The sequence below is a fragment of the Maniola jurtina genome, chromosome 19, assembly GCF_905333055.1.
Source record: "Maniola jurtina chromosome 19, ilManJurt1.1, whole genome shotgun sequence".
NCBI lineage: Eukaryota > Metazoa > Arthropoda > Insecta > Lepidoptera > Nymphalidae > Maniola > Maniola jurtina.
Genome location: NC_060047.1, coordinates 220,104 through 364,282, shown reverse-complemented (window position 1 = coordinate 364,282; position 144,179 = coordinate 220,104). Strand labels below are relative to the sequence as shown.

Here is a 144,179-nt window from a genome sequence, read left to right as displayed (position 1 = left end):
ACTGGCTTGCCGTGCATCGTGGCAACAACCATAAATAATTTTTATTTTACTCTTGTATTCTATTCTATTTTATTTTATTTTATATTTAAGAAATGGGTGTAAAAAAAAAAAATGCCTGAAAATAAACTATTATTATTATTATTATATTAATGTTGTCCAAGATGTATGAGGTGTGCCAATGCCCGTGTTCAGTAGTGGCGCTGGCGAGAGGTGGATGGTGGAGGTGGTGGTGATGAAGAAGTGAAAAAATTGCTACAACACCCTGCAAAAATATTGTACATCAACCTTTAGAAAGAGATCGTTTTCGTAGAGAGTTGTCTCTGTCATTGAGACCGACAAAACGTCACATAAGAATGAGTGACAAGGACAACGTTCTACGAAGCCGAAAGCTCTTTCTAAAGTCGATGTTTATTTCTTGCCGGCTACTGTACTTAGCTTTTTATGCGACTATGACAATTAATATAACCATAGGACATAATTTTCACAAAAAAAAAACATTCAGGCACATTGTACAGTTTTAATCAAAGCCATCCAACTGATCAAAGAAATTCCCGATGCCTCCCCATGCCGAAATTATTCAAATAATTTAATACAGCCAATTTATCTACCTTCCTCCCTTCCTGGCTTTTATCTTTGTAATGTCGCGTAATTAGTATCACGAGTAAACTCGAATCGACCTGAAATAACTTGAAATTAAATATTTTATAATCTGCTTTGAACTGCCAAAGGTCTGTCGTTTTGTTATGAATCTCTAGTCTTTACCATCGGATAGGTTGGAAAGTTTTACACGTAAGGAATATTTGCACAACACCAAACATAGGTGTAATCTTATCGTCATGATTATCAACTGATAGACGTCCACTGTCCGTGTGTCTCATTTCTCATTTGATCACGTAGAGAAACTCCAAGCATAGCTCTCTCTAGCGCCCGCTGAGTGACACTGCGCTTTCCTTAGAGTCCCATAGTTAGCGATCATGTCTCGAATCCATACATCATCTCTGTCAACAGAACTCAGAGTTCAGAGTCTTCATTCAGCACTGAGGAATATTGGACTAGAAAAGATATCTCAAAGCTTCCGAACGCTGTCCAGCCGAGTTGCATTTGGCTCATTGCAGTGTAGAAACTTATAAGTTCTATTCAAGCTCGCTCTACTTCTGAAGGTGCAAAACGCTTCTTCCTTTGAGAAGCTCCCGCTGAATACAAAAAATGACTAAATACAATAAAGAGCTTCCGATCACTAGGTAATATCGAAATCCGTTGAAATTCAAAGAAATCCTGCTCGCCGCATTATTTGCGACCAAGCGATCTTGCAGGTTTACTGCGACTTGTTTGATGTGGTCTGCCCAACTAGTGTGGAGGTATACCAATGCTGACTTTCCGATTGCTGTTCCGGCACATTGAGTCCCCAACATCTATCGATTCTTTGAGATATGTGCCCCGTCTATTTTCACTTCAACTTCGCAACCCGTTGAGCTCTGTCGATTACTTTGATTCTTCTACGAATCTACTAATTTCAGTGTAAATTCAAAACTTATAAATTCTATTCAAGCTCTCACTACTTCTGAAGGTGCAAAACGCTTCTTGGTTTGAAAAGCTCCCGCTGAATACAAAACATAAGTAAATACAATAAAGAGCTTCCGATGACTAGGTAATATCGAAACCCGTTGAAATTCAAAGAAATCCAGCTCGCCGCATTATTCGCGACCGCGCGATCTCGCCGGCTTATGTAAAGTAACTTTGCCTCAAGTTAAATAAACAAATCCACTTTTGCATTTAAAATGTAGGTAACTTTGGCAAAAGGAGCGTACGAATGTCTGATTCTTGTTTATTTTATTTAAAAATATTTTGTAAATGTTTGAAATCCGAAATATTATTGAGAATACGTAGTAGTTCAGATTATACAGAACGCGTCGTAACGCATGGCCGCAGTCTAAGCATAATAACGGGGATGATGACTACTAGTCAAATTAGCGACTTTTATCAAAGTCGTCAAAACGCTTGCTTACTATTGGGAGCTTGTATGAAATAGGTACACAGATGTGAGGTCATAAACGTTTGACGCTGTTTGACGTAATTTGACGTATTTTTAACCCCCGACCCAAAAAGAGGGGTGTTATAAGTTTGACGTGTGTATCTGTGTATCTGTGTATCTGTCTGTGGCATCGTAGCGCCTAAACGAATGAACCGATTTTAATTTAGTTTTTTTTTGTTTGAAAGGTGGCTTGATCGAGAGTATTATTAGCTATAATCTAAAAAAATTGGTTCAGCCGTTTAAGAGTTATCAGTTCTTTTCTAGTTTTCTTGTAGAAAAGAAGGTTAGATAACCGTTAGGTTCATAATATTATGTCAATAGACAAATGTCAAGCTATCAAGATGGACGTTGCCTAAATACATAATTATTTATTTGAAAATGATGTTTTGGAAAATCAAAAAAGCGCGCTACTTTCATTAATAAATCAGCTGCTTTCATACAAAAAAATATTTCGGAAAATATGAACAAAAATATTATTGCTGTTTCGTAATAAATCTTGTTGATATTGTAAAGTATGTACCTAATTCGTGTATGTATACATATTTTCATCAGCACGGGTCTCCGCTCAGAATGATAAGTGATTAGGCCATATTCCACTACGCTGGCCAAATGTGAATTGGCAGACTTCACTTACCTTTTAGAATATAATGAAAATTACTCAGGCAAGCTAGTTTCCTCACGATGTTGTCCTTCACCGGTAAGCAAGTGATATTGAGTATCACTTGCTTGCAATTCAAACGCAATCCGCCAAACCAAAGAAATCTATATGGTGCAACATGCAGCATGCGACATGCACCGCCCGCCCTCCCACTGATAAACATGCAGGAAAAGCACCACCACGCAGCACCACACAAATCCCAACACCACTCGACGCAAGTTTCGCCCCGACACCGGAGCATCCTCAGGTCTACATCTCCTGTGTGGTGTTGGTGCGCGTGGCTTGATTGGTGGCTGGCTTTTCCTGGATGTTTATCAGTGGGAGGGCGGGCGGTGCATGTCGCATGCTGCATGTTGCACCATACAGATTTCTTTGATTTGGCGGATAGTAGCAAATTAAGCTTTTGGTTCCTTGTATATCATGGACTTCCGCAAAATAAGGCCTGCTTCTATACTACAAGTAGATATACCTCCCATGCAGCAACGTGTGAATCAAGTGGCTAATACGACGCGACGTGTCTGTCTCTCGTAATTCAATGAAAGAACTCGCGCGGCAAAAACGTGACAACACGTGACAGCCTTACATATAGCAGTGTAATTGTGGAAACATAATCCCACCAAAAACATTTCATGTAAAATGTGGCCGAGACTCACAAGTTCATATGCTTTCACTGTTAAAAAGTTATGAGATCTCTAGTAGAGCCAAGCCCCTAGCTGAGCTTAGAATTGTGCTGGCCATGGGACCTATCCCAAGTCCAAAGTATATAGCTCTTAAATGCTCTTGAGTATATCTCATTTATAACAATAAAGAACAAATAACTCTACTTACAAGCTCTGATTTTACAAACCCTAAATCTTGGTTAAAAAAGTACGGCTTGGCCGTTTAATGTGGTACTTTGTGAAATGTTTTTGGTGGGATTTCATTTCTTTTTGGCAGGTGCCCTAGATTTTTTTTTTGGATCTATTTTTTGTAGGTACCTACATCATTTTCATGGCCCACTCTCTATTGTTACCTCTTTTTTTAAAAGCTTTTATTCCACTTGCAATGTATGTAACTATGTTTTTTTGGGTGGAATCTTGCAACTCAATTTTAAAGCAGATACATATATCAGATTTCAGTCTTTTAGGACTGTTCAGGAAACACATTTTTTAAATGTACAGACTGGGAAAAGTTTATTTTCCTGTTGTTTGAATGAAATCCCTAGCCTACATACCAAATTTCAGTCTTCTAGGACTTAGGGAAGTACTTTAGAACTTTTGACTAGAGGGGTTTTGAATGGCAATAAATCTGAAACCATAACAGGTAGACAATTGATACTTGGTACGTTTGATAAGTCTGTCAAGGACATATTATTCTGAAAATATCAGCATTCTAGCGATAGACTTTACGAATAATTTGCTTCCCCCATACGTGGGAGTGGAGGGGGAAAATTTCGAATTTCTTAATTTTCCTGTAGTTTGTATGCAATTTCTAGTGTACACACCAAATTTCAGTCTTCTAGGACTTCGGGAAGTACCCTAGAATTACAGACTAGAAGTTTTGACTGTCAATAAATCTGAAACTATAAAGGCTAGACAATTGATACTCAATGCGTTTAATAAATCTGCCCAGGACATCTTATCCTGAAAATATCAGCATTCTAGCGACAGAATTTACTGATTTGCTTCACCCATAAGAGGCGTAGAGGGGGGGCATTTCCAATTTCTTAATTTTCCTGTAATTTGTAGTCAATTTCTAGTCTACATACCAAATTTCAGTCTTCTAGGACTTCGGGAAGTACCTTAGAGGTTTTGAGTAGAGGTTTTGATGATCATCAGTGAGGGACGAAATCGGCGTATTTTAGGTATCAATAAATCTGTAACCATAAAAGCTAGATATTTGATACTTGGTATATTTGGTAAATTTGCTGAGCACACCTTATACTGAAAATTTCAGCTTTCTAGCGTCTTCCAGACCGAAGTTATGACGGGTCGAAAATACGGCGAAACACTTCGAGAAAAAGGTACGTAGCGCCCCGGCCGCCGTTTGGCTCGTCTTGGCGGGGGCACTGCCGTGCCCCCTGATATCAACGCAGACAATAAACGGTCGAAACTTTTGGAGTTGGAGAGTGACAACATTTTGGCACAGAATATTTATTGGAACAGAAGATTTTGGTTGAGAAAATTCGTGGTTTGAGTTTGTATAAGTTTCAGTTTAGCTTATTACAGATCCTACTACAAGTGTAAATTAAAAACTTATAACACCCCCGACAAGTGAAGGTTACAGTAACTAGAAAAGAGCTGATAACTTTCAAACGGCTGAAACGATTTTCTTGGATTAATAGCTAAGAACACTTGATCAAGCCAGCTTTCTGTTGGTTATAAATGTAAAATGTAAACTAAACATATTTTATCTGTAGGCGAATAAGTAAAAAGGCTTGTAGCCAGAGCCGTAAATCGGTACTAAAAAAAATGTTATTAGGCAATCTGTCGCTCTTGCGATCTCTGTTCTCAATCTCTCAGCTTTTGACGACTCGCTCTCCCGTGTCTGTACCGTTAGTACAACATTGAACACCGCATACATGGTTAATAGTATCGACTACTCCTGACTGCCAAGGTTAACGTATTATTTCGTAGTACGAGCTAGTCCTAACTGTCCGTTTTCGACAGAACGACGATACTAACATGTGGAAACGTAGGTCCAACTTTTGTCTCACTTACACATTCACAAAAAAGTGGGACAGATATACGCTGCCATTTTGTCTAATTTGGCATATATTATTTCGTTTTTTGACGCTATTGACAGATGATTAACAGCGTGACAGTGACAGTCAAGCGACACCCACCGCCACACTCTATGGTATGTTTGTCTATGGTAATTCATCTATATTCACTCTGAAATCACTAAAACACTGGTATCCAAAGCCAAATTTTCGTCAGATTAAAAAAAGTTACCGTTCTGTTGTCTGTTAAAGTGAAAATAAATAAAAGCAAACTGAATGAAAGGATTTTAATATACAGAAGTTCATTTAAATAGTTATTCAAGAACTAGTGATTATAATATATATTGTATTTAGGTGTGTAGGCACTATTTAAATAAAATGCAATGAGTAATAATATCGTATGTCAGCTTTATATGTACGTTTACTCTCTTGATATCACGTCTACATAGGTTTTTTTTTTAGAATAATAGCACTTAGTAACTAGATTAGTATGTACTTAATAGGTACATAATATCAATACATACCAATCTCTTGTTTTGGATAAGGGAAGTGAGTAGTGACCCAACCTATAGAGAAATCACAAGTGCAAATTAAAAATTTATAACACCCCCGACAAGTAAAGGTTACAGTAACTGGAAAAGACTAGAGATATAACTATCTACATACCTAGATTTGAATTAGGCAAGCAAGTGGTCAGGTTTCAAGAGTATCTAGCCACCTATAGTGAAATCATAACTTCATTATTATTTTGTACCTACTTAAATATCTAGTTATATTCAGCCAATTGAAACTTATTAGCTCTTTTCTAGTTACTTGTAACCTTCACTTGTCAGGGCTGTTATAAATTTTTAAATATTTATGCTTAGTAACTTACAAATATGCAGAATCAGGACATTGAGTTTAAGCTGTATGTCAGAATAAAGTGTATCTGTTTGTCTGTCTGCTAGCTTTTTACAGCCCACCTGTTCAACCAATTTTGACGAAAGGTACAAAGTTCTTGTATGGCGGATCTTCTTCGTGGAGATGGACATTGCTGATGTTTTATTACAGAAAATAAAACAGTTCCTATGGGATAAATCCGTGCAAATTAAGTTGTCATTATTATCATTTATTTGGTATGGAGTATTTGGTGTCATACTGGACTACATAGACTAGGTATCCTGGAAATCAAAGAGTTAGCACTGGATTTTTAAAACTTAAAAGGGCATCATGTAGTTATTAAATATTATAAATAACACTAAGACTACTATCTATCTTAGTAGATAAATAGTAAAATAAGAAGAATATTACCTAATTGTCTAATTAGCAATTTAGAAAATTAAAGATCAATAATTCCTTTTTCAGTGAAACCCGAGCTTGAAAGCCTGTGGATTAGTGCCTAATCCACTTTGCTAGAAGACTGCATTGTGGTGTTCCTGCATTAAGACTACACTCTACAGAATAAGCTCCCATAAGCTGTCAGTGCAGTAACACTCCTGTACAATTTTGTAATAATATAAAAATTTAAAATTAAATAAATTGTTTTTTATAGCTAGAACCAGCAAGAAACTCGACGGTTGCTCATTTCAAAGATTTGATATATTGAATGAGTAATTGGTTAGGTTAGAGAGCTGTGGCAGGCATGCCAGTCTTCATTGTTATTTTTTTATAACCACTTCTTGAATACCCCCTACCCCTTTTCTCCTCACCCTATCGAGGGTAAAAGTTTTACCAATATCAATTTTATCAAAATTAAAAAATTCAATAAAATAATCCATCTGGGAAGGAGAGGGATTGACTTACCCTCCCCTCCCTCTTGCCCATCCCACCCCCACTTACGTCCTATCGAGGCGGCATGTTTCAAAATATTGAGCCATACAAATAAACAAAATTTAAGTCTATGTTACTGTAGTAATCGTTAAGCTATAAGTAATCAATTTGGTGTGCTAATCTTTGAATTGATAGAACCAATTTAGATGAGACTTTCACAAGCAGTTGGGACTTGGGGTGAGACGCAATCTTTAAACTAGAATGACAGGTTCTAAATCTAGTGCTGTCCTTTTCCGTAGTGCAGGGAGCATTACAAAAGGAATACCTAGCATTGAAACCTGTCGCTTTAATTTAGTTTTGAACATAGATTTCAGGCTATCCAGGCAGGCAAATTCCAGGATACCTTTTAACTATGCAAATGGTTACTTATCTAAACCCTAAGAACTTTTATTTTTAAAATGAAATAAAACAAATTAAAACAATAAAGATTTAATGACTATTACTTAAAGATCTATACCTCACACCTGAAATAATATTAATACCTAGATACTTTTAGATACCTAGGTATTAGGTACCAATAGGTGCATAAATAAGTAGGTACCATACACCTGTATAATTAAATTACATAAGATGTATTTCAGCACCTACATAAACAGTTCTTAATATATGTATAGGTATTCTACAAGATTGATGACCTCGGGTTAGTCTTGAATTGAGTTAGGTAGGTACTTGGGATCAGGGAGGCAGGCATCATAATCTGGTAATAATACTGGTGATCTGCAACCTGAAAAAAAAAATTGATTCAGAAAATATTTAATATAAGCTACATAAAATTACATAGGGAGGTTCATTTAACACAACATTTCACTAACTTATGCTACGCTTATGCCATGTTAGGTAGGTAGGTACTTGCTTGTCTGAGTGGATGCAAGCTGGCGTGGCTCATCATCAATGAATGCAAGGAATGGTAGGTGTTATAGGTACTGTTTGCAATTGTATAAGTATACCTACCTACTTCACCTCTGTGAGGTAATAAGTTTGAAGAACATGTACTGAGTGTTTAGGTACCTACCTAGGTGAATACTTTTAAACAACTACCCAGCTGTGCAACAAGCCAACTCACTATGGCTTTGCACAAGTACCTACCTAGGTAACTATTCTGGTGGAATTTTAATAGATTAATTTTATGATAGGTAGTACCTACTTTCTATAAGTGAATCCAATCATGGCAAAATGTTCCAGGTAAGTAAATGATGGTAAAAACAGCTGCAATGAAGAAATTTAAATAGAATAGAACTAAATATTCTGATAAAGAGACAAGTACTAATGAATCTATCACTCAGGAATTGAAAAAACAGAGTAACACCTAAGTACCTACCTGCTTATACTTGGAGTCACACGTATTATGTACCTACTATAAGGCTTAGAATAATATTATGTAGATATAGGTAGGTAGCGTACCTACCTATTGTGCATAGACTTTCTTAACTTAGCCTCAATGGTGAGGGTGATATGGTAGGTACTCTTTGTGGTCGATCTTCTAACATTACAATTATTCTACCATTAGCATTTATCATTTAGCATTATTAAATGCATTCTGCGAGCCGATGGCTATCGCTGCCCAAAATGGATCGTTCGAGATGCACTTTTATCATTTCAGTCTACGGACGTCTGTCGTCTAGGTACTTCTAAATGTAGGGTTTTTCAAAGAGGTTCACCACACCCAGCCTTGAGGCTTCCTGTGCCCTCATCCAGTCACTTAACGTTACTCTGTAATATCGCCAGTCAATGACACGGTATCCCACACTACACTTAGGTAGGTTCCTGAGGTACGCTGTGCTTGTACCCAATCTCCGCCCAATACGACAGGCATGGATTGTTCATTGCCACTTCAACTTGCTGGTGGTTTGGGCTATGTTAGAACCTTACTTTGACGGATGCACTATGTACATCACAAATAACGCCGCTGAGTCAAATTTAGTTACACAACCACGACGGTTAGCTTTCACAGTCTGCTTGATCATTCTCCTCGCCTCCCGTGGGCAAATTAAGGCCCAGGGACTTATAAAATTTCATCATTTTGTTTATTTATCACTGCTCTCAAGCTTCTCTCACTGAGTATTTTTTGGTGAGTTACAATTCGACCACCGACTCGTAAACTTACGCGAAAATGACGTCATTTACTAGTTTTAGCGTGTCAAATTGGTGTCAAACGATGAACTCGTGCTTCGGATTTGCTGGTATTGATGTGGTATTGGTATTCGTGTCGACGAAAACGGCTGCCATTCTCGATGGTGACGTATTAATGTGGTATTTGGTATGGTAAAGTAAAAGATATTATACTCGCATTTGCTCGATCAACTTTAGTTCGTAATGTTTCCGCCTGTGTCGCTGGCTGTAGATGTATGAAAAAACTCGTTTTCGAGTTTAGTATTTTAAAAACTGTGAAATCTTATACTAGCCCAGTTTATCTAAAGTGTTCCTTATAAATTAAATCTCCGTCGATCAGCATATTTCCTTTTATTTATCGATAACCCTTCAGGTTATGCGTCCCAGTGACGCGAGTGCTGCTGAAAATTAACTTTATTTGTGGCGGCGCACGGCTGCGCATACGACTGTGGAAAGGAAACAATGGCGTCATCCATGCATATTTCTATAGAAAAATTAAAAGGAATAGAAAACTACAGTTCCTGGAAATTCCACATGAGGATGTTGCTTATCCATGAGGAGTTATGGGATTGCATCGAAAGAGACGATGGGGAAAAGGACATGAAAAGACAACTCAAGGCGTTGGCTCGGATTTCGTTATCAGTACAACCGGCAGCAATTCCACATATTCGAAATGCAACAACGGCGTACGAGGCGTGGCGGAATCTACAAAAGGCCTATGAAGACAAAGGTTTGTGTCGTAGATTAGGATTATTACGCACACTGTTTGCTGTAAAATTAAACGAGAGCGAAAGCATGGAGGCGTACATCAACAAAATTACCGAGATCTCTCAACAATTAACGGAGATTGGATCGGGGCTTGAAGACGACTTCGTAGCTGTCATCATGCTGAGTGGACTTTCAGCAGACTATGATCCTCTCATAATGGCATTAGAAAACTCAAATGTCAAACTTTGCAGTGATATAGTCAAAGGAAAATTGCTTCAAGAAAACCTGCGTAGGGATGAAAATAATGGTGGGTCAGCTGCTGCATTGGCTACTAAGAAGGTATTTAAATGTTTCCGTTGTAAAAAGCCTAACCATTTTTCCCGGGATTGTCCATTAAATAAGAAGAAAATAAGGAGAAAGGCAAGTGTAAGGAATCGGAAAAGAGCACAGATAAGTCTCTTGTCACAGCACTCTCCGTGAAACTTCAAAGTGATGTTTGGTGCGTAGATAGTGGATGCACTAATCATATGTGCAATAATCAATCAGTGATGTTAGATTATGTGTCTAAGAGTCCAATCGAAGTGTGTGTTGCGAATGGTGAAAAAGTGTTTGCGTCGGGGTATGGCAATGTCAAAGTACAGATGCAAAATTGTATTAAGAAAATAGAAAATGTATTCTTTGTACCTAAATTGTCAACTAACCTATTATCTGTTAGCGCAATGACCAAGAAAGGATTTGAGGTACATTTTAATGAAAAAATCTGCAAAATTGTTCATAAAAATAACGTAGTTGCAACTGCAACACAAACTAATGGTATTTATGTACTTGATACCTTAATTAACAAAAATGTATGTAATGTTGCATCAGATAACGCTGTTATGTCACCTCTAGGGGTAGATAGGGAGAATTTTGTAGACTGTTCACAGATAAAGGACCCATTTAACGCTGACAACGTGGCACTAAGTGGAACTGGAGCTGATGGTTTGGATAGCCAACTTTCAGCCTCCAGCGTCTCACAAGAGACCTGGCACAAGCGTCTCGGACACTTAAATTCTCGCAGTATGAATTTAATGAAAAAAGGTATGGTAATTGGCATTAATTATAATGATAGCAATTATAAAACTTGTATTGCATGTATAGAAGGTAAGCAAACAAGGACACCCTTTCCATCAAAATCATATAGCAGGGCAAAGGAGGTCCTAGGGCTCATACACACTGACTTGTGTGGACCCTTGCAGAAGTCCTTCGGTGGAGCCAAGTACTTTATGACGCTGATTGATGACTTTTCAAGAAAAACTTTTGTTTATTTCCTACAATATAAAAATGAAGCTTTTCAGTATTTCAAAGATTTCAAAGCTCTTGTAGAAAATCAGACTGGTGCTAAGATTAAAGTTTTAAGAAGTGACGGAGGAGGTGAATATGTGAATAATGAATTTCAGAGGTTCCTGAAAGCTAGTGGAATACAGCATCAAACTACTGTACCCCATTCTCCACAGCAGAACGGTGTGGCCGAACGAGCAAACCGAACCATAATGGAAAAGGCTCGGTGTATGCTCTTAGATGCTGGCTTGGACCAGAGATATTGGGCGGAGGCTGTCAACACAGCAGTATACCTAAAGAACAGAAGTCCAACCAAGGCCGTGATGGGAGCGACTCCTGAAGAAAATGGAGCAACAAGAAAATAAATGTAAGTCACTTACGTGTCTTTGGCTGTCAAGCTTTTAATCATATAGCAAACTGTAAGAAGCTTGATAAAAGAAGTAAGAAATTAATTTTTGTAGGATACTGTGAAGATAGTAAAGGATATAGGCTAATTGATCCTGCGAACCCTACAAAAATCATAAAAGCAAGAAATGTAAGGTTCATAGAGGAAAATTTTCAAAACAACTTGTCAAATGATGAAAATTTTGAACAACAAAATGTTGTTATTTATCCTCAGAATGATGTCAATTCCAATTGGTCAGAATCACCTAATGAAAATGAGGAGAGTAGGAAGTCTGATGACAGGTCGGAGGCATTCAAGAGGGCTCGGAACAATCATCGTAGACAAACTATATTTTCATTGGAAGATTCTGATCAAAGTCTCTCTGAAACATTCATGGAAACAGATGACCCGTCCGATCCAACATATGTTCCAGGAAGCTCAACGTTTGAGATGGCAGAGTCTGACAGCTATGATTCAGACATGACCGAGTTCGCCAACCTGAGCTGCGCGAGACAGGGCGTCGACAGTGACGAGCCTGCCACCGTGCACGAGGCGCTGAGTGGTGATGAAGCTGAGCAATGGAAGAAGGCTATGGCAGATGAGTATCAATCTTTTTGTAAAAACAAATGTTGGACGCTGGTCGAGAAACCAAAGAACCAGAAAGCAGTTCAATGCAAGTGGGTCTTTAAGAAGAAAAAGGGACTGAATGGAGAGGTTCTGCGTTACAAGGCTCGTCTGGTGGCAAAAGGTTACACACAGAAGTATGGAATCGACTATCACGAAACGTTTCCGCCTGTGGTAAGATATTCTACCATAAGGATGCTTTTAGCACTTGCAGCTGAGTATAATATGGATATAGACCATATGGACGTGACCACAGCTTTCTTGAATGGTGATTTACAAGAAAATGTGTTCATGGAACAACCAGAGAATTTTAAAATAAAAGGTAAAGAAAATATGGTATATAAATTAAATAAAGCAATATACGGACTTAAGCAAGCCGCTAAGTCATGGTATGAGAAGATAAACAATGTTCTAACACAAAAATTGAACTTCAAGAAACTAAGTTCTGAACCTTGTGTTTATGTCAAGAGTATCAAAGGTAATTTGATAATAATAACATTGTATGTTGATGATATTTTGATCTTTTCATCCTGTTCTAAGGAAGACAAAGACAGTTTAAAACAAAAACTCATGGAAGAATTTGAAATGAAAGATTTTGGTCCCGTTAATCACATACTAGGTATGCATATTTGTAGACAAGATGGAACAATAACTATTGATCAGAGTTCTTACATAAAGAATATTTTACAAAAATTTAAAATGGAAAACTGCAAACCTGTCAAGACACCAATGGAAACCGGATTAAAGCTTGACAAAATTGAGGGAGAGTCAGGTAAATATGACTATAGGAATTTAATTGGTTGCTTGATGTATGTTGCAGTATGCACGCGCCCTGATATAGCGCATGTGGTCAGCGTGCTGAGCCAGTTCAACAACTGTCATGGTGAGGTACACTGGAAGGCAGCCAAGCGTGTCTTACGCTACTTGAAAGGTACGCTTGACTATTGCCTAATTTTCAAAAAGAGTGGTTTAAAGGTCACTTCTTTTGTGGATGCAGACTGGGCAGGTAATACGATTGATAGAAGATCTTATACAGGGTACGTATTTAAAATTGGTTCTAATGTTGTTTCCTGGGAAAGTCGTAAACAAAGAACTGTTGCTCTCAGTAGCACAGAGGCGGAATATATGGCCTTATCTGATGCTTGCAAAGAATCATTGTTTGTTCGTACTTTTCTAACTGAATGTCTTGGTAGTAAAGTTATTGATATTGTGATGTATAATGATAATCAATCAGCTCAGAAATTGTGTAATAATTCGCTATTTCATTCTAGAACTAAGCATATAGATGTGCGACACCACTTTATACGACAAGTTGTGAATGAAGGTATCTTAAGTATAAAGTATTGTCCCACTGATGATATGATAGCAGACATATTAACTAAAGGTCTTTGTACATCTAAATTTACTAAATTTGTTAGTAGTCTTAGTTTGAAGGAATGTAATTAGGTTTAGTTTAAGGGAGAGTGTTGGTTATAAATGTAAAATGTAAACTAAACATATTTTATCTGTAGGCGAATAAGTAAAAAGGCTTGTAGCCAGAGCCGTAAATCGGTACTAAAAAAAATGTTATTAGGCAATCTGTCGCTCTTGCGATCTCTGTTCTCAATCTCTCAGCTTTTGACGACTCGCTCTCCCGTGTCTGTTTATCTAAAGTGTTCCTTATAAATTAAATCTCCGTCGATCAGCATATTTCCTTTTATTTATCGATAACCCTTCACTTTCAAACAAAACAAACTAAATTAAAATCGGTTTATCAGTTTAGGAGCTACGATGCCACAGACATATACACAGATACCCACGTCAAACTTATAATACCCCCTTTTTGGGTCCGGGGTTAAAAACTAATATTACAAACGTGAAAGTTTGTATGACGAATGTTTGTTACCCTTGCACACGCAAAAACTACTTGGCTGTGGAATGAAGATAAATTATACCCTTGATCTACACAAAGGCTACTTTTTATCCCGGAAAATCAGTGAGTTCCCACGGGATTTTTAAAAACCTATATCCACGGGAACAAAGTCGCGGGCATCAACTAGTTATCTATGAATGTCTGATACGTAAATAAGCGTTCACAAACATCGTCAATCTGTAGGTATCCATTGCTGTCTGCTTATTAATTCCGGCCATGTATTGCTCGCTAACTTTTAACTACGCGGTGTGATAGAATACAGGATCCAAAGCTGAGAATGATTAATGTTATACGAATTAGTAGTGTGTCTTTTTTACGCCTATTACCTCCGCAGGCACCTAATCGTCCTAAACCTTTGATTAAGGTTCAGTTAATGTTAATTAATTCGTACTCTAATGACATATGTACCTACTACGTCTTAATTGGGCTTTAATTATGATTTAGAGTAGAACTGTTTCTTACACCAGTTGGCTCGAGAGTTCATAAAAAATTTTAGGGAGCCTTTTTAGGGTTCCGTACCTCAAAAGGAAAAAATAGGATCATTTTGTTGCCTGTCTGTCTGTCTGTCGCGTCTGTCAAAAAACCTATAGGATACTTCTCGTTGACCTAGAATCATGAAATTTGGCAGGTAGCTGGGTCTTATAGCACAAAAAAGGTTAAAATCCAGAAATCGTGAATTTGTGATTACATCACAAAAAAAATGTTTTCATGAAAAAATAATTAGTATTTTCAATTTTCAAAGTAAGATAACCATACCAAGTATGGTATTATATTATGAAAGGGCTTTAGCTGTAGGTATTCTAAAAGGGATTTTTATTTATTTTCATGCATAATAGTTTTTGATTTATCGTGCAAAATGTCTGAAAAAATACCCGAGCACGGAACCCTTGGTGCGCGATCCTGACTCGCACATGGCCGGTTTTTTTTTTCCTTTTTTCCATTCCATGCGTCCACTGTTGGACAAAGGGTTTTTTCATATTGGACGAAAATTGGAAGGCGCAATGAGACGAGATAAATTACTATTATTACAGATTTAACACTTCCTCTTCCCTCAGTATTATAAACCAGTACGGAACTTTATGAGGTTTCAAACTTAAGCTAGTAAGTTGCGAGTTCGCCCAAAAACTTAGTTATAGGAAGATACCTGCTCATGGTTAGTCCTGATAGAAACTTAAACGCAGACTTACCTAACTAATAATATAATATTACTTTTCGATAATTCACGCGAAAACTTCGGTCCTTGCACCTCAATTTTCCGGAAAGTAAGGCTGGTTTCACAGCCGTACGGATCGCCCGTAGTACGGAAAACCCGTACGGGTAGCGCCCGTAGAGCTCTGAAACGAGTGTATGAGCACGATACGTTGTACGGTCTCTACCCGGAGCGTGTCCCGTACGCGGGAACAATCCGCATCGCTGTGAAATTATGTTCTAGCGCAGGGGACCAAACTACGGCCCGCGGGCCAAATCCGGCCCGTCAGTGCCATCAATCCGGCCCGCGGCAGCTTAGAACTGGTGTCATCAATCTGGCCCGCGACAGCCAATTTCTCATCTTTGTTACTATTGCTGTGATAAGTTGAAGAAGAAAACATATAATGATAATTACCTACTCGGTTTTATTTACTTGCAAGGTAAAACTTATCCACAGAAATGATGACGCAGTAAACTTAACTGAAGTATCTAAGCTTAAGCATATTAATAACTAGTATATAATTGAAGTAATTAAAATGCAAAAAAGCGTATATTTGCTTAGGTCGCGCACTTTGCGACTAGTCTAGCTAGAAATATAGTTAAGGGCAGAAAAATTTAAACTGTTTTGGCCCTTGGAACATACTGACAAAACGACTATGGCCCTAAGGCTTCAAAGTTTGGAGACCCCTGTTCTAGCGCCTCACGTACTGTGTCTCCGCTCCGGGAACCCGTACGGGAGGCCCGCACGGGTGTCCCGGACAGCTGTGAAATCGGCCTAACTTGTACAAGCTCCCAGTGTTCGAGACAGGACCATCCTCTGACGCCGTAAAACAAAAACAACCCAACTATTCCGTGCATTTCACCAACGCCTTTCCAACAATTTCTTGGCTTAGAGCTCTGCCACACTTTAGTTTTCGACCGCAGCTGATAAGAAAAAACCTATTCTACAAAAATGTATGAAACCTCTATTATGCATAGTGATACAAGTATAAACCATACTTAATAATTTAATTACTTATTTTTTATTAATAATAATGAAATCTGCCTGACTGTCAGTCTGTCTGCTAGCTTTTCATGGCCCATCCGGTTAACCAATGTGAAAGTTCAGAGTTAGCTTTCATCCCGGAAACGGGCACAGGCTAATTTTAGTTCCAGAATATCAAAAAGTTCCTAGGATCTTTTTTAAACGTGTAGGAAGGAAGTTAGTTTGCGGGCATCATAAGAGATCGCTTGTCATCTGAAGCCTTCAATAGTTATAATATTATACCTTTAGTACATCACCTTACTTTAGAGCACCTATGCATTCACGGCATCTCTAGCACCTGAGCAATGAGCGAAAAATGTGTGAGTAACAGAAGCGCCAGAGCAACAGGAGCTTCCTGAAAATCTGCGCTCCAAAAATGCAAGTCTGGTAGAGCTCTTACGCAGATATTTGCCGAGTTTTCTTCCTACCAAGTTTGTTCATTTCAAAGTCTTCGCCAATTAATCGGGTGAATTAATCACTTGGTTTATTTTAAACTGATATAAAATTGGTAATAACTTATTTCTGGTAGAATTTGCTAACTCTAATCTTGCATTTTTTTTAGGAAATGAAGTTAATTTACAGTTTTGCAGCTTCTTTCTTTGAAGATTCGTTAAAAAATATAGTAATAATATTTGACCAAATAAAACAAAACTACTAAAACTTAATGGCTGGAACAGGAACGATAAATTATCGGCTTTTTTCCACAGGTAATAATATTTTGAAGCACTTGCTACTTTTCTCCCGTTCCGTTTAGTTTAGTACCTCTATTTCTGGTGCAATTGAAATAGCCTTTGTTGACTACAGCTGTACCTACCTGTAGATACCTATAGGGTACTTCCCGTTGACCTGGAATCATGAAATTTGGCATAGCATATTATGGTAGCTCTTATAGCACAAATACAGGAATAAATCTGAAAACCTCGAATTTGTGGTCACATAATTTAAAAAAAAATATATGTTTCAAAGGGATTTTTATTTATTTTTATGAATACTAATTTTTGATTTATCGTGCAAAATGTTGGAAAAAATACCCGAGTACGGAACCCTCAGTGCGCGAGTTAAACTCGCACTTGGCCATTTTTTTTATGGTATCTTATCAGTAACCATCAGTACTATCACCTGTCTTCATTTTTGGTAGGTAGGTAACTACTACCTTACTCTAAATACAAGCCAGTATAATCCTAAATCGACAAAATTCCTATAACCTAGGTCATTAGGTATTTGTGGCACGCAACTCCGGGACACATAAATCCCCCGCGTCACCGTCCAAAGTGTCACATACATCCGCGCGCGACGCACATCCATAGTAATTGCTGTATCGGACATGTTTACGTCGACCGCTGCTACCGGTACTGCTACAATTTCAGGATTTCACGAGAAATCGTGGTTGTAATGTGACTGATCAAAGGCCTTCTCTCTTATTCCCGCTATACGAACTTGTCGAATGTCAACCGTCACCGGCTCACTACTGAGCACGGGTGTCCTATCAAAATGAAAGCGATTGGGTCATAGTCTACCGCGCTGGCAAGTTGCGGGTTGGCAGACTTCACAGTTCACACACCTTTGCGAACATTATGGAAAACTTTCAGACGTGAAGGTTTCCTCCGATGTTTTTCCTCACCGTTAAAGCATGTTATGTTTAATTTCTCAAAACACGCATAGCTAAAGTTATGGTACCCATAATATTTAAAAAAACGCACTTGGTTAGCGTGGTAGACTACGGCCAAAATCCTTCTCATAATAAAATCCCGTATCTAATCTGCATTGAGCCGACGTGTTGATCATGATGATGATGATGATTTAAATAAATTTGTATGGATGAATGAATTAATGAATGAATAAACTTTTATTGTACATACAGAAAAACACATGGATGTGGATACACAAATCAAAAGATTTTGAGAAAGAACGGATCACGAAAACATTAAATAAAATAATAATGTCAGCTATCAAGCTGCCAGCCTAATGAGGAGCAGTAACAGTAAGGGTCAAATATCAGAAGCATGCCCGCGGAATGCTGATACACTCAATCACGAGAGGCCATACAGAGGGCGGTAGGGTTAGTGTAGGATTTTTCATCTCACTGACGTTAAATATAATTCGAGCGTTGAAACACTTTTACGATAAAGTTAAATTTTAATTTTAAGCATTTCAGCTGATTCTTTGTTTTGAAGCCCAAGTTCTTACATTCATTCGGTGGATCGCCGCGCCAGAAGACTCATTGGTGACCAAGCACTGATAAATTCCAAGCTTCACAGCCTAGAGCATCGGCGCAGGGTTGACTGTCTGTCGGTATGCTACAGGATATACTTTGGAGAGTGTACTAGGGAACTATTTGATTTAGTTCGGCCCCCTTGCCATTTTACTATCGAACTGCGATGCATCGATGTCTCCACCCCTAGATAGACGAAATTCCATGGATTTGTACGAAGCGAACCGCTTCCTTTAGTTTTTCCAGCCAGTTACAATAATGGTCTTCAAAAGAAAAGTGAATAGACACCGTCTAGGCAAGCATGCTCTACCATAGGCTGCATCATCAGTTATCACATACTATTTGCTGTGATTGCAGTCAAGTGCACCACTATTTAGTTGAAAAAATACGTCCACAACTAGCGCTCCAAGCGGATGCTAAATTGGTGGTTCTGAATTTTTTTACTTTAACAGTCTTATTCATAAAAATTTGTAGAAGCTTTATTAGCTTGTTATAAGCAAAGTTCTCAAAAACATGATTCATAAACGTTCAATAGTGCTAAAAGTGTACAATAACGGCTCCATAACTTATAACAGGCTGAACCCTACTATAAACCCTTATTAAAGAACAAGATGGCCGCCGTCTTGTCTTAACAGCTGATAATTTGCTTGGAAGTGAGGTTATTTTGTTTTGGTTGATCCTAGTGTCATTGCATTGTAATTATTATTTGTACGTTATTTATTCTGGATTCGAGAGGCTGTGGTAATTAACTAGAGTTGCAAGTTTTAACTGCCATAAGATGCTAGGGACGGACGTCGTGAAGTAGGTACCTAAAAGTTTCTACCTAATTTCGAAGTTTCTTTTCATGTAATCATTCTTTTACATAATTATGTGATTTCTTCTAACGTAAGAAATATGGCGGTGATGCAGCTCAGTACCTAACTACATAAACCGAGAAGGATTTAGGTAAAAAAAAAAGGCTGGCTCATTTTTTGCGCAACGGATCAGCCTGGCTGTCAAGCGTGGAAATGCAGCCAGTATTCTTGGCACCATTCCACACGGGCATGATTTGTATAGTAATTAGATAAGGCTAGCTTTAAGTTTTATTGTAATATTTTCAATTTAAAAAAAAAGGATTTTATTCCATGAATGTCCAGGTACTGTATCTAAATTCTAATACATACTTTTACCTAATACATCTTTTTTTTAAATAGTATAATAAAATCTAACGCTAATTTCTAAATTCCTTCCTGTTTTCATTTTTATAATTAAATAAATCGGAACAAAACTCCGAACGATAATACCTAACTATCCTCCAGAACTCAGACAATTGACCGAAATTCGAAAACAAATGTCACACCTGCGTCACTTTTCTGTGTAGAGCCCAGTTTTTTTGCAATTTTGTCTATGAACTCATCAGAACGACAACATAAAAAAGCGAAACTAGCCTATAGCGAGAATTTATTTGTGAGAGGTTTATTGAACCTTTATGAATAAAGAAAGTTATGAAACGTTTAATAGGCCTAATGAGCATTTTAGCTAATGAACGTTTTAAACCTATATTAAGGGATTTTTATGAATAAGACTGTTATCTATTAATATCACTCTGACGTTACTGTGTTTCGACATTCGATTTTTATCACCGTTAGTGATAAAATCTCATACTAAGCACACAGATAAAGGGAATGTGGGGGCATTACCCCGCCCGCCCTACCAAGCCGCGAATTATGCCCAATGTCCACATTACCGGGGAAGCCTTTGTTCTTTGATCGCCTGAAGTTTCTCTTACGCCATTGTTGAGGATTGGTCAAGGATTTGTGGATCGAGTGCTAAGCGATCATAAAAGCTATGAATTTATGGGCAAAGATCTTTTTCTTTTCTTCAAAATTTGCATGACTCTCTGACTGAAAAAAAATCTCTTTTAACCGACTTCAAATAAAGAAGGTTATGTAATATGTATGTGTGTATGGCCGCAATTATCTCAAAGACTGAAAGGAGTAATGAACCGATTTTGATATTTTTTAGGGTTCCGTACCTCAAAAGGAAAAACGGAATCCTTATAGGATCACTTTGTTGTCTGTCTATCTGTCTGCCCGTCCGTCCGTCGTGTCTGTCAAGAAAACCTATAGGGTACTTCCCGTTGAACTAGAATCATGAAATTTGGCAGGTAGGTAGGTCTTATAGCACAAGTAAAGGAATAAATCCGATAACCGTGAATTTGTGGTTACATCATTAAAAAAAAATTAAAATGTATTTAAATTTTCAAAGTAAGATAACTATACCAAGTGAAAGGTACCATATGAAAGGGCTTTACTTGTACATTCTAAAACAGATTTTTGTTTATTTTTATACATAATAGTTTTTGATTTATCGTGCAAAATGTTAAAAAATACCTCTATAGTTCTACTAGCACTTGGCCGGTTTCATTAAACCCATACCCCTTTGGTGGGTGAGTTAGTGATTAATAGATACTAGATGATGCCTGCGACTTCATCCGCGTGGATTTATGTTTTTTAATTATCTCGATGTTTAAATGCCCAAGATAAAAAGTATCTTATGTCCATCCCGGTGATGCAAGCTATCCCTGTACCTTTCGTCAAAATCAGTTTAACGGATGGGCCGTGAAAAACTAGCAAACAGACAGATAAACAAACATACTTTCGTACTTATAATATAAAGTATCTAATATCTATGGATTTTAAAGAAACTATGCTTATTCGAGATTGAGAGGAATGTAAGGAATTGGTATGACGTTTAATATTACACTTCGACGATTACATTTTTTCGTCTCACTTCTAGAAATTTGAAAGTTTATTGGTGTTATTCCAAATAATCCTGAAGCATTGGATAGCTTCCTGCAAAGTTGCGGAAGCTGAGAATTGGCACAATGAGACGGTAAATAGCGCCAAAACTATAAAACGTTTTTTCTTGATGGAAGGAAAACTATTTAACTTGAAGCAAACGCTTAAACTCTATGGGTGTGATACCAGAGGAACTAGAGTGAGGGAACTCTCGGCTTGATCCTGAATCGACGTAAAATCAACGAAAAATAAGGCTACTTTAGGGCTACCTCCTATGGCAACTTCAAATGTACTTTTGAAGCCTGCCAGTGACGTCGAAGCCTCACAAAATCACACCATAGATAAGAAACGTATAGATACGACACGATATAATACTGAATATAAACTTGGCCAGCTTTTTTTTTTAACCCCCGACCCAAAAAGAGGGGTGTTATAAGTTTGACGTGTGTATCTGTGTATCTGTCTGTGGCATCGTAGCGCCTAAACGAATGAACCGATTTTAATTTAGTTTTTTTTGTTTGAAAGGTGGCTTGATCGAGAGTGTTCTTAGCTATAATCCAAAAAAATTGGTTCAGCCGTTTAAGAGTTATCAGCTCTTTTCTAGTTTTCTTGTTGAAAAGAAGGTTAGATAACCGTTAGGTTCTTAATATTATGTCAATTGACAAATGTCAAGCTGTCAAGATGGACGTTGCCTAAATACATAAGTATTTATTTGAAAATGATGTTTTGGAAAACTCAAATACTCTGGATCGTCGGGGGTGTTATAAATTTTTAATTTACACTTGTAAATATTGCGGTGACGATCGCAAGCAGAGAGAAAAGTATGCAATGGAAAACGAAGAGTCACACATTAGGGATGTCACTATACATATTACACAATCTAAGATTATCTAAATGACCTCCAGCTCGCTCCAGTAATGCGCGGGACTTCAATTAATTTCATACATGGCATGATATTGTATATCAAATCTTTAAAAAGAGCATCCGCCGAGTTTCTTGCTGGTTCTTCTCGGTCGGAAAGGCATTCCGAACCAGTGGTAGATGCTCTTGAGGATTCAAAAGAACTTGTAAAAGTCTAATTGAATAAAAATATTTTGAATTTGAATTTGAATTTTGAATTTGTTTAATGTTTTCCCATCACTTAAAGCCCAGTTGGTACCCAAGTGGTAGCAATGTGCCCGGCTGTGGCATTGTGTTGTGAGCGGACATCACATTAGGGGTGCCACTAATCATATTATGTACTAGCTGTGCCCGCGACTTGGTTCGCGTGGAATCAGTGCGCTTTATATAGCCACGGACGCTCCTGCGCGAGGCGTGTAGTACGTACTCTGTACGTTAAAAATGTTCGCCGTGATTCTTTAAATTGACATAACTTTTTTATTTATGAACCGATTGACATGAAATAAACACTAAATGTTAAGTGAAGCTTACTACAATATATTAGTGAAAACCGTATCTAAATCGAATAAGCCGTTTCTGATATTAGCTAGCACAAACACACAGACAAACAGACAAAAAAAAATTAATTACAATTTCGGGTTCGGCATCGATATAATAACAACCCCTGCTACTTTTTTTTATATATTTCCATTGTACAGACACCACTTTTTTACAATTTTATTATATGTATATAGATTTTAAAGTATAAAGAGTAACTGATTAACTGATATAGTCACGCACATCTCAAACCACTGGGTCTAGAATCTTAATATTTTGCTTGTGGGTTGTATCTATAAAGTAGGCCACACTAAGTCCCCAAGGTCACATGCGAGATGGTTAAGTGAGCAGCTGGAACCCCCATTTCAGGAGCTGATGATCCATAGGGATTACACCTACAAAGGTTTGAAATTCGAATCCGCTCTTAACGTTGAGCTTAATTGTAAACAAAACATTCGCAGAAACACAAAAATGTTATTTTTTTAACGAATCCATATAAAAGGCTTAACAACAACACACAACGCTGTAAACCTGGATATGCGTCAACCCTACTGAAAAACTGAAACGGAATGCTCCATCACCGACCAGCACGAAAAACGTGATAACTTCTGTACATCACTATTTGAAACACGACCTTACCGTCTTTAAATTTTAAGATCAATTTAGAATACACACCTAAACTACAGGATAATCTTCAAAAGTTTGATGAACTTTCAATCCTAAAACAAGAACGCTACAGTCGTTTTTCAAAAGGCAAATGAAGGTGATAGTGATGTTCAATATTATAGTGCAGGAGTCGGACGCCGTGAAATGCGCGTCGCTTGGCACAAAGGCATATTCAGTGGGTCTCACTATCCCTTTGCGGAGTTACATCGGATTAATAAATATTCGCGGAATATGATTGATAGTTCATTTATTAATTGAATGTGATATTTTTTATGGAAACAGACGTTACTTTGCGGAAGTCCATGATACACAAAGAACCAAAAGGTTAATTGACTAATCTGCTAAAAAAGGCAAATCTGTATAGTTCAATATGCAGCATGCGATATGCACCACCGGCCCTCCCACTGCTAAACATGCAGGAAAAGCCAGCCACCAAGCAAGCAATACACACCACAAATCCCAAACCACTCGACCTCCTGAGCATGCTCCGGTGTCGGGGCGAAACGTGCGTCGATTCGACGATAGTCCACCACGCTGGCCAAGTGCAGTTGACAGACACTTTTTATGGAGAACTCTCAGGCATTGCGTTACATAGAGATTAAGTATTTGATTAAAACCTTATAATAATAATTATTATTGCGATTGCAATCACTTTAGTAGTTAAGTTATCTGGGAAAAATACTAAATAAGTTATCGGTGAGGTCACAGACCTTTTATTTATATAATATCATTATATTTAGTTCAGTCTATACTATACTAACCTACATTATGGTTCGTCTTACAAAAGAACAGATTCAGTTTTATAAAGATAATGGCTACATTCATCTCAAGAAGCTGATCAAAGGGAGGGAGCTCCAGAGGGTCTCGGAGGAGTACGACAATTTGTTCAGGAGGAAGAATGCAGAGAAAACGGAGAGCTCTTGGGTCGGCAGTGATGATACGTTCAGAGAAAGTGACAGCCCTTATACTGTAAGTTACTGTATAAAACTACTTTTGACGGCTTCCCTGGTGCATTGGTATAATATTATTTGGATTTCTGTGGCTGTGGTCTTATTAGTGGGAGGTCCCGGGTTCAATTCGGGAACGACGCACTCACCACGAATTTAGAAACTAAAGTTACAAGTCAGTCTTCGGTTTGAGTTACAGAAACTCGATTCATAGCACCAAAATATTACAAGTCAATCTCCAGCTTAGGAGTTGACCACCTGCACGAAACTGGTAATGGTCAGCTAATAGATTAATATTGGTTTGACCGTACCATTAACGAGTTTAAGTGATGTAAGTAACTGGTGGTTACTTCACTGTTTTCCGATTTTTCCCTTCACTTGCTTGTGCTGGAATTGCTACCTGCAAAATTCCATGACTTTACGAGTAACGGCAAGTACCCTGTAGGTTTTCATTTCCTTGACGGATCCTAACAGACAGTAGACAACGAAGTGATCTTATCACACAGTATCTTCGGAAGCGTGGGTTCGAATCCCACCGCTGCCACCATGTAGTAAAACAAGGCGGGTCGACCAACAACTGATTTATTATCAAAATACCCTCAAGTACATTATAATAATTACATTACATTCAAGTTCCTTTTTTTCTTGAAGTACGGAACCAAAAAAAAAACAGAAAATGAACTAACTGTCTATAATAACAGGTGAAAGGCATCCACAACCTGCAGATGCATCACGCAGTGTTCGGCAAGCTGCTGTACAACGCCGACCTGCTGGATGCTGTACAGGACGTGATGGGCACTGAGAACATCATGCTGCATCACACCAAAGCTCACCTCAAGCCTCCGGAGAAGGGAGCTTCTTACCCTATGCATCAGGTGAGGACAAATACTAAATTATTATCAATAACTTCATTCTTCTTTGATCTGTCTGAAACCTCCTCCTGGCACCACCTGGGTGCCTGGTGCACTTCCGTGGCCATTTTGATTTTTTTATTATTTGTTGTTAATGGTTATAGCGGCATTTGTGGGAATGGGTATAATCTTTTATAACAAAATTCCTCAATCGATTTTGGACTTGCCTTTACACAAGTTCAAAAAAACCAATAAACTATGCTCCTGAGAAAAGCATATTATACAATCGAAGATTAAGTAAATGATAAATAGAGCGTGGATTTGACCTGCAGCTCGCTCCAACAATGCGCGGGACTTCAGTTGCTTTTGTACATGGCATAATATTGTATATTAAATCTTTGAAAAGAGCAACCGCCGAGTTTCTTGCTGGTTCTCTCGGTAGGAAAGGCATTCCGAACCAGTGGTGGATGCTTTTGACGATTCAAAAGAACTTGTCAAATTCTAATTGAATAAAAATATTTTGAATTTTAATTAAATACACACTCTGTGAAATTTCAATTCTTTACTTATTATGGTTTATGAAATACTGCCCGCTGATTTTCAGGACTATCCTTATTTCCCTTACGAAAAGGACTCCATGGTGGCAGCTTTCATCCACCTGGATGAAGCTACACCCGAGAACGGAGGACTGTTTGTGTATCCTGGATCACACAAGTTAGGACCACTCGAGGACTTCGGGCCCAAGGAGGGAAGCCACTTCCATTATGTTGACCAGGTAGGAATATTAAATGGAAGTTTTTGACAAGTTTCCATTCTACACCCGAGAACTGCTTTTTAAAAGAGGAGAAATAAAACAGCTATATATTTATAAGAAGAAATATTTGACAGGAGGTGCAAAAACTGAATGAAAGCTGTTGAAACTTTACTGTAAACCTAATTGAAACTTTGATCGAAGTTAGGACTCAGTTTTCTTAAATTAATAAGCATGCGATTTATACTTACTGCTACCACGCTATAGTACGAAATCTCAGATCTATTACAACCCAAACAAAACATTCAAAAATATTTTTGCTAGGATTCAGTAATGTATGGTTCAGTGTGAATAATGCCTTTTTAAGTGCTCATATTTGGCAAGCGAAGCTACTATTTAGTCGGGGTAAAAGGCTATATTGCGCCTATTGACCGAAGAATTTCGATATGAAAGGTCCGCGGGATGAGATCGTAGATCAGCATTTTAGTCTACCAAGCTTGTAGCGTAAAAGAGGTCGGGGATTAGACTTGGGCAACCCTTTTTTGTCAGTTTTAGCAATTTTGAAGCAGGGGTGGTTTTGCGCCCATCCTATTTAATGTTCAGGACATTTTTTCTTTGAAATAGGTCGGTTTACGTCCTCAGCGTGAAAATAAATATTCACACTAATCCGCTTATGTAATAAGGTAGAGTCTAAGTATCTAGGATACATCGTGGTTAGGTAAGTATATCTGCAGCTAAGTATATGGCAGATGGCCTATCCTACCTCAATCTACACTAAGTACTCAAATTCAAACGAAGAGTAAATAGATATGTTCTAGGCAAACACGCATCTTAGGCTGCATCATCATCTACGATTTGATGAGATTGCAGTCAAGTGCATGACTATTTAGTTTTAAAAAAATTATAATAGGTGCAGCCTGCTAACCCGATTCTATTAATTTTAGTAAAGTAGGGTTTTCCCTTTGTAACCTCTCTCCTGTAAAAGAAACTTGTTTCCAAACAATAAGACAGTAATACCCGTATTCAAAATCATTACTATGATGGCTCGAACGCTTTTAGGTTCCACCAATCAGATTACTGTGTCACGTCAATTTACAATGATCTGATTGGTGAAACCTACATTATGCCTTTGAGCGCACTGTGAGACCTCATAGTAGTGATTGTGAATACGGGTATAATGGGTATAACACACTGATGGTGACGATGTATCTATGTTCAGAAAAAGTTCCCAATCGAGGGTGCAACGCCTGTGATCGCAGAAGCTGGAGACGTGGTGATCTTCTCGTACCTGCTGGTGCACGGCAGCAGCGCCAACAGCTCCGCGCGCCCACGACGCATGTTCCTCGCCCAGCTGGCGGATGCGCACGACCGGCCCAAGGGCGGCGAGCGGAGCCAGCCAGGCAGGGGCTGGATGCTGCGGGGGGTCAACCTTCACAGAGATGCTACAGTCGCTAATAGAGCTCGCGATTGAATTAACGCTTTTAAGGGTTCCGTACCTCAAAAGGAAAAACGGAACCCTTATAGGATCACTTCGTTGTCTTTCTGTCTGTCTGTCTGTCCGTCTGTCCGTCGTGTCTGTCAAGAAACCTATAGGGTACTTCCCGTTGACCTAGAATCATGAAATTTGGCAGGTAGGTAGGTCTTATAGCACAAGTACAGGAATAAATCTGAAAACCGCGAATTTGTGGTTACATCATTTAAAAAAAATTATATATATCATATGAAAGGGCTTAACCTGTACATTCTAAAACAGATTTTTATTTATTTTTATGTATAATAGTGTTTGATTTATCGTGCAAAATGTTGGAAAAATACTCGAGTACGGAGCCCTCAGAGCGCGTGTCTGACTCGCACTTGGCCGGTTTTTTTGGGTTCCATTAGGCGATAGGTTCTACATTAGTCAATTCTGTCAATTGCATAATAAAAAATGAAATTATGTAGGAGTATCTAGATTCTAAATGGCCACAAACTGTCCTTCAATAATAAAATATATGCGACCACAAGTTTTTTATTAAAAGTTAGGGAACTTTTAGACAGGCAGACAACAAAGTGATCCTATAAGGATTCTCATTTTCCTTTTGAGGTCCGGAACCCAAAAAATGTTGTAATGTGAGAGATAACAGAGAGTAGCAGAGGGGTAAAGCCGGGGTAAACCGCATCGTTTAACACTGGTGTCTTGTGCGGCGGCGGGCAGCGTCCGAAAGATTAATGTATGCCCATTAGTTACGGGAACTTACTCCACACTGTAACATTAAATCGTTTACAAATTCTAATGTAGCTAGCGAACTCACTGCGCCTTCGCACGGATCACCACATTGACAGTTCCTCTGATGCTACAAATATTTATGGTGTTTGAAGCAGTAACATCTTTACTTTAACTTGCTTTAACGGTGAAGGAAAACATCGTGAAGAAACCTACATGCCTGAGAGTTCTCCATAATGTTCTCAACGGTGTGTAAAGGTATCTGCTAATCCGCACTTATCCAGCGTGACCCAAGCCTTTCTCACTCTAACAGGAGACCCGTGCTCTGTAGTGGGCCGGCGATGGGTTGACTATGATGATTATAGCTGTGCTTTCAGTGTTATAGCTCTTATAGTTGGTTTATTTTTAAAATGACTGAGAAACCGACAAACGGTCAGGTAAGAAAAAAAGGGCTGGGCAAAACTTTGGTTTCCTTATTTAACGACCCCATAAAACAGGTCAACATACCCTTAAATTTTCGCATACAATGGCAATAAAATATGATAATAAGGCACGGAGAAAATAAATCTCATATATCTGGAACCCATGCAAATAGATGCTATCTATCTTTTTAGATAGGGCGTCTACCTACATTTGTTGGCATGTCCCTTTTGGACCTTATCATGGCAAACTGACTGGTACCAGCAACTTATATTATTTAGTCAAGCTCATTGACCTGTCAAGTGATGTTACATTACAAAAAAAGAGGGATAGCTTAGCGGTTAACTGGTCAGCTGATCGGGAGTTCGATTCCGAACACGCACTTCTAACTTTTCGGAGCTAACGTGCGTTTTAAGCAATTAAATATCATGTCTGAGAGTTCTTTATAATTTTCTCAAAGGTGTGTGAAGTGTGTCGATCAACACTTGGCCACTTGGTGGAGTGTGGCATAAACTCTTCTAATGGTTGACTGGCGGCTGCGTAGACACGCCTCGCTTCGGAGCAAGAAATCTTTATCCGTCCATGCTTTCATACTAATATTATAAATGCGGAAGTATCTATATGTCTGTTTGTTAGCTTTTCACACTCCAACAGCTCAACCAATTTTGATGAAAGGTATAAAGTTAACTTACATCTCGGGGATGGGCATAGGCTACTTTTTATCCCGGAAAATCAAAGAGTTCCCACGGTATTCTTAAAGACCCATCCGTTTTACCGATTTGTATGAAATTTGGTAAGTATCTACCTACAGAGGTAGCTTACACCCCGGAAATTGATATAGGTAACTTTTATCCCGGAAAATTAAAGTGTTCCCACGGGATTTTTCAAAAAAACCTAAATCTAAACGGACGAACTCGCGGGCATCATCTAGCAGAACGATAAATCATCCACTGCGCAGGTTCAAGATGAGATTTTTCATGACGCCAACTGTTTTAGGTTACTAAGGGCCACGTAAATAAATAGGTATAAGTAAAGTTTGGTAATCCAATTTGTACAAAATCTAGACTCCTAGAAAGTAAGCAAACTCGAGCACAAAGTTTGCTCGTTGGGTGCTAACAACGGCTGACTAATGTCGCTTATCTACTAACCTGCTTGCTCCGTTGAGTTAGCGAAATGCCTGCACTTTGTTTCGCCGTCTCTCGTATAGCTTTCGATTGGAAGGATTTTTGAAAAATTTCGAAAATAGTAGATACCTATTCATCATTTATTAGTAAATACTTAGGTGTGACACTTTTTGGCACTTGGCATTGTGATTTCTGCGACAGACATATTCTGGAGTGGAGATCGCGTACCAACAAGTGCAGTGTGGGACCACCTCCAACCCGCTGGACTGACGACCTTAAATAGTGTAGTGAAGGTAGTAGGAAGTGGGTGGATGAGAAAGGCGGAGGACCATGTGTGTTGGCACGCTCTTGGGAAGGCCTATATCCAGCATTGGACGCAAACAGGCTGATTAATCAATTGATTGATGCTTGATCGGCTTACTGACATGGTTCCAACTTCCAGCCAATCGAAAAACCATCATAACTTGTATACAAATAAACAGACAAACTATCTAATTACTACAATGTTATAAAAGTAGAGATTCCGTTCAGTGCAATAAAGTTTTATTTCCGTCGAGCACTAGGTATGCGCTAAGTGATATGGGAAAGGCAGATAGTATAAATACATAGTTTGCGCCTTGTACGCTCGTAGCTACTTTAATGTTTAACGATATGAATGATAGCTTTATTTTACAGCAACATAAACCCTGAGAAACCAAGGAAACATGTGAGAAGGATAGATTTATTCACTGTAGTCTACCGAGAAAGAGATAGCAGGAAAGCAATATTGGCCACCACGAAAATTTTTGACCACCAAACTTGAACCTGGGACCTCGCGATCTTCAGCCGAATAAGCTAGCCACTAGATCGAGGCAGCCTAACTATAGGAAGCTTTCGAATGGTTAAAGTTTTATGTAGGTATGAAGATTTTAATAGAGAGAGAATACAGTTAAATAATAAATAAAATTATTTGCTTTGTGGTATGCCCAAATGCTACAACATATTGTGAAAATTCCAGCTGGAATTTTGGAATTTCGCGTGAGCTTCATGGTAGTGTAAGCCTTCATATCGTACTAGTACGGAAGTATTATGCATTTTTACTGTGAAATTGGAGCCTGAAGTTAACTAACTGAAAGCGGCCTGACCTATTTCACCAAAACAAAGGGTTTCTATTTGATAACAAGTTAAAAACTGACTGCATTCTGACCAGAGTAAGTTATGATCTAGTCTGATGTAAGATGGACGCGGGCGTATTGAGATGTAGATTGTACAATACAATCTACATCTTCTGAGAATTTACCAGAGTCGGAGTGTAACGTAGTAGGTTAAGTGTTTATTAGATGATAATATATTTTGTGTGGTGTTCTGAAGCCTGATGATATCACCTACTAGCCTGATATCAACTAGTTAAATAACTTAAAATTTAAAAAACCCCCGACACAAGAACCTCTATAAGAAAACTAGAAAAGAGCTGATAACTTTCAAACCGCTGAACCGATTTTCTTCGATTATAGCTAAGAACACTCTCGATCAAGCCACCTTTCAAATAAAAAAAACAAATTTGAAATCGGTCTATCCGTTTAGGAGCTAGGATGCCACAGACAGATACACAGATACACAGATCCACAGATACACACGTCAAACTTATAACACCCCTCTTTTTGTGTCGGGGGTTAACTAGTTCAGATTATAAAAGAAAGTTTGCATATTTTCAGGTCTAAGACCGTGAGCCCACTAGGCGAACAGCGAGCGGCTGACTGCTGGCTGACTCTAAGCGGCGTATCGGTCGCTAACTCAATGTCGAGTAAGCAGCGATCAGCGAACTCTTGGGGGGAAGGGTAAACTGTTAGTACTTATAGTTAGGTATATCAGTGTATCGAACACCTGTTTGTTGCAAATATGGAGGTAAACTGGAAACAAACGGCTAGCCGCTCACTATTCGCCTAATGGGAACACGGCCAATGGGAAAAAACAAAAATCTGAATCCAAATACAAAGAGGCACACTATAGTTAAAACTCCATGATTTTCTGCGACTTCAAAGTAAAAAGCCAGTGTTTAAATGTTATTAAAATCGCGATGCAAAATGTTTCCGTGCCATGTGTATTATATACGAAGCAATTTGTCGGCGCGAACGCGCGTCCTGCCAGTCGCGACACAAAAGAAAACGAATGGCACCAAACGGGAAGCTGGGGAAAACAGGGGTGAAACTTGAAAAAGCGACGGAAAAATTATCTCTGCATACAGTCGTAATCATCAAGCATCGCACCTAGGAGGAGAAATTTGTTTCTTACTCATCTTATTTAGTTAAACATCTTTATTGTTAACAAAATTATTAAGAGTAAGAATACAGGATACACTTAAAACACAAAGGCGTTCTTATCACTAAAGTGATCTCATCTAGGTAACTCAAAGTTCAGAACTTATAGAACTGGGTTTTTATTCTAAGTTATAGAACTGTAAAGACGAGTCGCAATGCAGCTATACATGCATATGTATACATAAACATACAGTCTAATAGTACATTTCTTGTGCGTTAGAAATCTAGATAAAGTTATAGCATTTCTAAAATGTAATGACTGTTGTTAAGGAAATTATACTTGTAATAATTCTATGGTATTTTAACCAAAGCTAAACTGAACAAATAACTGGTAGTTACCTATTTACAATTAACACTTGTTTAGTTGCCAGCCTTGGGCTGAAATTTAAGCTAATCTAACCTCACAAGCACAGAATTTATCCGTCGCTTTGACGACACATTAACAATTTATGGACATCTCGACTTCTCCTTGCTCCTTTTTCATTCTCATTCTATTTTTTTTTTTTGTGGACCCTTTGGTCTTATATTTTCGCTAATAAGATCGAAGGTGTAGCTTCTTTTTCTCGAGGACTGTTATACTTTTTGGTCGTAATACATGGCGAAAGAAATCATTTTGCGGATTAGGGAGTTGCGGTGGTTTTTATGTGATTGTGACGTATGATTGATGGTGTGGCGCCTCGAGGTGAATGAGATTTGTTAGCGCCATTTTTCTTCATCGTACCACGTACTGTGAAAGTGACAATTTAACTGAAAGATATCTATCTACTAATACTTATTACATTAAGGTCTCCACAGATGGTCTGTATTTACTACGAGCCGATTGCTAAATTGGTTTTATTGGTTTACAGTTGACAAATTTGGACCGAAATGGATCGGTGAACTTAATTAACTTAACTTAATTTGAAGAGATAACTAAAAAAAAATTAGCTGCTTACTCTCTCCGTCCGCAAGAGCAGTAATAGCCCAGTAGTTAATAATCTTCTCTATTCGAGGGGTCGGGGGTTCGATTTGCTTTAACGGTGAAGGAAAACATCGTGAGGAAACCTGCTTGACTGACGGTTCTCCCTAATGTTCTCAACTTGACCAGCGTGGTGGAAACTTTCTCTTTTTGAGAGGTGTTCCGAATAGTGGGATCCTCCAAAGGCACTCTCATTGGAAGTCTATCAAGAATAATTAAGGTAACGGCTCCACATCTTTGCTATTCGCCAGTCACAATTCTCTACAACCCAGGCAGGTTGCACTGATACCTAACTTAGGTAACCTAAGTCAAAGTCAAGGTCATTTATTCAAAATAGCTAGGTAGGTACCATTTTACACTCTTTGACTTCAATTGTTGGATTTGTAAGATAATGGTGATAATAATTAATTACGTAAACTTAAAACTAAAGCTACGACGGTTTCAAACGCGTCACAGAAGATTCCAGGTCTAAGACCACAACAAACTCAGCTTGTAGCCTAAACGAGGAGATGTCTGCATTGTGCGAACATGGGGTGAATAAATTCTCCTAGATATAGTGTACACTTCATGGGAGAAACATGGAGTCGGACAAAGCCTATCTATCGGGTATTGTCAGATACATGGAGCTCTCGACAAGAGCGATACTACAACGTACGGTTTGTTGTGAGTTCAGACCAAAGAGATATAATTCTTATTACCTATTTAAAAAATAGATTAGTACCCATGATTTTTTTTATTGCGTGATAGGCTTGCGCTGACGACAAGCATGTTTAAAAAAGTAAGGACGAGGGCTAGGTTGGAACGCGGTTGCCTAGAAGATGCCTATTCACTCTTGCTTTGAAGATATTTAGGTTATGTGAGGCAGGAAACAGACGCTGGAAGGGCATTCCACATTCCACACCTTAATGGTTCGCATATCAGAAACGTTGCCAGGGATACTGTACGAACATATTCATACAGTATCCCTGGCTTAGGTATAATCTTTTGAGTTTTGACATGTGATATAATACTGACCCATTAGTCGGAAAGGATTAGGCAAAGAAAAGAGGCTGTAGTATAAGTGTTCTCATTGCCTAATTAAATGGATAAAAGTTACCTAATTTAATATACAGATTAATCTTCATGTCCTTCAGGCTTTATACTTATAGTTAATACGCCGCGGGCCGTAAAAATCAAACTTAGTTTGTAGAGCGCACTCGAGAGATTTAATGGGTCCCCGAGGCGCCGCCCTACAGAACGGTGTCATTTTCTAAAACGTTTTATCACTCTCTGCGTTAATTGTATGTAAGTTTATACCCCTTACGATGCCTATTAAAACACCTATAAAATACTTGGGAATGGAATTCACGAGACTAGTACGTCTAGAGGGTATATGTAAGTGAACCTGACTTGAACAGACGTCTTAAAACTTTGATTAAGTCTGCCTAGGACCTAGGTCATTACTTATTTAATTTTTGTCGTTAAAACTATATTAACTTTTTTATTTCTATATTGGTTTTTAGACCGGTTCGCGATAGCGCAGAATAATATAATAGTACTATGACGTCCCATTAAGGATGAGGTTTCATTGAAGCGCAGTGGAGTGGAGATGGACCAAGCAGATTCTTGTACAGTTCTTGCAATTCACGAAGGCGAGTGAACTTTACTTGGGGTTACATCGTTTAAATGGGCATTGCGTAAGTATGCGTGCTTGTCGGACCAACAAACACATACATTTAGTGTACAGTACCTATATTTCACGTCATCTACTAATTGGTGCGGCCTGGGTCTGGTAATGTATTTCGCATGTAAGACCACCCTTAAACGATTTTTTGTAAGTTCTTTTTCGAAAAATGCCTTTAAGAAAAATTTAAAAAGTTCAAAGCTTGTACATTTTCTACTTGAGCATATAAACTCTAAATAATGGCAGAAATAATTTGCCCGACAAGAACAAGAAATGTTGACCCGTAAACATAAATAAATAGAGCAATAAACTATCGCATTAACAGTGCAGGTGCAGTTTTATTCCGTGCAGGGTGCAGGAATCAATTTTAAGTATAACGAAGTGTAACGGCAACTTTTATTTCCTGGAGCAGGTGAGCGATATAAGAAAATGGCTCCTTAGCTCCTAATAGAATTCCTGTTTGATCCTGCGTTCCGACGTTATAGTAAGATATTTGTGAGAATAAAATCACCCTAATCTCTCTTTGAAGCGATCCTGAGCTCAGTCTCCGTCATAAGTGTCTAGCGTTTGACCACAAACACATCTGATGGAAAGTGATGTGGCCTAAGATGGGACGCGTTTACCTAGAAGATGCCTGTTTACTAGGTATACATTAAAACACAATATTAAAACCAATTTTAGACCCTAAATGCATACCAATCGCGAATAGGTATAGCAATCGACAATCGTATCCAATAAAATGCTAACAAGCAATATAAAGCCGCAGTCTAACCCTAGGCTATACAATAATATACCTACACTAGCAACCAGAAATTGATCCCGGGCTTACAGTGGATACTGAACAACATCCACTATTTCCATTTTGTATTGCAATTGCGATTTAAATATAAATTGCCGACGATTTATCTGCAGGTAATATTTTATAGGTACCTAACTACCTAGGTATAGTAGGTACCTACGCGACAGGTCGAGATGGCAATGGGCGTCTACCCACCTCACACCCCGATTGCCATCTCGAACTCGATCTGTCGCGTATTTTTTTTTGTCATGCTATTCATGACTAATATGCCCCTTTCCCCTCCAACTAAGCGTAAAGCTTGTGCTCAGGCGATGCGTGGAACGCCGTGGGGTTTTAGTCGGTAAAAGTCCGACATAACCTCCGTGCCTCCCCGGGCACGGTGGTATCCATGAGGATTTCCCCACGATAAAAAAAAAAGGAGTAGACGACAATAGCGAAACGGATGGAGTTTCAACCGCCGACCTTTCGGAATTCAGTCCGCTCCTCGACCGTTGAGCTATTGAGGCTCTACTCTCTATTATTGAGGCTCTATTTTATACCTACGCTAAAGCTTGGCTGAAACATCATCCTGCAAAACTTCACCGTTAGTATTTACATAGGGGATATATTATAATGTAATCCGTGAGTGTAGGTGTAGGTAACTAAGCTCGGAACTTCGGATCGGGAACAAAGTTGGAGCTCGCCCGATCAGCGTCGAAGTGCTGACACCTGCGTGCTATCCGCTTACAACTTCGTACTCACACCTACTTACATAAACTTTGTATCCATCTTCTATCAATAGGTCCAAAGTATATATTATGAGCGATGATAGCCTGATGGTTAAGACCTCCGCTTCCTATTCTGGAGGTCGAGGGTTCGATGCCGAGAACGCACTGCTAACTTCGGAGCTACGTGCGGTGAAGGAAAATATCGTGAGGAAACCTGCGTGGCCGAGTTCTTCGTAAACTCAAATATGTGTGAAGTCTGCCAATGCCAGCGTGGACTATGGTCAATGCCTTCTCTTCTGAGGAGACCCCGTGCTCAACAGTGGGCCAGCGATGGGTTGATCGTGATGTTCTAGATAATAATCTAGTCTAGTCTACTTAGTATCTACTTAGTAGGGTATAAAGCTCTGGCCACACGCTCCGTCTTACCTGAGAGCTTACCTTCAACAAGTTAGGTTGCGCCGCTAAGCGTGTACGTGTGGACGGCAAGATGGTATACCGCGCATTTCCAAAAACTGCTAAAGATTGGGCTGCGCAGTTTTCGCTCTTCTCTGTGCAGTTTTAACTGCGCAGACAAGACTTTATGGACTGTCATTAATGTTTTGAATCTTATTGTCTAATTGTATAATCTCTTATTGTATAATCTGTACCTATATTATTATACCTAACTTAATTTTTTCACTATCTATTTGCATGCTGTTTACCTAATTAGCTTAACATTTTGCTTCAATATTTTGTAGAATTGAATTATTATTAGTGTAAGAACCTAAATGTAATATGCTGTTGGTTAACCCAATAAATAAAAAAAGATTCCGACGAATTGAGAACCTCCTCCTTTTTTGAAGTCGGTTAAAAATAAAACAAGAAAATTAGTAATAGTATGTTAAATGAGGAAATCAATAAAACAACATAGTATTAATTAATCATTATTATCTTTAATGCAACATAATAATATTAATCACAGAATTCTATAACTATACCTTATAAGTAGTCACAATCTAACAATCATACAGTTCGGAAACATCTTTGAATGCACTGAGTCGTTTAAGCATTTAAAAAAAAACAGTTAAACTGAGCCCTAAAACAAGTTTTTATACTAGTTTTCGTGAACAAAGTTCTATGTCGAATTCCTTTGTATCTAAAACATCCCTAGCGACAAGTTTGGCAAAAAAAAAAAAAACAGAATCAGGCTAGAGGCGTCCTCTCATGTCAACAGACTATCCTGTAGTTTGTACGATGAAATTAAAACGTTGCTCAGCGCAAATACAGGGTGTAACCAGAACGATAGCAAAAACTTAGCGTTATTATATACTACCTAATGCCAATAACCTTAATAAATGAATTGCCTTATTTTGTAGTTTTAGCGATTTGGTATTATTCAAAGTTGCAATGTTTGCAAAATTCGAGTCAATGCTCCACCTACGACGCGGCATTTACTCCGAGTGGCCTACTTACGCAATATTCGTTGACCTCTAGCGTCAGTCCGATGTTTTATTTGCAATAATTGTAAACTTTAAAAAATACAGTTTTTTTTCGCGTTTTTTTTTGTGGTATCATTATCAGTAATCATCAGCTTCTTCGTTTTTGCTAGCGTTCTGGTTACATCCTGTATATTAAAATATTATTTTCTTAACTGTACGATTGCTAACCTGTGTACCTACACCTAGATCAGTCTGACTGAACATCATCGAATGGTGAGAACTTGTACTATTTTAACTTAGGCTAAGAACAAATCTAACAGAAATCCGCGGGCTGCAAAAACAAGTGCAGCACCCGGCACAAAATATTGTACATCGACCTTTAGAAAGAGATAACGGATTCGTAGAGCGTTGTCTCTGTCGTTGATAACGACAAAACGTCACATAAATATGAGTGTCAGAGACAACGCTCTACGAAGCCGAAATTCCTTTCTAAAGGTCGATCTATTTGCTTCGGGCTACTGTATTTGCTGAAATTCGATTGAACGTCTGTTCATACAGTTCGAATGGCATGCAATTTAGCAGTTGATTATTTAAAATCGCGCCGTTGAAACCCCGTATTATACACCGCTTTCGTTATATACTAGTATAGGCTTTGACAGATCTCTCGGTCACATGGCGAAGGCGAAAGAGGATCTAAGTGGAGTCCGCGTCAACGATGTGGTCGTTTCTGGTGGCGTCGACGCACTCGTAGCCGTACTTGATGAGGAAGTGGAACCGAGGGTCGGAGACCAGCTCCGCCAGTTCCGGGGCCGTCAGGATGTCTTCCACTGGCGGGAGCAAAAGCTCCAGATCGCCACCTGTCGGGAAACAGTAGTATAAACCAGCGAGTATAAACCAATCAGAAGTGATTACGATCGTGACATTGTAGCTCTTATTCTATCGTAAGCAAGTGTAGACAAACAGATAAAACCCTCCTCATCCGTTTCCTCTGATTAGAATATTCTAAATAGATATACAATTTATTGCCGATTTCCAATCATCAAATAACTTTTATCTGAGGAATAAAATGACGTTTTGACAGATTTCCTGTACAAAAACCTCTTTATTCCTCAGATAAAAGTTATTTGACTGTTGAAAAATCGGCCCTTTATGTACAGAAATCAACCAGTTACAATTTAATTACATGTTTAGATGATAAACGTCCTGAAGGGTTTTGATTTTGGCAGTCTATGTATGTATGTATGTATGTATGTATGTATGTTTGTATGTATGTATGTATGTATGTATGTATGTATGTATGTATGTATGTTTGTACAACATACCCATAAGATGTACTAAGTCGAGCAGACGGAAGAACATCTTGTCCTGCATCTCGGCGGCGGGCGCGTCCACGCGACACACCGACCAGTCGTCACGCAGGATGCAAGCACACCACACCTACGAAATTAAACCATTTTTCATTCTAGAATCTAGACTATATCAAATTTAACGAAAAAAAATCTATAAAGAGATACACACAAAATATGAGAATTGCCAAAAAGCTAAATGCAAATTGCAAATTAAACTTAAATTTTGCAGGAGTAAAAGACACAAGGATGTGTTTGGAACCCTCGTAGCTTTAGTTTTAAGTTTACGTAATTAATTATTACCTTTACATCAATTAATCTTACAAATTCAACAAATTACAAACAAAAAGTGTATTAATAGTAAATACTTTGGATCTTAATGAAAGCTGTTCAAAGTTTATTGTAATCGCATTTTAGCAATTTTAAGCAGGTCTATAAACTTTTCTCCTACATGAATTTTACTTTTGGATTACTGCATATAACTAACTAGTTGGGATAATAGTGAGTAGAGTTTCCCTCACCCTCAGTCGCAGCTCGTCTCTCCGCTCCATGTCCTGCACGAAGTCCGTGAGATCCAACGCCTTCTTGTAGTCGTACTCCGTCAGCGAGCGACTCGCCGAGTCGATGTACATCTAATCACATATAAGCCAAATTACACACCACAAATAGTAACATTGTGAGGTATTTTGCCGTACTGAAATTAATATGTACTACGAAGTGAACTACATAGTTATAACTTACAAGTTATGTGTTTCACTGACTTACTAATACACGCAGCTTGAGCGCAGGCGCACTTCCAGTCCCCATCGTCTTTTTTTACTTTTTTTTATTTAGATACATGTTAGCCCTTGGCTGCAATCTCACATGGTGGTAAGTGATGATGCAGTCTAAAATGGAAGCGGGCTAAACCTGGAAGGGGACTGGCAGTTTTTATTAAACCCACACCGCTTTGGTTTCTACACGGCATCGTACTGAAACGTTAAATCGCTTGGTGGTAACTAGCAGCGGCCGAAGCCTCCTACCAAACTCCTGCCGGGAATCAAACCCCGGATCTCTCAATAATAAGATCACAGCGCTTAGTACTCCGCAAGGAAGGTTGTCAAAGCCCTCACCTGCACCAGCTCCTCAGGTTCCAGAACCCTGGTATTCTCATCGTCGTCCAAGCCGTGGTGGAGGCGCAGCTCGCGCGGTAACGCGTAGTGCTGTTCGGCCAGCGATAGCCGACATTCGGCCTTCTGCCACGTTTCAGAGTGTTGGGGCTCGGGCTCGTCCCCAGCCAATAGGCACAGCTTGGCTATTGACGCCATTGTCTATGTGGAAGTACAGAAAGTAAGTTTTAGTTCAAAACATCTATGTAGTACAACCACAAAACCGGTCATTACGAAAAAAATTTTTTGGGCTGCAACTCGTTTTTAGGGTTCCGTACCTCAAAAGGAAAACCAGAACCCTTATAGAATCACTTTGTCGTCTATCTGTCTGTCTGTCATGTCTGTCACGAAAACCTATAGGGAACTCCCCTTTTACCTAGAATCACGTTTGGTAGGTCGGTAGGTCTTATAGCACAAGTAAAGGAAAAATCCGAAAACCACGAATGGTGGTTTCATCACAAAAAAAAATGTGTTAGTGTCGTGAGACAATGCGCTACATACCTTATATAGATTTTACAAATTACAAACGCTACAGTAGACACAAGACAAAGAATGATTTACTCACGGACATTCTTGCGACGGAGTATGTCTCCTGTTCAGCCATTTCGGCGTATAGTTTAGCGGCCGGCACAGTATCGCCCGCAGCTAAATGATGCAGTGCACGAAGGGATAAGCGGTCAGGCGCGGCCGCTAGCCACGACCGAAGCCTGTCACCCGCTCTCGAGCCCAGAGAGCGCAGGAGTAACGCACACTGAGAGCCACCACGGGAAGCAAGCCAGGCGAATGCTTTTTCTGCCATACCCTGATTACGATATTGCGCAATAAAGTTTATGCACACAGGAAAAACAAAATGAAGATTAATTAGCAATTTTGTAACAAATCAGCAGTAAACCATTGGAAACATACTTAATTATGCGATCTCAAACTAAAATGGTTTGTTTTTGAGGTAGTAGTTTTGCTTTATGAAGGAAAACCCTTCAAGTCCGGGAGATAATAGTAACTCTTAGATTTTGGCTAGCGTTCTGGTTACACCCAGTATAGACTAAAGCTCAAAATAAATGAAAAGAGTCCACTCCTTACCTCATCTGCGTATTTATCAATGTATCCGTAAAGTCGCTGCATGTCGTTTCGCTGCACACACATTTCGATCAGCAAATCGAAGTCTTTGAACTTCTCAGCCAGTACCGCTGCTCTCTCGATCTGACCTTCCTGGACTGAAAAATATTTCGTATTAGAGTTTACGTGATAAACAGAGAATCATTCATTAAATTTTAGGCCGCAGCATTGTGCGAGCTGAATTGCAAATTATTCCGTCGTAATAAGAGTCACCATTTATTTAAACGTCTTAGTGCAGTGATCCTTCTGCTAGGTGATTCGCTAACTCAGTGTCTAACACTGAATGATAGCCATCGAGGTAGGTTCGTTCTAAGTTGCTGCTTCACTAGGTGATATTAAAATATTGTTTCGTCGAAAACCTTCAATGGATTAAAAAAAGAGCTCGGTGGCTATCATTATTATGGTAGTAAGACACTGAATTAGCGAATCACCCCAGAGTCCTGAAAGGTATTAAGTACTAGCTGATGCCCGCGACTTCGTTCGCGTGGATGTAGGTGTTTTAAAATCCCGTGGGAACTCTTTAATTTTCTGGGATAAAAAGTAGCCTATGTGCTTATCCAGGGTATAATCTATCTCCATTCCAAATTTCAGCCCAATCCGTTTAGTAGTTTTTGCATGAAGGAGTAACAAACATACAAACACACATACATACACACAAACTTTCCCCTTTATAATATTAGTGTGATAGTGTGAAGTGTCATAATATGAAGTGTAATTTTCTGGAAAACCGAAAGTATGACACTCACTGTAAGGCTGTATGGTCTCTGTGCGCATGCGCTCGTACAGATGGATGGTGCGCGAGGAGTGTCGGAGCGGGTCCGCCTCGCTCAGCAGCAAGTCCGCCAGCGTGGCAGCCGCCTCCAGCACCTGGGCGCGCAGGTTTATGTCCTCGCATTTGTGGCCGCACTCGCTGCAACATGGACAATTTATAAACAAATTATCGCCGAGCAACAAGCATTCAATTTTGCTGCTTCTGATAATCTGCTGTCAATTTTCAGTTTTTTTTTTTAAATTTACACCAACTTCCACATAACTATGACTATAAAATATACAAATTCACTGCAGTATGGTTGTCTATTACAGGTGCACTTATGATAGAAAATAACCTATCATGGACTAACTTAAAGTAGTACATAATATAACTGAAAGTATATCATTTTACTATTAACATTTACACTATTCCACTAAAACCAAGTAAGTAACTACTTTATACAAGAAAAATTCTTCTTTCCTTTAAAATATAATATCTCGGGAATCGGGTTGTCTGTCGTACTGGCCCCTAAGATACAGGCTTTCCTAGTTTAGGAGTTGGGATTTCAATGTACTCTTCTAAGCTTCACTTCTTGTTTCTAATTTCTTTAATAATAAAAAATACTAAATCATTTCAAAAATAAAGAATCATTTCATTTCATTTCATTCCATTTAACTAACCCCACGTGTGTGAAAAAAAAAATTAAGTTCCAATAGTTTGAGGCCGATGAGCCAGCCCTAGCACAGATTATGGTCTATTTGAGCTGCAAATTGCAAACACCAGTCTCAGTTTTGTCTAGTGCTTTGGTCTACAAAGTTTGGTGTAATTTTACACCAAAAATAACCTGTAATTAAATAAATAAATAGGCCAAACGTTGGTGAATAACTCTCATGTTTTCCAACTCTTGTTTAGAAAGTCGATCGTCCTTTGGTGCTAGATCTACAGAGTACTCACGAGACTGCGCGCTTGTGTAGATGTGCTAAGGAAGAGAGCAGCGAGCGCGGGCCGAGCGGCGGCGCGGGCCGCGACGGCGCCTGCGCGCGGCACTTCTGCATCTCACTCAGCGCTGTCTGTGGGTACACGCAATAGCGTATAATAAACAGCCTTAATAACATTTTAAATATACACTGTACCAGCTATACTCACGTATTTAGTCAATGTAAGTCCTACTAGTTTCGAACCCATCCGGGCCCTTTTTTAATTTAAAAGAATATTAGCCATGCTAATCATGACTTATACTCCCCATTCCCTTTCAAAAGAGTAAAACATGTGCCAGGAGTGGGAGAGTGTTTTTCACAGGGACTCGGCTCGCTGCGTCCAAGTTTTTTAATTAGTACCGTTTTCATTAGTTCTTAGAGCCCAGACGATATCAATCTCGCAAGGGCAAAATATGTTGTAAGAAAAGCGCAACCTAAAACCGAATGTACACCAATGGAATATAATTCTTTTTAGCATACGTTTTTCTTTAATTAAAAAGAATTTCATTTAAATCTAAAAAAAGAATAGATCAGTAATAAGTAATAGCTCCAATAAGATAAATGGTTCCACTGACCGCGAGCGCAGTGAGTGCGTGCAGCGCGTGGTGGGCGGCGGCGCGCGGGTCGTGCGCGGGCGGCGGCAGCTCGGCCAGCGCGCGCAGCACGCGGGCGATGCGCGTGACGCGGCGGAAGCACACGTCTGCGGCTGAGAGCGCGCCGCTGCGCAAAGCTTGCAGCACCTCCGGCTCCTCGCCTTCCGGACTGTCCGGACTTTCGCTCTCCGCGCTCGCTGTCACCTAGCAAAGTTTACAATAGGGTATTTTACATCAAGTGAGAAAAACTCTATATAATATGTATGTATATGTATAAACAATAAAGTATTAGCAATAAGTCTGATCTATCGGTTGATGAATCGTCATCATCGGATGATGATGAACTGATAAGTAGCTTACCCGATGCAGCGCCGCGTCCACTAAGTGTGCCCCCTCTTGATGCAGGCGCTGCAAGGCGCGCGCGGCCGCCAGTCTCTCGCCGAGCGAACACAGCTCGTATTGCGTACTGACTGTACCTTCCTCGTTTTCTGTGGGCAAATATCATTTTCAGCAGAAGTCTTCTAAGAGCATTATCCATGGTCGATGGAACGTGAGCGACGAGCGTATGCTGTTCCAATTAACATTTACGAGCGAGTCATACTGACGAGCGAGTATGGGATGGGATCTGTAGAGGGGGGGCGAACACAACGACCGCCCTGGCGCAGTGGTCATATTAGTGGGAGCACACGGGTTCGATTCCCGGCAGGGGTTTGCAATTTTATAATTTCTAAATTTCTGGTCTGGTCTGGTGTGAGTTACCACCTTATCGACAGAGCCGTGCCGCCAAGCTATATGGCGTTCCGGTACGATGCCGTGTAGAAACCAAAAGAAACGTTTGATAAAAACTGCCATGCCCCTTCCAGGTTAGCTCGCTTCCATCTTAGATTGTATCACTTACCACCAGGTGAGATTGTGTACAAGGGCTAACCTACCTACCTGATTTAAAAAACCAATAGATCAGCAACAGTCAACATGACAATGTCTGGAAAACTGTCTGTCTGCACAGCCACCTACGCGACGTCAACAAGATGGATTACATACCCCTGGTCACAGTGCCGAGTCTCCGCCACAGGTTGTGCGCGCGCAAGAAGTCGAGGAACAGGGAGAAGGCGCGCTGCTTGTCGCGCAGCTGCGCCGCGGTCTGCAGCGCGGCCGAGCTGCCCAGCGCCACGCGCGTCGCTCCGCCAGAACGGAGCTTCCACCTTTGTGACAGATTATAATGAAAAAAAAACCGACCAAGTGCGACTTAGACTCGCGCACCGAGTTACCTATTCCACCGGTTATTTTTTCCGACATTTGACAGGCACGTCAGACGGAAATAGTTGTAATGGTTCTGTTTTTCCTTTTGAGGTGCGGAACCCTAAAAAAAGGATTACATACCTAGGATCGCCAGCGGGCGCGTCGTCCAGCATATCCTGAGCTAAAGCCAGAACCGTGCGGTCCAGCGGCGCGTCGCTGTGCGGCTCCGTGCGCGGAAACAGCTCTGCGGTCAGCCGCGCGGCTGAACTTGCGTCGCCACGCACGTGGAAGAGGAATGCACTCTTCAACTTGCCCACTGCGTCTGTGCTCATTGCACTCACCTGACACGCAGAAAATAAAACTTATTGATCAAATCTCAGTGATTGAAGACCAAAGATGACATCAAACGAGTCGCAGGGAGCCGCTGAATTCAAGACCAGACCGTGGCGTTTACAACTCCTTACAAGAGGCCTATACAAGATACAAGATTTTTATTTGCAGAAACATTTTTTGTTTACAGTTAGGTTGTCTAAATATAATTCTATGTAGGTACTTTTGTATCTGCTACTCATTTAGTGACAATTAAACCATCAAGTTGAACACACGTATCGGTGTTTTTTTTTTGTTAGTTGTTACTCAAAAACTCTTCCATAAAAACGAGCAAAACTCGATCTTATCCCGCTTAAACGTTATTGAATACATAGTAGAAATGTTTCACCTTACATAATCAGGCATGCAAAATTTGTACAAGGTCATTCATTCATATTTAAGTTACAGAGTCATTCATATTAAAGATTCATTTATTTAAACTACTATTCTTTGAATGTCAAAAATTCATCTACTGTGTAGAAGCACCTTTCTATTAGCCACCGTTTAAGCCTATGTCCAGCAGTGGACCTTTATCGGTTGGTATGATGATGAACATACCTCATGCGGATCAATTTCGTAGAGCGCTAGGTTGCTGTCGTACATATCGGACGGACACGGCGACCCCATCGGACTGTCGCAGAGTGACCTGAGGAAATTACACTATTCAATTAAGATCATACAGAACATACTACAAAAGGAGCCCCTTCGCCTTGTAGAGAAAGAGCCTGCGAGGGCCAGACCTTCTTTATTTTATAAAAGCTGAGTTTCTCTGCACGTTGCTCTTAACACAGGGAGGAACGATCCGCGGCTATGAAATTTGGATCATGGTGGCTTTTGTAGATAACAGGTAACAAAGACGTATAAAATCTTACGTTTTTGTATTTATTTCTTTACTTGTGGTATAAGACCTACCTACCTGCTAACGGACGGACGGACAGACAGACATTGTCGTCAAGCGCAAGCCTATCACGCAATAAAAAAGATTAGCTGACCCACCAGACTAAAACGTAACAGAGAGTGAGGGAATGCACTCACGGCGTGTGGTGATGCTGCGGGCCCGGCTCCGCAGCGCGTAGCAGCAGCACGCCGTGCTTGCGGCTGAACAGCAGCGGCAGACCGTCGCAGAACGCCGCGCCCAGGATGCGGTCTGCTTCTGCTGACACGTCCACGTACTCCGCCTTCTCCGTTGCTGATGCTGCTCCAATAGTCGAAAAATATTCCTTGAGACACTTCCTAATTCTAAATCATTGTTCGATAGAAGCAGGCGATACTTGATGGAAGCCCATGATATACAAGGGCAAATTGTGCATGCTAGTCTACATTCTCCTGAGGATGTTCCAATGTTGGAGTGAAACATATGTCCAGTGATGTAGAAAATTTGTGTGAAAGACCACAAGTTTTCTAGTTCAACATTGGTGCGTAATTCCACACCAGTATAGTTGTCTGTGCCACTACGAGCATGCGTGTCACACACAAGCAAACGAATTTGTCGTCATTTTTATAATTACAATAAAAATAGTACAAAGGCGAAAGTTTGTGTGTGTGTTGTGTGTGTGTGTGAGTGTGCGGTACGTGTGTGTGGGTGCGTGCGTGCAGGTGGGTGCGTGCGTGTGTGCTTGGGTGCGTGCGTGCTTGTGTGCGTGGGTGCGTGCGATTACAATATACTCACGCGAGAAGCAGGCCACGTAAGTGGAGGTGTAGAGCAGCGGGCGCGTGGGCAGCGGCAGACACTTGGGCGGCTCGTCGTCCCGCGGCACTCGCACCGCACACAGCGACACTACCCGAGCGCGGTCTCTCTGCTCCACGCTTATGTGAGCTGGCAACATACATTCACACCATTTCATAGTCTGCTATTACAACAATTGTGATATCAGACCATGTAATACCTACATTCAGCAGAAGTTTATCGGTTGATAATGATGTTGATAAATCGCTACTTTCGTGCCAACAACAGTAATGTCAACATACCGAGTGCGTATCTCATCTCCGGCGAGCGCGCCACGTTCACGGCCGCAAGCAGCAGCAACAAGCCGCGCGGCCCGTGCGCGTGCACGTCCAGCGCCATGATCTCCAGGCTGTTCAGATCCCCTGCAACAAACACTTGTTCACAGGAACACAATACAATAGTAAAAATATGAACAAAAGCAGTGCTCCAGCTTAGACTGTATCATCTTTTACTGTTTGGTGTGATTGCAGTCAAGCGCAAGTCTATATTGTTCAAAAAATATATCCATACTTTATACTTATATTATAATGTAAATGCGAAAGTGTGTCTGTCTGTCTGCTACCTTTTTAACAGTTTAACCGATTCTGACGTTTGGTAGTTAGCTTATATCCCGGGATGGACATAGGCTACTTTTTATCTTGGAAAATCAAAGAGTTCCCACAGGATTCCTAAAGACCCTTCCATTTAACCAATTTGTATGAGGTAGCTTGCATCCCTATAGTTGATATAGGCAACTTTATCCCTTGAAAATCAAACAGTTCCTATGGGATCTTTAAAAACTTAAATCCATGCGGACGAAGTCGTGGATATTCTCTAGTATTAATTATTTAAATAAAAAAATTGTAGCAACACAAGCAACACAAACCGATTTAGTTAATTTTTTAATGTGTGTGTTTAAAAGTGACAAGTGACAACATACCAAATTTAACTAAATCAGTTTACCTGTTTTTATGCAAGCAGGCCATAAATACTACATTAAGTACCTTGTGGTGCTAAATGTGACCTAGCGAAGGCTTCGGACAGTGGCCTCCTCAGGTTATGCTCGTTGACTTCAGCCCCGCACCACAGTTGCAGCAGCGGCCCCCCCGCCAGCAAGGCTATACATTCATCCTCTTCTCCTTCTGGGTTTTCCGTGTTGGTGGTCGCCGGGAGAACCACCACCCCCACCAATTTCTAGAAATTTAACAAAATGTTCTGCTGATAGCTGCTGGTTATTGTCACCTCATTTAAATGTACACCTATTAGGAGTTGTTACTTAGATCCTGTTAGTGTAGTAACAACCTGTTTTGTGCCTTTTAAATAAAATAAAGTGTCTGAAAATATAAATTGTTCATAACATAAGAAAGCTTGGATGGTTCTAATAAATTTAAGTGTGAAATGGTGATTAAAAAGAATCCCTTAAGACATGGTTCTAATACGTTTTAGTGATTTTGTGAAATTGTGATCTTACAAACAATCCCTGGCTCATGAAAGTGTGAACTTTAGAGTGAGGAAACTTTAGATTTGATCGTGAATCAACATCTGGGTGTGGGAAATCCATGGTGAAATCAAAGATACCTAGTTTTTTCATAGCCTACCTAGCATCAAATGTAAGGTAACATTTGACGCCTGTCAGTGTAGGTGAGGCCTCAAAGTTTCATAACTGTTGTGAACTGTGCACATGATGAGAGTGCAATTAACAAACAAGTGATAGTCATTAGTTACCGTATCAGCATGGGCGGGCATGGAGCCGAAGAAGAGTAGTGAGACCTTCCGACCGATGCCTCCGAGCCAGCCACTGGGGGGTCGCAGAGTCTGGCAAACCACCGTCGGACGACCCTCTGACAACAATGCATATACATGCTATTATTAGAACGCTAGCCTAAACCAAAACTAAAGAAAAAGATATGATGATAAGATACCACAAAAAAACGCAATTTAAAAAAACCCCCCTGTTTTCTAAGAGTTCACAATGTATTCAATGCAAATGCAAATCGAAGCGAAGCTCTGCTAGGGGCTTGGCTCTACTAGAGATCTCATAACTTTTTGACAGTGAAAGCATTATGAACTTGTGAGTCTTGGCTACCAAATTAATTAAACAACTTCATTGCTTAAAACTGACAATAAAATACAGGATAGATTTACAAACAAAGGGCAACCTTATTACTACACTGATCTCTTCCAGGCAATCCATACCCTTTATATGAAATGTTTTTGGTGGAACTTCATTGGCACCACGCGATTTAAAAATGACCTGAACAATGATTTGAGTAGAGTAAGCTGTAAAGGCTACAGCACACTCACCCTTGCTAGTAGTGATCCTGACAAGAGTACAGGTGGTGGTGGCTAGTAGCAGGCCGTCCTTGGCTTCAGTGAGGCGGTCGCATTCCTGCCCCGCCAGCTCGCACGACACGTCGGTGTAGGCGCCCTCCGTGCCCACGCAGGGCCAGTAGCGCACCACGCCCTCTGGCGATACCCCGATACAGGAGGGCATCTGAACAACACACAGATGCTAAGGTTAAGGACAGTAGCAGTGTAAGATGCCACCTGTGCCTCCTCGCTCCATTAGGACAGGCTCTCTTGGTCGAGTAACCTGAGACACAGTGCAAGCCCTCTGATGGGTGAGAGAGTGACTCCCGATTTCATAAGATAGGTAGATAGAAAACTTTATTGCACATAAAACAAAACCAAGACAAAACAAAGATACTAAAAACAATTGTATGCAAAGGTAGCCTTATTACTCAGAGCAATCTCTACCAGTTGTCCAATTCAGAACACTTGATTGGGTAACTAATTGTTAAACTTACTGAATCTAATGTTCTGATTTACCCGGCAGGCAACCTTTGGTGAAAGGAGAAACTAGGTAGAATAGTAGAGAGAGAGGAGATAAGAGCAACCTTTGGTGAGAGGAAGAGAGAGAGAAGGAGATAGGAGTTTACAAGATAGAAAGAGAGTAGCCTATGTGTTAATTAAGGGTATAATCTATCTCCATTCTGAATTTAAGCCAAATCCGTTCAGTGGTTTTTGCGTGTAAGAGTAACAAACATACACAAACTTTGGCCTTTATAATATTATAGTGTGATGAGATGAATCATAATCATAATAATCAATACATTACCTGCGCCCCCTCCTCATAGAACAGCACAACTAGATCAGCCTTGTGCGCCAAGTCAGTCTGTGGCAGCGTCAGTTCCCTGGCGGCGGCCGGAGCGCCGGGGGCCGCGGCCGGCTCCCGCGGCCACGCCAGCACGCGGCGCCCCGCCACCACCCAGCACCAGCCGCACGGGGACATGCGCACGCTCACATCCCCACTTGCTGAACAGCAGAACATAAAAAGTTACTCAAAATCAAATACAGGATAGTGAAATAACTGAGGCTGAGATCTATAGAGTGCAGTTTGACTTTGTTCAGACTTAAGACACTGTTAAAACGAGACAGCATTATACTGCTGGCATTAATCTGTCTGTTACTGAAACTTAAGTCTAAGCAAAGTCAAAGTGCTGTCTATAGATTTCAACCTCGGACTACATTTTAAATTCTTTGATATTGAACTAATTATTTTGTTTGTAAATGCACTTTTTGAGACTTTACTTCTCACCTGTTTCCATTGGAAATTTTAAATAATATTGAACTAAAATTTAAAAAAATGAAAGGACTACATAGTCTTCTTTTAGCACAATTTTTTCTTGTTTCTGAACTGGTTCTGTTCACTAGCTCATAGCCAGCAAAAGTATTTTTATTGTGTACATCAAATCAATGATTAACTCACCAAAAGTTAGTGTTTCAGTCACCATGACAGGCAAGGGCATTCCAAAAGTTTCAATGGTGCTTAGAGGTGTCTTGTATATTATATCGCCAGGCTGCTGCTCCATGGACTGCATGAATTTGCTAAAACATTACCAATCCAACATAAGCTATCAAATAAAATAAATATTCTGTGTTAAACTATACTTCCCATAAAAAACAATCCAAACACCTCACAACACCTTTTATTAGAAAGTGTTTTGACTTTTTTGATGAGGAGTATATTTGCATGGGACTGATACTTACAAAAATAGAGTAAGTGTAAAGGTAATCTAGAACTATATGGCTCATAAGAAATTCAGTCACTCAGTGGGCGATGGAGAGAGCTATGCTTGGAGTTTCTCTATGTGATCTTAGAAATAAGGATATTCATATGAGAATCAGAGTAATCAACACAGCTCAACAGGTTGCAAAACTAAATGGCAATGGGAAGGGCACATAGTTCGAAAGACTACATATTGGGTTCCCATAGGTTGCCATGACACACCGAAAAGCACAGCGTCACAAGACCCCCTTACTAGGTGGACCAAAGTCATCAAACGATTCGCAGGGAGATGGATAGCGGCGGCGCAACACCGTGGCGTGTGAGAGTCCCTACAAGAGATATGATGTCCAGTAGTGGACGTTTATCACTTAAAAATTATTATAATGATAATAATGATGATGACGATAGGTAATCTAAGGTGTAAAGTGTCGTAGATAAAAAAGACTAAAATTAAATTAAAATTATGGTTTCTTAAAAAAGTATAGGGTTAAGTTTAGGTATTACCTCTGATTCTTTTTAGCTGAACCAAGTCCTACAGGTCTCCGGCCGCCAATTGACTGTCTAACTCGAGGTGAAAAAGGGCTTCGCATACCACCAGAGCTATTAAATTCCATTTTTAATTGATATTTTTTTAAATAAATTAATTTAAATCTTCTGTTCTGTTGTACCGCGATATTTTCTCCAAAAATGAAAACTCAAAAACCAATTGACAGTTGTTAATTTGTCCCACAGACTAATAGGAATCCGTTAATTTGTCAGCAACAGCACAGACTATTAATTATTCAGCATTGAGCATTGAACTACATTACTTTACTACTACTATGGAGTATAGACGGCAAGAGGCAAACAAAAGGCAAGAAAATTGAGAAAATCAATGGAAAATCATGATATATTATTATGTAGGTAGATACAAAAAGTTTGTGCACTGTACCCAAGTAGGTAGTTATTACCCGTGCGCATTAACATGGCACCTGGCTCGAACACAATTCCTCCTCCCACTTCCCCGCGCGATGCCCCGCTCTCGCCGTGCCGCTACTGGTCTCGCACGGCGCGGCGGCACGGCGAGAGCGGGACATCGCGCTTGGAAGTGGGAGGAAGGATTGTGTTCGAGCCAGGTGCCATGTTAATGCGCACGAGTTATAACAAATCCAACAACGAGCGCTACGACCATTAATTATTATCTGTTATCTGTTTCCTTAGGATTTATCTATGGCGGATGAATGCCATTGTCAACTGTCAAAACAATTAAAAGTCAAAACAAAAATCAAAATTCTTTGCAAATTGCAACGGTTACCGCTGTTTTATTTCATGAATTTAACTTTGTTTATATCGGTTTATTACTTTAAATGACTACAATTTAAAATACTAATTAATGTATTTGTCGCCAGCAAGATGTACATTAAGTCTATTGTGCTGGACGGCTTTAAATCCTACGGAAATCGTGTGGAAGTAACTGGCTTTGACCCCGAATTTAACGCGATCACGGGTTTAAATGGCACAGGAAAGTCTAATATCCTGGATTCGATATGCTTTGTGCTCGGAATCACTAACCTTTCTAATGTAAGTGGTGAATTACTCATTTGTAGAAAGAAAAAAATCTGTATACAATTTCCCGCCAAATCTTTGTACCTGCTAAATTAAGTACATATTAACTTTCCTTTGTGTTAGCCTGTTAGCTGGCTTTTCTGTACTGTTATTCTGTTTGTCTTTTACTTACTCGTAAATTTTCTCTGTCTAGTAGTTAGTTCCTACATGTTAAAACTGAAAGATAGCTATGTAAAGAATGAATGAATGAGTTCTTACACATATCTATGGTTCTTACACATTCACAAATGTATTAAGTATGAAAATACCTGTAAATAAGAAGGCAAACTTTTGTGTTTTAAGGTAAGGGCTGGAAGTCTACAAGAACTGATATACAAGCACGGCCAGGCTGGCATTACGAAGGCGACAGTAAGCATTACCTTTGACAATAGAGACAAAGGCCAGTGCCCCATCGGTTATGAAAACCATGAAGAGATCACTGTTACAAGACAGGTGAGAGTTCAATAAGAAGTCGGTTATTGTATTTATTGTACCTATTTGCCAAGAAAATCAAGCAATAATAAAAGTAAAAATAACTGTTAGATATGGAAAGTTGTGGCATGTGCTACTATGCTAAAAAATTTGCCTAAATGCATTAGGCAAATTTTTTTAGGTACAAAACCATCTTCGCATTATGGCCTCTCTGATTTGGAATTGGCCTGTCAAAAGCAATTTTGGGCATATTTATTTGACTAGCTGTCAAATGCCGGATTGTACAGTTGAGTGTAATTTGTAGGTAGTAATGGGTGGCAAGAACAAGTACCTGATCAATGGAATCAACGTGCAGAACAAGCGAGTGAGTGACTTGTTCTGCTCCGTGCAGCTCAACGTCAACAACCCACACTTCCTCATCATGCAGGGCCGCATCACCAAAGTGCTCAACATGAAGCCACCAGAGGTATGTTTTTTAGGATTGAGAAGAACTAGTTTAAATCATTTTTTGAAACTTCCCATCCATTTTAATGCTATAAACTATTATACTTTACTAAGTTAATAAATATGAAAAGATAAGGGTGGTTATGACTCATCCGATCTGAGTCTGTGAAATGACATCCCGAATTAGTCATAGAACTATTTGCATGGTAGCTTACACACTACATCCGACTTCCGAAAGTGTAGTAAAAAGATTTGAAAGTGTAGTCCTTGCGGACGATGTCATGGGCATCAGCTAGTCTAAATACATAAAAAGAAAAGTCCTGACTAATCAACTGTCTGTCTATGCTAATGCCTGTGTGGATAAAGAAATAAGGCTTGAAACAACAAAAGTAATACTATCACTCCTAGATTTAGTTAAAAAACTGTGTACAAATTAGCACTATCAATGACATTTTTTGTTCTGTAGATTCTTTCCATGGTGGAGGAAGCAGCTGGTACTAGAATGTATGAGTCTAAAAAACAAGCTGCACAGAAAACTATTGAGAAGAAAGATGCCAAACTGCGAGAACTTAATGATGTATGTCGACAATTATATTAAGCGGAACTTACATTAAGAAATTAGTGACACGAAATTAGTTTCACAACATTAATTTTTTTATCAATTGCACATGTAAACATCTAATTTCGTAATGCATGCATCTGCAATTGATAATGAAATTAATGTCGTGAAACTAATTTCGTGCCACTAATTTCGTAATGTAAATTCCGCTTTACAGGTAATGTCTCTTATAAGTTGCGGCGTGCCTTAGGTAAGGGCGCATTCCCACATAATCTGTTATGTGCCTTTGGTTACGTTAAGGCACGTCTCCACTTAAACTACAGCATGCCATAATGTTGAGGTAAAGTCTCTACATGAGTTACGGGTGCCCTGGCTCAAAGCAGCATCTGGTGAATGTATGGGTGTCCTAACTTAAGGCATATCTCCACAGAGCTGAAACATAAAAATATATTTCAGATTATAAAGGAAGACATAGCTCCCAAGCTGCAGAAGTTACAAGACGAGCGAACACAGTTCCAGGAATATCAGAAAGTCGTCCGAGAATTAGAAAATCTCTCCAGACTCTATGTGGCTTGGAAGTAAGGATAGATTATTTATTACTAGCTGATGCCCGTGACTTCTTTCAAGTGGATATAGTTTTTTAAATTCCGTAGAATCTTTTTGATTTTCTGGGATAAAAAGTAGCCTATGTGTTAATCCAGGGTATAGTCTTATCTTCAATCCAATTTTCAACCAAATCCGTCCAGTACTTTTTGCGTGAAAGAGTAACAAACATCCATTCATACATAGTTACAAACTTTCGCGTTTATAATATTAGCAGGATAGTAGGAAGTATTAGATCATCTCTTACCGCCAGGTGAGAATGCAGTCAAGGGGGCCCCCAGGGCTAACTTGTATCTGAATTAAAAAAAAACATGCTTTGGTTCCTTGTCATCTCAGTAGGTTTTCAGAAAACTGGTAACAAACAAATACACTAACAAACTTTTTGTTAGGTATGTGTCGGCTGAGGAAAGCACAAAGGAAGCTGCAAACAAAGTAATAGAAGTGCAGGAGGAGATTAAATCTAAGAAGGAGACCATCAAGTGCAACGAGAAAGAAGCTAAGGAGTTGGACAAACAAGTCATCGAGATTAATAAGAAAATTGATGAGGTGTGTCATAGTTTTGATTATCATCATCATCATTATCAACATATGGACGTCTCGACGACATAGGTCTCTTGTAGGGACTTCTTTTCCCTACAAGAAGCTTGTGTTGTTAGTTTTAATTATAATTGGATGTATTTACTAAATCACATCATAGATGGCGCTGTCCTCTTTAACGTACATCTGTTGATTGTAAAACTGAGCCTGTCTGTCTGCTAGCTTTTCACGGCCCATCCGTTCAACCGATTTTAATGAAATTTGGTACAGGGATAGCTTGCGTCCCAGAGATGGACATAGGCATACTTTTTATCCCAGTAAATCAGAGAGTTCCCGTGGGAATTTTAAAAATGTTCAATCCACGCCGGCGAAGCCGTGGGCATCATCTAGTTTCTTGTTACATGGTAAGGAACCTATCTTGTGCGAGTCCGAGTGGCACTTGACCGGTTTTATTTTAATGTGACCCCGAGTTTGTTGGTTTAGGAAAGCGGCAACGTACTGAAACAGCTAGAAATGGAGTTACAAAGTAGCGAGAAGAGCGAAGCGAGCTTGGCGGCGGCGCACAAGGCCGCCAGGGACGCGCTCGCGACGCAGGAGAAGAAGGCGCGGCTGCTGGAGCGCGCGCTGGCCGACGACAACTCCGCGCTGGCCGACAAGAAGCAAGTGCTGGACCAGGTGTGTGTATAGCTTACAGGAGAGCTTCCAGATCTAAGTAACGCAGTACTTACTCTTAGAAGCAAAAAGCATGTACCTACTTTTTCACTTAGATCATATCTACAGAACTGTAGCAAAAACTTAGCGTTGTTGTTATACTACATACACACAATCCAATATCAATCAGGGGGGGGGGGGCAGAATAGTATTTTTTATGTTACATGGACAGTTTGCAAAACTTTTTTGTTGGTTTATTGGTCAGTTATGTTTTGACTCTGAACCAGGTGTCGTCAACATTCGAGAAGCTTCGCTCGGCCAGCGACGAGAGCGAGGCGGCGCTAGCGGAGGCGCAACAGAAGTTCCTCGCCGTCAGCTCGGGGTTGGAGGGCGCCTCCGAATCCCTGCAGGACCAGCTCATGGGTAAGCCGAAATAATGTGCAGTCTGTTTTCTAAAAGTAGTCCAGAAGATGTATCATAATTTCAGTTTGATTATGTGTGTAGCAGGCGCATACTGATGCCAGCGATTTCACCGAGTTGGCTTTTGTGGAAATTTAATTGGAGTTTTGGAGACCCCACTTTTTTGGATATAACACCCGTCATGACAATTCTTTGACGTGACAACGTCTTATAATTCGATAGAGCCGGCTGCACGCACGAAAAAACATGACTCATGCGGCGTTATCTCGCTCTGAGGCGTTCCATGTAAGGCTTGAAGTGCAAGCGAGAGCGCGGAACGAGCGACAAAGAAGCACAATCGGCCTTTGTTGTCACGTTCAACTATCGTCAGTAAACCGACTTTACAGACAACCAATTTTTTCGCATAAAATGTAGCCTATGTCACCTAAGTGCATAATAACGAATTGATTGACAGCTCATTTATCAAAACCGATCCGATAGTTTATGCGCTACGGTGGAACACTGACTCTGATACATATATAAGCTAAAATCATAACCCTTCCTTTTGGCTTTGCTGTAGGTATATGCACTGTACTTGTGTATAATGTCATCTAAACTGATTTGTCCCCCACAGCGGCGAAACAGGAAGCGTCGGAAGCGTCGACGCGGATCTCCCAGAGCATGATGGAGAAGAAGCACGCGGAAGAGAGACTCAAAGCCCTGCAGAAAGAGTTCAAGACCAGCAGCGCGCAGTACGAGCGGGACCGACTCAGCATCGACAAGCACCAAGCAGAAGTGGACCAAGCACAGGTACTATTGAAATTATTAAGCCTCCGCTGTCGGTTTGCTTGTCTGTTCGCGGGCTGCATCTCATGAACCGTAATGGAGCGTGGAAATTTTCACTGAGTGCCACTATAACAACAAATAATAAAACCGGTCAAGTGCGAGTCGTGCCTTGCTCTTTAAGAGTTCCGTACATAATTATCATGAGCATCATATTTTGGGTGTACCTATGAAATATTTCTTTTACGAATTACAACATCGCAATCGATTCGAAAGAAAAAACCAAAATATGTTCGTTTGTTCTGGTCACAGCTTACAAATCTTACAAACTTATAAATCGTTGTTTTCAGTATTTGTTGTTTAAGAGGAAAACCTATGCGAATGACATTGACGATTTCCCCTTCAAACTAGCAATTTTGACATGTCATGACTCTCTATTGACAATTAATCAAGCAGACATTTCAATCTGCGAAATTTACGCGGACTTTTAGTATTTTGACGTAGGAGGGTAAAAGATCCAGTAAATGAACGAATAAGGACTACCCTGACTTTGACCTAAAATTAAGATATATGAGAATCGTTCTATATATAATTTTTATATTTTTTTTTGATCTGTGTCTATACACAGTAGGTATACACTCTTAAATTATTTAAATATCAAAAACGCAAAAAAATGCGTGGTATTAATTATTATAAATTATTTTATTTAACAAAAGGATAAATTGCCAGTAAATGAACTGAGAATTTCAGTGAATGAACGAACTCTATCTAGTGCATAAACTCTCGATTCCTATTGATAAATTCTTAAGTATATTTTCGGCTTGGAATTTAAAAAAAATTGTCAGATTTTCAGTTTTTGACTTATTTTATATTTTTTTCTACATTTTGCGCGATAAATCAAAAACTCTTTTACATAATAATAATAAATAAAACCTGTTTTAGAATGTATAATAGAGCCCTTTCATATGATATTATCCCCTTTGGTATAGTTATCTTAGTTTGAAAGTCACCTAAATTTTCTGGAAAACAGTCCAAATGACTACAGAGAAAATGAAACTTAACGCCCTTGTTGCATCCAAGTCGCTGGAAGTGCAACATCAGCTACTGAATGTGTTAAGAGTAGTGAGAATAATATACCGTAACACAAGTGTCTGATGTTATCAGATTTGTTCCTTTGAGCCGAGAAGCCACATGTTCTGATGCTTTTTAGACAATCTAAGATCCCTCATTAAGTGATCCAAATAATTTTGATTGAATGGTCTAAGTTGAGATGTAAAAAAGTCACTACATCGTCACTACCTTCTGAAAGTTCTTGAAATGGTAGAATGGTGGTACTGGGTTGGGGCTGAGGTACAGATTTATCACCAGAAGTCAGAATCGTTCAAATTGCAGACTGCAAGTTACAATAGAGCCGCTTGGAACAATTTTTTTGCTGTTTCTTCTGGTAATATTCACAACGCAGAAATAATAATCATCATGGTGTTTAGATGGTTCGCGCCAAATTATAAATTTTTTTTTAGTAAAAGTAGTTAACTATTCTTATTTGCTCATAAACGCAACGAGGAAATACAGCTTCCACATATAAAAATTGGAGTCCAGGCCTTGCTGTTAGCTGCTAATGGGTTCTCAAAGTAGCCCGAGTATGCTTGTTTTACTGGGCACAAAAGGAAAGAATGAAAGGAGCTTACCCAGTACATCTTAAAAGATCCGTTATAGATACATGCATCCTGCCATGCCTTACCTATACCAGCCAAACATGGGTCCAGACAAAGAATATAAAAAGAAATAGTGACTTGCTAAAGGGCGATGGCAAGTTGCATAAATTAAGCAAAAAATATTCAAAGTGAGAATTGAAGACAAGAAAAAAGACAAAGCCTACAGACACCTTGAGACATGCCCTAAAACTGAAATGCAAATGGTCTTGGTTTTTTTTTTTATTGGGGTAATGTATACTAAATAAAAAGAGGCCCTTATAATCTTCACAAACTGAAGTTTTTAATTGCATGTATTTAATAGCTGTTAATGCTTTAGAAAAATAAACAATTTACTTCAAAGTACAGCATTTTTGCGATTTGTCAAATAGTAATTACCTTAAATACATACAGTACATAATCCGAAATTTCATATTCCTAACTAGTTTAGTTTTTGAGATAGCCCCCGGTCACAAAAATGGTCTAAAACTGACAACTTTGATGGCGCCCAATTCCTTATTATTTAAGATTAAAAAAAAATATGTCTTCTTATTCTAACAATTCTAAACAATAATACCCCACATGCTAGGGTAAGAAAAAAATTCTTGTACAATGGTACGAAACCCTTCGTATACGAGCACGACTCGCACTTGACCGATTTTTTATCACATCAATGGTATCTAACATATTCGTGTATAACTTCGCAGGCTCAGCTGTCAAACATGAGTTTCAGTGAGGATCGTAGTAGAGAGCTCAAAGACATGGCTCGCTCGCTGCAATCCGGCCTGAGAGGCAAGAGGGACAAGGCGGATAGCTTAGCGGCTAGACTACAGCGATGCGACTTCCACTACACGCCACCCGAACGCAACTTCGATAAGAGCAGAGTTTTCGGTATTTAACTTGTGTAACCACTATCTTCTGCCCACGACTTAGTCTAAGGCTGAGATCTAAAGCGCACTTTGACTTTGCTCAGACTTAAGACACTGTTAAAACGAGACAGCGTTATATCGCTGGCATAAACCTGTCTCGTTTTAACTGAACCGTAAGTCTAAGCAAAGTTAAAGTGCGCTCTGTAGATTTCTACCTAAGTGGATTTAGAATTTTTGTAATTCTAAATTTGGTATTTTTAAATCCTATGGGAACCTTTTGATTTTACGGGATATATGTCGGTACCTAATTTCGTCAAAATTGATTAAACGGAAAAAATCGGAAAAGCTAGCAGGCAGATATGTACTCACTGATAAGTAGCGATAGTCTAACTCTTTCCGGGAGATCGGGGGTTCGATGAGAGTTCTTCTAGTGCTTCTTCCTATCGGAGGTTGACAATCTATTTATTTATTTATTTATTTATTGTCAACCAAAACAGATTACAATAATTACTTTAACTTAATTCTTAAATTGCAAAATCTAATCATTAAGGCTAACAGGATTTTGTTCACCGCTGCCCTGAATAGTGACCTTATACTCATGTTGAACCACTGGCGAAGGTCCTTAAGCAAGGATGTTCATTCAACGCGGCATGATCTAACTCCTTCTGAGACCCGGTATCCACCTAAGCGGAGGAGAGAGATGTGTACAGTCAACCAATCAAGTTTTAAAAGATGACGTGATAAATCTTTCGCTTCATCTATTATGTATCTGATTGGTCGACTGCCGGTATCCACGCGGAGAGGTGAGATCTTCTTCTTCTTCTTCTTCTCTCTGGGCTGGTTTCCGCACTTAAACGTTTCCGTCTGTTGTGCGTGTGTTGCCCCTCCCCGCCGAAGTCTTCACTCCAGCCATCCAAGCTCGCTCCAGAAGCCAAGTAGACCGCCCAGGTTGCCGAGGACTTCATGGAGTGAGGTTGGGGAACCCAAATGGCGTTCTCGTTGTTCTGCCACGACCATGCACTCCAGGAGCACGTGCGTCGGCGTTTCATCGACCTCCATGCAGGCCCTGCACAGAGGACTGTCGGTAACACCTATAACGAAAAGGTGTTTGTTTAGTGGGCTGTGCCCTGTTATGAGTCCCACCACCTTCCTAAGTTTACCTTTGTCCAGGCGGAGTAGTTTGTTAGTTTGTCGTTGATCTATATTAGGGAAAGCCTCTTTGGCTTGCCTGCAGTCAGTTGCGCTTGCCCATAATCGGGAATGCTCTTTAAGTGTTAGTTCATGCAACCAAGTTTTATACTCACTGAAGGGTATGGGTACAATGGGCTGTGGCCCTGTCACCTTCAGCGTCGTAGCCTTGCGTGCTAATGCGTCCGCTGCCTCGTTTCCCTGGTCCCCATCATGTCCTTTGACCCACCGTAGGGTGATGTCATTCGACATGGCGAGTGTTTCCAGAGCCTTATGGCAGTCTTGTATGAGTTCGGAGGTTGTCGAGAATTTAGCCAAAGCTTTGAGAACAGCTTGGCTATCTGAGTTAATGTTAATCTTAAAGTTTTTTACCTGTCGATTTGCCATTGCTATGGCTGCGGTTGTAATGCCTACACACTCTGCTTGGAAGACAGAGTTGTCCTTACCGAGTGCGTGACTTATTTTCATGTTTAGTTCTTGGCAGTAGGCTCCTGCTCCTGTGCCGGTTTTTGTTTTGGATCCATCGGTGTACACTTCTATTGCATCTCGTGTTGCCTTCGGATCTATGTTTATCTCTGGATATATTTTGTATTGTTTGTCCAGTATGTGTTGTTTCCTGGTTCTGTCGCATTTCCACTCCAGGCGTGGTTCTTTGGTTATGCTTTGCACTAGAATTTTAGTGTGCCTTGTGTTCTGTTCTTTCCATAGACCTGAGGTTTTCAGTCTCAAGGCTGCGAGCGTTGCTTCTTCTTTGATTTGTAAGTGTAGGGGCGGGATCCCCAGTATGATTTCAAGTGCTGTTGTTGGTGTGGTACTCATGCAGCCTGTAATGGCGAGGCATGCTTGTCGTTGAAATTTCTGTAGTTCTTGCTGGGCGGTCGTAAGAAGAGTTCTCGGCCACCATATCAAAGCGGCGTATGTTAATGAGCTTCTTACTACCGCTAGGTATAACCACTTTATTATCTTTGGTTTAAGCCCCCATTTTTTCCCCAGCATGCGTTTACATTGGTTTAGTATCGTAAGCGATTTATTAATTTTATCTTCTGTATGCCTTTTCCAGCTGAGCTTGCTGTCCAGAGTCACACCAAGGTACTTGACCTCAGTGGACAGTTTGAGGCTTGTGTTGAACAGAGTTGGTGGTTTGTTTAGCTCTATTTTCCTTTTGTTAGTAAACAGAATCATCTCTGTTTTCTCTGGAGAGGTGAGATGTGCCTCTTCTCTCCTCCGCGTTGGTACCGGGCCTCATTCTGAGAAGATTCCATCCATCCATATTTCTGTAGGCCTCAAGTAGGCCTCACCCGTGCTCAGTAGTGGACCGGCGTTTAGTTGATCATGATGAAGTATGGATGTAAGTATTTTATATACATAATACTGTACCTCCTCAGGGACAGTGTGCCGGCTGATCGACGTGCCGGACTCCACGTACTGCACGGCGCTGGAGGAAGTGGCGGGCGGCAGAGTAAGTACTTTTTTTTTATTCAGACACAAGTTGCCATCTCACCTGGTGGTAAGTGATGATGCAGTCTAAGATGGAAGCGGGCCAACCTCGAAGGGCTTTAGCTTCTTCACGGCATCGTACGGAACGCCAAATCGCTTGGTGGTATCGTAGCAAAAGAAAGATTTTCTCTGGGCAACGGGCTGATGCTAATTTAATAAGCTCCTCTCTTTCTTTCTCTCTTTTTTCCTGTAAGAGAGTAGAGTTAGGCGGGAGTGGTAACTAGAAGATGTGTGTCACAGCTATACAACGTGGTGGTGGACACAGACGCGACCAGCAAGCTGCTGCTGCAGCGCGGCAACCTACAGACGCGCACCACCATCATACCGCTCAACAAGATCTCCGGCTATGTCATACCGCGCTCCAAGGTCCAAGCCGCGCAGAAAATCGTAAGTCACCGTTTACACGCAATCGGATACGCTTTTGTACGTATCGTGGGCCGTTTGATATCCACTGGTACTGATTTTTACCTGACTACGGCAAAGTTAAATGGAACGGTTATGATTTTAGCAGTCTATGTATGTATTTATAATCATAAATGTGATACTTAAACGTGTCAGATTGTTCCATCGTAGTGCCTAAATTACTGGGCCGATTTTGATGAATAAGGTGTCAATAGATTCCTTATTGTGGTCCGGGTGACATAAGCTACATTTTATATGGAAAAATTGACCTGACGGATATTACATCCAAAATTATTTTTCGCTAATGATGTTGGATGGATATGGGATGTTAAATAAAAAAGGAGAAAATTCTGAGTTAATGAATATAAATGACAGAAAAACAATTTAATTTATTTCAGCGTTTATTAAAACGCGTAGTCGGGTTTTAGTTTTCAACTTTATATTGTTTGCCGGCCGGCAATGGTCTTATTTTTGGTCTGGATAATAATGCACTATTGTTCACTCCGTCAGGCTGGTGGTGCGGACAAAGTGCAGCTAGCACTGGACCTGATCTCTTTCGAAGACCACCTGCTGCCGGCCATGAAGTACATCTTCGGAAGCACCCTCATATGCAGCGACCTCAACACGGCCAAGCAAGTGACGTACCACCCCTCCGTGCGCTGTCGCTGCGTCACCCTGGACGGCGATGTGTTCGACCCTTCCGGAGTATTGTCGGGAGGAGCTAGGAAACAGGTGTTCAAAATTCTAAATATTTTATTCAATTAAACTTTTATAAGTACTTTTGAATCGTCAAAACGGTCTACCACTGGTTCGGAATACCTTTCCTACCGAGAAGAGCCAGCAAGATACTCGGCGGTTGCTCTTTTCAAAGATTTGATATACCATATTATACCACGTATAAAAGTTAGTTACTGTTACCGAGGCAAGTCACTAAAGTATGGAATGCTTACAGGGTGGCTCAGTGCTCATGCAGCTAGCGGAGCTGCGGCAGCTGGAGAACGAGCTGCGGCAGGCTGAAGCGCAGTTAGCCCAGTGCACCACCGAGCTGAACGCCATGCAGCACGCCGCTGACAGATACACCGCGCTGCAGCAGAAGTGTGTAGACAATTTGACCGCTAACATTATCATCATCTTTTCTTATTATTATGAAGATAGGCTTGCGCTTGACGACAATCATCCTTTGAGCGCAGGCCATATTACCTACCTATTATTACATGTCGCTACCGTGTCTTTTCATACTTCGGTTCACACCGCGAACTACAGAGCTAAACTAAGCCAGCGATTCGTACCTTAGTAGCGAGCGAAACGCTCCCAATGTCGCCTGCGCTTAAAGGAATGTTGACTATGATGATATTTTACAGGTTAGAGATGAGTAGCCACGCGCTGCGCGTGGCGCGCGAGCGCGTGGCGAGCACGCCGCACGCGCAGCTGCTGCAGGAGGTGGAGGCGCTCAACCAGCGCGTCGCGCAGCTGACGGCCGACGTGGAGCGCGACAAGAACACGCAGGCGGAGACGGCTGCTAAGGCTAGGGAGCTGGAGGCTAAAGTCAAGGATATCAAGGGACATCGAGAGAGGTGTGTTCTTACGGGAGCAATGTGAAGGCTCGAGCGTATCAAAGGGAAATTTACTAATACCGACGGTTTTTATCTTGAAACTTCTATATATAGTGCAGATTTTTTAGAAAACTCTGTTAGTACGATTCAGATTTGCGTGTTCTAGTTTGTACTTCAGCTTTAAGATACACGTGCTGCCATCTAGTGAGAGCGTCGTGAGTGGCTTTGGTTCGTATCAAGGTCTGTTGATCGGTGTCTTTGTATGAGTGAGAAGCGCTCTTTTTTTGCAATTTTCAATGCATTGCAAATTCATTTTTGCCAAAGTCAAAAAAATTGGGGTGTTTACTGTTTAGTATAAGAAAACCATGATATATTATGATATTACTTACCTGACTTCTTTAATTTACATCCACAGAGAGTTCAAAAAGGCAGAAGAAGCTCTGAAAAAGGCGAAAAAAGACGCAGAGCACCACAGCAAGTCGTGGAAGCAACGCGAACAGGAGTTCGAGACGCTGAGATTAGAAGTGGAGGAGCTGGAGAAAGCGGTAGCGTCCAGCGAGAAGCAATTACAGGAGACTGTGTTCAGTGCGGTGGAGTTACAGGCGGCGTTGCAGACGGCTAAGGAGGACCACAATCAAGCTAGCGTAAGTAACGAGTCATCAGAGTTGTAAGAAATCTTCCCACCTTCCTTCTTCATCTTAATATATCTAAACCCTCGTCATCCACAGTCGAACATGCTATCCCTTTAAGGGTATCATACCTCAGAAGGAAAAACGGAACCCCTATAGGATCACTTTGTTGTATGTCCGTCTGTTTGTCTGTCAAGAAAACCTATAGGCTACTTCCCGTTGATCAGAATTATGAAATAAAAAATCTGAAAACTGTGAATTTGTGGTTACATCACAAAAAAAAATGTGTTTATGATCAAATAAATTAGTAGGTACTTTCAATTTTCAAGTAAGATAACTATACCAAGTGGGGTATCATATGAAAGGGATTTACCTGTACATTTTAAAACAGACTATTTATTTTTATGCATAATAGTTTTGATTTATCGTGAAGGATGTTGAAAAAATAGCTGAGTACGGAACCCTCGGTGCGCGAGTTTGACTCGCACTTGGCCGGTTTTTAAACATTCAACCCCTGAGGGGGTAACGGGTTTAATATTTGTGTAGTTGCGAGCGTAAGCTAGTTAAACTACTTAAGTATAGTATATAAAAATAATGATAAACATTCTCATCTCTCCCAGGAAATAGTGAAAGAGCTTCATACAAAAATCAAAAAGCAGAAGACAGATATAGCGAGTCGCAACACCGACATAGCGCGACTGGTGCAGAAGAAGGAGCAGCTGGGCAAGCAGAACGACGAGCTGGAGCTGCAGATTAAGGAGCTGGACTACAAGATCAAAGAGCTGCAAACCGAGGCCACCGACTGTGAGAAGAGGGTAAGATGTCTGTCGTGTGCGAGTGTGTACACGTGCTATAGTGTAAGAGGTCAAATTAGATTTAGTGGCTCTGAAATCGCCTGCTAGGGCTTAGTCTCGTAAGTAATTCGATAGGTGTTTGTATTTACCGTAAAAAAAAAGCGGGCCGAGCAGGCGGGTCACTTGATGTTAAGTGACTACCGCCGCCCATGAACATTTGCAGCACCAGAGAAACCTGCAATGCGTTACCGACTTTTCGGGAGTTCGTTGATCCGCTCCTTCCCATAGCAAGTAGGTATTTTCAAAACTATTCTGACAATAACAGTGTAATAAATACCAAATGTATAAACTTGTGCAATGTTGTTGATTGGAGTTAATTGGTTTCAGTATTATAACAACAGTTCATTTGTTTGTCATAGATAAAAAGCTTAGAGTCGGAGAACCCGTGGATCACCTCCGAGCGGCAATATTTCGGTCTGGCGGGCGGCGCGTACGACTTCGCGGGCAAGCAGGCGCACGTGGCGGGCTCGCGCGTCACGCAGCTCAAGGAGCGGCGCGACAAGCTCGCTCGGGGACTCAACGCGCGAGCGCACACGCTGCTGGGCAAGGAGGAGGAACAGGTAACCTAACCTCAACCTAAAGAACCATAATCAACATTTCAATCTGTGGACACACCCTGCACTATTCAAGCGAATAGTACGCTGTTATTACCTTTTACTACTACCGGAACACCAGTCTGTCCGCACACGATTTGGGTTTTTGGGTAACGGTAGGATAGGTTTGAGCGAAGCAATCGAGCAGGATCAAGGACAACGTTATAGTTAGCAACTGTAAGATAAATCAAAAACTATTATTCATAAAAATAAATAAAAATCTGTTTTAGAATGTACAGTTTCATATGATACCCCACTTGGTGTAGTTATCTTACTTTGAAAATTAAAACATATTTAAATTTTTTTTAATGATGTAACCACAAATTCGGGGGTTTCAGATTTATTACTGTACTTGTGCTATAAGACCTACCTACCTGCCAAATTTCATGATTCTAGGTCAATGGGAAGTACCCTATAGGTTTCTTGACAGACACGACGGCCAGACAGACAACGAAGTGATCCTATAAGGGTTCCGTTTTTCCTTTTGAGGTACGGAGCCCTAAAAAACAAAATACGTATAATACTCAACTTTTTCCAGTTCCAAGACGTGATGCGCAAAAAGAATATTGTGGAACAGGATCGAGCTAAGCTGGTGCAAGTGATGGCAGAGTTGGACGAGAAGAAGCGGAGAACTCTGACCACGGCGTGCGAACAGGTCACCAAGGACTTTGCCTCCATCTTCAGTACCTTGTTGCCAGGAGCACAGGCGGAGTTGCGACCTCCGCCTGGACAGACCGTGCTTGATGGTCTAGAGGTGAGTTATTTCTGCTTCTTTCACAGCTAGACTCAGGTTTCTACTAAGGATTTATGCCAAAAGGTCGTGGATAGAATCGAGCTAAGCTGAACCAAGTGTGACAGAGTTGATGTTCAAAGGTATATTTTAAGGTCTACTAAGGATTTGTGCAAAAAGAATCCTGGAGTAGGATCAGGTTAAACTGGTACAAGTGATGGTAGAGTTGGGCCAGAAGTGAAGAACTCTAACTTCGGCGTGCGAACAGGTCACCACGGACTTTGGCTACATCTTCAGTACTTTGCTTCCTAGATTACATGCTGAGTTGAGACAATCCATTAAGTCTATTGAAGTCTGTCCGCCTGGACAGCCCGTACTTGATGGACTAGAGGTGAGATGTGACATTTCTGGCTCTAATTCCATACTTTTTATCATCATACTAGCTGATGTTCGTTCACGTGGATATAGGGTTAAATATACTGTGGGAACTCATTGATTTTCCCGCATAAAAAGTAGCCTATGTGTTAATCCAGGATATAATCTATCACCATTCCTTTGAGCCAAATCCGCCCAGTAGTTTTTGCGTGAAAGAATAACAAACATACACACATACGCACAAACTTTCGCTTTTATAATAATAGTGTGGTATTTGAATAGAATAGAATAGAATAGAATAGAATTAACTTTATTCATTGGATCAACATACAGGTAATACAAAACACACTTAAAATATAAAACATAAAAAATAAATAAAACTTAAAATATAAAATACTAGCTGACGCCCGCGACTTCGTCCGCGTGGATTTAGGTTTTTCGAAATCCCGTGGAAACTCTTTGGTTTCCGGGATAAAAAGTAGCCTATGTGCTAATCCAGGATAATTTAATATGAACTTTATACCATAGCAATAAAGCTCAAATTGACTACGTTTTAGTTAGAAATCATTTGTATGGAAAAAGAAAAGGGCTATTTTTAGGGTTTTTCCAGCAATAATTCTAATTTTTCTCGCCGTAAAAACCATCCTTGAACTTCAACGAACATTTTAAAAAAAGATTTGGCCAAATTGGTCCAGGCGTTGTTGAGTTATGCGCTTACCAACACATTTTGCGATTCATTTTTATATTATAGATAAAACTTAAAATTTGATAACTCTTTACTTTTCGCTAACCGTCAAAATTGTCTCCAGGTAAAGGTAGGCTTCAACAACACATGGAAAGAATCGCTGAGCGAGTTATCCGGGGGTCAACGCTCGCTAGTAGCACTGTCGCTAGTACTGGCCATGTTGTTGTTCAAGCCCGCGCCACTCTACATCCTGGACGAAGTCGACGCTGCCCTGGATCTGTCCCATACGCAGAACATCGGACAGATGCTGAAAGAACACTTCAAACACTCACAGGTAAGACTAGGTTAAATCTGCTACTCAATTCTGTGAATCAATTTTGTCCCTCATACAAAACAAAACACTTTTGGTCCTCAGTACATTACAACAAAATAACCTAGTCCCCAATTTATAATACAATAACACACTGTCCTCAGTTCATAGTACTATTACTCAATGTCAGTTTCATATCACATCACATACACACACACACAGTTAATATCACAGTAATTACTAATTTTAATTCATTGTTTAAAACTAAATTATGTTAGGTTCTTTAAAAAAATGTTACTATTCCTCTTAAATTGTCGACAATAATTTGCCTCACATTACAATAATTTAAACATTTTAATACTACTGGAAGAAATCTCATCAGTAGTTTTAAAAATTAAAAGTTGTAACTTTAAGTTGTAAGTTTTAGCTTTAAGCTATTGAGACATGAATAAATAATATAAAAATTTTTTTAGTTCTTAATTGACAACACAATAATTACTATTTGTTCCCAACTCATTCAACAATATTACCATTTGTCCCCAGTTCATAATACATTCACTTTAACTTGTTTCCAACTTTAATTCAATAACCTATGTTTGCCCCCATTTATGTTACAATAAAATTATTGATTGTCCCCAATTCATATAATTACCGTTTGTCCCCAGTTCATAATCGTGTCCCTGAAGGAAGGCATGTTCAACAACGCCAACGTGCTGTTCCGCACGCGCTTCGTGGACGGCATGTCGGCCGTGCAGCGAACTGTCAACGCCAAGACATAACCAATGTGCATTTAAGGGCCGACTTTTCAATCATCAAATAACTTATCTGAGGGATAAATTTAAGGTATTTTTTTAAATAAAAATAGCGAGCAAACGAGCAGGTGGGTCACCTGATGTTAAGTGATTACCGCCGCCCATGAACATTTGCAGTATCAGAGGAACCGCCAATGCGTTGCCGGCCTTTCAGGAATTTGTTGAGGTTTGATTTGTTGAAGTCTGTCAAACGTCAAATTTATTCTTCATATAAAAGTTATTTGACGATTGAAAAATCGGGTCTAATTAATTTATAGGTACCTATTAGTTAAGGCCAATATAACGCGTCCAAACTAAGAAAGGCGAAATTGTATCCGCTATATTGTGATGTCCTAGCTACAAATATACCTGATTACTGCAAAGCCAAAAGGAAGGGTTATGATTTTAGCAGTTTATGTATGTTTATTTGTATATGTGTGTTCCACCATAGCGCCTAAACTACTGAGCCGATTTTGATAAACAAGGTGTCAATCGATTCGTTATTATGGTTCGAGTGACATAGACTACAATTTATAGGAACGAAATTAGTATGACAGACGTTACATCCAAAAAAGTGGCGATTTTGTTTTGCTTTCGCATAGAGTACTATACTTATAAAATGAATAAGGAAAATTCTGAGTTCATAAATATAAATACTATGTTAAAATACACTGAGCGACAAAAAAACTATTTTATTTATTTACAACTTTTAGTGCTGTTCAACTTTATATTGTCTTACAAAATCCATTGAAAATATTATATTAAAAGTATAATAAATCAAAATATAATATTTCTGGCTAAGATGTCGCAACATGGCGGAAATGATTTATTTCCCTTTGTTAGTTTGAACGCGTTATACACAATTTGCGAACGTACCTAGGATTTTGTTTTATTTTATTTTAGGGTTAAAATAATGAATTGTTAGCGTCACGCTGTACGGAAGGCGATCAAATATTTTTAATAGTATATATTAGTAAAATATTTTTAAGTTAAAAAATTGAAAAATAATTGTCGTTTATCTCTTGTGACGTCATTGATGGCCTTCCGGAGTCCCGTACAGCGTGACGTTAGTAATTAATTATGATGATTAATTAATTTGATAATTCCTTAGCGATTCTCTGTGAATAAATAAATAAAATATTTTTTAAATATTTCTAGTTCTTTTATTGAAGTATATTCAACAAGTTAACCTACCTATATAATAGTAGTTATGATAGAAAACTATTTTTTCAATAATACTGGGAGCACTTTCAAATCAAATCAAAAATGTATTTTAAGTAGGACAGTGGTGTCTCTTATGCTACTTGTGTTACGCTACCACTGTGCCGGTTCAGAATGAAGATTCCATTGAGAAGAGCCGGCAAGAAACTCTGCGGCTCTTTTCAAGTCATAAAAACTTAAAATTACCAATTATATTATTATAAACGCAAAAGTGTTTATTGGTTTGTCCTTCAATCACGCCGCAACGGATTGATCTGATTTTTTACATAGATAGTGGAATTAAAGAGTTCCCATGGGATTTTTGAAAATCTAAATCTGCGCGGACGAAATCGAGGGTATCCGCTCATAGCCTATATTACTGGGCCTAACTTAACAATGAAATTGTTGCACCTACCAAGAAGACCATTGAAATACCTAGATATAACGATCACTGATTAATCACATAAGTATAGCGCTGAAACACTTAAGAGTCGAGGTAATTTTCTTTGGCGCCATTTTCACCATAATCGAATCGACCACTCACCACTTCATGTAACCACTGCGCAACGCGTCAGTCAAATGGCACCGCTTCAATACAACGCACGCGTGGATTGTGCCTAGTCAGTCGTTTGTTTACGTTCAGTTTACACAGATTCGTAGCGGCTCTACGAGATTGTCCCAATAAAATGCTAGTGGTTTTCGCATAGTGGTGAACTTAGTGTCTTTGTGGTGGTATATCAGTGGCGTTAGCCGGACATTTTCGCGAAAAGAGATGTAAGCACTTTTTTTTGTAGTTTATCCCTTGACGGCCGAAATTAAATTATCAATCTATCCGTAATCTTTCAATATCATTAATCAGTACTTAACCACAATGTTATATAATAGTAGTTGATGTCCGCGTGGATTACGGTTTCACAAAAAATCCCACGGGAACTCTTCGATTTTCCGGGATAAGTAGCCTATGTCCTGCCCCGGGATGTACGCTAACTCTGTATCATATTTCATCAAAATCGGTTTAGTGAAAAACTAGCAGACAGACACACTTTCGCATTTATAATATTATATAGTAAGTATGGGTAATATGTCAAAAATTGCATGGTCTTTATAAGGTTCGGTAACTGAAGCTGCCAAAGAGACCCTATTACTAAGCCTCCGCTGTCCGTCTGTCTGTCAGCGGGCTGCATCTCATGAACCATAAAATAAAAAGAGAGTAAAAATTTTCACGATGGTTTCGAACGCGCCCTGGTCTGAGAAGAGACTACAAAATCCTTCCACATAACTTCCAAAGGCGACTAAAATAATTTACCAAGGTAATTTTAAAACAAGGGCCTATTTTCTATAGAACCTAGGTAACTAGGTATCTATCACAATAGTTCTTGTTATCCTCATCTAAGCGATCGCGTGCTACTACCTAAGTTAGAGCCATTCTGAATAAATAAATCACAAATCGAAAGTAAGTCATTGCAAAATAATTGTTGCACTTTCAATAACATCTGAAATGCTCTACTTGTTGTAAAGGACAGTCAGTCTATCTAAGCATTTTAGGGTTCCGTTCCCTAAGAGTGCTAACAAGAGTAAGCTTCCGCTGTCGGTCCGTCTGTCTGTTTGTCTGTCAGCGAAAGATGTCTAAAATAAACGTAATTTTACTGTTGAGGACTTAGGAATTGGCTGTGCCCATTTTGTCAAAAGTATACTGATTATTTCACAATCATCTAAAATGTTGGAATGTGCGAGAGAGAAGAAAACTTAGGTAACCAAAGACCTAGAATTTCGCATCTGAAACTTTGAAAAATTATAAATCGATCTTTTTAGCAATGCTCGCAATAATTAATTTTGCACGAATAATTAAATAAATGTAGATACCTACATTATTTAATATACCTAGATCCTTACCCGCAACCGGAGTTAAATGCAAGCAATATACCTACTTTGTTAATACCTAATTAGAGATTAAAAATAATTTTATGAAGATAAAACATAAAAGAACCTTGCTGTTTTTAAATTGAGTAATCATTATTAATTCTCATGTATAGATGTACCTACCTACACTTCTTAGGGTTAACCATAGACCGGGGTTAACGTTATAATATGTGGTAGAGCTTTATTGCATACAATATTGCATAAAAAAGATTCCGACGAATCGAGAACCTCCTCCTTTTTCGAAGTCGGTTAAAAATGAGTTTTACTTAGGTGTGTACCTACTTATCTAGGTAATTGTTAAAAACCTAAATCCACGCGGATGAAGGCGCGGGCTCGTTGATAAAATAAAACCAGAAACTGCGTCAGGCAAAAAAGGATTACGCAAAGGATTAAAAGATAACAATGATCAACGTTTAAACTATCGTGAGTGATTTCCATCAATTCTGTGATCCAGTTGAACGGACTAATGCTGTAACCAAGCTATACCCAGCAGCATTGTGCGTCCGACAGCTGGCAGGACATTTGCATGCAAATTCAAAATGTTCATGTACCTAGATCACAATGCGCTTTGACCTTCACAGCAATGTACAATTTTTAACATATTAAGTTGTTATTTAAAGTATATTTATATTTTAATTAGGTAGGTACCTATTTACGAATAATTAATTAACATTATAATAGAACTGAGGCTGACATTTATTAGGTATAGTTAACTGAGGTTATATTCATTTTTACTGAGTAGGTAAACTAAACGGAAGGCTCTGGGAGCCCATCGTATTATAGGTGACAACCCAAGGAATGACCATTCACTATAAAGTGAACTTTCAATAACTAAACAAAGGGCCACAACATTCAGCTCAGCATTCCTTCATTTCCTTTTAAGGGTTCCGTATCTCCAATGAGAAAAGCCACCTTTCTAATATCACTTCGTTGTCTGTCTGTATGTTTGTCAAGACCCATCAAAGCATTCAAAACCTATACGGCCCTGCCTGTTGATTTTGGCAGGTCTTTAGGTCAAGAAAAGGGAAAAATTCGAAATCCGTGAGAAAATTAAAGTGTTGCAGACACACTTTTGCATCTATAAATTTTAAGTGGAATGGATTCTTAACTATTGTACATGTTTGTTATCAAGGTATTTTTGTTTAAGACAACGTCATGAATATTTTTATTCACTTATCTTTTAATCTCTATTCTCAATAATATAAATATCAGTTAAACTACCACGTCGTAAACCACTGAAACCAGTTTGCAAGTGTTCACGGTGTTCACATAAATCTTTTCCGCGATTTGCTTTGCTGATTTACCAAAATGATACTAGGTATAACTATATAGACGGTGGTTTTTACAAAAAGCGAAATTGGTAATTTTGGTTTTTGAACACCTCACCAATCTTCGTAATCCACATAAAAACTGATAATGATAATAATCTACGTGAATCGCTATAAATATCAAACGAAACGAATAAATAAGAAACTGAAAAGGCCTCGTTAGTCTGGATGACAGTGTCAGGAAAGTCTGCGTCGTGCTCGCCACTCACTTCCTGCCAAATATCTGCGCTGATAATAATTCTCCCACTGCCCAAGTTCAAGGTCAGGGACCTTTTTACTTGACACCGACTGTATCTTTTGAGAGGAATAGCCGCAAGTCGATGAGTAACGTCTTTGCGTGACAATTGCCCAGTTTAGCAGCTGTCTTGTGCAATTAGTTTTGCACTTCACTGGATTTCAACCCGCATGTCTAACAAGCAAGACAATTTTTTTTAAATTAGTAATTAGGTACGGTTTTGCAAGGAAAATAGTAATTTGAATTTACTTATGTATTTAAGTAGTTTTAGGGTTCCGTACCTCAAAGGAAAAACGGAACCCTTATAGGATCACTTTGTTGTCTGTCTGTCCGTCTGTCCGTCCGTCCGTCCATCGTGTCTGTCTAGAAAACTTATAGGGTACTTCTCGTCTCGGCAGGTAGGTAGGTCTTATAGCACAAGTAAAGGAATAAATCCCAAAACCGTGAATTTGTGGTGACATCATTAAAAAAAATTACCTGGGCTTAATTAGGCTTTACCTGAATATTCTGAAACAAATTTTTATTTATTTGTATTCATGATCTTTCTTTCTATTATATACTATCTTTGGGTGTCTTTTCAACAAGAGTAATAGATACGTATAAATTATAATCAGGGGCGGATCTACTTAAAGGCTTTTTGGGCTGCAACCCAGGGCCCCGCGAATACAGAGGGCCCCCAACCGAACTGAAACCAATAAATGATATTGTCAATAATAAGAATTATCTAGAATTTAAAAAAATCCGATCATAAGGTTGGCAACACTACGATCAATCAACCCGTGTTTCAAACAGAAAACAGTTTCTTGTCAAAATGGCAATTAGTATGCAATTAGTTGAGTAATTAGGTAGGGCCCCTAAGCAGTATTAGCCCAGGGCCCCACAAATTCAAGATCCGTCCCTGCGTATAATGGTTTACGGTGACATAGTAATAGCTGAGCGCTTGTGCCGCAAGAAGCGTGCCTCATTAGCACACAATGCGCTGGCAACCGCCTGCAAAGTGCAAGCGCCGCATTTCTCACAGGTGACTACCCGCTTTTACCTACTACGACAAAACTATTCAATACAACAAAAATAAAACCGACTTCAAAAACCAAAAACACTAAAAAGTAGAAAATAATTTTTGTTTAGCTACACATGTTATGTACCTAGGTATGAAGTCGAGCGAGCATATTAAAACAAAATTAGAAATCCAAGAGTGAAGCTCGCCCGACTTCATACCTAGGTACATTACATGTGTAGCTAAACAAAAATTATTTTCTACATTTAGTGTTTTTGGTTTTTGAAGTCGGTTTTATTTTTCTTTTGAAAATTTTTTATTTCACAATTTTTAGTGGCCCCACTGTACTATAATATGCTATGCCCAGTTAAAACCCTACTGTTTACTAAGCTATTACACTGATCGCGAGCAATTTGCTCTTATCCATTGAGGAGTTCTGTTCTCCATCTCCGAAGATATTCATCAGATCTTCACCAAATTTATATGGGACCACCTGCGCAGTATACCCTTTCAAACAAAAAAAAAATTTTCCAAATCGGTCCAGGGGTCTTTGAGTAATCGGGGAACACACATAAAAAATAAAAAAAAAAAAAAAAAGATCCCGACTAATTGAGAACCTCCTCCTTTTTTGGAAGTCGGTTAACAAAAATACCTCAACAAAGAATAAAATTAAAAAAAATCAAATAAGTACGGACCTTTTTAAAATTTTATGCTTTGTTGAAGTAAGTTTTTACACTGCTTAAAACAAGTGTAAATTAATTTATAACAGTCCCGACAAGTGAAGGTTACAGTAACTAGAAAAGAGCTTTCATACCACTGAACCGATTTTCTTGGATTATAGCTAAGAACACTCTCGATCAAGCCACCTTTCAAACAAAAAAACTAAATTAAAATCGGTTCATTAGTTTAGGAGCTACGATGTCACGACAGATACCCAGATAAACAGATATACACGTCAAACTTATAACACCCCTCTTTTTGGGTCGGGGGTTAAAAAAGGAGTGTAAATGTGTTCAGGGTTCATGTAAGTATGTAAGTTTAATTAAGAGAAAATTTGCAGACGTACAGGATACGCCTGCAAGTTCTGGGTGGTTGCTCTTTACCAGAACATTCTTAAGCCTGGCGACGACTACAAGGGAAGCTGATGGACGCAGTTTCTTAGTACATAGGAGGCGACTTTCCGCGATTCGATTCGACTCGGCTCAGCGAGCTTAGTGGACGCGGCCCTTTATAGCTACATCGTTGCTCTACCAAAATTTGGTACATATGGCGATACCACTTATGACATGAAACGTAGATATTATGAATTTATTACAAAAGTGATCATTACATTAACTACTAAATGTGCCAATTGTCAGGTAAATTTTAAGTAGAGTCCATTTTCTCGTTCGCGTAAAAAAGGATATCCTCATCAGTTGGTGGCAACAAGATTTCTGCGAGCCACGGAGCCTGCTTCCGTCATTTACTTAATTTCTTTTATAGCCCGCTATAATATACGTCCTGACTCCTGATCTTTGCGTTGTAACGTTGTAAAGTGTTCATATGATATAGATTAACTATTAAAGTCTCCTTCTTCTTCTAGTGCCCTCTCCTATCGGAGGTTGGCAATCATTAAGGCTAACTGGATTTGGTTTACCGCTGCCCTAAACAGTGATCTTAAGAACTGTGACCACTGGTGAAGGTTCTTTAAGCCAGGATGTTCGTCTACGGCCTGGTCTACGTTTGATTTTTCGTGATAAAAAGTAGCCCCAGGTCAATTTCTGAGATGCAAGATAATCTCTGTACAAAACTCCAAGATCGGTTTAACGGATGGGTCGCCGAAAACGTAACAGACAGACACAGTTACGCATTTATAATATTAGTCTGGATTAGTAAAAGGTAGATAGGTACCTACTAAAACCTAATCAATTGGGGAGAGTGGGCGTTGGGAGCGGCTTTTGTCGCTGTTGTCACTAATCGGTCAAGTCAAGATCAAAGACCACTGCATGAGAAAACTGCCGTCTATTGTTTTATACCTATAAATAACTAGCTGATGCCCGCGACTTCGTTCGCGTGGCTGTAGGTTTTTTAAAATTCCCGTGGGAACTTGACTTTCCGGGATAAAAAGTAGCCTATGTGCTAATCCAGGGTATTTATCTCCATTCTAAATTTCGGCCCAATCCGTCCAGTAGTTTTTGCGTGAAGGAGTAACAAACATACACACACACACACACACACACACACACACACACACACACACACACACACACACACACACACACACACACACACACACACACACACACACACACACACACACACACACACACATCCAAACTTTCTCCTTTATAACATTAGTGTGATTAAGTAAGAATGTTTTCTGCAAAAGTAATTTCGATTACTGAATACAAACTTGAACTCATTTTCAAACAAGATGGCCTAAAACTGAGTCCAAAGTTCGTAATTTCAATCAGAACATTACTAATGTTTCAACAACTTTCATTCAGGTTTTTTGCTCCTTATCTCCTGTTGAATGTTTGTTATTAACTGCAATTACACCGTTTTGTATGCCAGGTATACCTACTGGCTACTCCAAAAACATAATATAAACCTCTACAAAGTTGGCTGTGATGCTAATGTCAGTTGACCTAGTTTGGCGGTAGGCCCCACCTGCCCCGATGCCCCTACGTGGTACCTACCGTCGTGGGGTGCTCACTCGGGGTCGACGACCTGTCTGAAGGTCAACGAACGATTAGGTACTGAATACGATAATTACAATTACTTGAACACATGATTACGTTTTAATTGTTGTTTAGTCATTTTCAAATTGATTTTTATAACATTTAGTTGTTGAAATGAGGTTCGAGACAAAGTAGCGTTTTTCGGGATCATCTAAGCAAGTTATCTATTACCAATATTAATAAAACCCTTGGATTTTTTAATGATTTAAGGGTTCGTGCACATATCTATATAATAATATGTGAGTTTCTTTATTCCACAATTAGGGAAGTTATGTTTTTAATTTGTATACTTATGTAAATTGATGTAATAAAATTAATTCGTAACCTATAGTTACATATATCATGACTATATTCTATGTTACATATTTTAAATTGCATAATGTCACTAATTGAACACGAATACCATATAGGTAAGTAGGTACTAAGACAGGAAAAAAGGAAGCAAACCACGTTGAGAAAGTTGTTTGAATAATGAGTGTTTACTGAACAGCTGACACACCTTATGCTCGCTCAACCGAGAATATTACTAGTATTGTAATAATGAGTGCACTGATCAATACGCATCCAATTACATCGCGTTCCGCTCGCATAATTATTGAATAAACTAGCTGAATCGCCCCGACTTCGCTCGGGTAGGATTTTTGAAAATCCTTTTTTAGTGGGGGTCTAAGTTAGAGAAATATATTTCTTGGCAAAATTCAAAGGAGTACAAAAATGTTGACAAGAAAACCATTGGCAGTCCAAATGTCAATTTGCGGTGTTAATATTAAGATATAAATTATTTAAACACATTTTTACAGGATCCCTATGAATGCGATGACAGCTTGAAGGTGGTCGAAAAATACAGCTTATAAAACTGTATGGTTCCATTTACCGAGCCTAGCAAAGAACTGGCCATTTTTGATATCAGTACTTTTAATGGTCGAAACATTTTGATAGGAACTGACCCTTATTTTTCACATGGAATGTTTTTGTTTGGGTCTTCAATTACATGCCAATTGTCACCTAAGATGCAGTATAAATAAGGGCTCAATACTCTGTTTCTTAACCTAGTTTTAGGTTTTGAAAATGTAAAATGGTAAAATGCAATCGTTTTAAATTTCTAGGCAGATAAGTTGCAACTATTACTAGTTACGAGGTCAAACTCCCTCGATTTATTCTGAGTAGACTACCTACCTTTACAAAATGAAACATTCAGTTTCTTCACATAAAGAGGCTCCCTTATCAAAAGGTAAGCAACCACACTTTAAACAACTTACCTACAGTCCTTATCTCAGCCAAGTTTGTTTGCTGAGACGGTTAGCTTTAGGTATTCCACTGAATAACTTAAAATAGGCTTCAAAGGAATATAGACCTAATGTGGACTATCAAAAGATGTTTACTCTGTGACGGTTGACGGTGCAGCTGTCTTCAGTCTACAGTCTTGCTGATGTGATAGCGGTAGCTTGAATTGAGTGTTTATTTATATTCAAATACCTAGTACTTACCTATTCAACTTAATTGTTAAAGCTTGCGAGAACTTAACACATGAAAAGCTAGAATTATATTAGGTATAACTAGGATATACCTACCTCTGCTCTCCTATAAAATATGAGGACTAGGTCATGATGAAAGGTAGTACTTAAAAGTATTGGATGGATTTGCCAAAGTAACCGCTGACACCACACTGATAATAATTCCTAGCACATTTTGAAAACAGAAGGGGTGGGATTAATTACTCTGGATTGACGTGATGATTTGCAGTAAGTATATTAGATACATTCATTTCATCAACTAACTAGCTAGTTAAGTTCGACGATAAGGTACCTATTATCTGATAAAAAATGTAATGATTGATCTTATTCGACTTGACATTCAAAACAATTTTTGTAGTTCTTACTTCAGTTTACCTCGTCAGTCAATAAAGCCATAATTTGTGCGTGGGTGCTGGTGGGTGCCAAGACCTAACCAGAGTGTTCAACCCATTACCCTACTTAAAGGTCCTATAAAAAGATTGAAAGCACCTTCGGATATAAGTAGTTCACGTCTTAAAAGTTTTCAAAGGGCATTATAATTTTTCGCGCTATTCAATAAATGTGCCCTCAATTCTTTTATCACGATTCCATTCCATTGAACATGAAGCCATTCACTCATGAGTGTACGATTAAAAGTGATGTGAAATATAGTTCAGTAGGTAGGTACTATTTTAAACCCCCGACCCAAAAAGGTGTTATAAGTTTGACGTGTGTATCTGTGTATCTGTCCGTGGCATCGTAGCTCCTAAACGAATGAACCGATTTAAATTTAGTTTTTCTTTGTGTGAAAGGTGGCTTGATCGAGAGTGTTCTTAGCTATAATCGAAGAAAATCGGTTCTGCCGTTTGAAAGTTATCAGCTCTTTTCTAGTTTTCTTATAGAGGTTTTTGGGTCGGGGGTTTTTTAAATTTTGAGTTATATGTTGTCGGACCATCTATTGTAGTCCTACTGTAACGTACATAACTACTCTTAACTCTATGTACTTGATGATAATATTTGTCTGAAATATGAATGCGGCTTACGGAAGCTGGACTCAAGTTTCAAAGTGAATAGATGCGATCAAAGCAGACACGTTCATATTACATGGCGTATAAAATTCGTTCTCGGTGATAAGACAGAAGCTACAAAACGTATGAGATTAGAAGAGATAGCGCTCTACAAACGTTTTTACCCAACTGTGGCGATACCTAAAGGAAGGTTATGTGTTTGACCCCTGTGTGTATCTGTACAAGTCAAAGGTGCATCCGTAGGATCGAACCCCGTTTAAAGATTATTTATTATTTTTGGAGAGGTTTGCATTAGTAGAATAGCATTTCCAGAGTATCTGCAGTGCAAAAACTGTTATTATATTTTGTTAGTAACGTATTTTTAACCCCCGACCCAAAAAGAGGGGTGTTATAAGTTTGACGTGTGTATCTGTGTATCTGTGTATCTGTGTATCTGTCTGTGGCATCGTAGCGCCTAAACGAATGAACCGATTTTAATTTAGTTTTTTTTGTTTGAAAGGTGGCTTGATCGAGAGTGTTCTTAGCTATAATCCAAAAAAATTGGTTCAGCCGTTTGAGAGTTATCAGCTCTTTTCTAGTTTTCTTGTAGAAAAGAAGGTTAGATAACCGTTAGGTTCTTAATATTATGTCAATTGACAAATGTCAAGCTGTCAAGATAGACGTTGCCTAGATATACATTATTATTTATTTGAAAATGATGTTTTGGAAAACTCAGATACTTTGGATCCAAGTCCAAGTTAACTAGTCCAAGTTATTTAATCCAAGAAAATCGGTTCAGCCGTTTGAAAGTTATCAGCTCTTTTCTAGTTACTGTAACATTCACTGGTGTTGAAAATTTTTAATTTACACTTGTTATGGTAGGTTTTATTTCCATGACACTTTTCCAACATGCAATATTGAATTATCACGTATCTTTACGTCATGAATTATGACGTAAAGTCATTAATTTCCGTAATATGCAAAATGGAGTTTTCATGGAGGAAATTTAACAATGCATCTCGTGCATAATTTGCATTTTAGGTTTTTAAAAATCCCTTAGGAACTCTTTGGTTTTTCGGGATGAAAAGTAGATTATTTTACTCTCCGGATCTTTATCTATAACTTTACTCAGATCATAATTATGCAAAAAATCACTTCGATCCGTTGTCTCGTTGCAGCGTGATTGAAGGACCAACAAACACACTCGCATTTATATTGGTAGGTAGTAATAAATGACCACTCCATTGATACAGCAGTTAACACCTCGTCAAAAAGAACATTATTTCTTTGAAACTAAAAAGCTTTTCTATGATTTATAACTAACTACCTAGTACCTACGTAGAATTTTGTAATAAAAGTTCTCTAAAAATACCTATTTCTCAGACCAATATTGCATCTCTTATTCATACCTAGTCATGATTTTATTGTTAGCACATTTAACCATTCACACTTTTTTGCTCACCTTTTCATTTATTAAGTAGGTTCGTAACTAACGCAATCATTTATCTTTAGATTCGATATAAAAAGGTACTTTGGTAAGGTAAATAAACCTAATTAGTTTTTGCAATCAGCAAAATCTGATTTCCCAGTTGTTTTAAATTTATGGGTCTTCGGTTTTGAGGGGTTCCGTACCTCAAAAGGAAAAACAGAACCCTTATAGGATCATTTTGTTGTTTTTCTGTCTGTCGTGTCTATCAAGAAAACCTATAGGGTACTTCCCGTTGACCTAGAATTATAAAATTTCGAAGGTAAGTAGGTCTTATAGCACAAGTAAAGGAAAAGTCCGAAAACCGTGAACTTGTGGTTACATGACAAAAAAAATTAAAATGTGTTTCAATTTTCAAAGTAAGATAACTATAGCAAGTGAAGTATCGTATAAAAAGGCTTTACTTGTAAATTCTAAAACAGATTTTTATTTAGCAAGAAACAGTTAAAAATTATTTTGCTATAATCCGCCAACAGATACATACAGATACAGATACAGATTTATCCTGTTGGCGGATTATAGCAAAATAATTTTTAACTGTTTCTTGCTAAACATGAACTTCCGCAAAGTAACGCCTGATTCTATCCAAGATTTTTATTTATTTTTATGTAAGTAAAGTATAACAGTTTTTGGTTTTTCGTGCAAAATGTCGGAAAAAATAACCGAATACGGTACCCTCGGTACGCGAGTCTGACTCGCACTTGAAGGGTTATTTTTAAAATTAAAGGTAGCCTAAAATTCAAATGTCATCACGAACGACTGTAGGTAATTACAATGCATGTCACGGACCCTCAGTACACGGTAGGGCGATGTGTCAGTGGGTGATGGGATCCAACGGACCCAAAGGGCCGCGTGACATAGGGTCAGTACCGTTATATTATACGTGCAGGCGTTTAGAGGGACAACTGGAGATTTAAGGCTACAAGTAGGTACCGCATTAGAGTGAAAAAGAGGGGAATTCCTTGATTGCCCCCTAAAAATGTCGTGTGTAGGGTCATTCTAGATCAGATACTAGATCGTCTCCTAGATTGACCGGTAGGAGCAGACCACCCTTAATTGCTCCAATCCAGCTGCCTACGAAATCAGCTTTCATGAGTGTCATGAGTAGTAAGCTTGTACAGTAAACGAGCTGTTTGATTCGTCATTACATTATATACATTTGATAGCACGTTTCATTTTCAATTATTGTCCCATTGTTAATATACTTAGGCTCACAATCCAAGCGCTAAATCATCGTGTGGAATCCGCAAAGCCTACTTAGGAATCCGCGATGGTTCCGTATACGATTAAAGGTTGTTTTGTATTCACCACTGCGTCCATTCACCAACCGACCAGCCCGAGGTGAAATCATTGACACTGAACTGAATTATGATTTCCACTAAGTATTATATCTCTCTGTGATTTCAAAATGACTGCCTTTTCTTTAGCTCGTATACTTATTTATTTAATGAAATCAAATCCAAATAATATGTAGACAGATAAAATATGAGCCTGTTGAACATTCTCCTCATCATTAAATTCCGTTGATCTTTGTCTCTAAAGTCATCAGGGTTATTTTAATTTTTAATTTAGTTTGCTGGGCTTCAATCACTTTCAACTGAACAAACTGAACTCTTCATATGCAGTCGTAAGGAATCAATTGATCGAGAACGGTGGAAGGTATAGGTTTCAGGAATCAATTTCAAGGTGTGCTTGGAAATCAGATATGTGCGAATGATTGTAAAGTAAGATTATGTTTATTCGAACGTATGTCATTGAGGATTATGTAATTAGACTTTGTGGTCGTACTGTGAAAGATATCTTGAGTGGTTTTGCAACTCTACAAGTAAGTACAAATAGGGCTAGTTGCCAGATAATATCTTGGGTACAAGCATCTATGCGATGTCCTTAAATACTTATGATACGGCCTCTGGTACCTATAGAAAAAATCTTGCGAAAACCAACACATTTGAGAAAATTCTGGTATTTTTTCCTACCTTCACTGGCATTCCTATACCATCAGTCTGTCATCAACCAGTAGAATAAGTATATTCTTCTTTGTCCTAACGATTTAAAAGGAGCCGTTTTTTAAAGGTGACTCGCGCAGACTATCTCGATTTTTTATTACAGCTGCTCTCTTGCAACAGCCCAGCAACGGTAAATTCGACTTGATCCAATGCTACCTTATGTAAGGACAAAGATGACTTCCATAAATATTTTTAAAGAACAACAAGCATAATTCGCTGTAATCCACCAAAACAGAAAATCTGGATAATGACGATGATAAGAACGTGCAGCATCTGCTGGAGCGGAAGACTGAGTGCTGAATATCGCATGCTGCACGTTGTGTATGGTACGACAGATGTCTGTTTTTCGGATTATAACGAGTTAAGCTTGTTGTCCCTTGTGTATTGTGTACATTCGTAAAGTACCACTGGCTTAGCTATCCAAAAACATGGCCTTCTGATGATGAAGAGAGTGTAACGTATGTTGTTGTTCGCAGCGTGCCCGGCGCGGTGTGGGTGGCGGAGTGCGATGGGATGCGGCGCGCGCTGCTCGCGTGGCTCGTGCGAGCACTCGCGCTCGCGCTGCTGCCACCGGCGAGCGCTGACGTCATCTTCAGAGTGCCTGAAGTTATGGTATGTGGAGAAAGTACCCCTCATCGTCATCAACCATCGCACATTGAGCACAACTCTCCCCTCAAGGATAAGGGTTTAGCTATATTCCACCACTCTCTGGCCAAGTGCGAATTGGCAGACTTCACAAACCTTCGAGAAAATAATGCTCTCAGGCATGCAGGTTTCTTCACAATGTTTTCCTTTACAACTAAAGCAAAAAAACATAGCTCTGAAAAATTAAAGATGTGTGACCGGGATGGAACCCCTGACGTCTTGGGGGCCTTAAGACATGATTGTCGTCAAGCGTACGTAAGCCTAACTTGCAATAAAAAAAAAGATATGCTGTTTTTGTTTCTATCCATGGAGTAAATGCCTAAACTTCTCATTTTGAGAGGAGACCCATGCTCTGTAGTGGGCCAGCGTTGAGTTCACGAGGATAATGATGCCACACAGATGATGGAGTGGAAGATGTTTGAGTGATGTACTTCAGAATTCTAATATATTTTCAGGTACGTCCCATCTCCGGCACGAAGTCAGTAGGCATCGGGCCGTCCAATGTGAGTCGCGCCAATGACTCTGAGCGCTGGAGCGAGCCGGACGTGGTGGTGCAGTACGAGGAGTACTTCGTGGAGCATGACGTCTCCACCGCTGACGCGAGGAAGGCAGCTGCCCTGCTAGAACTGGACGAAAGTAAGCGAATAACAAGGAACCTAACAATCCACCAAAACAGACCAATCAGTATAGTACAACATGTACGCCTAAACTCCCATTACTTAGTCCCAATACGTTGGCTCAGACAAAAGTTACTTGACAGCAAATGGATAATCGTTGGCGGATGGAGTATCTACAAAGCCTGCAAATCAGACAAAAATGAAATACGCCTTCCGTACCTATCATTTTAGGAACTCTAAGAACTGGCCCCTGGCTTGGCCTTTTGCAATGGTAGAGAAAGTACCGCAAATCAAGAAAGCCGCCAACACACAAAGTATTAAGAACACACTCAATGTTTCTTTGTGACACTCATAAGATGTAGAATCCACAGTCCATAATTATTATTACAAAGTTGCAAGACTTTCAATTATGGATTGTAGAGGTTGCTTCTCTAATTCTTAGTAGGAGAGCGAGCGGTGCATATTGTATACTGTACGTTGTACCATACAGATTGATCTTTTTTTGCGGATTGAACTCCCGCAAAGTAACACCTTCTACTGTTAGAGAATTGTTGAAAATTTAGCACCTTTAGCTCGAAGCACCTTTTATCCTTGACGACAATTAAGCCTGATGGAAAGCCTCGATGAGGTCTAGATTTACGCAGGGTGGCATAAAAGATGCCTATTCACCCTCGTTATTCTTTTCAAGAAGGTACTCAAATTATTCGTGACAAAATATACCTACCTCAATGTAAAGTGGAGGATGTAATTGGTGCGCAGTAGGAATGAGGACGGCGGGATTAAAGATACGAATTAACACAATTGTCTCCAAGGTCAGATTTAAATTAATGCTGCGACAACAATAGACTAAACAGTAAAATTAGTGTAACCTCAGCCACCGAGTTACTTGCTGGTTCTTCTCGGTAGGAATTGCATTCCGAATTGGTGATAGATACATTTGATGATTCAAAAATACGTGTAAAATTTTATTTGAATAAAAATCTTTCTATTTCAAACAGTACAACAAATTCCGCATTCCTGTACAAATTTTTTTTTTTTCACGGAATGCTGAGATTTTGCTTATTATCTATTGAATTTAAGCAGTCGTGTATTGAAGCAGTATTTTCTGAGAGTATTTAAAAACGCTTTCTTATGGTTTACACAGACTCAGCTTATTTTAAACCAAATCGAAATCTTTTCATCTTAAAAATAAATAGAGAAACTTGTAAAGAGAAGATGTAAGCTTCCAGAAGTTGTGTACATTCATCCAATTAGTGAGTACAATAGTTTACGAATGAGTCAACTCCGTCATTGTTATTTGTTTAATTATAGTCTATAGAGTTAATTGATTGTAGCTGATTGCTGTCACACCATATTTCTTGTTGTACTGAATGAACTCCAGCACTTTTGCTTTCATGTTTCATACATCATTAGCTAACTATTTCTGGGCTTTGCTCTGACGATTTTTTTAAAATCCTTGTTTATAATAGGAATCCAAACAAAATTTCAAGTTTTAAGTATTTTAAGCTGTCCGTTGATAGGCAGTCTTACATACCCTTTTTTTCGTGGGGAAATCGATGAAAATCTGTTCAGCTGTTTGAGGATTACCAGCTCTTTTCTCAATCGCTATAGGGATATCTGTCATACAATTGATATTTACAAACTGTCACTTGTTCCACTTATGAACGTTAACCTAATACTACTACCAGGGCACCTGCTTCCTTACTTTACTCCTCCATAACTTGGAGTAGATGTTTCGTGTTTGGACTCATTGATTTGGTCTCGTCAAGCAGTTGGCTTGCAGATAGTGACCAGAATCTGGCGATGGAGCAAAAAGGTTGTAACAGTAACTCAGGCCTATGAAACGTACACCGAGGTGCAATTCATAAGTTGGGGGGGGTGATATAAACTTTCGATGTATACTAACTTATTCACTTTCATCATTAATGTACTTTTTCTGCCATGACGTGTTGCGCGAGCGCAGACATAATGTAATGATTTCCCACAGCCCTTGTGTTAGTTATTATTGTATTGTCTACGTCTCTACGGCACTTGACAGGCGTCTACGTTTTTGCGAATATAGTATTTACTTACACTGATTGTCTTGTACTTACTGTAATAAGACATAATACAGTGTTTCCATACTCATGGGTAGGTATTATAAATGCGAAAGTATGTTTGTTTGTTGGTTTGTTAATCACTTACGCCACAAAGGAGCAACGGATTGACATGATTTTTTGCATGGGCGTAGTTAAAGACCTGGAGAGCTACATAAGCTACTTTAATTCCCGGAATATTAAAGTGTTCCTACGTGATTTTAACAACCTAATCCCACGCGGACAAGTCACAGGCATTAACTATGTAGTTCCTTGTAAGCGATAGGTAGGTACTAATTCTTCTATTATTCTCTATTAAAAATTTATTTACTTAAACTGTGGTAGAGCTTGTCTATTTTGAGATGACGCGCCCCACCACCGCAATTTACACATCTAAGTCAACAAAATTATGTAGTGGGGCGCGTCATTTCAAAATAGACAAGCTCTAGAAGTTTACTATCGTGACATCGACTAAATAACAGTGGCATATGCCTTGGAGTGAGCTCATGTACCGAGTTGACAATACACTTATGCAATTACGCGAAGGTGGTGATTAAGGCCTCATCATGGCGGACGTGGATGTGGGCATTCATTTCGCGCGGGAATTAAATTAAATGACTCTTATCATTTTCTCTGAGCGCCGCCGTCGAGGCTAATTAGACTGAAGTGGACAATAAGCGTCAACTGAAGTATCAGCTTACGGCGACTATTGTGGAAGATTCTATAATTTATAAACATTTGTATGAAGAATGTTATTTCAGACTGCTAGTTTAAGTTAAGATATTTTTAATATACCTGAGATAATTCACCATTCATCATATGTCAAAATGAAATAAAATGACATCTTTTGTAACATCTTCCGGAGCACCTTGGAGATCTACCTTACGGGTTATAAAGCATCATAATGTCCTTTCCCATAATTGAAGTTATCCCTGTACTGAACGCCAAAATAGGTTAAACAGAAAAGCCAGACAGAAAACATACCGACAGACACACTTTTGCATTATCATATTAGTTAGGCTGGATTGTAATCTGCCAGCACTTTACGATCAAGAAAAAAAATCATACTTATTAGTTTTTAGTAAGATGTATATACTCGTATGTATTAGTAAGATGTAGATTAGTTATCAGTAAGATGCATAATACGTCCATGGTAAGATGTAGGTAATATGTCATCACAACCAGTCAAACGAATGGGCTGTAAACAAGCAGTCAGACAGGAAATCAGACAGACACACTATCGTATTATTCGTATGGATTATACATGTGATACCATCAAGCTTGGCAAAATAAATAATGGATTCAGCTGCATAAAATAGCAAATCATTTCTGGAGAAAAATGGTAGTTCTGTACAAAGCACATAATGCTCTATATGATGATCATACCAGATAATCTTTGGAAAATCACCATCATTGTGAAGATTAGTCCTTTAGTCCACACCCTGCAATCAGCCCACAATGGCGAGTGTCCTGTGGTAACACGAGTAATTAATAGCCTCACAGTTGCAACCAAGGCTAATAAAGGCTAAAGGAAATTATTCAACGTGTAATGTAGCTGGCTTGGACTTCATGGCGCATATAATGTTATGCTATACCATCTGTTACATAGGTGTAGTATCATTTTCGACTGATTATTTTATAGATCAGGCAAATATTACGAGGACAACGCGCGCCATCTTAGGCTGCATCATCACTTGCCAGCGGGTCTTATTGCAGCCGATTAAAAAGAAAATTCGTTTCAGAAAGTTTGGGTCTTCAAAGATGGTTTTTGTAAAATCGGAGAATATTGTCATTTTTTTTAAATTTAATAATAATTTATTGAACTTAAATACAATAAAAACAAGTTTTCTCTGCACTAGGAAAGACCTGTATTGCAGAGGGTAGTCCGTAGGTCCTCAGGAATACAAAGTTTTCTTTATCTAATATTATTGAGACTAGCTTCAAATGTGTGTGTGTATGTGTGCGCGCGTGTATATGGGTGTGTGTGTGTGTGTGTGTGAATTACAATTGATGCGAATTTTGTTGTATCCATTTCATTGCAATACAACGAAAGCGAGTAAAAGTTGTCAGTTGGTATCTTATTCGTGAATCTTCCGTTGAATACAGGGGAAGGGTGATTTTATCGATCCTCAAGCGAGTCGGAAATATAATCACAAGTGTGAGAAGGGTGCCAAACGCCGCCACTGATGACGTCATCGTTACTATAGCTACTACGACGACTTGAAATCATGACTCATGTGAGTCTTTTATGGTTTTTGCCACCCTGGTGCAGAGGCGAACGCCATAATAAAATCGGGAGCTCGCAGCTACGAAACCGTACCAGGGGAAAATTCTGTATCTCTTGGGTAATTAAATTGGAGTTTTTGTAGAGTAGGTATGTCTTTACACCTTTATAACGAGCTTATATAGCTTAGCTTTTCTAAGAATGGCTGTAAAAATCACGTTATCTATTGGTAAAGTTGCCAACTTTTTCGTTTCTAGCGTCTATATTTTAGCTGTTTTTGCAGGGCTTTTTCTTTCTACGCCATATTATTTCTCATTGCTGAAAGTCCTGACCACGTTCCATTAATCACAATAGTAGAAAAATTTTCAGGAATATAAGTGCGGTGGGTGCCCAGATTTTAGGCAAGTGCGCTCCATCTATGCTGAATCATCACTTGCTGGCAGATCTAATTGCAGCCAAGCACTGTTTAAAAAAATCCTTACGCATGATAATTCCGCATTGTTGTCAACAAAATCAACGGATAGAGTAAGTATAATAAATTTTTATTCAGAAAAACTTTTAGAAGTGGTTCTGAATCGTCAGAATTATTTACCACCGGCTCGAAATGCCGTTCCTATCGAGAAGAGCCAGCAAGAAACTCGACGGTTGCTCTTTAACGAGATACAATAATCGTAGCCCGTTAACTTCACCCTCAGTTTCAGAAAACCCCCTTTTCTAGTGTTAACCGACTTCAAAAAAGGAGGAGGTTCTCAATTCGTCGGAATCTTTTTTTTATACTTATCTATTTATACTTGAAAGTAATATTTCTACAGAACAATCGTTGCATGTCTAGAAGGGAATACCTTGAGCTTATTAATAAACGCTATTAACATTAATTTACAAATCAAGAGATGGATAAGATGAGATGAGCAAAATTTTAACAATAAAGTTGCATCTACTTACTAAATAGGTATGAACTACGATTCAATTTGGGATGAATATAAAAAAAAATCGGTACGTGCATGTTGGAATCGCACGCGAAAGGTTCTGCACTATACCATCGTATAAGAAATTAACACTTTACTTAATTTTTTAAATTTTCAGGACGGTCATTTTGAAATCTTAATTATTTGTTGTAATAGCGCCGGCAATTATACTCTCTCTGAGAAAATTTCAACCTATGGTCCACGAGATATAATCCGCTGACAGACAGACGGACGAACGGCGGGGGCTTTAGTAATAGGATCCCGTTGGCTCGGTTACGGAACCCTAAGAACAACCTAAGTCAAGAGTACATGGTGATAATAATTGAAATTATCTTCCGCTAATTTAATAACATCGAGGACATTTTTTGTCCCCACTGCTGATTGCAAACGGAGACCTTGTCTGTGGCAATTTTCGAGTCTCGAACCGCGCAGTGGTTGCAAATTATAAGGTTTCCGAACGGGGTGAGCAAGGTTGCCGTGACACAGCACTGTGTGACCGTCAAACTATTGTTACACCGGCCTTCCACAATGTCAACATGATTATACTACTTATCTCGTAAACTGATTTGTTAGTGGTTTGTTATTGATACCTGATATTCTTCACTTGGTTACTCGGTAAAAAAAGATCCCTGCAAACATTGTAATAAGCCACCCGTGCGAAGCGGGGCGGGTCGCTAGTGTCTTATAAATTCACAATTCGACAGTCAAAAGTTTACGATGGTAGGCACCCAATTCGAATAAATCATTTGATTTGGAGTGAATTAATTTTATCACAAATTAGATATATTATAATTTGATTTCTATGGGATGATCCTACTAATATGATAAACGCGAAAGTTTTTAAATATATTGTATGGATAGATGTTTGATACTCTTTCTAAAAAACTAATAAGATGGATTTGGCTGAAAGGAATTGAAACAGATTACGCCCTGGATTAACACACAGGCTACTTTTGATCCCGGAAAATCAATGAGTTTCCACGGGATTTTTAAAAACCTATATCCACGGGAACGAAGTCGCAGGCATCAGCTAGTTTTATAATATGGTGGCTGAATGGTGCCATTTACAAATCTGAAAATCTTTTGAGTCGGATTTTTCGCAGGTCAGTCGTGTTTTTTAATAATTATTTTTATTATCTTCTACTTCTGTGTCTACCATAAATAAACATTGGAGAAACTACAGTTAAGTAAGGTTTTCATTAAAAAAATGTTCATGGACTTTTTTATACATTTCATGCACGAGTGGACGCTTTTAGCAAGAAATCAGGCAGCCTTCGATTTGCAGTTGTCACGTAGCGTACCTATTATTATTTTTTTGCTTTTAACAGAACAAAAGCAAAAGGCGCTATTAATAACAGCAAGTATATCTAAATCTATCTATCTATGCCTGTGATCTATGCATACAAAAAAACTTGTCCTGACTGACTGACTGATCTATGATAAAAACTTGAAATTTCGAAAATAGGATCTTTTTATAATTTCGGCAATTGGCGCTCACTAAGAAAGTCCGTCATTTTTCAAGTTATCAAAATTGGTATTTGGGCTTTCGGGCAAAAAATATGGAGAATACGTGTTTCAGGAATTTTGGACATTGCACCTCTCTCCGATTTTCAAAAATTCTACTCAAGTGAAGCCGGGAAATTCATGTCCTTAAAGCATAATAGGTATATATTTTTAAGCAATAAGTACCTAACTACCTATTCGATTTTTTCTCCTTAATCTATATTCTCGTTCAGCCAAGCAGAACCGCGAAAGAAAAAACATTCAACTAAGTATTCTTATTTTCTCTTGTTTAGGCATAATTTTCACGCTCAGGCGTACCCGAGGCATTCAGTAGCTCGATACCGTAAAACCTGCATCAATTATTATTACAATCGCAATCGTTGTGATTGGCTTAATTAATGCTACTCTTGTTGCAACAATACATTGTAGCCAATAGTGAGCGAGCGTCAACCAATCAGAGGCGATTGCGATCGTGACATTGTAATGGTCATTTTACCGCAATCGACCGAATATCATCTTCAACATTGTCTTGAGTGGGACGACCTCCAGCCCGCTGGACCGATGACCTGAAGAAGGTGGCAGGGAGCGGGTGGATGAGGAAGGCGGAGGACAGTGTTTGGTGGCGCGCTCTTGGAAAGGCCAATGTCCAGCAGTGGACGCTTACGGGCTGATGGAATGAAATGGAAAAATTCACTGCGATGACACCTGTGCCAAATCACGCAAATAATTATGCGTGTAAGTGATCAGTCGCAGGCATTGTTCTCGAGCCACTAGTGTCGTTACACAATCGATATGCCATCCTTATGTCATTAGAATGCGTTGCGAAGAAGTCCGCGCGTCCGGCTGACCAGAATATCTAATGAGAAACAGTATACGTAACTAAGTTTAGTTTCGCTCTTTTACTTACTTTTTAGGGTTCCGTACCTGAATGGTGCCAACGGAACCCTATTATTGAGACTCTGATGTGACACTGCATAATATACCTGCCAATAGATAATAACAACCTGATGAACAATAATATCACCAACATTGGTGCCCTTAATTTATTCGACAACACCTAAATCGAAGACAAACTTTATAGGCATATGTGTAGTGTAGATTCGTAAACGCTCCGTTAATGCGATTCAGATTTGCGTGTTCTACTTGAGCTTCAACTGTGACATACTGGTTCTGCCATCTAGTGACAGATTGGTGAGTGGCGACTGGCTTAGGTTCGGTATTGAGGTCAGCTGTTGATCGATGTCTTGGTAATGAGTTAGAAGCGCCCTCTATTTGTGACTGCGGAGACTGCCACAGTTTTAAGTATCGGAACTAGTAACCAAGGTTATTATGAATGTGTAAAGAATGTCTAAGTTAATTTTGCCAACACTTAGTACTAACACCTGGTCATTCTCTACTTTTCAGTTCCAGCAACAAGAGTAGGCTGCGGCGTTTGTTCCCAACGAGAGATGGAGTACTGCGAGACCAGAGTCCTGGCGGATCACTGCTGCTGTGAGCGGCAGTTCCTGCCCGAGCCCTTCCCGTGGTTGCCGCACACTTGCTACGTGGGCCCGCACCGCTGCCGCCCGCTGGCTCACGACTGCGTGCGCTACGTGCGGCTCCGAGACTGCTGCTGCTACAAGAAGCTGGCTGAGCGATGTGAGTAACATTGCCACTGCCACTGCTGCTATGAGCAGTAGCTCCTGCTGAGCCCTCCCCTTGGCTGCCGCACACTTGATGCATAGGAAAATGATGCCTGAATCACACTAACGAAGTGTTAATCCCAAAAGTCAATGTACAGGCGGTAATTAGAACGCTGGAGGTCAATGAACGTTGTGTAGATAGGGGCCACGAGTTCAATGCTTTGTCGTAGGTAGGCCATTGACCCCCAGATTTACACGCTACATTTCGTGTTTAAAAAACACTAAATCACTAAAACTCCGACAATAAGGCAAGTGATTATTGGTATTGGGTTGTGATTAGGTAGTATGATAATAGCGCTAAGTTTTTGCTAGCGTTCTAATTACACCCTGGATACAAGTTGCAAGATATATTGGACCAGCTGGGCACCCGCCCGGGGGAAGATTCCTATTGTGACCGTCGATGGAACAGGACTATCTAAAATGTTATGTTGTTAGGGTTCCGTACCTCAAAAGAAAAAACGGAACCCTTATAGGATCACTTTGTTGTCTGTCTGTCTGTCTGTCTGTCCGTCCGTCGTGTCTGTCAAGAAACCTATAGGGTACTTCCCGTTGACCTAGAATTATGAAATTTGGCAGGTAGGTAGGTCTAGCACAAGTAAAGGAATAAATCTGAAAACCGTGAATTTGTGGTTCTGTCAAAGGAAAAAAATGGATGTGCATCTCCCACTAATCCTCGCCTAAGTAATTGTCTCGTATTGTCTTCCAGGGAAGAGCATCCTATCGAAGTCGTCGCGAGTGAGCGTGGGCGGCGCGTCTCTGCTGCTGCTGTCGATGCTGCTGCTCGTGGCGCACCTGTGACCCGCGCCCCCCGCGCGCCGCCTCGCCCCGCTCCCCGCTGTCGTCTGACGCGACTACACTCCGATGCTGCTATACCACAACCAGGGACTATGGATTTAAGCTTACTTCGTGGTTTAACGACATTTTATATTATAAATAACGGGTAATCAAGGACTATGGGTTTGATAAAACTGCCAAACCTTCCAAACTAGCCCGCTTCCACCTGCAGAAAGAAGTCAAGGCAAGGAAGAATGGGCTTTTATCTGAATAAAAAATTACCATCAGCAAGTTATGTGGCAATTTCGGTTTTTTTAATTGAAAATGTTACATGAAACCTTAAAGTTAGCCTTATCGAATAACTGTACAAATCATGTTCGCGTGGAATGGAGCCACACTGGCTACATTTCCGCGCTGGACAGCCGGGCTGATCCTTTGCGCAAAAAGTGAGCCAAGCCTTCTGTCACCAGATAACGATATTAATCGCTGTAAAATGTCTCGTAATATTTTAAAGTAGTTTGGGGAAGAAGTGTCCTCATTCATGCAAATAGTTAAAATATTCAAGTAAATAGGTAAAGCTGTGACTGTTACCTATATCTCTATTGTTTCTTATTGTCCTGATATGATTCCAAAAATAATAATCGAATGGAACCAAATTATTTACTTTTAAGTTAAGAAAAATTGTTTTATTTATTGTTAGTTCGACGCCAAAGGTGCATAGTGTTAAGTTACCAATTCTCGGCCACCCATCAAATGTGGGCCTTTCCAGTTCAAAAATATGATAAACGGTACCTAATCAGTATTCATGTTGTAAATAACTATGAATTGTACTATGTGTTGAAATTTACAAGAGTGTAAAGTATAGTTTTTACTGTAATATTATATTTTTACAATTTAGTTTACACTACAGAGCATTTAATGAAATTCTTATATAAATTGTCAATTCTAGAGGTTATTGTGGAACGTAGTTGCAATCATAATTATTATTAATTTCTTTGAACTTTATTAAAATCCCGTGATAACAACAATATTCTTAAATGTTAAAATTAAAGTTGATTGCAATTGCATTTTACGATAAGTATTTTGTCAAAAAGCTTTACCATAGTATGTTTACGTATATTTACATAAACTATTTTATTACTTAGATGTCATTAATTATATTACAGTAACCAATCGTGATGAAATCTCAAATATATAAATAGATTATTTATTTATTGATATTATTGTGAAATGTGAACAATAAAGTGAATACTATTGTAGAAAATATCTGTCTGTATAGGTACATTGCTGTTTTATTTATTTGTAAAGACCCTTGATAAAATATAAACCTTTGAAATTTTTAATTAGTCTATAATTATGATATATTAATTGCAGTTTCGAATGAATAGTTTGGTCACGAGACCATAAAGCTGTGCGCCCACAGGCGAAGAATTTTTATTCACAAACTTCAAATGCGTTAGAAAACTACAACCTGATGTGCGACGTATTATGTATTTTTTGAATGGATCTATCAATTGATGGGAACCCCATTAAAATCCGTTTCGTAGTTTAAAAGATTTAAACACACAGAGACAGAAAACTGGAAGCGATTTAGTTTTCTCCTTCTTTCTTCTCTCTGGGCTGGTAATCGCACTTAAAAGTTTCCATCTGTTGTGCGTGCGTTGCCCCTCGTCGCCGAAGTCTTCTCTCCAGCCATCCAAGCTCGCTCCAGAAGCCGAGTAGACCGCCCAGGTTGCCGAGGGCTTCATGAAGTGAGTTTGGAGATAACTAAATAGCGCTCTCGATGTTCTGCCACGCTCGTGCACTCCAGGAGCACGTGTGTCGGTGTTTCATCGACCTCCATGCAGGCCCAGCACAGAGGACTGTCGGTGACACCTATAACGAAAAGGTGTTTGTTTAGTGGGCTATGCCCTGTTATGAGTCCCACAACCTTCCTAAGTTTACCTCTGTCAAGGCGGAGTAGTTTGTTACTTTGTCGTTGGTCTATGTTAAGGAAAGTCTTTTTGGCTTGCCTGCAGTTAGTTGTTTGCGCATAATTGGGAATGCTCTTTAAGTGTTAGTTCATGCAACCAAGCTTTATACTCACTGAAGGTTACGATAGGTTCTGACCCTGTCACCTTCAGTTGTAGGCTTGTGTGCCAGTAGGTACGTCTGCTGCCTCGTGCGGCTTTGTTTTATACTATATACCGAAGATCGAAGGAGCCGTCGAAAGGATGCACCACACATAGGTATCTTTCTTGAGACATGTGACCAGTGAATGACACAGGCTCTAAGTCCTGTGCGAGACCAGCTTAAGCGTGACCAAATCGATTTCCCCTGCATTTTAAACTTCATTCGTCAGCATGCGCACGGTGGACCCGGTGCATTGGTCGCGGAAGGCAGTAAAGCCGCCGCTAGACGTGGCGCGGGCGTGGCGCTACCGCGTGGCGGCGGCGTCGGGTGGCGAGCGGCGCGTGAGACTGAGCCTGCGCGACGCCATGCGGGAACTGCTCACCAACTGCTCCATGGAAGGCGTAAGGTTTATCGCTGATATAAGGAACCCGAGGTTTATCAGGTTTGTATTTTTCTTACCAGTATGTCATTCCTATAGATCATGATGATCAATCTATCGCTGGCTGAGTGCTAAGCACAGGTCTCCTCTTGAAATGAGAATGCTATCGTCCACCACACTGGCCAAGTGAAGATTGACAGCTTTGGCACCTCTTTGAGAATATCATGAAGAACTCTCAGGTATGGTAAGTTAACTCCCAGGTAGATTTCCCACGATGTTTTCCTTCACCGTCAAAGCAAGTTATAATTAATTGCTTGAAAGCTTGGATGAATAAATACTCTTGAAAGTTAAAACACACGTAACTCCAAAAATTGGAGGTGCCCGCGATCGAAACGTCCCCTCCTGAATCCCATTTCTATCACATTATACCCACTAGGTAGGAAAAGGGATGAAATCATGAAGTCAAGGTGAAAAGAAATGGCGAATTTTCGCGTTCCCCTACAGATGGAGCTATTTCGTGCTAGTTCTGGGCTCACTCGCCGGCGGCCTGGTGGTGGCAGGCCTCAACCTGGCGACAGTCAGCAGCCGGCCGCCGCTGGTGGTGGTGACGCAGGTGGCGCCGCACCCCGTACAGCAGGTGGACTTCCCCGCCGTGGCCCTGTGCAGCTATAACACCATCAGCGCTGCCGAGCTCGACAGCTATGCCAAGTACTTGTGAGTGGTACAGGATCTTGTCAATACCTGTAGCTCCTGTTGGTCCCATCCCTCAACCGCTGGCAGGCCACACCGCATGGTATTATTATGCAGGTATTTTGACTCAAAACCAGCCTCATTTATGACTCAAAAATAGCCCCATTTATGAATCAAAAATAGTCCCATTTATGAATCAAAAATAGCCTCATTTATGAATCAAAAATAGCCCCATTTATGATTCAAAAGCAGGCCCATCTAGCTAAAAATTTTTTACTTATTTGACTCAAATGCAGTCATATAGCGCACTTTCATGGTTCAAAAACAGCCCCAATTTGACTCTATCAAAAAAAAAAAATGGTTGTCTGTAAAGTCGGTTTACTGACGATAGTTGAACGTGACAACAAAGGCCGATTGTGCTTCTTTGTCGCTCGTTCCGCGCTCTCGCTTGCACTTCAAGCTTTACATGGAACGCCTCAGAGCGAGGTAACGCCGCATGAGTCATGTTTTTTCGTGCGTGCAGCCGGCTCTATCGAATTATAAGACGTTGTCACGTCAAAAACTAGTTTTTTTATAGTAATATAACTGTGCACAACTTTTGCTCTTGAGTTGTTTGCATTATTTATATAAAAGGAAAAGTTGACTGACTGACTGATCTATCAACGAACAGCTCAAACTACTGGTTAGACCGGGCATGCAGATAGGTAAGTAGTCATCCGCTTATAAAGGATTTTTGAAAATTTAACCCTGAAGGGGGTAACATAGGAGTTTGGAATTTGTGTAGTCAACGCGAACGAAGCCGCGGACATAAGCTAGTACCATATACCCATACTTTAATATATAATATTATAAATTCGAAAGTGTATCTGTCTGTCTGACTGTCTGTCTGCTACCTTTTCACGGCCCAACAGTATACAACCGATTCTGACGAAATTTGGTACAGGGTCAGCTATTATCCCGGGGACGGACATAGGCTACTTCTTATCCCGGAAAATCAAAGACTTCCCACGGGATTTCCAAATACCCATCCGCTTAACCGATTTGTATGAAAGGTACCGTGGTAGCTTGCATAGGAAACTTTTTATCCCGGAAAATCAAACTGTTCCCACGGGATCTGTAAAAACCTAAATCCACGCGGACGAAGTCGCGGACATCCATGAGTTTATAATAATATCCTTTTTCATAGGTATTCTTTAGAAAAGAATAACACGTATTCATTGGAGGACCTCAAAAGAAACCTGTTGGCGTTCAGTGGTCTCATCACGACGTACAGCCAAGTGAGCTTCGATGCGAACTTCACCAAGTACCTGGCAGAGGTCGTCCGGCAGACTAACGTCACCGACATTATTTACAGGGTTTGTATTTACCTACTTATTTTAAAAACATGTATCAGCATTCAAGGTTTTTTCAGCATTGAAAACTTTCCGAGGTCCAAAAATCGTCCATGTAATGACAATAATCTTTGTGCTTGGTCAATCATCAATTATCATTTTAATCATATTTAAAAAGTAGTGATGATAATATAATTACACGACAATTATTACATAATAATTGTTATTATTAATTGTGTAGGTATAGCTCCACGCTCCGGGTAGAGAAGGGTCAACCGCAATATTTCCAGCAGTGGACAGATCAGAAGCGATTTGCCTCCTTGTTTCTAATTCGAACCACTAGGATATGCAACGCCCTTCCACCATCAGTTTTTTTTCCTCCACTTTTAATATGGGTACCAACAAGTCAAGTGTGAAAAGGTATCTTTATGCAAGCGCGCTCTATCTTAGGTTCTATCATCCTAACCAGCAGGTCTAGAAACCAAACGAGTATGGGTTTAACGAAAACTGCCTTACCTCTTCCAGGTTAGCCCGCTTCCATCTTAGACTGCATCATCACTTATCACCAGGTGAGATTGCAGTTAAGGGCTAACTTGTATCTAAATTTAAAAAAAGGTCTGATTGCAGCCAAAAAATTTAATAAAAAAATTAAAAAATTGCAGTTGTCTCCAAAATGTGAGTCCATGTTCGTCCGCTGCGGTTGGCGCGGAGGGCGCGCGAGCTGCAACCGCCTCTTCGCGCTGAGGATAACCGACGTGGGCTACTGCTGCGTCTTCAACTCCAGATACAGGTCAGCCATTCATGATTCTCCATGAAAGTTCGGAAGGGGTGGAGACGAGTTGTGAAGGGAGCCACAAACCAGGCTCAGATGACCGCAACTAAGTTTTAAAAATACCGTAGGAACTCTTTGATTTTCCGGGATAAAAAGTAGCCTATGCTACTCTACAGATCTTCAACTAAACTCATGCAAAAAATCACGTTGCAACGGAGCAACGGATCGGCCAAGCCATACTTTTTTACCAAGATTAAGGTTTGTAGAATCAGTTTGTAAGTAGAGTTATTTGTTATTTATACAGTCAAGAGCTGCATAGTTTGAACTTGGGACCTATCCCCATAGGCAGCACAAATCGAAGTTCAGCTAGGGGCTTGGCTCTACTAGAGATCTCATAACTTTTTAACAGTGAAAGGCTTATGAACTTGTGAGTCTTGGCAACTTTTACATAAAATATTTTTTGTGGGATATATTTTTCAGTTCAGAAGACCGCAAAAATCATCCCTACAGAGTGAAGCAGGTAGGCCAGGAATACGGCCTTTCTGTCATCGTCAAGGAGAATACTGACGACTTCACTTACGTTCGTAGATCTGGTGAGGAGCTAGAGGTTAGTAGTTTCTTCCAAAAAGTACAATTTTCGCAATGATAACATCTATTTAATTTACTATCCTAATAGCCTAGCTTATAGTGTAATAAGTAATAGCGTAATATTTTTAATTGAAAAAAAATTATTCCTCGATACATGGAGTGATGCTTTGACAGTCATGTAGTAGGTACCTATTTGTACCAGATTGTGCCTGCTGAGAATGCCGTGAAGATGCCTACATAACGAAGGTTAGAAAGTAGAAGTTTATCTGAACAAAAACTCTGTATTGTAGATGTTAATCTTCGACGGGAGACAGTACCCGCTGAACAGAGCGGGCGTGATACGCACGTATCCCGTGCGACGCAACGCTTCCGTGTTCGTCACGTTGCAGGCCTCCGTGCAACGCGCTTCGGGATCCTTGCGCTATATGACAGAAGCGTGGGTATGTTTGGTTGAAGCTTCCTCCCCAAGCCGTACGGTTATCATCGTCATTATAAACCGCGAGACATACACTGCGGGACAAAGGTCTCTTGTAAAAACTTCTACAAGGCCAATCTTGCGCCTCCTGAATTCAGCGGCTTCCTGGGACTCGATTGATGTCGTCTGTCCAATTAGTGAGGGGTCTTCCAATGTTGCACTTTCTGGTGCGAACTAAATCACTAAAACTACAAAAAGGCAATTTATTTATTAAGGGTATTGGCATTGCATTGTGTTTGTTAGTATTCAAGTCTTTGCTAGTATTTCGGTTATATAACCTGTATTTAAGACGTACAGAGAGAAAGAGAGGGACTAATAATCTTCTATTTGTATACTCCATCAGCGCGGATGCGCCCTCACGTATCCTGAAGGCCTGCCCAGGCACTCCTGGTCGCAGTGCGTGGCGGAGTGCCGCAGACGGGCTGCGCTGGCTCTCTGCCAGTGCACGCCGCACACCAAGCCCATCAGTAACCGCAGCAGCAACGAGGTCACGTGCTCGCTGGAACACTTGGCGTGCTTGGACAAGCACAAAGGTATGACGAACTCTTCCTTGGTTCAGTGGTGACTGTCCAGGCACTCCTGGTCGCAGGGCGTGGCGAGATATTTTTAAGGGGCTTTTATGGCTGTCCTATATGCCAGCCCCATCTGTCAAATCTACTTTCAAAGGTTCGATTTACAAAATTTTGGATTCAGGCGACGCAACACCGAGACGTGTGGAAGCCCCTACAAGATACTTTTGTAGAGTCAGCAACAAAGGTTTGCACCCGTCCATAGTCGCTTACATTGGCGGGTGCATACCTAACTTTGTTGCTATTTGTGCAGCAGCGGGTGTCTATCGGTTGACGATAATGACGATGCCATGATATGGAACCCTATCAGGGTACGTGTTTAGTGTTTATCTTTTTTTTTCAGAAAAGCTAACATTCTTCTATCCGGGGGAAAATGCGCACGAGAGTCTGAGTGAGGAGCAAGCAGATTCCGTCGAGTGTCTGCACTGTCGCCCCAACTGCGCCCGTCTGCGCTACGCTGCCAAGATTTGGACTATGCCGTATAAAAATATCGTCAGAAAAATACTCTATAACCATTTTGTGTAAGTTTGTACAGTCATCGACAAAGCTTAGTTCGCACCCGTCCATAGTCGCTTGTACTGGCGGGTGCAAACTTAGCTTTGTTGCTGACTGTATAATCCGGATTCCGGGTATATTTAAAACAAGAGTAAAAAGGCATCTTTTAGTAAACGTGGTGTAGCGCATATACTAATAATAAAAAATCAGTCAAGTGTGAGTCACAAAGTACTTGGTTTTCGGATTTTTCTTTTTATTTATGCTATATTTCTATACTATGACACAGGCTAACAGTCTTTCATGATTCCAGGTCAACGGAAAGTTCCCTATAGACATTGATTCCCTTGATGGGTTTCGATTTCGACGGACACGATAGACAGACAGATAATGAAGTGATCCTATAAGGGTTCCTTTTTTAGGGTTCCGTACGTAAAGGAACCTTTATAGGGTCACTTCGTTGTCTGTCTGTCTGTCCGTCTGTCGTATATCTGTCAAGAAAACCTATAGGGTATTCCCGTTGACCTAGAATCATGAAATTTGGCAGGTAGGTAGGTCTTATAGTACAAGTAAAGGAAAAAATCCGAAAACCGTGAATTTGTGGTTATATCACACAAAAAAGTTAAAATGTGTTCACAAAAAATTTAAATCACATAGATGGCGCAGACCGTTTTTAACTTGCAGAGTTCTACATAAAGGTGTTACTTGTTAGGTATATCTTGTATACCTAACAAGTAGCACCCTGTAGTTATACAGAACCTTTCGCATGCGAGTCCGACTCGCACTTAACCGGTTTTTTGTTTTATTTTATTTCCCACAGCCAGGATGTGAAGCTGTGGAACGCGACGGTGCTCCGCATCTACTTCACGACGAACGACCAGCACCTGTGCCTGGTGGAGACCAACATGCGCATCTTTGAAGTTCTTTGTAAGCTTCCATTTTTCATTCACACGACATTGATCAATATCGCGAAGGATTTTCAGGTGATAGTCTATAAAGAGTGGCCAGAGATGTGATGTCTAAAAGAAAAACCAAGGGGTATCCAAATCACCCCTATCAATGTATGTTCATTGTTCAGAGATTTTTAGTTGTTTAGGAGATAAGATTTTTTAATGATTTTTTTTCGTAATTTTCATCCGTCCGTGGTTTTTTTTTTCTTTCTGTTAAACGTTTTGGACTTTTTGGTAATTAAATGTCTTTTGATGGTAATTAGTAACTATAAACCCAACCATCGCTTAAAAATTTACGGTTTAAATAGGCATAATAGGCGAAAAAAGTAGTTTTAAAAAACTAAAAAAAATGCACACGTATTTATGACCCCTTTACATTCATAATTCCATAAAAGTATGTTTTTACAAAGCATTTTTTTAGTTTTTTTTTGCTTTGCTCTGAGCTTAAACCAAAATCTTGCAATCCGCAGCCTTCATCAGCTGTCAATGGGTGTTGGTGGTGGGTGCGACGGTAGTCACCGTGTTGGAGGTGCTGTACCACTGCACCGTCCGCTGGAGGCACCACTACGCGCGCCGGCGGCGGCAAGAAACCCTGCCCAGGGTCAAGGAAGCCAAAAGAAAAAAAATTAAAAAGAAAAATTAAACAGTTTTGAAAAACCTACGTGGTGGACGTTTTGTTCTTTTACCTGACTTCTAAAAAAAGAGGAGGGTCTCAATTCGATTTCTCCGCCAAATATGAACCGATTTTGATAATTCTTTTTTGATTGGTAGGTCATACTTCAGAGGTGTGCCCTTTTAGTTTTGCGAAGATCTGATGAATATCTTCGGAGACGGAGAACTCCTCAATGGATAAGAGTAAATTGGTGATCAGTGTCATAGCTCAGTAAACCATAGGTGTTTAACCAGGCATAGCATATTATTGAGCACAATGAGCCTCTACAAATTGTGAAATATTTAAAAAAAAATGATTTAATTTATTACCGAATATATTAGGTATAGATGTAGTTCTAACATTTTTTGGGGTCGTAGTCGGTGCCAATTAAGTTGTATTTGTATTTTTTCTCTATATGTTGCTGTTCATTCTGTGTTCTGTGTTTGCGCTATCTAGTCCCAAAATAAACGAATATTTATTTATTTTGTTTATCTAAACGGTCCGTGCGGCTTATTGGCAACGGCTCCAAAAAATCTTATTATAGTCGGGTAAAAAGGTAATCGCGTATAAAAACTTAACGATCAACAAGCATATTGATAATGATAACAGAATAATTAATAATGAATAAAATCAATGTCAAGTGTGTTAAGTATTATAAAATGTATATTAATGAGGTTGTTCAAAGCTCGTAGCTGGTAGTTTCGGCGTTAGATCCGTGCCAAGGAGAGATGTGTTAATGTCGGGCCACACGTGTGTAGTGCAGCCCTTGACATTTGGTGCTGCGGTCACCGACATGCGTTCTTGTGTTTTGTTGGGGATTGAAGGTTAAGGATGCACGATCATGTAATAGGTTAAATACAAGCTTGACCTTAATGATGGATCGCCCGTTGACTAGTCCTGCTGGAAGCTCTTCCGGAAGGGTGAGTTTCTTGTTCAGAACGTCCTGCCATTAAACTTTCTGCGGGTCCTGCTAGTAGTACGTATCGTCTAACGCCAAAGGGCATCATGGCTACATCTACGTTTAACGGGAAATGCCGTTGAATATCGCGTTTTTGGCGGGGGTTTTTGGTGTGAGGAGGCGTAGTGAGTTAGAATAGAATAGAATAGATTTTTATTCAAATACACTTTTACAAGTGCTTTTGAATCGTCAAATAATTTACCACTGGTTCGGAATGCCGTTCCCACCGAGAAGAACCAGCAAGAAACTCGGCGGTTGCTCTTTTCATTTCTTCAATTTACAATAATAGTTCATTGGATCGCTTCATTTTCGTAGTAGTTCAACGTCTTTTCCACCAAAGCTTAGATAAGTAATTGCTGGTTTGCACATAGCACTAGGACTAGGTAGAAAGGCTCCCTTGCCTTGTAGAAAAATATTATAACCCTTAGACATACAACAGCATTCTCCTCCAGGGAAATCAAAGTTACAGTTGATTGAAAATTGCAGTACAAGTTACAGGTTAGTAGGTTAGTAAAAAAATTAAAAACTATCAAATAACAATATTTTTTATTTGAATAACAATATGTACGAAAGTCGCTCTTTTAACCTACTGTATATAACCGTTATATTTAAATACCCTTATAAATTATTATCATGATAATTAAATGACAAAAACCATGAACATATTAATATCTAAGAACTTATATGGTAAGAATCTATCTTTGGACATTATATTACTTCTTGTTGACAGCATCGTTAGGTATTTCAGTAGTTAGGGTACCCATGGACCCCATGAGGTCTACATTAGGCATTTCACCGATTATGGAGGGAATTACCTGAAATTCACAAACAACCATCATCATTGTGAACTTCGTAGTCTAGACTGAAAATTTTCCCTTGCCTCAGTTTTATAACCATACAAACATTAGACAAACCTGTCCATAGACAACATAAACAAACTCCACAATTCAACATTTCAGCCTGAACACAATTCCCTGCTCAGTGAAGCTCTCCATTGATAACAAAAATACACAAACACATGGCCTATGGATTAATTTGTATGGGACCCGCTGTTGCCATTCCCCACTCCCTACTCAAAGTAACTGTTCAGATAACGGGAATATCCCTACTCAGTGAACATGTCCAATGGGAGAATTCCATGACTCTCGTGCCACCGACAAAGCTGTTCCAGCTTGTAACGTTCTGAAGCCACTGAGCTACTTCGTCGGGTTAGCACCAGCTTTGGTTTGTAGAGCGCTCACCCTAGTACCTTTTCTCCGAGTATTATAAGGGTCTCAACGACCTTCTTGATGGAAGCCAGCTCCTGAAGACCAGGGATTGGAACCCAAGTGTCTGCACCTGTGTCCTGCATCAAGCGAGACGCTTGCACTGCCAACCGCGATGTTAGTTCTGCAGCGAGTGGCGGTTGTGTAGAGCGCTTACCCCAGTACCTGCTGTCCGAGCATGATGAGGGTCTCGGCGACCTTCTTCATGGCAGCCAGCTCCTGCAGGCCGGGGATCATCAGCCGAGTGTCTGCAGCAGTGTCCTGCATCAAGCGGGACGCTCGTGCTGCCACCCGTGACGTCAGTTCTGCAGCGAGCGGTGGGTGGTCTGGTTGTAGCAACAACTGTACAAAGAGTAAACTATAAACATCCATCATGATCAATTCATCACCAGCTCACTACTGAGAACTACAGTCTCCGTTCAGAATGAAAAGGGTTTAGGCTATAGCTGGCCTAATGCGAATTGGCAGACTGCACACACCTTTGAGAACATTGTGGACAACTCTCAGGCATGCAGATTTCCTCACGGTGTAATTTTTTGCTTTTGCCAGTTTGAAGTAGGAAAAGTTTTTACAGTAATGCGGTACGGGTTTTCAGTACAAAAACTGTGTTTCGATGTCTATTTAGAATTCAGTGTGAATATTTTGACTAGAAGTTATAATGCGTACAAATTAAGTTCTCACGCGCTGATTTTAACTGTAAGTGTCAAATGTCATGTTAAAAGTATGATTTTGGTGAACCGTAATTTTGAGATGGTAGTTGACCCATAGAGTGAAAATGGCGCGGATGAACTCATTTTATAGGAACTACACTCTGCTATTTATTTACGCATTGGACTCGTTGAACTGCGCCATCACGTTTTATCAAAGGAGATCACATCAAGAAACAAACCTGTCATAATAAAGCCTGGTCAAGTGCGAGTCAGACTAGCACAAGAAGGTTTCCGTACCTTTTCTTCTTCTTCCAGCCCTTATCCCATGCTACGTGGGGTCGGCACAACATGTCTTCCTCTTCCACTCTCTTCTGTCATCCATCAACGTATCATCTACCCCTTTAATACGCATATCCTCTTTCACGCAATCCATCCACCTTTTCTTTGGTCGTCCTCTTCTCTTTTCTCCATCCACATGCATATTTAACATTCTTCTAGTGATATGACTCTCTTCCCTCCGCATTACATGCCCATACCATGCCAGCCTATTACTCCTCATTTTTTCTACCACTGGTGCTACTTTTAAACTTCCCCTTATATATTCATTCCTTATCATATCCATTCTTGTCACACCACACATCCATCTCAACATTCGCATTTCGGTCGCATGTACTCGTCTTTCATCCTTCCCTTTTACCGCCCAACATTCTGAACCATACAATGTGACAGGTCTAACGACAGTTTTGTAAATTTTCCCCTTAAGTTTGAGAAGGTTTCCGTACCATCGTACAAGAAATACCCACTTTTTAGGGCTCCGTACCCAAAGGGTAAAAACGTTATCACTCTGCTGTCTGTCTGTTTGTTTTTTTTGTGATGTAACCACACCATCGATGAACCACACGGTTTTCGAATTTTTCTTTACCTACTACTTTCGATGACATTGCTACCTGCAAGTACTCTGTAGGTTTTGATACTTGAACGAATTAACCACCCAAGAACCCTTGACCAGTCTCGACAGGCAGAAAGACAACGAAGTGATCGTTTTTTCTCCTGAGATACGGAACCCTAATAGTAAACCAAGGTTAACTAGTGATATAAAGAGTGTCTTACAGGTCTGCTCCAAGCCGTCGGTAGTACCAGTACCAGTATGAGAACAAGCACGATGAATTTCTTCAGCATTGTGAAATCAAATGCATTATGGACAATGTGACTTTGAGGCACACGCATTTTATATTGTAGCAAGTAATACGCCAATTTACTTGTATCTTTGTAACAATCACGCTAACATTACAAACGATGTAATGTCTCGCTGCATGTCTGTCTGTCTGTTACATTTTCACAGCTGGTAAAGTCACAGTGAAATGTATTATTGCGTATTTTGTTTGTTAACTTTTATGGGTAAGTGCTGATATTGCTGTATGATATAGAGACCGACATATAGAGACATGTAGGTATATTTGGCGGCTACATTTCACCACGAGAAAATATTTATGCGTTATTATTAGGTCAAAAAAAAACTCATACTTACCAAAAAAATTTTAGATGCTTGCGAAGCCAAGAATTACGGGCTGCGTAGATTATACATATGATGGAAAATAGAACATATTTTAAGCCGGAAGTAAGTATGGTAAGTGACCATACCATAAGTAAGGTATGGAAATGTAACTTAGTAGTTCTATTAAAGATCTAGGTAAATTGTGGGTTTTCTTAATTCTATAATTCAATAATAGCCTTTGAGTTGACAGTTTAAATTACTTTGTGGCCTCAGCTGGTATGCAAATGATAATAAGAATCTCTTTATTATAGAAGACTGATTATGACTGTCTATGGTCTTCATGTAAGTGGGAGGTCCTGCCTGTAGATCGAATACTCTTAATTGTATAAATTCAAGTTTTTCGAAACCGAATCGTACCTACTTACAATCTCAATTTTAATTAGGTTACCTTTCGTACATGGTTGGTACATTCAACTTAATCTGATCTTTAAAAATATGATATGGGAAATGAGGCCTGACCCTGTATCCAGTAAAGGCACAAATCTTGCGATTCACTTGAAGACCATATTATGCTCTTAAACAATGGCAGGCAATCTCTGACCTCCGGCGATATCGAGGACATCTGTTAGATATCAGATAATATCTGTTATGTGTGCGCTTCCAACGCTTTATTTACCTTACCTGCCTACGCCGCCCGTGTTGATAACTGCCGAAACTCGACCTCTCTAGAAAAAATAATGCAGTAAACAGTCTAGACGACTAGGTGCTAACCAAGAATAATATATTCACTACTCGTATAAGATGGTAGGTATAACTTTGTAGTTTCTGTTCGGGTGGTCGGAGGTTAGATCCCAAACATGCACCTTAAACTGTGGAATCAACTCCCACTGGCTGGGGGTTGATGTTGTTGATTGTTTGACTCCGCGCGGATGGTGGAGGGAAGGGCCAGCCGGCGCATCTTTATACCGGGGATTTCTTTGTCACATAATGTAAGGTGGTAATTTAGGTCGAGCGTACTGCGTCCCCTTAACAGTCAAAGTGCTATTGTGGCTAAGCAAAAATGCAGGGTCGTAGTTCGTCGTGACGTGCGGTCGCAGCCTGATTGCCTGAATACCGACCCCGCCAGAGCAACCTCTGAGCCCGCCAGCTACGGCTGGAATGCAGGCAAGTCCCTCCCTTTGTCTGACAAAGGCCTGCCGTGTCTATTCATTCCGGTGCAGCTTAGCTTTAGCCTTTGCATTTACCGTCAAGGTAGATACCAGATAGGTATAGTAGGTACGCGACAGGTTGAAATGCCAATCGTGGAGGCACCCGCACAACCCCCGCGCTAACCCGATGGGGGCGAGTGCGGATGACGTGCGGGTGTGCGGGGCGTCCCCCGCCTCATAACCCGATTGCCATCTTAACCTGTCGCGGACTATAGCTAGATTTCGCTATCAAACGCTCCAGGGATTTTGCGTGATGCACGGACAAATGAACAAAACATCTTCATACCTACTCAGGGCCCCATTCGCACGAGAGTTTTTTTAACGTCCGTTAAAAAAGCGTTCAAATAGGACAAATGTATTCCCAGGCGTAGTCATCAGGTTAGAAAGAATTTTGCAGGGCACTGGCCACACGGGAAACCTCAATCTTACGGGAAATCAGCAATTCTACGCAGACGAAGTCGCGGGCAACAGCTAGTGCGCCTATAAAAGTATAAACATGACTAAACAGTTTACGCTTGACCATGATCTTATACGACAAAATCAAATGTTAAATCTATAATGTCTTCCGTCAAATATCAATAAGTACCTACTTCAAAGTCTAATTGACATTTTAGTTTAGTAACATTTAAAATAAATGTTATAATTGTTAAAAGTAATAAAAATGTAGCCATACCGTAGTCTAAAAATATTTAAAAAAAGACGGTTAAAAATCAATGACACTGAACAACTTTTAAGCAAAAGCAAGTTGCAGGTTGCAGCCCCTAAAATTTTTTTTCGGAATGACCCGTCTAGTGCGTAAGTACTACACAGCTAGGTCATTGAATTTATCATTTTGTAGATTTGAAAAGATTACCTTGTTTGAACCTACCGACCTTAATGTTTTATTAATACGTATTGTATGAACGATTCTGGTTTAACCAACCGTTAAATTCGAGATTCGACGATAATTGCCCGATCGTGCGATAACGCGAACCATCCACACGATTAAATACCGTGTCCGAATGCACCAGTGATATACCTACTTGTACAAGATAGACAAGCAGTTTTAAAAAATTGGTTAACTTTCATGACGGCCATTTTGAAATTTTTATTATCTCTCTTTTATTAGCGGCGACAGAAATACATAATCTGTGAAAATTTCAACTCTCTACCTGTTCAGTTCACGAGATACAGCCCGCTGAAAGACGGATGAGAAGCTTAGCATTACCACTGTGGCATGCTACAATGTCACAGTATGTTGTTCTAGCGAATATTTTCAAGAGCATTATTATTGTATGGAAGTGAACATCTTTGGGGGTCTTATATCAATAAAATATTTAATTAGTACGTGTTAACTTGATTATACGTGAGCATAAAGTAACCCCTTTATCTCTTGTGATTCAGATATTTAAATATTTGTTTGATTGATTGATTTACGATTATTATATTCATTCATTGTTTTGGATCATTGTTCTTTTTGTTTTAATCATTATTATCAATTATTTTGTATTTTTATTTACACAATACCACGTATAAACTGACTGGTTAAAATAATATCAACGTAATAACTACCTACGGTACGTAGCTGGGTACTTATTAAAAAACTTCAAAATGCATGTAGATACATAGGTTCCCTCCACAGAATTCCTGAGTCTTTTTCCTAAATCTGTGATTTTCTCCATAGGTACTGTATACTCGTGTGCTGTGGATTTCCCCTAAAAAAGATTTTTAGACATTTAAACATCATCATCATCGTCAACTTATCGCCAGCACACTACTGAGCACGGATCTCTTTCAGAATGAGAAGGGTTTAGGCCATAGTCCGCCAAGCTGGCCAAATGCGGATTGGCAGACTTCACATATCTTTGATAACATTATCATGAACTCTCAGGTGTGCAGATTGTCTTCATCGTGAATGCGATATTCAATAGCTTAAAACACACATATCACCGAAAAATGTATCCTTCCAAGTTCCAAGGTACGGAATCCTCGGTACGCTAGTCCAACTTGCACTTGGCCGGTTTTTTACTACACATTATATTCAATGAACATACTAACGGTAAACAAAATTTTAAGGTCATTGGGTCAGAATGATTCGTTTCAAGATCAAGGTAGTAGCATCGCAAGTTATAAAGTTAGGCGTAACAATGCCGGAACAACAGTCCATTTGCGCGCGTCGATGACGACGCCGTGCTACTGATGTTGGGTTTGCTACTGAGTTAGTAGCATTTAGTAGAATGTATCAATGAACTTGATACTTGAGTGATGAGTGTCGTGTGTTGTGATGGGATTGCATAAGGATTGAAAAGATTAAACCAGGTTAGGTTACTTACGTGATATAAACATGACTTTTTAACTCTTAATTATAAATTAGGGAGGATAACAAAAAAAAAATGGACGATTGATTCTACAAATATAGATGTGGACCGCAGTCAAGCGCTTGCATATTAAAAAAAAAGACTGAAACGCTAAAAAAATTGTGTTTTTGAAAACTCTATGAGCTTTCTTTTACTGAATAAGTGGAAAGTTTATTATGATGTTTTACCATGTGTAATTAAAAATCTAAAAATGCATAAAATATTAAAAATGAATTAGGTAAATAAATATACTTACACGAAAAGTGTCGTTTAAAAGACTTTTAAAAAACCCCAAAAAATGACATTGCGTTTATAATTATAAAAAGGTTAAAGTGATGATAGTGATACAGAAGGATGTAGTTCCCGTGGAGTGCACGAACATGGTGATGCTACTCGTGGTGGTGTTGCTACTGACGAGCGTGGCTTCGGGGCTCGTGACGCCGGTCAGCAACGGCCTGGACCAGCTGGTCAGAGCTGCTTCTTCTACATGTACGTAAGCTTTAGTTCCCGTGGAGCCTACATTGTGATGCTACTTGCGTGTTTAGTACAGTAAACCCTCAAAACTGTACCTATACCTGTACCTGTATTTTTGACATGACAGTTGACTCTAGGATTGCCAGATGCCCTGTATTTTACGGGTTATCCCGCATTTCAGGGTACGATAATACAGAAACCCGTAGTTGCGAAAAAAAGGGGTAAATAAAACTCCCATAATTTTTTTACAAATTCAGTTTCCTAGCCGACACTGGTTCAATACTGAACTGTGAAGGTGGAATTACAAGTTAAATAAATATAATTAATTAAAGTTAACATGCAAAGATTTTTTTCCCTCTCTTCTGGCTTTACAAAGATTAGCCAATGTCAAGTTTGTAGTTATTTATAACAAGTTAGTTAAAACATACAAGTATGGACCCCGTCTGTGCCGGCACTCGCCGACATACGCACGGCACCCCTTAGAGCGCTTTCCAGTCAGTTTTAACAAAAAAAAAACACTCCAAAAAGGGAGAGCACGCCCGCCAGCTAACACCAACACAGACGAAGTCCCCAAAGATTTTTGTACATTTGTTTCACAAAACGAAGAGCTTATAGAAGCTGTTTCTTCAAACAATAAGTATTAAAAAAAAAAATAACACTAAAACCCCGAACTTCTGATGACGCTAGTAACCCGTAAATCAAGAAGCGGCAGGTGGTAACCTTAGTTGACTCAGACAAAATAGGTATATCAAATCTTTTCTCGAATTTTACGCATTATATGTACTTACTTATCTATACATAGGTACTTTGTCTATGCCCAACTTTTAGTCCATGTCTGAAACAACTTCATCGGTTTTAACTTCCGTAAACAAATTGCCTTCGAGATCATTAGCATGTTTCCTATCTTAAGCAATTAGTGATGCAACTCAATAATTGAAGGCACTTTAGTTTCCTTCCTCTTTTAATGAATTAATGTTCAAGATTAATCATAGGAAAAGATAATTAATAAAATTATTTAACTAATTTATTATTTATTTGCCGATCATTGGCTCATGGCTGAACCATGGTCTTAACGCCTTTGAAAAACCTTTTTAATTTTTGAATTCACATCGCGGCCATTTTGAAGTTTTTATTAAGCTGGCTCGCTCGGCAAGCGAAACTTCAACCATCGAGTGGCTAGATTGCGATTTGCGACAAGCTCGCTTGCTGCTCGTTGTTTGCAACTGTATGGTTGTCAGTTGTCAAATGTACGTACAGAGTACGACTTTAATAGGGCCTTGTTGGCACTCTTCGGGTACGGAACCCTAAAAATTATGCACTATCTAGTAAAGCATCATCCAAAGCTGCGCGACCAAAGCGACTACGAAGCGGGAACGGCAGCCGTGCGGAGCGTCTGTCATGATATTTATATAGTAGCGCATGCATTGCACGCAGTACATGTCCACTACTTGCACGTTCCGAATCGCATCGTGGACGCTCCCGCATCGCGTCCCGTATCCCGCGTTCATGACGCGCAGGTGTGGCCGTAGCTTAACTTAACGTTTACTATTTTCGTATTGTCTCGTACAACCGACGTCCGAATATTTTAATTAACCTTGCCATAAATCAACAATATCGTAATCATAGTCGTTATGTAAAACAAAAAAGTCAGTTTCATTTATTTTATTTGTTTTTGATTCAAATTAACCTTTACAAGGTTTAAAATTAGGAGGTAACTATTGAATATCACAAATCTTTTTCGGAATATTGTTTACAAATTGAGCTTTTTCAAATAGGTAATTCATCTGAGGGATCTACATAATCATTTATTCAGAGGGCGGCGTGATGCGCCATGTAGCCCCGAGCTTACATTTAGGTACGCCTAGATTCTAGCTTTACAAGATGTATCTACCTAGTTTTAATAACGACGCGCTGCACGCAAATCTTGAAAACTATTACACTCCAGTAGCATTGTCACTTGGCAGCTATGTCCAGGGGACGGACCGTGAGTTTGTGGGGCCCTGGTTAATACTATTTTGGGGCCTGCCTAATTAATCATCTAATTGCTATAATACATATTTGGATACGTCTCCCGGCGTGAGAGTAACTCCATCGAGCGTCTTGTCGTGCAGGGCAAGGTGGAGGGCACCAGAGGGCGAGGAACGTCATCCATGCGGACCGACCAAATTAAGTCTGCTGTGGGCGGTCCCTTGCACGAGTGTACCAGGCTGTCAGCCAGCAGGGAGAAGTGGCGAAGGCTCGTGAGGGGTATAACATCTGCCCTCAAAGACGTTGCTTCGTGATGACCACGACCGCTCTGCCAAGAGTAATACGACGAAGAAGAAGACTGTCGAAAATAATGACAGTACACCACACGCCGATCAGATGCATGAAGCCCATTCGACTTTGAATGACTGCATTTGTGAAATAGCGGGGAGTATATTGTAGTAGTAGAGTATTGTAGGAGAGAACAGCGTAATAGCACAGTTTTACGGTGGTAATAGCGAGAAAACACATACATAAACAGATTCGTGAAATCCGCCGTTTCATTTGATAGACGTTCACACGGTTTAATTGATTTCAGGGTTGTTAACCTTATGATACAATTTTTTTAATGCACAATATTGCCCATTTTGTCTAACGGAGGCTGGGGGCCCTTAAAGCCCTTTTAAGGTCCGCCCATGGCTGTGTTGCAATATAAAGGTTCACCACAATATTGAATCTACTTTGTAGTGCTTACCCACTTATTTAGTCGTTCGTGTAATGAAACGTCTGCGCACGCGATGCGGGCACGACACGACCGCGTCTCAGTTCATTGTAACAGTTGGTAAAGTGGGAATTGGAACACCTGGTATACTTCGAAGATCATTCCTCTAGACACCTCAGTAGCGCAATGGTCGAGAGACTAAAAACTAAAGGTTCGCGATTTAATCTCTACCCATTGTACTTCTGTTGCAGCTATTCCTAGCACAAGCAAAGGGAAACAAGATCCTTAAAAAATCAAGCTACCACCAGGGACTTTTTATCAAAAGTCAAAACGCTTGCTTAGTAAGGAAGCTTGTATGAAAGCTTGTATAAAAATAAAATACACGTGTGACGTTATAACCAATTGATGTAATTTTAAATACTTAGCACACTAACTTACTAACAGCGGACGTGGATTTTTCGAGTTTTGGGAAATTCATCCATCGTAGCAACCTTTACCTCGACTGTGCAAATACTTGCACTCGCAAAAATAATAACCTCTTAATGAATGCAAAAACACGGAACTAATCATGCACTTGGCATTGGCGCGTGCAAATGATGACCTACGCGAAACACACGCGAAATAGGTATTTGCCGATTCGTGAATACTTGCGAGCATCGCATCATTGACCATATCGCAATGAAATGTGATTATTGAAACCTGAAGGCCGTTGCTTTATTATGATTCCACTTCATTATTAGCGTTCCGTACAGAAAGACTTTACTTTTATGTCATTGTATAATATTGTATATCAAATATTTGAAAAGAGCAACCGCCGAGTTTCTTGCTAAGTCTTCTCGGTAGGAATATCATTCCGAACCATTGGTAGATGTCAAAAGTAGGTAAACTTGTAAAAGTTTAATTGAATAAAAAATATTTCTGTTTCTATTTCTCCTAGTCTTCCATATTCTCAAAGGCGTGTGAGTCTGCCAATCCGCCCGGCGAGCGTGGCGGACTATGCCCTAAGCTCTTCTTATTCTGCAAGGAGTCCTGTCCTCAGTAGTTGGCCGTCGATGGGTTGATCAGGATGTTCCGAAGTGTGCCAACGGGACCCTCTTACTAAGCCTCCGCTGTCGGTACGTCTGTCTGTCAGCTGGCTATATCTCATGAACCGTAATAGAAAGAAAGGAGAAAGAACGAAATAATAGGTAGGAGAGTTGAAATTTTCACAGAGCGCGTAATGTGTATTTCTATTGCTGCTGAAAGTGATATCACAACACATTACAAAACCAGGATGACGTATTTCAAAATAGTCACCATGCAAATTAAAAAAATTGTGATGTATACGTACGATGGTACGGAACCTTCGTGTTCGAGTCCAACGCACTTGAGTGATTTTATGAATATTAAATTTGTTTATAAACAGTAGATATCTATGTATTTAAAACGTTTGATGACCTCTTGTACAACGGCCTTGCTACCTACCAACTACTAAAAATCTGCTTTTAAAATAATTGTGTAGATATTCACTCGTCTGTAGTTCCTTAGGTTCCGGGTTTAATTCCTAGGTGAGCCAAAGGAAACAATTAAAAACCGGTCAAGTGTGAGTCGAAGTTGCACGCGAAGGGATTATCACCGTCGTACGAGAAATAACACTTTTTAACCCCCGACCCAAAAAGAGGGGTCTTATAAGTTTGACGTGTGTATCTGTGTATCTGTCTGTGACATCGTAGTTCGTGTTCCTAAACTAATGAACCGATTTTAATTTATTTATTTTTTTGTTTGAAAGGTGGCGGCTTGGCTTGATCGAGAGTGTTCTTAGCTATAATCCAAGAAAATCGGTTCTGCCGTTTGAAAGTTATCAATCAGCTCTTTTCTAGTTACTGTAACCTTCACTTGTCGGGGGTGTTATAAATTTTTAATTTACACTTGTTAACTATTTAAAAAATTTATGGTGGCATAATAACATTTTGAAAAAAAAATCTTAACAAGGAAAATGCTAGAGTGGGGCGCGCAATTATAACTCAACATACTAATTAACAGTTCTTTGTAACTCTACTTGCACTATAATTAATTATGCAAGTAACATTCTGAATAAAATTATTTTGTACTTTTTTTAAACTTTATTTATGAAATTAATCATACTACTTACATAATATTTACATGATTATGACTCTCACTAAAATGGTTTAGCTTATTTCTGGTCTGGAAGACTATGTAAGGCAGAAAAGTAGGCACCTGTAACTCAACTTTTCTAAAGACTATTATGAATTTTTTTTTTGCATTTCCAGGTGATATCCTACCTCTGGAGGTGCTGTTCAGCTGGGCATCCACTCCAGAGCTAGACGTAGTTGAGTACACTCACCAAGGGAAGAAGAGCTACAGGTTGAACAAGGCGCACTACAGCCTCCGCAACCGACTACCATCCTTCCTCGTCATCTACATCCCGGGGTGGTGGAACACGCCAACCGACGAATCATCAGACACTTTAGTGAAAGCTTTGCTACACAAAACTCCTTTAATCCTAGTTTTAGACACCCGCGCGACGTTCTGTAGAGGCTACGTAGGTTCCGCCTCACGCGTCAGCAGCGTCTCCCAAAAAATCTACAAATTCATCAAAAATATCTACTCAGACGGGTACCCTACTACGTCCATCCATTTAATAGGCTTCAGTCTAGGTGCCCATGTCGCGGGAATGACGGGGAAGCTAGTACAGAGTCGCTTGAACCAGAAAATTGGGAAAATCACAGCATTAGATCCAGCCAGACCGTGTTTTACCCAACTACCACAATATAGACTGAACAAAAAAGATGCCAATTTTGTTCAAGTAATCCATACAAGCGCTGGAATATTAGGACTCGAACACGCGATTGGTCATACAGATGTTTACGTAAATGGAGTGACATCACCACAGCCTGAATGCAGAGAAAAAGCCGTCAGCTTAGAATGTGACCACGCGCAGTCATGGAAGGTCTTCTCCGCTTCAATAACGAACGATCGTTCTCTATTAGGAAGGCAATGTAAGAGCTGGAACGAACTCAGTAATGGATGGTGCAGCGGTAACGAAACCATGGTGGGTTATGGGTGTAATACAAAAACCCGGGGGATGTTCTTGCATAAAACCCAGGAAGTGAGTCGAAAGATTTGGGTGTTCAATCCATTCGATATACGGACTTGGTGGGTCAGTTGATAAATAACTACCCACCAAAAACATTTCATGTAAAAAGGTAGCCAAGACTCACAAGTTCATAATGTTTTCACTGTTAAAAAGTTATGAGATCTCTAGTAGAGCCAAGCCCCTAGCTGAGCTTAGATTTGTGCTGGCCATGGGAGCTATCCCAAGTCCAAAGTATATAGCTTTTAAATGTTCTTGAGTATATCACATTTATAACAATAAATAACAAATCACTCTACTTACAAGCTCTGATTCTACAAACCCTACATCTTGGTAAAAAAGGACGGCTTGGCCGTTTAATGATCGTAAAACTAATACATGACATAACATATTTTAAGGCCATAAGGAATAGTTTGTTCGACAATTACTAATTTGTATTGTACTTCGTGATGGTCGCAGAAGCTATTCCGGACTTAAATGTTATTTGAGATAAAAAATCCACGAACTGTAAACGGCCAAGCCGTACTTTTTTACCAAGATATAGGGTTTGTAGAATCAGAGCTTTTAAGTAGAGTGATTTGTTATTTATTGTTATAAATGTCATATAGTCAAGAACATTTAAAAGCTATATACTTTGGACTTGGGATAGGTCCCATGGCCAGCACAAATCTAAGCTCAGCTAGGGGCTTGGCTCTACTAGAGATCTCATAACTTTTTAACAGTGAAAACATTATGAACTTGTGAGTCTTGGCTACCTTTTTACATGAAATGTTTTTGGTGGGATTTCATTTCTTTTTGGCAGGTGCCCTAGATTTTTTTTGGATCTATTTCTTGTAGGTACATTATTTATATGGCCCACTCTCTATGGTTACCTCTTTTTTTAAAAGCTTTTATTCAACTTGCAATGTACTCGTATGTAAATATGTTTGTTCGGGTGGAATCTTGCAACTCAATTTTGAAGCAGATATACCAAACTTCAGTCTTTTAGGACTTCAGGAAACACAGATACTTGGTACGTTGATAAATCTGCCACGGACATCTTATCTTGAAAACTTTAGTATTCGAGTAACAGATTTTACAGATATGCATCTCATATACGAGGGGATGAAGGGGGACCCGATTTCTTAATTTATCTGTTGTTCATAATTCTTGAAATTCCTGCTTAATCCCAAAATTCAGTCTTCTAGGACTTCAGAAAGTACCCTAGAATTTGTGACTAGAAGTTTTGACTGTCAATAAATCTGAAACTATAAAAGTTAGACAATTGATAGTCAATGCGTTTAATAAATCTGCCAAGGACATCTTATCCTGAAAATATCAGCATTCTAGTGACAAAATTTACAGATTTGCTTCCCCCATAAGAGGCGTAGAGGGGGGGGAAATTTCCAATTTCTTAATTTTCCTGTAGTTGGTATGCAATTTCTAGTCTACATACCAAATTTCAGTCTTCTAAGACTTCGGGAAGTACCCTAGAATTACAGACTAGAAGTTTTGACTGTCAATAAATCTGAAACTATAAAAGCTAGACATTTGATACTCAGTGCGTTTAATAAATCTGCCAAGGACATCTTATCCTGAAAATATCAGCATTCTAGCGACAGAATTTACAGATTTGCTTTTCCCATAAGAGGCGTAGAGGGGGGGCAATTTCCAATTTCTTAATTTTCCTGTAGTTTGTATGCAATTTCTAGTCTACATACCAAATTTCAGTCTTCTAGGACTTCGGGAAGTACCTTAGAGGTTTTGAGTAGAGGTTTTGATGATCATCAGTGAGGGACGAAATCGGCGTATTTTAGGTATCAATAAATCTGTAACCATAAAAGCTAGATATTTGATACTTGATATATTTGGTAAATTTGCTGAGGACACCTTATATTGAAAATTTCAGCTTTCTAACGTCATCCAGACCGAAGTTATGACGGGTCGAAAATACGGCGAAACACTTCGAGAAAAAGGTACGTAGCGCCCCGGCCGCCGTTTGGCTCGTCTTGGCGGGGGCACTGCCGTGCCCCCTGATACCATTGTATAAATGTATGAATATACGTAAATCAAATGTTGACTGGAAAGGACTTGGAGGTGCTTGCATTTTTGGCGGCGCAATCGCACTTTTGATGACTAATACCTAGTGCACTACTTAGCAGCCGAATCATGATTTCTTATACGTAACTGTAAAAGTACCGTTTTCAATTCATCGTCAATATTCCTAATCCATCGATGTTATAGTTTACAATTTTATCACGTAGAAAGTAGGCGGATGACTAAGTATTTAAAAACAAATTCCTATGTAGATCATTACATTTAAAATTTTATGAAAAGTAGAAAAAAATTGTGAAAGTACAAAATACCTTCGTTTCAAGGTTTTTATCGTGTTTTTATTTAATGTAACTAAGTAGTAAGTATTACGTTAATGTTATGTTTAAGTTTCATGACTGTGATAATCGTATTTGAATAGGTAAATAATAAAGTTCTCATTCGATATAATATTAAGTTGTTTAATTTTTTTACCTCTTAATTTTATTATTGCTTGGGAATATTGAACCTAGAATAGAACTTGGATGCCCTTTCCCTCAAGGCCATCCAAGCAAGTTCTATTAACACATTAACATCCTCTATGTTACATACAAATCAGTTCATTCCCCTAAATTCGCTGTTTTCGCTAAACAGCGTACCTAGGCCCCAAATACAATATTAATATTATAATTATTTAGCAATTATCTCAATTGTTTTAATAGTGAATGAAAACATCCTGAGGAAACCTGCATATCTGAGAGTTCTCTCCATACTGTTCTCAAAAGGTGTGTGAAGTCTCGTCACTCGAGATCTCGTCTCGAATCATTGTCGTGGATTAAGACCTAAGTCCTAAACCCTTCTCATTCTGAGAGGAGAGCCGTACTCAGCAGAGTTGATGATGTCTCATCCGTAGGCAAGTGGTAAATGAGACGTAACTGATGACGCAGTATAAGATCTAATGATGATAAAGAAGATCTAATCCATAAGTCTAATTGATCAGTCTAAGACGCACCCTACTGGCAACAGAACCTATTATGCTATTTGTACCACCTTTTGTCAGTATTCAGCAAATAAAGAATTTGATTGATTGATTGATTGATTGAAGCTTTGCCGATAGGGGGGTAACTAGCCACGGCTGAAACCAAACTTTCCACAAAAAATTCCAAATATTCTTCGCCGGAAATATAACCAGGGACCTTTCATTTATCATAAAGTCTACCTGTGCGCTAATTGAGTGTGCCAGGGAGAGGGTGGAACGCCCCAGGATTCTAAATCGTAAATATCACCAAATTCCAAGTGTCTAGCTCGCCAAACTGGGCGTTGTCAGTCAGTGAGTAAACCAACAGCAGTATAGGTTTAGACGTGGCTTAGCTGTACATTGGACGTGCAAAGGACAGGATAGATTAATGGAGCGGCGTCATAGGCGGGGCGGCCGCTCCCGACCGAGCGTGTGCTCACAGTGCCAGCGGGTGTCGAAGCGATTTCAAGACCGGAAGCGGATGCTACAACAAAACAGTACAACTCACATATTGTTTTCTTCAAATAACCTAATTTGTGCGGAGAGCAAGGCCGAATATTATCTATATCTAATCTGTCGATAACATTATTAAGAAACATTGTTATTTGTCTAAAGTTGTAGGATCTTTTTAGTCAAATAACAATTTGGAACTTACAAAGTAGCATTGTTATTCGTCTAGACTCTAGATCTATAATAAGATCACATAACTTTTCGACACAAATCGACAGATTACAAATAAATACATTAGTTTTTAATTTCGGCCCCAGGTAGTTTAATCTAGATAATATCAAGACTTCATAATATTATATTGGTAAGAAATACAAATGAATTTGTCAGCATAATATTTTAATTTATCACATTCTGCTATCGTATTATTAGGCATCGTTATGCCAAGGCTATTAACAATAATTTGATTCATAGTCATTTTTGATTCGTTTTCTTACTTAGAATAATGATGTCATTTAAAGACTATATGGATTACCTCTTGTAAGTCTTTGATTTATGCACGTTCATTGCAAAAATATCGAACCTACTAAGTAGGTATTATTATGAAGAATATATATAGATTTGCTAGTTTGTGAGTTTGTACGTAGGGACTAGGGAGTAATATCTGAAACTAATGATAAAGTTATTTAAATTCTTTCACTGATATATCTATCAGTATAGATAGCTACACCATTACCGATTACCATAGCCTATGATTGAGGTAAGTATATCACATTGATGAAGACGCAGACCAAAGCTAGTTTCATAATAAAATGTGCTAAAATTATCTTTCTAAAATAACAAATTGCTGCTTTTTTAAAATCTAATACAGTGATAGATTCGACACTCAATTATCCATACTTTTCCATTCTTAATACAATTATAAATGCGAAAGTGTGTCTGTCTGTCTGCTACCTTTTCACGGCCCAACAGTTTAACCGATTCTGACGAAATTAGGTACAGGGTTAGCTTATATCCCGGGGACGGACATAAGCTACTTTTTATCCCGGAAAATCAAAGAGTTCCCACGGGATTCCCAAAAACCCATCCGCTTCACCGATTTGTATGTGTGTCTAACTGTTTCCTGTCACATTATCACTGCAATTACACCAATCCGTAAATCTATCCCGTAGCTAGTTCAAAGTAAAGTTGAGTTTTCCGCCTCGCTGTCACTGCGGCCACTCTACTGTGAGTTGAAACAGCCGCCGCCGGGTACATTCGGAACATTTCGCCGGCTTGTGGGCTCGTCTAACTGTTTCCTGTCGCATCGTCGCTGCAATCACACCGATCATAAATCTCTCCCGCAGTTTGTTATGCATCGTTACAATCACGTTTCAAATTACACTACAATTTACGACTTCACGGTATAACTACATTGTTATAATCTTTTTTAATGTAATTTCTCGTTTCTACTTCTGCTTTCCATGATGAATTTTGTTGAATTTGTATACTTACTATGATAAACTAGGTCGTAGATAGTTGGTAGGAGCTTTCAAGTTTCAACTGAAAGAAAATAAAAATTATTGTAATTCAGCAAAATATCTTCGAAATGATAATGCTAAGTTTATTATGTCAGGCGAAATTTAAAATTCTTAAAGCATTTTAACATTGGAAGAAATAAGTCGTGAGCCAAGAGATTTGCTCAGATTACGCCTAGCAATATTTTTAATAATTTTTTATTTATATCCACAGCTGGACTACGTTTAGGTGTTCCATAGTCGTCCTTTACTGCTTGCTTGTGTCCACTGCCCAGTCCACAATCCAAAGAGCCAAAGGCTTTCAAGTTTGATACTCATCCATTATTTGGTCCATCGCTGAGTCTTTCGAATTTAATTAAATGGATAACTGGCCATTGTAATTACTTTAGAATTTAGACTTGCAACGAATGTTCGGTTACTATTCGGTATTCGGCCTATTCGGTTACTTTTATTATATTCGGCCGAATACCGAATACTTGAATAATATATTTTGTCATAGAGAAATAATTGGTAAAATGAAAAATTAAAATCGATTGATTACGTATATATTCATATTTTCATTTCTGTTATAATCATTTAAGTAGTCATTGGTGCATAACACAGGTACATAATCATCTTCTGAATTGGAAAAATGGAGGATTCTATGTATTTGAATTATTGTGGTAATCAAAAGTTAGAAGGGTAAGGTTCTCATTTCTTTTTAATCATTTATTAAGTAGTCATTGGTACATAAAACAGGTACATAATTTAATAAGGAGCGCGAAACAATCACGTCTGTACAAGTTTTTGGCGCTAAAATCCAGCCGAATACTTTTGCCTAATATTCGGCTATTCGGTCAGGTGCCTCGCCGAATATTCGGTATTCGGTATACTGCCGAATATACTATTCGTTGCAAGTCTACTTTAGATATTGGCTTTAGAATTCAGAATAAAAGCTAATGTAGGTACGTACGTATGATTTAGGCCGGGAAAACGTCGTAAACTACCATTGAAATGAACTCTACTCGTTCCTGCTCCCTATTATTCAAGCCATTTTGTAATATAACCGCAATATAACCAGTATATAACAAGTAATAGCCCCAACCTACATTCGGCCCGCGTATTCGTTCAAGAGCGATTCTTCGCCGACATACTTTACATAATATGTATTGATGATGATAAATGGCCCCCGTTCGTTTGCCATACACGAGAAACCTCTTTTATTGCAAATAGGCCGAGAGCCGGCGACTACATGTCTGACTATTACGACGACCCCCCTGGCTCAGTGGTGAGTGGAGTGGTGATGGTTCCATTCTCGACTGAAACAACTTAGGCAGAGTGCTCCGCTAACTCAGTGTTCAACGATGAATGAAAGCGGTTAAAAGGTCGCATTGTCGCATTATATCCCGTAAAACCTGCATCAATCATTATTACAATCGCAATTGTGGTTATTGGCTTAATTTATGCTATTGTTATTGCAAAAATGCATTGTTAGTAGTCATTCAGTGCTCAAAAAGGGGGTTACCTAAAAAGTTTTCTGGGAGTTTTGAAAATTGGTCGTTTTATAGGTTTTTATCGTAAATGAATCGGGAAGAAGTTATCATCTAAAAACAGTTTTTAGGTGCCATTTTTCCAAGATGGCGGCGCGAGCGCTAAAGATACGAGGTGGCAAAATGAAAATTCGGAAAGAGCATGTCGAAATCACCAATTTTCAAAACTCCCGGAAAAATTTCGAGGTAAACCTACCAAATGACTGGACTAATCAGAAATGATTGCGATCGTGACATTGTAGCTGTCATTGTACCGCAGTCGAGCTACTGGGTTTTTTTAATTACACCTTTTTTTTACCTGTTGCTACGGGCTGCTGGGTTTCTTTTCCTCCGGATCTACTTGAAATAAATAAACTGTGATTTATAGGGTTCCGTATGCTGTCATCGAGACCCTATTACTAAGCCTCCGCTGCCTGTCCGTCTGTCCAGCCACCCGTCGTCCGTCTGTCTGTCAGCAGGCTGTATCTCGTGAACCGTAATACATACATAGAGAGCTTAGAGAGTTGAAATTTTCACAGAATGAGTTTTTCTATTGTCACTATCCGACTCGCACTTGGCCGGTTTTTAATATAAATATTTGTTTCAGCTTACTGACAACAGTCTCTTGGTGCATCTTTTATTGCATATAAATAGACAAGCATTGGAATAACAGAGCGGGGACACATGCATATGTATTGTATGAAATTGTTGCTACTATGTTTTAAACTTTAAATAAACATAGCTAAGGTTTAAAATTGCTTTCATCTGTACTTTTCGTCTGCACCTGAGCACTAGGGCTGGCAACTGATATTGTGATTGGTTTGGTTATGTTTTTTAAATCGTTGTCTATTAATTTCCTGAAGCACTTGCGTGGATGTACCTGCTTATTATTAGTAAATAGGTAGGTACTGTAATGGAAGTGTGTACGATGCAAGTATGTTTTAATTTTGTATGCAGTAATTCAAACAGCAAACGTAACAAAGCCTAGCTTTAACCGATGTTGACGAAATTCGGTATATATCCCGAAACTTGCATCCCGGAAACGGACATAGTCTAATTTTTATCCCAAAAAGTTAAAGAGTTGCGGGATTTTTAAAAATACCAAAATACACGCCGATAAAGTAGTGGACATTTTGACATCTTGTTTCAATATAAAACAGTATCTATGAATTTATTCCTAAGAATTAATATATTTTTTTTAAACGGTCAAATTCAAGTCGGGCTCGCACACGATTATGTACTTTTTAATTTTCATGGCGGCCATTTTGAATTTTTTATTATTTGCTGTTACGGCGGCAATAGAAATACACACACTGTAAATATTTCAATTCTCTACCTGTTACCTTAGGTTCATGAGATACAGCTCGCTGACAGACAGACGGATAGACGGGCAGCAAGGGCTTAGTAGGGTCCCGTTGTTTTGCCATTAATTGATTTGTATATTATGGTAAGCGAGAGGCAGCCCTGCGTTACCCTACAAGGAGCCGTACAGTCGGGCGCGCGGGACGGCTCAAAGTCTCAATTATATTTTGAAGCACGTTTCAGGCATTTCAATTTTATATCTCGGCCGTTTGGGACCGACACTGCTAGGGCTGGGACACAATGAGCACAACTTATTTTTTTTTTTGTTTCTGCTAAGTGACCGATAAAGTGATACAAGCATACTAATATTATAAATGTGAAGGTATGTCTGTCTGCTAGTTTTTCACATCCCATCCGTTTAACCCGTTTTGACGGTTGGTACAAAGATCCTCGCATCCCGAGGACGGGCATAGGCTACTTTTTATCCCGGAAAATCAAAGAACTCCTAATCCTACGGGATTTTAAGATTCGGTAGAGAGATAGCTTGCGTCCTGGAAACAAGGATCTACTTTTATCCTGGAAAACCTAAGAGTTCCCACGGGATTCTTAAAAACGTGATACCACGTGAAGTCGCGAGCATGTGCACCTGGTTCTAATAACACCCCTCTCTTTGGGTTGGGGGTTAAAAGTAACAATTAATAATTATCTAGCCGGTAGTCGTGAAGCACGAAACTCAATATTGCAATATGTACCAAGATAATGTAATTGTAATACCAAGATAATGTTATTGAACTGACCACACCGCAATTGTAATGGAATATTGCGGTACGGCACCCTGCAGACGATTCTTGTTACATTTTAAATAATAACAGCATGCAGCGCTGTGGCATGTCTCCAGAGACAAGGATTTACGTACTCAGTGCATGCCTCAATGTGCCTCAATCTTGCACTGTGTGGCTATGGTATAAAGTAGGTAACCTTAATATTATGGGATAGTGCAAGTTTTGGATGGATGTAGCAGTATGGATATAAAGAGGAAATTTTGAGCCGTATTTGTTAATTGGAACTTCAATATGGATAAAACTGTCAAAAATTACGTCTACTCGTGGTCTGGAAAATAAAAATAAAAAAACAGTGAAAAATGACGCGTGAATACCCATAGTGAAGTGGTTACAACATCAACGGTGATACCCATCATACTACCTATATTATAGATGCGAAAGTTTTTTGGTTTGTCCTTCAATCACGCCACAATGGAGCAATAAATCAGCGCGATTTATTTGCATAGATTTACCTAAGACCTGGAAAGTGACATAGGATGATTTTTATGCCGGAGAATCAAAGCGTTCCCACGGGATTTCTAAAAACCTAAACTTGACAAAGTTGTGACGTAGTATAAAAACCTTACAAAGTCAGAGTTGAAGCTGGTTGAAAAACTATTCAACCAAATCTAATGTAATTTTTGTGGGGCCATCAATTCAAGAGCCACAAATCTAGCCACAAAATTAGTATCTAAGACGAAAGACATTAAGATCAGTTTGGTGTGGTCTGTACCTACTGGTTGGCAAACAGGACAGCGAGTTATTTCAGTAGATATTATTATCGGAAACCGATACTTTTCCATTTCATCCGGTCCGTGGTGGCCGCCACGGTCGCGACTCGTTAGTCGCGCTACACGCTGGCTTTAAGTTAGGGCTTTCATTTCAAAACGTGTCTCTTTTACTTGGCTGGCTTTTCTGAAGAAAACTTATTTATTGATTGGGAAATCGGGACTTAGGTAGTGATTTTTAAGGTTGTCTGTAAGTTTTTTAAATAAGTATGTGTGAAGTCTTGGGATCTGCACTTGGCCAGCGTGGTGGAGTAAGGCATAAATTCACACAAAGCAGAGCAAGTCACGCAATTGAGATCAAACCACAGAACACCCTGTGGGATCAAAGTCAAACCCTCGACCACCGCTTTTACTGCACCGCAGTTAGGCGATAGGGGTCTTCGATAACAAAAACCATAATCATGGATACCATACAATACGATGGTAGAAAAGTAAATCGTTCCATTACGTTTACATAATTATACGTTAAGCACAAGCATACATAATAATACTATATATATAATAATTTATGTACTTAAAAACCCAACTAAAAATACAAAGTCCGCATATTGTTGAGTGTAAGCTGGCAATTTCAAATTGTATTACTTACGTTTAAAGTTCAATATTGAACTTATTATGGAAAACCAAAAAGTAGTGTAGGGTTGCTTACTTTGTTTCATTTCTTTAGCAGTTTTTTTTTTCAAATATTTTGTAACAACAAAATACAAAAATTTTGTTAGTTACATCATTTTCAGTCAATGAGTTCAAAAACCAGTTTTTCTTTACCAGAAAAACTGGTTTCGAAATTCATTGACTCTGTTTATACCTACTTACCTAATTATCACTTCGCGCTGAGCTTACTTTTTTTAATTCAGATACAAGTTAGCCTTGGCTGCAATCTCGCCTGGTGGTAAGTGATGATGAAGTCCAAGATGGAAGCTGACTAACCTGGAAGGGGTATGGCAGTTTTTACTAACCCATACTCCTTTGGTTTCTACACGGCATCGTACTGAAACGCTAAACCCCTTAGCGGCACGGCTTTGCCGGTAGGGTGGTAACTAGCCACGGCCGAATCCTCCCACCAGACAAACTTGTTCTTTTACTTTCTTTCTCTAGTTTTTTCTTATTTTTTGCCTTTAGCCTTACTCCTCATCATTACGGCTCTAGCATATTATGTACACCTACTTAACGATATAGACCTCAATGAAAAAGGGTTGAGCCGTTGTAGCCGGCTGCCACACCGCACGCCGCTGAAAGCAAACTTCTGAGAGAAGGTCTCAGTAGTGGGCCGGCGATGGGTTGAGCATGGAGCTAGTGGCAGCCCTGTACGAAAGCGCCATGTGAGGCAATTTCGCTCGGTCCCGTAATTAGGCAGATAAGGTGGAGCTACCGTAAGTAATGAGCCGTTGTACCCGGCTGCCGGAAGCCACCGACGCTCACTAAACTGCCATATGGAATTTAATCTTAATGACTTTTCAGATGTATTAATAAACAATAACAATGAATGAAATGAAACTGCATGCCTTGAGAGGTCTCCTTATTGTTCTCAAAGTACCTACCTATAAGTCTTTCAATCCGTACTGGGCCAGCGCAAAATGAAAATGTTCCCAGTTCCCACCGAATTTTTAAGAATCTCTAGACTTATGAACTGAACTGAATACTAAAAAACCGGCCAAGTGCGAATTGGGCCCCGCTGTTAGAGGGTTCCGTATATAATAATTATTACGATCAACATATTTTGGATGTATGGAACAGTTGGATGTACGTCGCAACAAACCGTGAAAGAAACCCCCAAAAATTATCGTTTGTTTCGGTTACAGCTGACAAACTGTTCATGAATCATTGTTTTCAGTATTTGTTGTTTACATACATGATATAGAAGATATGATATACATATTGTATACCTATTTTAGTGTGGATCCCTAAAAACTAAAAAAAACCCCTTTAAAATACATAACGGAATTCTAGAGATCATTGAACAATGTTCTATCAAATATAAAAAATAGGATGCCGTTGTTAACTTTAAACGAACATTACAGAATTAATTATACTTTCGTATCTCGTAGCCATTGTTAACAAATAACTATTGTCGGCTTCAAACACAATATAGGTAGCAGCAGAGGCCCTCAAAAGGCGGATCCAATGGATCGCATAATTACTAGCTCAAAGACTGCCGCTGGTAGTTTACATATTTCTATAGTTATTTTAGCGTAATAATTAAACTAAGTACAAAAAGTCGGACTTTTTACTCTTCACTAGTTGCTAGTTGTTACGATACGGTGTTAGGTACCGCAAAAGGCATATCGCGTGTCGATAGAAATATTATTTCAGCGTAATTTAGGCACAAAATGGCGGCAATGTTGAAAACTATTTAGGGTACTTTGCGGTTATCCTTGCGTAGTTTTTACCCTTGTATAACCGTTGCGGTCTTTAGATGATTGTGACGGGCAAAAATGAGGACAAAGAGGCGTGTTCGTTGAAACTTGAAAAGAAAAGAAAGTCATAGTTTATAGCGGCTCGGATACCCAACTTTACACAATTTTTCCTTTTGGCGAACGGCAAGGCATTATCCATGGCGAGCGTTAGCACTACGTAGCACTACGAGCGCATGCTGTTTCAATCAAAGCCCATGCCGTTTTTTGATATGTTCAACAGTGAATAAACCAAAAAAAAACGGTCCCGTTGGTACCATTCGGGGATGGAACCCTAAAAAGAAGGACAAGCATAGGTACGTATCACGATTATGAAAGCATTAAAAATAATTTTACGTAAAATACAAAAGTGGTTTTTATGAAATTGCACTCATTTATAGCTCCCAAAACGATAACAAAGTTAAAGTCCCAAGACTCCCAAGTGTTCCAACGAAAAGCAGAGGAAGCAGGATTTTAGGGTTCCGTACACGACGGGTATGAACGGGACCCTATTACTGCATCCGCTGTCCGTCCGTCTATCTGTCAGCGGGCTGTATTTCATGAACTGTAATGGATAAAGAGTTGGCATTTTCACAGAATATGTATTTCTATGTACGATGTAACATCAAATAGAATACAAGATAGAATAGAAGAACTTTGTATTTTTTTAATTTTAATCGCGGCCATTTTGTTGCATGAAAGCTTAGTAAATAGGGGCCCGTTGGCACCCTTCGGGTTCGGAACCGTAATGAAAAGTAGGTAAGTACATAATGTTTTATCTTGTACGATGATACGGAACCCTTCGTGTGCGAGTCCGACTCGCACTTGGCCGGTTTTTATTTGAACACCTACAATTAACATGAAATATTTTAAAACGGCCCGTAGGCGGTTTGTATAATTTGCAGGTAGGAATTGTTTTCTGCGTTTATTTTGTACCTTATGCAGATGGATACAAGGTTGTTTATTACTAAAAGGTCCTCATTAATTAACCCGCTAACGCCTTTAATGGTAACTAGAATTTTATAGGAATGTGTTATCAGCCTCTAGTTTTTTTGTACTGGCTTTACTTTCTTGTAGAATCTCTACAAAAGTAAAACATCCATAGTTTAGTTTCCACTATACTTCATCATGATCGATCCATTGCCGGCTCACTACAGAGCACGGGTCTCCTCTCGGTATGAGAAGGGCTTGGGGAAAAAATAAAAAATATACTTGTACTCTACTCAATGAGCTCTAAAATATGATACCCCACATACTAGGATAAGAAGTTTTTCCGGCTCCTTTTTCATGTATGGGAGCCCACCTGAAAAATAATTGTATTTCTAATTCAATATTTGGTTTCGGGTCAACGTCTTACACCAAATACCAAAATTTCAGGTTTGTAACTCATTTCGTCTACGAGCTAGAGACCACACGCGGACAGACAGACGGACGGACAGACAGACAGCAGAGTGACATTAATAGGGCTCCGTTTTTAACCCCCGACCCAAAAAGAGGGGTGTTATAAGTTTGACATGTGTATCTGTGTATCTGTCTGTGGCATCGTAGCTCCTGAACCGATTTTAATTTAGTTTTTTTTTGAAAGGTGGCTTGATCGAAAATGTTCTTAGCTATAATCCAAGAAAATCGGTTCAGCCGTTTGTAAGCTTTTCTAGTTACTGTAACCTTCACTTGTCGGGGGTGTTATAAATTTTCAATTTACAATTGTTACCCAACTACAATTTACAATTGTTGTTATTGGGTACAGACTACAGAACCCTAGAAAAAGGGGTGTAAGGTGCTTACATGTTACATAGTATTTTAATGAAGCAATGCAGTGTCTCATTAAAATGTAGTCTTTTTGAGCTTCGCAAAGCAACATTACATTACAAGTACAGCTCCCTAAGCTACTACTGCTACTTCTTGTAGTGGCTACTTTGTATTCTGGTATGAAGAGAATTTTAAACTTTCAAATGGTTTTCTTTAACTACCATTTACTAATTTGTGTTAATTTGATGGCCCGAAGTAGGTACCTACATTAGTAAAATAATAATCCGCGGGGCATTACAAGCATTATAAGTTTAAATTGCTTCAGCCGCGGGTTGAGGAGGGGGGACGGTAATTCAGAGCAGTTAATACGTCGACGCGAAACTAATTTATGAACAGCTTTTCCCCTTCCGTTAATGTTGTTTAGAGTCTCCTTTACAGGGGTTCCTTCATACAGCTTGAATGCGAACTTTTGTGTCTAGGTAGGCACTTGTGCACATAGTTCAAACGCATGCACGTTGTAATTATTTTCACTAAGCGCCACAGAGACTGAAGAGAACTCCTAAGGGGCGAAATGTTATTTCACTGGTGTGAAATGTGAATTTATTTATGTGGTTTTTGGGATTTTCGTCGAGGGATTTTATTAGACCTTAGAATACTGAGGTACCTACTACCTACCTAATTAAAAAAATATCTTTAGTGCACAAAAAGTTTAATAGTTCAAAGGATAGCAAAACACAAAGCATTTTAAAACGGCTCTCACGAGATCTTTTGAAACATCAATTAAAACATTAAAGATCGTTTAGGCTGATCGATTTTGATCTTAATGATGATGATGGGTGTAGCACTTGTATCTCTCGATTCCTGAAAGTCGATAGTTGAGTCGATAACAAAAGCAGCACAAAAGAGCCAGTAATTATGGCCTGAGTAGAGAAAGCCGGCGGTAAGTGGACGTCAATTATGCACTAACTGTAGTGCGCGGACCGACTGACTCATCTTGTCGAGTAATTGATTTTGCGACTGCCAGCCAACGGGTACATACGAGATGGTATTTGGTGCGCAAACGGTCCGTCATCATTATCAATTGATAGATGCCCAAAGGTGGACATAGGTCTCTTGGAGGGACTTCTACACGACACGGTCTTAGCCGCCTGAATCCAGCGGCTTCCTGCGATTTTGTCCACCTAGTGGCTTAGGCACCTAGTTTAATTTGGCTTTGCACTACAAGGAACAACAAGCGTCTTAAATTGGTCTTATTATAAACTTTTTGTTATCTCTTGTTTTGTACAATTTACAACGCTTTGATTTACGTACGTACCATTCTGTTTACTTACTCGAAATTTCTGAATGGAAAATTGGAAAGAAAATTCTTGGCGTTTCTCTGGCATTAAACGCCGTTTTATTCGCTCGTATGTTTCTCAAGTCCCGCCATTCAAAGTTTAGCTCGCAATAAGAGCCATAACGAAGAAAGGCCGTAAAGCAACACAAATGGAATATAAGGGCGTTGTAAAAGGAAAGGTAAACAACTTTATTGGCAGCTGTAACTTTAACTTTAATTCGGCCCCTGGAAGAGGTCATTAAGCTGTACGAGAACGCGCCTCGATGGGCTCTAACGGCTTAAAATGGTGCTTTCATTTGTTATTATTACGCTAGGATTTTAAAAATGCCATAATTTTCTTATTTGTTTTTAGTTCGCTCTATAACGTTAGATACCTATTTGACAAGGTCCAAACCCCAGAGACTACGGTCTAGAACTCTAAAGTTTCGAGTTCGGAGTTCACTCTAATATATGCAATGGTTAGGATCTCAGATTTTATGTTACGCATAACTCTGAATTCAGATGTTATAGATCGCTTGCTGTGGTAATTTATTTATACTATCATTTGCGTTTAGTAGGAGAACTTTATATTATGTAACTATTTCTACAATCGAGAATTGTAATCTTAAGTTTTGTCTAATAAGAATAAGTATGTAGGTATATCTTATCTAATAGGAAGATTCATAATATTAAATTTTTCAAAGTTAGGTAAGTATATTCTTTGTAATTGTATGCCTTTACCACCAATATACATTAAGGTTAACTATAATTTAAGGTCTTATTATATTTAGTTTCCCGTGTGATGTTTTTGTTTATCGCAACAATAAATGATGCTGTCTTCTAAGAACTCCCTGAGGTGGTCGCTTTGGTCGGAACACAACCTGAACCGACACGCGAATGTTATTTCACTCAGCCTCGCGTATTTCTTAGAAAATTTTGTCTATTAAGTTTGGGTTCCGTACCTCAAAAGGAAAAACAGATCCCTTATAGGATCACTTTGTTGTCTGTCTGTCTGTCTGTCCGTCTGTCCGTCTGTCGTGTCTGTATAATAAATGATGATGTCTTCTCAGAAACCCCTGAGGTGGTCACCTTGGGTAGGAGCACGGCCTGAAGCAACACGCGAATGTTATTCCACTCAGCCTCTCGCGTATTTCTTAGAAATATTTTGTCTAGTATTTTTTTTTACTTCATACTTAACTAACTGACACGCCCCGGCTTCGACACAAGGGTGGAATTTTTTAAAATCGGGAAGTGAGTAGAATTTACAAAAATCCCGAAACACATACAAGTACTTGTTCATTGTTGCCCGAAAACCAATACCAATAAGCCCTAAATACCAATTTTCATAGATATAACTTGAAAAATTATGGACTTTCATACAAACTTTCATCCCCAATTTAAATCCTTTAGGGGTTGAATTTCCAAAAATCCGTTCTTAGTGGGTTTTTACGTTATAAAAAGAATCTAATGTCATTTCATGTTCCTAACCTCAGTGGCTTATGCTGTGCGTTGATATATCAGTCAGATAGGGCTTTGAATTTTATTATACAGTTAGGCATTTTTTAACATACTGTAAGTTATAGAAAAAATCTTAAAAAATCTTAGGATTAATTAGTATTAATCCTTCCTATATTTTTTCCATATTCCCTTCCTATTATTTTCCTAAATTTTTTCCATAATTTACAGTTTATTTTTTCGAAAAGCTGTAATTATTTTAAGACTGGCATGGCATGGCATGGGTATTCAATCCTTACATAAATCTCACGATGGGTCCATTTCAATGGATTTTTTAACACCGTCATGCTATTAAAAAGTATTATGGTTTGCGTAGACTTTAATTAAGACAGTCTTAAGACAAAATTGTCTGGAGCAAATAGGTACTGAATAATGATGCCAGTATGTATGCTGCTGGTCTGTGTTCATAAAGTATCTGGGACTCGGTTTGCGTTTTATTTTTTTATAAATAAATTGTAAATTCTGTATTGCCGTGGAATCATTTCAGGCGACCTAACCAACAGGTGACCTAAATTCTGCTTATTCAGTAGATATATATAGGTACTCAAGAATTTTCCGGCTCCATTAGCCGTCGCCTCTACGAGAGGCATGGCCTATCCACTGCGACTTCAGCTTGCTAATAGTTTGTAAAAGAAATTAAGTGTAACTTAGTGTGATTTTTATTGGTTTTATTGATTGTCTGGCATAATGTCTGCACTGCTACTTTCGTTGTTTAATGAACGTCTCGCCACAGTCACGATTAAAGACGTATTAGGGGCACCGAGACGCCATCAAAGTTGTTCGTATACCTTCTGAGTCCGGGGCAGGCTATTACGGCTTTGCCTGTCACTCCTGCCTGCCTAACGCTGCGAGGCTTAACCAACAAGGATATTAAACTTTTAACGTGATCTTATGTTACTTATGACAGTTCTCAATACTGTATCTACTCACACCCTCTTATTCCTATTTATTTTAAGGTTTTTGAAAAATCTCGTGGGACCTTGATTTTCCGGAGCAAAAAGTAGCCTATATATATCGATCCCTGCACCAAGAATCCCAAATTAATCCAAGCATCCTAAGTTCCACAATTTGGACAAAATCCGTTTAAAGGATGGGTCGTTAAAAGCTAGCTTGAGACAGACACAAACAAACCTTTGCATTAATTCCCAGATACTGCAGTGCATCGAGCATGTTATCCAAATTAAGCGTAAATCTTATGTAAGGAGTGAGTACGACAATAGTTCAACGGATGGGGTTTGAACTGTGGACCTATCGGCTTTCATTTCGATCCTTAACTTTTACATGGTTCTTGATTGATTCATCATTGCAGTAAGTAGTTTCGGGGGAAACCGGCATTTAATTGTATATTGTTTACAAAGGATATCCTGGGGCGGCCTCCGGGCCCCGGGGCGGGGGCGGGGTAGCGGGGACATCAAAGGCCACGTCACGTGAATGCCGGCTTAGTTTTGTTTACGACATGTCATTATGCTCACAAGTGCTTTATTACTGGCTATTTCCCTCCCATTATGCGCCCCGCTGGCAGACTTTACTTTGTAAGCTTGAATCTTTGATACTTTTATGATGGCTGGGACAGGCCAACGAGGTCTAGGGTCTAGACGTTGCAATTAGGTAATACAATACAAGTCAAATAGTTAATATTTTTTTTAAGCACGACTAACCTGCCATATTGACTTTTATTTAAAAAAGTTGTAGCCAGTGTTACTTGGGATGATGCAAGAATTCTGACGATACCCCGTTTACGTCCTATGTTCAGGTGTTTATTTCTATTTAGAAGTAATGGTGGAATGAATATGTAAACTCACATATACCTACCTACACCCTGACAACATGACACTCCTTTTTTGGGCAGTCGTAAGGCAGTCGTATAAAAAGGAACTTCGAGTTTAGTCTTTATCAGGCCCGTGACACCTTTAGTTCTTTCTTAGCCGCAAAGCGCTAGTATCGCAACAAGCTGCAGCCATATTCTTTTTTCTAGTCGATGGCCATATACATAGACTCTGTGGCATACTATTCTCTCGTTAGAGAGTAGTATGTACCTTGCTCTGTGGTATATATACTGGGAAGCCATATTGTTTATTGTTGTTGTCTCCAAAGGTTAATAAATTATGGGAATTGTGGTGATCCCAATTAATTCCTGTAAATATAGGACTCAGTGCTTTGCCGAAGGCTCAATTCTTGAACAGACACGTATGCCAGAAGCACTTCGATAGACATCAGTTCGACAGTATGGGGTGGTATGGGAACCCGACGTACGCATGGTTATCTCTACTTGTTTACTGAAAAGGAAAATACTTCACGGAATTCCTGAGCTCATTAGGTAAGTTGATTTCATGTTAAAGATGTATAAGCACTAGGTATTCCCTAACATAGTTTTTACTTTGTGCTTTCATACCATATTTCATGTGAATAAATTGTGTAAAATTCTTTTTTCAGCTGAACATGATTTCAGTGATCACAATTTTATTATGCTTTACAACCAACTTCAGATCAACAGAATTCAACATTCAGAAGATTCAACAGTATCCACTCAAAGTACAATAATAATAATTAGTGGTGAGTTAGTACAAAATTATCTGTCCTGTGTCTAGTAACTATTTTATTTATTCTTTGCTAACATTGCCTTAATTATGGCTAAAGTCTTATATGCAATACAAATATTGATGTGATGGTCTCCACGGAACCACTACTTTAACACTGTACTGATGTCCATACAGTAGATTTTATCCATACTTCCATACTAATATTATAAATGCGAAAGTGTGTCTGTCTGTCTGTCTGCTACCTTTTCAGAGCCCAACAGTTTAACCTATATTGACGAAATTTGGTACAGAGTTAGCCTATATTCTGGGGATCAACATAGGCTACGTTTTATCCCAGAAAATCAAAGAGTTCCCACGGGATTCCATAAAACCCATCATCCTCTTAGCCGATTTGTATGAGATTTGGTACTGAGGTAGCTTGCATCTAGTAATTGACATAGGCAACTTTTTATCCCTAAAAATCAAACACTTCCCACTGGATCTTTAAAAATCCTCCTAGTCCTCTAGTTTTAGTTTAGTTTATAGCTGTATTTTTTAATCAATCGGTTATATTATTATTAGACCAATTTTAATATGTAGGTACCAACTATCAGTCGTCTCATTAAGAATCCATGTAGTTTTTCATACATAATTTCTTGTTTATATAATTTAATTTTTCATTAATAAAATAATATTATTCCTTTACAGCCAATTTGACAACCAAGTGCAGGTATTTTATTAAAAGAATAAAAGAAATGTTTATCAAAGAAAACAAGAAGCAAAGGCTATTTTCAGAAGGATCCTCAAAGATGACTTTTGGTAAATATATAAAGTGTATAGATTAAGAAGCAAGAAATATAAAACTGAATTTGATAAGTTGTTTTATTTTGCACCTAAATATATGCAAAAAAAAAAAAATTATAAAGGTACCCCGTTTCAACGTTGTCATGGGACATCACTATGCTATCGATATCGATATCGACACAAGGTCGGATTGTGTCCCAACACTTTTTGCGACACTAGCGCTATGCGGCTACAACGGAACTAACCGTTAACTTTTGCACTGTCCTATCTGTCTTTAGACTGTATATAGTGATCTGTGGTCTTTATTATTCTTCAACTGACAGTTATCCCTGCTTCATTTGACTTTTCGGAGCATACCATCCTGAGTATTTATTCATCCAAGGCAGTCTTATAAAAAGGAACTTCGAGTAGATAGGTGTCATAATTATTTCTTAGATAAGAAGCAACTAAGTATAAGAGGTGGATAACCAAAAAGACCTGCGGGGTGATTCGCTGACTCAGTGTCTAACACTGAATGATAGCCGCTATTTAACCGGCTTCAAAAAACGGAGGAGGTTCTCAATTCGTCGGAACCTTTTTTTTTTATATGTGTTCCCCGATTACTCAATGACGCCTGGACCGATTTGGTTTTTTTAAATATCTCATAAGATTTTAATATCACACACTACAGCAGCATTGTAGAACCAATCAACTTCACATGATAGCCACTGAAGTTGATTGGCTGTCAGTGTCTACACTGAGTTAGCTAATTACCTAACTGGGCGTGATCGTAGGCAGCAACTTCAAAATGTTGTTTTATTATGAAAGACAGTCCTTTCCAGCACCTTCAAAGCATACGAGAAAGAGGTAGCCAGTCTTACGATACGCATATAGTTTCAATATATACCTAGGTACTTCAAATGTCTTAACAAATTTGGATGTATTGACACCCTCCTCCTTTTTGAAGTCGGTTAAAAAGTGTTCAAACCACTGTTCACTGTTTCAAGTTTCAATGAGCGTAACAACACAGTTCGTTACGCGCGAACATAAATATAAATAGAAAGCGTTTGTCGATTGTCGTTAAAAATCCAATCAGCCGCGGCGTGGCCAGTGCTCAGTGGTCGGCGTGTAATTAACACACGAGGGCCGATTGTTAGGCTTCGCGGGGAACGCTGCATCAGGAACCAATCAATTACGTGCACTGTCCTTACTGCTCAACTGCTGTACAATTTCACAGCGAACTGTAGAGTGAGTGAACTGAGGTTTGATCGTCTAACTCGGTTCCGTAAAACCTTCCATGTATAACCTTATTCCCAAGTAATACCTTTAAAGCAAGAGCGAATGAATAGATAGAGCACGATGACCAAGTAAGGATTGGCTGACTTCATTCACCTTTGAGAACATTATGGAGATAAGTATGGAGAACTCTCCGGCATTCTCGTCTCCTCACGATGTTTTACTTCGCCGTAAATTTAATTGCTTAAAACGCTACGTCACTGATACAGGACCTATGTGCGTTATGGTGCGTTCCCGGAAGCAAACACTGTTGGTAGATATCTAACAGGTAATAATGTTAATTAGGGCTCCGTACCTCAAAAGGAAAAAAGGAACCCTTATAGGATCACTTCGTTGTCTGTCGGTCTGTCCACCTGTGCGGCTGGCAGTCTTTCCGTCCGTCGTGTCTGTCAAGAAAACCTAAAATGTCTTCATCAACAAATAAATAATTAGTATTTTCAATTGATAAAGTAAGATAACTATACCAAGTGGTGTATCATATGAAATTGCTTTACCTGTACATTTTAAAACAGATTTTTATTTATTTTTTTGCATAATAGTTTATGATTTATCGTGCAAAATGTTGGAAAAGTACCCAAGTACGGAACCCTCGGTGTGCGGTTCTGACTCACACTTGGCCGGTTTCTTTCTATCGAGGATTACTGACTGAAATAGAACGCGCTCGAGTCCACCATCACGTATGGTATTTTAAAAATCTCATACATGCAATAACTAATGGGTCGCTTTGTGCGCCTACCCTCATAATCCAGCTATAATTGGCCGGGGGTGCACGCACGATCCGTCGGAATTAACCCCGCGACCCATTTGTATGCGTCCCGGCACCCTCTGCGCTACATCGCCTCCGTGCCTCGGTTTTGAATCATTCGCCTCATTTAAATACCTCTTAAGCAAGGGACACCGCATGAGCTCACTTTTTTTAATTGCACGCTGGGAATCCGGAGCTGTAAAGGATTTCATAAAAAAAAAGTAATTGAAATAACTCCCAACATGTGGCATCATATCCCCACGAAGCGATCTTTAGACGAACTGATTTCAAAGTCCATTCATTAAATCTGGCGTTTTCATACCTATATTTTTATTTTTCTAACTTCGAGACTTCAAGTGCTTCAAGGTGCCACTAAAATCAAAACAGAATTGAATTTCTTTGTCAGACGAAACTCAACTAAGAACTAGCCCAAATACTTAATATAACTTAAATTCCTCATAATCATCGTTTTCATCATCTGATAGATGTCCACTGCTGGACATGGATCTCTTGTTGGGAGTATTGTAGGGACCGCCGCCATCCAACGACTCTCTCAGACTCGTTTATAAATGCTTCGTTTGAATTATTCACCTAGTTAATAGTTGTAAGAGTTTTTGAATACAAAAGTTTCTAAAGCTGTTTCTATTCTCTTCCATTCTACCGATTCATCCGTCTAACTCTAGGTCCTAGACAGTGTCAAAGACTTTGTTATGAATTTTTTTTTTTTTAAGTTAATAACACAATAACTTCATACAATTGAACTTATTCAATATCACGCATAAACGTTCTTCCATTTAACAATAAAAAATCATTATCAACATCGGTAATTATAGTTTTCAAACGTACTTTCTTGTTTGTGGTGTGCAATAAAGACTTTTATGTTCATATATAAAATAATCACCAAGAAAAAAGTAATAAACAGAGCACTTTCATCGTACGAACCACAATTACTGTAATTGTGTTTTACAACAGCTGATCGTCACGTTTTCGCAAGCATGGCCTGCAGTTGTACCACACAAAGAAAATGGCATAAAGAATATAAGTACTTACATATTATACCGTTTTCTGTAATTGCCGGGGTCTTGGAATAATGTTTTTCTAGGGTTCTGCTATGAATTTTTGTTCAACTACTAGATATAATAACTCCTAGCTAGATATAATATAATAATAATAATATAGCCTTTATTTACTGAAATTCCATTCAATTATAATAGAGATAGAAAATTATTAGTAATTGGCAATGGAAACGCACATAATAGCTCTGAAAAGTTAGAAAGGTAGGGAGTTTTGTAGAGGAGGTACTATAGGTAGGTACTTCAGATATCTAGTTCGGTTTTCCGGAGCAAATAATTTCAGTGTTCGTAATAGAAGGTGATAGTCACGTTAACTGGGAGCGATAAACGGAGGCTAGTGGAAATAACTGGCACCTAGCTAGTTCTGTGGAGGAAGCGGTAGGCGGCGTGACTAACGACTGCATTATGTGTCATCATACCCCTACTTACTATGTTACACATCTGCTGAATACTTGGCTAAATGCACACTTTGGAGCCATTAGGTCAGGGGCAGACGAGACACAGCGGTCAAATCAGAGGCGAATTTTTTTTATCAACGAAAATATCAATAGGTAGGTACTTATCTATCTTTGTACTGTCCGCGAGTATTTAGGTTTATAGGGTTTCGTACTCGAAACTGCCAACGGGACCATTTAGGCATTATAAATTCCCGAATTGCCCCTGTCGGGATCGAACCCAGAACCTTCCATTTATGACCACTGCGCCAGGGAGGAAAAATTATCATTATTGTCTTTAATTATGCAGCTAACACAAAGCGATGCTAAGTGAAGCCGACGCGCGACGGCCGCGTCCGAGCTGACCCCAATAGGCCAAGTATCTAGAGCAGTGTACTGTGTAACAGGCATTGACGGGTTATTATTGTTGACTGTTATGTCATACCAATCATACAACATTTTGAGGACGTGCCAGGTTCGATTCACGGCAGTGGCAAATTGGGAATTTAAATTTCTAAATTGTCACTGGTTACAAAAGCAGCTTGCACCCCGAAAAATCTTCCCACGGGATTCTTCAAAACCCTAACTCTAGTAAATGAAGTTTTGACGACCTCCCGGGCGCAACGGTAAGCGCTGTGGTCTTATATGATTTCTAAATCACTGGTCTGGTCGTGTGGAAGGCTTCGGCCGTCGCTAGTTACCACTTACCACCCTACCGGCAAAGCCATGCTGCCAAGCGATTTAACGTAACCCGGTATGACGCTGTGTAGAAACAAAAGGGGTATGTAATATGTATGGGTTTAATAAAAACTGCCATACTCTTTCCAGGCTAGCCCGCCTCCATCTTAGACTACATCATCACATATCATCAGGTGAGATTGCAGTCAAGGGTTAACTTGTATCTGAATATAAAAAAAAGAAGTCACCGGAATCATCTATTTTGTACAGAGTTAGCTTGCATCCTGGAGACTTAAATAGGATACATTTTATCCCGGAAAATCAAAGAGACCCACCGGGATTTTAAAAAACCTTAATCCAAGCGAAATGGAGTCGCGGGCATCATCTAGTAAAAAATAAATAGGTACTCTTGAAAATATTGAAAAAACCAATTTATTAAAAAAGAAAAAACACTCGAGACGAATTAAGTGTAACGCAATTAGTGTCACGCTGATAAGCAATCGCCCCATGAATGAGGGTTCGACTGTACCCATCACAGCCCATACACCGCGCCCCTCCCTACAAGCCCTGCAGCTAACACTGACAGGTAAATTCGAGCCTTCCTTCAATAATATCATGAATGCTGTTTTTAGGGTCCTGTATCTCCAGAGAAAAAAGTGGTCAAGTGCGAATGGAACTCGCACACAACCAGTTCCGTACCATCGAATACGAAATAGCACTTTTTATTTTTTGTGATGTAGTCGAAAATTTGCGGCTTTCGGATTTTTCCCTTTACTTGAGCTATAAGACCTACTTACCTACCTTTCATGATTCTAGGTCAACGGGAAGTACCCTATAGGTTTTTATCTAGGGTCTTGACAGACAAACAGACAGACAGACGACGAAGTAATCGTATTTTTCTTTTTTCTCCTAGAAATACGAAAATAATAAAAAAACCCAATTTAATAACCAACAGTAATACTGACAGGTAAATTCGAGTCGAGGAATTCTTCATTGAATATCATGAATGCTGTTTTTTTACTAAATTGTAGTATTAAAAGAATTAATGGTAAAATATTTTTTTGAAACATAACACAATCGTTCTTTAAAAAGATAAAACCTTTGGAACACCCAGTTAAAACTGGGGCTTCGAAAGGTTTTGTTAACAGAATAATCCTTACGAATCCTACAAATACGAAAGTGTGTCCCTTTATTGTGCCGTCCTTTTGTGTTTAATTTTACTTACACGTAAAAAAAATCTACGACAAAACGGTCAAATCGAACTATATCTATGTATTATGCTAAGAGCTATCTAAATGACTCTGACTCATCAACGCCCAAAGCCCGTGGACCTAGCAAGCTGAATTATGGCACATACCTAGGTTCCCTTTGTAGGCGAAGAATAAGGCCGGATTTCTTGAAATTCCCACGGGATAGGAGTTTGTTTCCCTTTATAATGTTAACTGAATGAACAAAATAGGAAATAAAAAGGATTTATATAATATTATGTATATTTATTTTTATTTACACCAACAACTTCCATACAATTATGACTATAAAATATATGTAGTTACATATCCACTGCAGTATGGTTGTCCATTACAGGTGCACTTATGAATGAAAATAACCTATCATGCACTAACTTAAAGTAATACCATTTTTTTCTTTTTTTTTGGAAAAAACAGAACGTACGACATTTTACTATTAATATTTACACTATTTAACTAGTATAGTACCTACTTTATATAAGAATAATTAAAAACATCAAGTAATATAAAAAATTTGCCCAGTGAATAGTACTCGTATACAGTAAAAATCCTCAACCTTAACTTGGCGTCAGACTGAGATTTTAGTAGTAGTTTGAAACGACTCGATATGAAAGAATTAGTTTCGTCTACAAGAAAGCTTTTGTTATAAAACTCAAAGTGAGCCTAGGAAGAACATGAAACGAGCCAAGCCATGCCGCTGTCGAGGAATGGACTCAGAAAACATGGCAAATGAAACATTAAGCCCCTTCACAGACAGACAACCTGTAATACCAGACCCGCTGAACGTCAATTTGGAGATGAAAGCAGTTTTTTTTAATTTTATTTCTCTATAAGCCTTTGTGAGCCCGACCTGTCTCGCCGGCTGTTGCCATTGTGCCCAAGAATTGAAACGCTCTGCTCTAGAAATGGGCATTATTACTGCTACTTTTAAATCATTTTCATTCGGTGAACTTATAATTTTTCTTCAAGTGAATTCACAAGCGATTTGACGGAAAATGATTTTTCAATTTTCGCACTTTTCTTGTCGTTTTTGCGTCCAACGTACACGCAACAACCGAAAAACCTCGATTTTTCTCTTAAAATTTGAAAATCAAAACTCCGGTTATGCTCACAACAACTCGGGTCTCACAAACAAACCTGTAATCTTTTGAAACTCCGGAATTAAGCTAAAACCTGAATTCCGGAGTTCAATCCCTATCGAATTACTGTGTGTCTGTTTAGCTTTAGACTGTTCACTGTGCCCTTGTGTTCATGCCCCGCGCAGATGTGATGGCTTCACGGAACATTTTCCGTACATCCAATATCGCATTACGGATTACATCGACATATACGCAACAGCCGGAAAACCTCGTGTTTTCCTTAAAATTTGAAAATTGAAACTCCGGTTATGCTTACATCCTTTGATTTTGGAAGCGTCACCCCTAAACTCACAACTCCGGTTTCACAAACGAACCTGTAATCTTTCAAATCTCCGGAATTAGACCAAAATCGGAATTCCGGAGCTCAAGCCCTACAGCTCAACGTCGGACTACTGTGTCTCTGTTTATAGTGTTTATACTGTGGCATTGTGTTCATGCCCCGCGCAGATGTGACGGCTTCACGGAACATTTCCGTGCGTCCAATATCGCATTACGGCTTACGTCGACATGGCAGCCAATGTGAGGCATGTCGGATACGCATTCAAAACATGCGCTGTGCTACTTTGATTAATGGTAATATCGAACGCCGTATCCTAGCGTGCTAGCATGTAGACGATAATATTATGAAGTTTCTTTTGATACTAATGTACATAGGTA

At 39.4% G+C, this 144,179-nt stretch overlaps 8 protein-coding genes and 1 long non-coding RNA gene across 13 annotated transcripts in view; 7 read left to right on the top strand and 2 right to left on the bottom strand.

Annotated features, from left to right (window-relative positions):
- LOC123875284 overlaps positions 1 to 38 on the top strand; it is a 648-nt gene extending 610 nt beyond the window's left edge. Inside the window, exon 1 of the mRNA XM_045921032.1 lies at positions 1 to 38. This exon is cut by the window's left edge and continues 610 nt beyond it. Coding sequence (XP_045776988.1) covers positions 1 to 38 — 38 coding nt within the window.
- Positions 39 to 24,293: 24,255 nt separating this feature from the next.
- LOC123875345 (phytanoyl-CoA dioxygenase, peroxisomal-like) lies at positions 24,294 to 27,694 on the top strand. The gene is made up of 4 exons (XM_045921123.1): positions 24,294 to 24,534; positions 25,214 to 25,387; positions 25,968 to 26,138; positions 27,334 to 27,694. The coding sequence occupies exons 1-4, from the start codon at positions 24,334 to 24,336 to the stop codon at positions 27,583 to 27,585; spliced, it is 798 nt and encodes a 265-aa protein (XP_045777079.1). The 5' UTR covers positions 24,294 to 24,333; the 3' UTR covers positions 27,586 to 27,694.
- Positions 27,695 to 37,786: 10,092 nt separating this feature from the next.
- Positions 37,787 to 51,738, bottom strand: LOC123875342 (nuclear pore complex protein Nup133). Of its 2 annotated transcripts, XM_045921120.1 has the most exons (23): positions 51,521 to 51,738; positions 50,717 to 50,835; positions 50,066 to 50,262; positions 49,252 to 49,441; positions 48,673 to 48,788; positions 47,952 to 48,141; positions 47,211 to 47,330; positions 46,912 to 47,058; positions 46,278 to 46,437; positions 45,801 to 45,888; positions 45,015 to 45,214; positions 44,676 to 44,836; positions 43,995 to 44,122; positions 43,617 to 43,838; positions 43,019 to 43,134; positions 42,060 to 42,223; positions 41,278 to 41,411; positions 40,763 to 40,999; positions 40,162 to 40,359; positions 39,571 to 39,681; positions 39,026 to 39,140; positions 38,374 to 38,560; positions 37,789 to 38,027 (listed from the first exon to the last, which is right to left on the bottom strand). In XM_045921120.1, the coding sequence occupies exons 1-22, from the start codon at positions 51,628 to 51,630 to the stop codon at positions 38,397 to 38,399; spliced, it is 3,387 nt and encodes a 1,128-aa protein (XP_045777076.1). In that variant the 5' UTR covers positions 51,631 to 51,738; the 3' UTR covers positions 37,789 to 38,027; positions 38,374 to 38,396. The 2 variants fall into 2 exon arrangements, with proteins under 2 accessions (XP_045777075.1, XP_045777076.1); XM_045921119.1 differs by having other exon boundaries at positions 37,787 to 38,560.
- A 520-nt stretch (positions 51,739 to 52,258) lies between these two features.
- LOC123875341 (structural maintenance of chromosomes protein 2) lies at positions 52,259 to 70,326 on the top strand. Of its 3 annotated transcripts, none has more exons than XM_045921117.1 (22): positions 52,259 to 52,576; positions 52,904 to 53,053; positions 53,337 to 53,498; positions 53,943 to 54,053; positions 54,492 to 54,613; positions 55,028 to 55,184; positions 55,659 to 55,850; positions 56,114 to 56,249; positions 56,860 to 57,035; positions 59,407 to 59,590; positions 62,142 to 62,215; positions 62,494 to 62,640; positions 63,166 to 63,387; positions 63,608 to 63,750; positions 64,017 to 64,229; positions 64,624 to 64,852; positions 65,458 to 65,652; positions 66,051 to 66,251; positions 66,823 to 67,038; positions 68,199 to 68,408; positions 69,050 to 69,175; positions 69,440 to 70,326. In XM_045921117.1, exons 1-21 carry the CDS (start codon positions 52,409 to 52,411, stop codon positions 69,161 to 69,163), a joined length of 3,522 nt encoding a protein of 1,173 aa, XP_045777073.1. In that variant the 5' UTR covers positions 52,259 to 52,408; the 3' UTR covers positions 69,164 to 69,175; positions 69,440 to 70,326. The 3 variants fall into 3 exon arrangements, with proteins under 3 accessions (XP_045777073.1, XP_045777072.1, XP_045777071.1); XM_045921116.1 differs by having other exon boundaries at positions 69,050 to 69,178; positions 69,438 to 70,326; XM_045921115.1 differs by having other exon boundaries at positions 69,050 to 70,326.
- A 606-nt stretch (positions 70,327 to 70,932) lies between these two features.
- Positions 70,933 to 94,229, top strand: LOC123875346. Of its 2 annotated transcripts, none has more exons than XM_045921125.1 (5): positions 70,933 to 71,149; positions 84,044 to 84,173; positions 84,668 to 84,848; positions 93,001 to 93,234; positions 93,985 to 94,229. In XM_045921125.1, exons 2-5 carry the CDS (start codon positions 84,081 to 84,083, stop codon positions 94,074 to 94,076), a joined length of 600 nt encoding a protein of 199 aa, XP_045777081.1. In that variant the 5' UTR covers positions 70,933 to 71,149; positions 84,044 to 84,080; the 3' UTR covers positions 94,077 to 94,229. The 2 variants fall into 2 exon arrangements, with proteins under 2 accessions (XP_045777081.1, XP_045777080.1); XM_045921124.1 differs by having other exon boundaries at positions 84,044 to 84,179.
- Positions 94,230 to 96,407: 2,178 nt separating this feature from the next.
- Positions 96,408 to 103,071, top strand: LOC123875343 (pickpocket protein 19-like). The gene is made up of 10 exons (XM_045921121.1): positions 96,408 to 96,606; positions 97,048 to 97,257; positions 98,420 to 98,588; positions 99,227 to 99,354; positions 99,817 to 99,943; positions 100,215 to 100,364; positions 100,743 to 100,932; positions 101,312 to 101,489; positions 102,281 to 102,387; positions 102,881 to 103,071. The coding sequence occupies exons 1-10, from the start codon at positions 96,530 to 96,532 to the stop codon at positions 103,051 to 103,053; spliced, it is 1,509 nt and encodes a 502-aa protein (XP_045777077.1). The 5' UTR covers positions 96,408 to 96,529; the 3' UTR covers positions 103,054 to 103,071.
- A 1,480-nt stretch (positions 103,072 to 104,551) lies between these two features.
- On the bottom strand, positions 104,552 to 107,146 carry LOC123875347. Its single transcript, XM_045921126.1, has 3 exons — positions 107,046 to 107,146; positions 105,451 to 105,627; positions 104,552 to 104,835 (listed from the first exon to the last, which is right to left on the bottom strand). The coding sequence occupies exons 1-3, from the start codon at positions 107,112 to 107,114 to the stop codon at positions 104,734 to 104,736; spliced, it is 348 nt and encodes a 115-aa protein (XP_045777082.1). The 5' UTR covers positions 107,115 to 107,146; the 3' UTR covers positions 104,552 to 104,733.
- A 3,461-nt stretch (positions 107,147 to 110,607) lies between these two features.
- On the top strand, positions 110,608 to 119,557 carry LOC123875344 (phospholipase A1 VesT1.02-like). The gene is made up of 3 exons (XM_045921122.1): positions 110,608 to 111,463; positions 116,405 to 117,313; positions 119,245 to 119,557. Exons 1-2 carry the CDS (start codon positions 111,310 to 111,312, stop codon positions 117,301 to 117,303), a joined length of 1,053 nt encoding a protein of 350 aa, XP_045777078.1. The 5' UTR covers positions 110,608 to 111,309; the 3' UTR covers positions 117,304 to 117,313; positions 119,245 to 119,557.
- A 16,218-nt stretch (positions 119,558 to 135,775) lies between these two features.
- On the top strand, positions 135,776 to 137,001 carry LOC123875349. The gene is made up of 3 exons (XR_006798128.1): positions 135,776 to 135,925; positions 136,042 to 136,161; positions 136,836 to 137,001. It is a non-coding gene; the product is annotated as an uncharacterized LOC123875349 (long non-coding RNA).
- Positions 137,002 to 144,179: the final 7,178 nt, after the last annotated feature.

Excerpts from the sequence above, each read along its gene's own strand:
- LOC123875345 (XM_045921123.1), top strand. The coding sequence starts at position 24,334 with ATGGTTCGTCTTACAAAAGAACAGATTCAGTTTTATAAAGATAATGGC. Across the intron at positions 24,535-25,213 it reads AAAGTGACAGCCCTTATACT|GTGAAAGGCATCCACAACCT; the intron begins GTAAGTTACTGT and ends CTATAATAACAG. Across the intron at positions 25,388-25,967 it reads CTTCTTACCCTATGCATCAG|GACTATCCTTATTTCCCTTA; the intron begins GTGAGGACAAAT and ends GCTGATTTTCAG.
- LOC123875342 (XM_045921119.1), bottom strand. The coding sequence starts at position 51,630 with ATGGAATTTAATAGCTCTGGTGGTATGCGAAGCCCTTTTTCACCTCGA. Across the intron at positions 46,438-46,911 it reads TTACGTGGCCTGCTTCTCGC|CATCAGCAACGGAGAAGGCG; the intron begins GTGAGTATATTG and ends CTATTGGAGCAG. Across the intron at positions 45,889-46,277 it reads CCGCAGCATCACCACACGCC|GTCACTCTGCGACAGTCCGA; the intron begins GTGAGTGCATTC and ends TAATTTCCTCAG.
- LOC123875341 (XM_045921117.1), top strand. The coding sequence starts at position 52,409 with ATGTACATTAAGTCTATTGTGCTGGACGGCTTTAAATCCTACGGAAAT. Across the intron at positions 57,036-59,406 it reads CAGAAGTGGACCAAGCACAG|GCTCAGCTGTCAAACATGAG; the intron begins GTACTATTGAAA and ends ATAACTTCGCAG. Across the intron at positions 59,591-62,141 it reads CGATAAGAGCAGAGTTTTCG|GGACAGTGTGCCGGCTGATC; the intron begins GTATTTAACTTG and ends GTACCTCCTCAG.
- LOC123875346 (XM_045921124.1), top strand. The coding sequence starts at position 84,081 with ATGCGGCGCGCGCTGCTCGCGTGGCTCGTGCGAGCACTCGCGCTCGCG. Across the intron at positions 84,180-84,667 it reads TCAGAGTGCCTGAAGTTATG|GTACGTCCCATCTCCGGCAC; the intron begins GTATGTGGAGAA and ends ATATATTTTCAG. Across the intron at positions 93,235-93,984 it reads CAAGAAGCTGGCTGAGCGAT|GGAAGAGCATCCTATCGAAG; the intron begins GTGAGTAACATT and ends ATTGTCTTCCAG.
- LOC123875343 (XM_045921121.1), top strand. The coding sequence starts at position 96,530 with ATGCGGGAACTGCTCACCAACTGCTCCATGGAAGGCGTAAGGTTTATC. Across the intron at positions 96,607-97,047 it reads AGGAACCCGAGGTTTATCAG|ATGGAGCTATTTCGTGCTAG; the intron begins GTTTGTATTTTT and ends GTTCCCCTACAG. Across the intron at positions 101,490-102,280 it reads ATACTCTATAACCATTTTGT|CCAGGATGTGAAGCTGTGGA; the intron begins GTAAGTTTGTAC and ends TATTTCCCACAG.
- LOC123875347 (XM_045921126.1), bottom strand. The coding sequence starts at position 107,114 with ATGCTGAAGAAATTCATCGTGCTTGTTCTCATACTGGTACTGGTACTA. Across the intron at positions 105,628-107,045 it reads CGACGGCTTGGAGCAGACCT|TTGTTGCTACAACCAGACCA; the intron begins GTAAGACACTCT and ends CTCTTTGTACAG. Across the intron at positions 104,836-105,450 it reads TCATCATGCTCGGACAGCAG|GTAATTCCCTCCATAATCGG; the intron begins GTACTGGGGTAA and ends TGTGAATTTCAG.
- LOC123875344 (XM_045921122.1), top strand. The coding sequence starts at position 111,310 with ATGATAGTGATACAGAAGGATGTAGTTCCCGTGGAGTGCACGAACATG. Across the intron at positions 111,464-116,404 it reads CAGAGCTGCTTCTTCTACAT|GTGATATCCTACCTCTGGAG; the intron begins GTACGTAAGCTT and ends TTGCATTTCCAG.